The sequence below is a fragment of the Bolinopsis microptera genome, chromosome 9 (genome assembly GCF_026151205.1).
Source record: "Bolinopsis microptera isolate Bmic1 chromosome 9, MBARI_Bmic_1.0, whole genome shotgun sequence".
Classification (NCBI taxonomy): domain Eukaryota; kingdom Metazoa; phylum Ctenophora; class Tentaculata; order Lobata; family Bolinopsidae; genus Bolinopsis; species Bolinopsis microptera.
Genome location: NC_087080.1, coordinates 1,906,063 through 2,050,241, shown reverse-complemented (window position 1 = coordinate 2,050,241; position 144,179 = coordinate 1,906,063). Strand labels below are relative to the sequence as shown.

The 144,179-nt window shown below is 38.5% G+C and overlaps 8 protein-coding genes across 10 annotated transcripts in view; 4 read left to right on the top strand and 4 right to left on the bottom strand.

Annotated features, from left to right (window-relative positions):
- LOC134821061 (uncharacterized) overlaps positions 1-11,200 on the bottom strand; it is an 11,413-nt gene extending 213 nt beyond the window's left edge. Inside the window, exons 1-2 of the mRNA XM_063831729.1 lie at positions 9,433-11,200; positions 8,699-8,991 (exon numbers count right to left, since the gene is read on the bottom strand). Coding sequence (XP_063687799.1) covers positions 8,699-8,991; positions 9,433-11,200 — 2,061 coding nt within the window. The remainder of the gene's footprint in view (positions 1-8,698; positions 8,992-9,432) is intronic.
- Positions 11,201-37,094: 25,894 nt separating this feature from the next.
- Positions 37,095-37,556, top strand: LOC134821059 (uncharacterized). Its single transcript, XM_063831728.1, has one exon. The coding sequence runs from the start codon at positions 37,095-37,097 to the stop codon at positions 37,554-37,556; it is 462 nt and encodes a 153-aa protein (XP_063687798.1).
- A 17,230-nt stretch (positions 37,557-54,786) lies between these two features.
- LOC134820554 (uncharacterized) lies at positions 54,787-60,263 on the top strand. Its single transcript, XM_063831000.1, has 11 exons — positions 54,787-55,037; positions 55,352-55,515; positions 56,306-56,436; positions 56,615-56,728; positions 56,925-57,025; positions 57,385-57,493; positions 57,654-57,943; positions 58,155-58,427; positions 59,313-59,444; positions 59,650-59,731; positions 59,900-60,263. Exons 1-11 carry the CDS (start codon positions 54,874-54,876, stop codon positions 60,074-60,076), a joined length of 1,737 nt encoding a protein of 578 aa, XP_063687070.1. The 5' UTR covers positions 54,787-54,873; the 3' UTR covers positions 60,077-60,263.
- Positions 60,264-67,347: 7,084 nt separating this feature from the next.
- LOC134821159 (uncharacterized) lies at positions 67,348-76,931 on the bottom strand. Its single transcript, XM_063831832.1, has 9 exons — positions 76,504-76,931; positions 75,919-76,073; positions 75,421-75,563; positions 69,878-70,042; positions 69,293-69,439; positions 68,772-68,880; positions 68,517-68,600; positions 68,057-68,159; positions 67,348-67,784 (listed from the first exon to the last, which is right to left on the bottom strand). The coding sequence occupies exons 1-9, from the start codon at positions 76,724-76,726 to the stop codon at positions 67,627-67,629; spliced, it is 1,287 nt and encodes a 428-aa protein (XP_063687902.1). The 5' UTR covers positions 76,727-76,931; the 3' UTR covers positions 67,348-67,626.
- Positions 76,932-78,378: 1,447 nt separating this feature from the next.
- On the bottom strand, positions 78,379-105,583 carry LOC134821157 (uncharacterized). Of its 2 annotated transcripts, none has more exons than XM_063831828.1 (22): positions 105,448-105,583; positions 104,074-105,307; positions 96,780-97,066; positions 96,511-96,658; positions 96,133-96,302; positions 95,756-95,903; positions 95,369-95,538; positions 95,118-95,265; positions 94,733-94,902; positions 94,482-94,629; positions 94,113-94,371; positions 93,729-93,932; positions 86,986-87,124; positions 86,458-86,638; positions 86,187-86,268; positions 82,527-82,746; positions 82,031-82,167; positions 81,612-81,765; positions 81,302-81,384; positions 80,956-81,078; positions 80,608-80,755; positions 78,379-80,335 (listed from the first exon to the last, which is right to left on the bottom strand). In XM_063831828.1, the coding sequence occupies exons 1-22, from the start codon at positions 105,533-105,535 to the stop codon at positions 78,465-78,467; spliced, it is 6,312 nt and encodes a 2,103-aa protein (XP_063687898.1). In that variant the 5' UTR covers positions 105,536-105,583; the 3' UTR covers positions 78,379-78,464. The 2 variants fall into 2 exon arrangements, with proteins under 2 accessions (XP_063687898.1, XP_063687899.1); XM_063831829.1 differs by having other exon boundaries at positions 86,458-86,635.
- Positions 105,584-105,841: 258 nt separating this feature from the next.
- On the bottom strand, positions 105,842-108,526 carry LOC134820806 (meiosis-specific with OB domain-containing protein-like). Of its 2 annotated transcripts, none has more exons than XM_063831439.1 (7): positions 108,438-108,526; positions 108,031-108,205; positions 107,583-107,694; positions 106,680-107,445; positions 106,504-106,578; positions 106,282-106,394; positions 105,842-106,170 (listed from the first exon to the last, which is right to left on the bottom strand). In XM_063831439.1, the coding sequence occupies exons 1-7, from the start codon at positions 108,496-108,498 to the stop codon at positions 106,132-106,134; spliced, it is 1,341 nt and encodes a 446-aa protein (XP_063687509.1). In that variant the 5' UTR covers positions 108,499-108,526; the 3' UTR covers positions 105,842-106,131. The 2 variants fall into 2 exon arrangements, with proteins under 2 accessions (XP_063687509.1, XP_063687508.1); XM_063831438.1 differs by having other exon boundaries at positions 106,041-106,170; positions 107,583-107,700; positions 108,438-108,520.
- Positions 108,527-126,031: 17,505 nt separating this feature from the next.
- LOC134821158 (uncharacterized) lies at positions 126,032-142,762 on the top strand. Its single transcript, XM_063831831.1, has 26 exons — positions 126,032-126,196; positions 126,329-126,574; positions 126,727-126,909; positions 127,126-127,369; positions 127,490-127,773; positions 127,914-128,114; positions 128,353-128,538; positions 128,698-128,931; positions 129,145-129,252; positions 129,445-129,561; positions 134,771-134,921; positions 135,060-135,195; positions 135,293-135,414; positions 135,928-136,116; positions 137,886-138,000; positions 138,302-138,429; positions 138,993-139,152; positions 139,287-139,469; positions 139,668-139,783; positions 139,958-140,130; positions 140,326-140,492; positions 140,705-140,871; positions 141,020-141,162; positions 141,400-141,558; positions 141,760-142,029; positions 142,198-142,762. The coding sequence occupies exons 1-26, from the start codon at positions 126,085-126,087 to the stop codon at positions 142,545-142,547; spliced, it is 4,644 nt and encodes a 1,547-aa protein (XP_063687901.1). The 5' UTR covers positions 126,032-126,084; the 3' UTR covers positions 142,548-142,762.
- Positions 142,577-144,179, top strand: part of LOC134821058 (micronemal protein 4-like) — a 3,035-nt gene continuing 1,432 nt past the window's right edge. The window contains exon 1 of the mRNA XM_063831727.1: positions 142,577-144,179. This exon is cut by the window's right edge and continues 483 nt beyond it. Coding sequence (XP_063687797.1) covers positions 142,577-144,179 — 1,603 coding nt within the window.

The window sequence follows — 144,179 nt, the reverse complement described above, 5'->3', positions numbered from 1 at the left end:
CTAAATTTTGGTAGTCCGAAAATATGGTGTTTTTCGGAAACCCACCGCATTTCGTACCTTTTAATTTAAATATGTCTCGTAAGGTGTTCAGTTTTCTTCTTGCTAGCTCCACACACCACTCAATCAATAACTTATTAAATTCACGACATATAACTTCTAGTCGCATTATTATTACAGTTAGCATTAGTTCGATGTGGGTGTATTGTAACTTCTCCTACTCGGTAGAATATGATAGTTTCTGATACCACCTTGTCTCTTGATACAGCTATTGGCATAGAGCCACGTTTCATATGTTCCTTCCTGCTTTTAGAGCATTTATTTTTACTGCTACAGCGAGGCACACGAAACTGGGTAATCTCACATGGTAGGTTATCTCTAACTTCTCTTGTCTCTGTTACTTAATTCTAGTAATTTATTCATTTATTTCAAGAATCGACCAATTCATCGGACAACCGTTTTGACCACTTTAACGGTGCTCAAACCAACATTTTGTCTAGCTGTATAACAGTAGATACTATTAATAACTTAGTTTGACAACCTTTCACGTCATATTACCACTTCTTGCTCTTATTTTTAAACAAGCTATTAAATTTAAATATTTTTGTAAGCTTATTATTATATATATAGAATTAGATACGCTGCTATTAAACTCCTTCGGTTATTTTAACAGCCGGATTTAAAAGAATTTAGTTTCGCAACTATTAAAACGGCTGCTGGATAACTAGGCCTAACCTAAAAAACAACCTACAACCGGAACTTAAACTCAGCCAGCAACCTTAACCTCAACTCCGGCCTTCACAGTTCACACTAACCTAGAGAACAGATTGTGAGCCACACAATTCTTCTGACCCCCCCCCCCCCCCCCCCCCCCCCCCGGATATTCGATCAATTTCTAAATTCTATCACTATCAGAGTGGAATTTGAATTAAAATATTGTCAAATTGTTATTATTCTAGAGGGTAAAAAAGAAAATTGTGATTATGTAATCAACGACCAAACCCCCCCCCCCCCCCCCCCCCCCCCCCCCCCGTAATCAACCGTAAGCATTTGGACCCCCCCCCCCCCCTCGGCTGACTACGTAATATGTGAACAACCCCTAATCATTTTACACCCGGCCCTATCAAAGTGTGGGAACCTGAATTATAGTTATTTCTAGTTATAATAGTTGTCGGTCAGTGATGAAAACGTTAGATTGTCGCAGATACTGCTGGAACTAAAAGAAATTATTACAGGTATTAGTTCCGATCTAACTTGATAGTAGTAATTTCAGCTGTGTGCTATGATAGAGTTTTTCAATTTTATCCTATAGATTGTTGATTATTATCGATATTAGTTCTTATAGTGGTGGTATTACCGTTTTACTTGGCTCTCAAAGTCAATCCAATCAATCGTAAACCTCCGGGGGCTAAGCTGAGAAGCTGAGGCAATTTCAATTGCAACTTAGTTTGGACATATACAATTATCAGTGAATATAATTCGTCACGGCTGGGCTCATATAAGCGTATGAACTTACTTGAGTTATATTTGAGTTTATTTTCAGGTTTTAATCTATATCTGTGTTCATCTATCATCTATCATCGGAGTATGGGTCCATCTTACTGGGCGGCGTTCAGCCTGTCATTCTGCCGAATCTCTATTCGGCCATTTATGATTATGAACATATTATTTATGATTAAGAACATAAATATAATAGCCTGGGGTCCCAAGGTAAGGGTCCATCCTCCGCATAAGCGATTCTGAGGAGTGGCAAACCAGAGGTGATAGGTTTACCACTCTGTGTGATTGGTAGCACGTACATGTCGTACAACTTTGTCAGATTTAAGGCTTAAAATCTCTTGAAATTGACGTGTCAGTTATTTTGAAATAACCCAATTTCAACCCGTTTTGACGTTCCATTTATTGATATTCCAGCGAAAATGAAATTTCCATTTTCTTCAAATATCGGTCCCGGAAATTTCACATTCAATCTCTGAAAACAGGACATGGATAATATGATTTTCCCTTTTGTGGTTCTAATTCTTGTAGGAGTTGAGCAACCAACACCCTCAAAGTTTTACTGTTAAACCACATCCAATTTATATAATCATTTAACTTGCCCGGGAAAGCAGATACTCAGGAACACGTGTTCAACTAAATATTGTGTCGTCATATTTAGTCTGGAGACTTACCACATGATGGGAAGATGCTGCAAAGTGCAAGCTTGGGCCTTACTGTTACTGGGTCAGACTAATCATAACACAGTTATTGGTAGTGGTAGTGGTAGTTCCGGTATCAGCTTTGATTCCGAGATAGCACATGAGAAAAAGGGCACAAGCTCGACAATTTCATCCTTATATGCGGTGCTTGTTTGCAGACTGATTAGGCCAGACGAGGTAAATACTAGATAGTTACATGGGACTCTGTAAGTGGTAGTGGTGAATCTCATTTTACCCACGTCCACTTCTAATGCTACTCTTAATGACTTTCAAGTTTTAACTGGTACTGGCCACTGGGTTATCAAATGTTGGAGTAGTTCGCTGTTTATTAGTCTCGTAATGAAATACTGATAGTTGGATAATACTGTTAATACTCTTAATGATACAAAAATTAAGCCCAATACCTTGATGGCGACTTGGGTCACTTTCACCGACCTCAAGCTCACTGATTGGTCAATCGTCAAACAAAATTTGTCTCTTCAAAAATCTTCCAAAATCTACTTTTACATTCTGACGATTTTTCGTTAATATCAAAGTTTTCTTTGGGAATAGAACTTTTAGTACCTCAGTCGTGTCTTGTGCCATCCTCAGTGACCCTGTAAGATGGTCATTCAAGAAAAATTCAGTCAGAAACAGTGAAATTTGGGTCGCAGAGAGCTGAAATTCGAATATGTCCTACTGGTAGTGGTAGGACATATTCAAAATTTTTCATTGCATCAAAGTTTTCTCCGGATATACTGCTTCCAGTACCTTGATGGCGACTTGTGTCACTCTCACAAACCTTACTGATTGGTCACTGGTAAAAATTTAATTCAAAACCACGAAATTTCGGTCAAGGAGAAGGCAGAAAAGCTCTTCTTCAAAAATCTTCCAAACTCTCTTCTTTCGAATTATTTATGAATATTATATAATGATGATCTTGAACTGTAAAGTTAATGAATGAGGCTTAATTCGCCATTATTTCTTCCCTCAGCTCTGTACGAGAAGTAGGAGTTGAGCAACCACCACCCTCGAAGTTTTACTGTTAAACCACATCCAATTTATATAACTGTATAACTTGCCCGGGAAAGCAGATACTCAGGAACACGTGTTCAACTAAATATTGTGTCGTCACATTTAGTCTAGAGACTTACCACATGGGAAGAGGCTGCAAGTTTGGGCCTTACATAGCTGATTACTGGGCCACACTAATCATGAATTGTATTTGTTATTATCTGTATCTGAGATTAAATCCATATTTTGTTGATTATAATGTTATGCATAATTTATTGTAAATCTACAAAGCTGCCATATAGCCTGACTGACAATTTTCTCGACTGACTGACAATGTTTCTTCTTTTTCCCCATTTAGAATACAAAGATTAGTACATTTTAGCTTATGATTAATATTATATTTTTACCTATAGTTTACCTAGATTGTATTTCAGTATTATGTAATGGGATTGGAGTGCTTTAATTTTATCTAGGCGTAGCCAGTCCATGCCCTGGCTCCATAATATGAAGGACTTGCAATCATAATTGAAAAGCTCGAATAAAACAGTTATTGGTAGTGGTAGTGGTTGTTCCGGTATCAGCTCTGATTCCGAGATAGCTCTTGATAAAAAGGGCATAAGCTCGAATATTCCATCCCTATATGCGGTGCTTGTTTGCAGACTGATTAGGCCAGACGAGGTAAATACTAGATAGTTACATGGGACTCTGTAAGTGGTAGTGGTGAATCTCATTTTAGTTTTTACCCGCGTCGACTTCTGATGCCACTCTTAATGGCTTTCAAGTTGTAACTGGTACTGGGGTCTATATTATATACGAATCTTATAATTATGTATTAGAATTGTACCTACGTACATCTTCATCATACAATTCATAATGGTGCCAATACTCGAATTTATTTAAATCATTATTTAAATGTTTACTCGCAATTTACTGGATACTTGCCGTGACAGGTCTGCAGGCTGCAGACAATCCTAGGTAGTTAGCTTGTGATATGGTCAATGGCTTTGGTGAAGTGGTTATAGTTAAGTAGTTGATAGCGAGAGAAATACTGGTGATAATAATTATCACCGATATAATATATCACTGATGTTTGAAAGTTAGGGTTACTTATGGAAGGTGTTGCGGTACTTAACATTTCAGCGTTCTTATCATAATATGATATTTATTATCAGGCATTAGTTTCAGATTCCTAACGCAATGAATTACATGGAATTAATCTCATATAATGGTCAGTAGCAGCTTCACTAGTTCTACATGCATTCTCCATATTTAAAAATGAGTGTACCAGATGAATAAATAGTAAGGGGAAAAGTGGCATTCCGTTGGATTCGAATGTTCACAAGGATTTCTCAACGGAATATGGTAGTTAGGACCCCTACGAACATAATTAGACTTGTTGCCAATTTTGTATCTCAACGGAAACACCACTTTTACCACTTTTTACCACCTTTGTACCACCTTTCTGGTTTGCCAAATATCTTTAGTTGTGAACATCATAGAAGGCTGCAAATTAACCTAGAATGTTTATCTTATCAAGGAGTAAAACTTTTGTATCAAAAATTTTTACATCGGACAATCAGCTAATTGGATAATTACCAATTAGTTAATCACCAAAAAAAGTGAAAATTTTTTATTGGCTTAAAATGATTTAAATCGTTTGAAACACGGAGAAATGTAGTTTTTAGAAAAAATTCAAAAATTTTTCACTTAAAATTTTTTTTCGAGACTTAAAAAAAAAGTTTGAAAATTTGAAAATATTTTTTTCCGCCAAAAGTGATCGAATTGCATGAAACGTGGATAAAAATGCTTTGCAGAAAAACTTCGAAGATTTTTAGATTGGGGAATACTAAAATCATCAATATTTGAAGTTGGAGTTCAGTAAATCTCGACATATTTTAGTAATTAGGAATAGCTTAGCGGAAAGGGCTGGACCTGAAAAAGGTTAACCACACAATATTAGAGTTTCATAACTAATTACAATACAGCTTTATCAAATTCCACATAAAGAAACAGCACAAAAGGACCATTTAAGATCGAACCGATTTTACCTGCTGTACTATCATTTTATTGATTTCAATGATCAAAACCTCTGTCAATCTTGCCAATCTATACCGGGTATCTGAATGTACCGGACCTCTTATTTACCTCTATAATTAGACCCAGTTGTGCAAGAAATGCGATTTCTCACAGGGGTTTCTTTAAACTGTGCACTTTTTGTCACTCTCGCAACTCGCAAGAGGCCTGGTATTATAGGGGGGGGGGGGGGGGGGGGGGGGGGGGGGGGGTATAGGAAGCGAGTGTAAATATACCTTCCATCATCCATTGTGGCTTTTTTGTATTGTGAATGCGCATGCCGCTTCGTTTGCTATGCCATATACCTCGAATAACCCCCATATGTCATTGCCAGGGTCGGGATAGAGCTGGAGATAGCATTGAAAAGTTGCTAGAAATAGCTAGATTTAGAGCAAACTGGTGGTAGCTGGGTGGTGCTAGCATGGATGTAGCAGAACGTAGCTACACGGGGTTTCATTGGAGTTGGTTATTTTAATGGCCAAAGAGTGCCGGAACTAAAGTTACTTAAGATTGCAGTTTAGGGGCAGTGTAAACCACGGTGTAGTCAGGGACACAGAGCTACAGTGCAGGAGTACTGCAAAGAACAGTGCAAGTGATACAGTCTGCAACAGTAAAACTCCGAAGAAGGAGATAAGATTGTGGCTGCAGAGGAGGAGAACAGCTGGAACCTGATTGTGTTTGTGTTGAAAGAAGAGGAGGAAGGAGAGTTTCCTGCTCTGGTAACTGTATTTTTGGAAGAGGTGGGGTGAGAACTTATTTTCAAGCGACAAGGGTGGGCTGGAAGCAACCAGATACAGCTATCCGACCTATTAAGATCACCGTCCTGAGCTTAACAGCATTTCATCAGAATCTTATGAAAACAGAGAGACTGACCCACCCTTTTTAGATCCAACGAAACCCTTTATATAAATCGACTTTTTCTGCATGAATTAATTCATGGTATCTTCTTATCAAGGCTACAGACCTTGCCGTACCGGATTTATTGACAAAGGAAAACTTTCCCTTTTTTTAGGATTAAAAAATTTTCCCCCTATTTTGGAATAACTTAATCTTTTAGGCTAAACCCCGTTTTTTTTTTTTTAGTTTGCCCCATTTTTCCCCCCCCCATCTTTAAAGTTTAGCTTCGTCGGCGTTTTATGTTTCAGACTGTATCATTCGTTCTTTTGCAGTATCCTGCATTTTCCGGGGTTCTCCCCTTTTTTTAATAATTTAAATTTTTTTGCCCAAATTTGGCCCTTTAAAAAATTTAAAAACCCCGAAACCCCGTGTAGCTACGTTCTGCTATCCATGTAGCACACCGCTACCACCCGTTTTTTAATTAGCTATTTCTGCAACTTTTAATGCTTCTCCCGCTCTATCCCCACCCGGAAAAAGGGGGTTAATTAAAGGGAAAAAAGGGGCCCATTCAATAAAAAACCCAAGGGATGGAAGGTTTTTTCCCCTTCTAAACCCCCCCCCCCCCCCCCCCCCCCCCCCCCCCCCCCCCCCCCCCCCCCCCCCCCCCCCCCCCCCCCCCCCCCCCCCCCCCCACCCAAACCCCCCCCCCAAAAAAAACCCCCCCCCCCCCCCCCAAACCCCCAAAAAAACCCCCCCCCAAAAAAACCCCCCCCCCCCCCCCCCCCCCCCCCCCCAAAAAAACCCCCCCCCCCCCCCCCCAAAAAACCCCCCCCCCCCCCCCCCCCCCCAAAAAAACCCCAAAACCAAACCCCCCCCCCAACCCCCCACACGCACCCCCCCCCCCAAACCTTTTTTTCCCCCCCCCCCCCCCCCCAAAAAAAAAAACCCCCCCCCCCCCCCCCTTTTAGTTCAAACCCGATTGGAAAAAAAGTGGCAAAGGGGGGTTTAAAAAAAGGGGAAAATGGTTTTCTGTTTTGGTACAAAATGGGAAAGTAATTATTTGGGGGTTTTAAAATTTTGTTTAAATTTGGAAATTAAACCAAAGGAATTAAATAAAATTTCCCCTTTTAAAAGGGTTTTTTGTTTTTTCCGTTCTTTAGGGGGAAAAAAAGGTTTAAAAAATCATTGGGGTATTTTTAGGCAATTTTTAAATTTTAATTATTTTGCAGTTTCTGACTAATTTCATTTGGGGTTAAAAAATTTTTCACTTCTTAAAATTTTTTAATTTTATAAAATTTGGGGGAAAAACATCCTTTGGGGGAAATTTTTCAAAATCAACGTTATCCGAAATTTTTAATCAAAAATTTTTTTTCTTTTTTGTTTTAAACCTCCCCTTTTTTTTCCCTCTTGGGTTTCCAAATTTTAAAAAATTTTTTACCGATTTGGTTCAAAGTCCCAAAAAAAAGGGGGGTTTTTTTATTTGACAAACTTTTTTTTAAAGTCTCGAAAAAAAATTTTTGATACAAAAGTTTTACTCCTTGATAAGATAAACATTCTAGGTTAATTTTCAGCCTTCTATGATGTTCACAACTAAAGATATTTGGCAAACCAGAAAAGTGGTACAAAGGTGGTAAAAAGTGGTAAAAGTGGTGTTTCTGTTGAGATACAAAATTGGCAACAAGTCTAATTATGTTCGTAGGGGTCCTAACTACCATATTCCGTTGAGAAATCCTTGTGAACATTCAAATCCAACGGAACCCTTAAATCGACCACTTTTCCCCTTACTAAAAGTTTTGCCTTGTAATTTGTAACACGATTCAAGAATCGTAGGAGCGAAAGAAACGGATGGTTATATAAAAAATCACTTGATGGGCTATTTTTAGGACATCATTTACAATATTAATTAATTGCATTTCGCTGACAGTTGCTGTTACATACATGTTACATGGCGAGATCTCCATCCAAAAGGATTAGTCTGCGTCGACTGCGTCATTACTTTGTATTATACAACTTCGGCGGGTAACATTTCTCCATCCCTTTCGGTCTGCAGCTAATCTTCTCATACAATCAATCGTGAGTCCATTCCGATCCAATCTCTGCTCAGCATCCTCAATAAATACATCATTTAAGCTCTTCCTAGGCCTGCCTCTTGATCTCTTCCCATGCTTGGGTTTCCATTCAAGTAAATAGTTGGGTAACCGATCTTCAGGCATTCTACTGACATGTCCAAACCAACGCAGCCGTTTTGTTGTTATTATGTCAGCAAGAGCAGTTATTGATGCCCTTCTTAAAACATCCTCATTACTTACTCGATGGAACCACCTCACTCTCAGGATTCTTCTTAAGCAGTATTGATGGAAAGACTCCAATCTTCTTGTCTGCACTTGAGTCGTGTTCCATATCTCACATCCATAGGTCAGAATGGTAAGAACAGCTGCGATGTAGATTCGCACTTTGTTGTTAATGCTTATGTTCTTATTCTTCCAAATGTTGTTGAGTTGGTTAAAAGCTCCAGTTGCTTTTCCAATCCTGACACTTATTTCTTTATCAATCTTGCCATCTGATGTAATTTTGGCACCCAAATAAGTGAATTGAGTGACCTGCTTTGCAGAGTTTCCATCGACAGTTATATCTATGGTCCTATTCTCTGGGAGTGGGTGCTGCGATGTATCTTTCCCAATGACCATGATCTCTGTTTTCTTTGCGTTCATCTTTAAACCCCCGAGCCCACAGTATTTCGCAATATTGTCCGTAGTTTCTTGCAGTCCTTCAACAGTGTCATCCATTCCTGCGATGTCATCAGCATAGTCCAGATCAATGACACATTTTTCCGGTTGTCTGGAACTTTGTCTGTACTGAAGAGTAAAACCACGGGATATATTTTTAAACTTCTCTGCAAGTTCTAATCCCCAGTTAAGTACAAGATTAAAAATGGGGGGCCCTTGCACATCACCTTGTCCAGTCCCCGAATCGACATCAAACCATCTTGTCAATTCTCCATTGACACGAACTGCACTTTCAGTTGCTCTAAAGAACGCTTTGAAAACATTGATATATTTTGTCGGAAGACCATAATGTTCAAAAGCTTTCCAAATAAAGTCACGATTGATTGAATCAAAAGCAGCTTTAAAATCAATAAAGTTTATGTACAAAGGGACGTTGAATTCTATACAATTGTGTATTATACAATGAAGTGAGTACAGCTGATCTATACAAGAACGGTTTCTCCTGAAACCACACTGATTCTCTCTGAGCAATTTTTCAAGCCCATTACTCAGTCTTTTTAACAACACAATTTGGAATAACTTTGATACAGTTGAGCGTAACGTTATACCTCTGTTATTGTTGCAATATGTGAGGTCCCCTTTCTTTGGGATGATGGTGATTATTCCTTTTCTCCAATCATTAGGAATATCCTCACCTTTCCACACAGTTTCAAAAAGATCCTTTAACCAAGGCAGAAGTCCAGAAGAACCGTACTTTAACTGCTCATTTGAAATTTCATCAATTCCAGCACTCTTGTAGTTCTTCAACTTCTTGATAGCTTCCTCAATTTCAAACAAGGACGGTGGTTCATCATCATTACTAAGGTATTCAAAAGAAAGTAACTTTTCATCCTGATCCAATATAGAGAAATCCACCGCATTTGCTGCTGGCGTCAAGAGTTCTTCAAAATATTCGGCCCAGCGATGTGACTGAGCTTCGGGATCTGATATAAGTGTCCCATTCTTATCCCGCACTGCCGCAGATCTGTTTACTCTCTTGTTTGTTAAGGATTTTATTTTCTGCCAAACATCTCTTTGTTGACCCTGCTTGGCAGCATCTTCTAATTCCTCAGCTACTCTAACAGCCCAAGCATTATCATCTCTTTTACAGTTCTGCCTAACAAGGCCGTTAATCCGCGAGTACTTAGCACGGTTCTCAGCAGTACTGGGTTTCTTTTTAATCTCCCCTCGTTCTTTTAGGAGATTTTTAGTATCCCTTGAGAGATGTTCTGTTCTCTTTTTCCGGCCCCTTTCACCCAGAACTTCAAATGAAACATCAGTTATTATATCTCTCAGTTTCTTCCACTGTTCTTCTAAAGGAGAGTTTCCATGCTCCTGATCGTTGTTATAGTACTCTTCAGCTATTCTGTTACTATATTCCTGGCTCTTAGATCTATCACGCAGGTGCTCTAAAGCAGGCTGTCTTACACGCTTCTTTCTTTTCTGAGGACACTTAAGTTTAATAGATACATATCCTCTTACCAGATAGTGAGTAGTATTTATATCTGCTCCTCTCATGCTCCTGACATCAAGCAAAGAATGGCTCCATCTCGTCGAAATACACATATGGTCAATTTGAGTGACGGTGTTACCATTTGGGGATCTCCATGTTGTCTTGTGGATATCTTTGTGTTCAAAGAGTGTGCCTCCGATCGTCAGCTGGTGCATAGTACAGAAATCTAGCACCCGTTTTCCGTTATCATTTGGTTCTGTGTGATATGAGTGTTTTCCTATAACACCAGGGTGAGCATCAGTATCCCTTCCAACACGAGCATTAAAATCTCCTAAAACTATCTTTATATCATGTGCAGGTAGTCCCGATTGAACATCATTCAATTCCTTGTAGAATGAGTCTTTTAAACTGATCTCTGCATCCTCAGTTGGAGCATACACAACTGTAACACTAATGTTGATGTGTTTGCTATGTAAACGGGCAGTCATAACCCGTCCTGATACAGGGGTGTATGATATGAGAGTATTCTTCATCTTTTTGGAAAGAACAACACCAACTCCTTCTCTCCGTACTCCATCGCTCCTGCCAGAATAAACCAAAACAGCCCCATTGTCCAAAGTCTGAGTTCCTGATCCAGCCATATGTGTTTCAGTTAGCCCAAGGAGCTCTAGTCCATAATCATCAAAACCTTTTCCTAATTGATACATCTTACTGGAATTACTGACAAGAGAAGTAACATTCCATGTACTGATACAGAGAGGATTCTTTACAATATTTACAGGATTAGACATACTTGACTGTCTGTTTACAAATGACAAATCTGATGAAGGAATTCTGTATTTACAGTGTTTACGTCGGCTCTTACGGGAGTTGCAAGCAGACATCAAGCTACTAGGGTCCTTTCGGCTTTGCCTAGTCGCCGTCATCACTCTACCTGCGCCTCCACGTATAATACTATTGAATGACACTGTAGACGTTTCTGTAGCGGTTTGATTTAAGGTGGATGGTTTGCCGGACCTTCGCACCCGATCCAGAGGCAGCACCGACATCAAGAAGTAAGCGCTCCGTCCAGACACCAGCAAGCTGGTGGTTAGGTTCGATACGTAAAGTTAAAGCATGCAGAGCTTCTGAAGCCCATAAGGAATCAAAATTAAACCGTAAGTGATCATGTCAGAGACAAGATCACCAAGCAAATGCTCGATTACACAGGGCAACCAAGACTTGGACAAAATGGTGAACCGTAGGTGACACACAGATGACCCTGCCACAAGACAGCATCACCAAGCATCACCCAGCAATCGCATCCTCTTGCCGCCACAGCAACCGACCCCCCAGTGATATAGCACTGACAGGCAATTAACGGTTTTGTGGTGTTACCACTCCCAGGTGATCTGTGCTAACAGACTCGGACCAGTTGCTGTAGTTAAACCTAAATATAACAATATAACTTTCGCTTGAGCTAGGTAGTTAGGGTTGCATCCCACCAAAAGGGCCGGAGTCTTTGCGACACATGAGCCCAATTTTATATCTAAATCGCTAATTAGGTTAAGTTATTAAATAGGCTTTAAGTAGTATGGCTATGTCTCTTATCGCACAGCTCGTGCACAATGGATTTCAGGCGGAAATAGGGTATAGATATAGAAACACAGACAATTCAACAGGGGTGTAGGAATGATTTTCTTCATGGGGGGGGGGGGGGGGGGGGGGGGGGGGGGGGCAAATTCTAATATTTTTTGAATTTCGCAGCGTGTTTAGTATCGCGATTTTTCACGTTTGCTGCGACAAATCATCAGGGTAGCATGAAACATGAATAAAAGTACCTAGTATGTAGTTTCCAAGAAAACTTTGAAAATTTTTGACTTAGAAAATTTTCGGTCCGAGTCATTCTCGATACGTACCTCTGAAAAGCAGAGCTCCCGCTTCCGAGCTCGTATTGCGAAGGGGAGGCCTGTCTTCCGAGATCGCATTACAGAGGGGAACCCTCGAGTCAAAAATCGTATATCGAACTTCGAAAACCGAAAAAAATATTTTCGGCTCATAATGATCAGGGTAGCATGAAACATGAACAAAAGTAGTTTCCAAGAAAACTTTGAAAATTTTTGACTTAGAAAATTTTCGGTCCGAGTCATTCTCGATACGTACCTCTGAAAGCAGAGCTCCCGCTTCCGAGCTCGTATTGCGAAGGGTAGGCCTGCCTTCCGAGATCGCATTACAAAGGGGAACCCTCGAGTCCAAAATCGTATGTCGAACTTCGAAAACCGAAAAAAAATATTTTCGGCTCATAATGATCAGGGTAGCATGAAATATGAACAAAAGTAGTTTCCAAGAAAACTTTGAAAATTTTTGACTTAGAAAATTTTGGTCCGAGTCATTCTCGATACGTACCTCTGAAAGCAGAGCTCCCGCTTCCGAGCTCGTATTGCGAAGGGGAGGCCTGCCTTCCGAGATCGCATTACAAAGGGGAACCCTCGAGTCCAAAATCGTATATCGAAGGGTAGGTGCGGACTTCGAAAACCGAACAAAATATTTTCGGTATGACTATGTCTCCTATCGCACAGCTCGTGCTCAATGGATTTCAGGCGGAAATAGGGTGATTTGAAAATCTGACATAGAAATTGTGTGTAAAAAGGGCTAATTGGTTTCCGGATTAACCCTAGGTAGCTGGGTGAATAGTGAGCTATTGGGTGCAGTAACCCTAGCCAACCCTAGCTGTGTGCTACTATATTCCTAAGAAAGTTTGTGTTGTGCTCTAGATATGTAAAAAGTTTCCGTAGAAGATATGACTGGCAGTCTGACAAGCCAATCAGGATGACTAGTCAACTAATTGTAATTAGTTTCGGGACTCTGGTCCCGGAACTAATTGCATGAAGACATGATAGGCAGTCTGACTAGTCGATCGGGATATCAATTAACATCTCAATTAACATCCGTGCAGGGTTGTTAACTAATGTCTAGGAGACGGGATATCCGGTGCTGATAGAGGTAGTGATCGCTATATAAACCAAGAATTTTACAGCTAACATTAACTATTTGCTTATTCGATTGAATCCGTTGATTGAATTATCGAATCTTGAAACAACCGATTGTCAGTTTTTTTATCTATTGGTCGTTATGACAGAGCGCCCTTGTCATTTCGGTCCTTCTACGGACTTGAAGTTTAGTGGCGATTATGATAATGCCCTTGCGGAGGTTTCCAAGGCTATTTGGGGTGCTCGGGATACCTATCCCATTAAGGCACTTTTGACAGTGAATGCCACGAATGGTGTCCCGCTATGTTTCCAGTCCCCTGTATGTTCATCAGTTTAAACAGGAGATGATTGATCATATCTTTAGGAATAGTATTGATGCTCAACTAGAGCTTGCCTTGATGGATGCGGCAAATGCAGGTGTGTTCGAGTCTATAAACACTACCTCTTATAATTTGAACCTCAGAGAGATAAAGAATCCTGGTCAACAGTGCCCGGCGTGTCAGAAGTGGTTTGTTCGGAATTTTAAGAGACATCTGAAAGCGTGTTGTAAGGGTAAGTGGTGTACAGTTTGCTTTACTCATCCTGATGATTTGGTAACTCATCGTTTGGTATGTGAGGGGGATCTTTTCCCATGTCGGGTATGTAGTATGGTTTTCCAGAGTCGGGAGCTTAGATTGGAGCATGAGACGATCTGCAGAAGACCTGATAGTAGTGCAACAGCCAGGAATGTGAGAGCTAGAGTACAGACAAGTGAGACAGCTGAGGGGAGTTCCTCGGGAAACATAACCAGGTAAGAAATATTGTTTACCCTTTTACAGATATATTTTGTAACTGAATTTCCATGGTTATATTAAAGTATTATTGTAACGGTTCATTAGAACCAGACAGAAACAATATTTCATACGTAAAATTTAATGATTTATATTTCAGGTATAATCCGTTAGCAGGTAACAGCTGGATGGAGTTACCTAAACCCATCAGACACAAGACCCATGCTCTTCTCAACATCAAGAACGAGAATGATAATCGCTGCTTGGAATGGGCTCTAGTTGCAGCTATTTTTTATTGGAACCAGCTTTGTTTACTGGTTAATGTTTACTCAAGTATTTATACATACAATTATATAGAATAGTTATATACCTAAATCTGCTAATATAAAACCATAATGACTCTAAAAATATACACTGCACAAAATTATGGACCTGGAAGTAAGACTAAATACTTCAGAGCTTAATACACGAATCAAAACAAAATTCTAGAAGACTGACAGTCTTGTGTTGAAAGACGAATGTGATTTAGAAGCTTATCAAAAAATTATAATCTTAGCGAGCCACGAATCCATAAATCCAAACAAAACTCTGTCTTAACACATTTCAAACAACAGTTTTGTCCACACTACACACTTTGCCTCCTTTAATGAAGTGTCTCTTATCTGGCTCGTCGTTTGATCTCTTCTTGAGTTCTAAAACAAGCTTTTGCTGTTCGGCACGTTCCTCTGGAGACCTATCCGGACTGATGAAAACTTTACCGAAATGCTCCGAGCTACGGAGATGCCTTGCTCTAGTCAAAATCTGCTGCACGATTGTAGAGCTCGTCAAAGTCACCTTAACAGGTCTATCAGCCACCTGTTTCTTATCCTTGGATTTGATCAAACCAATTCTGCTAGCTTCTATTTTTGGCTTTTCACCAAGTTCCAACAACACTTGACCGACCTTGTCACATAACAGCTCACCTTTCTCTTCTTTAAGACCAAACAACATCAGATTCCGACTTCGGTCTCCTTCTGCTACAACATCCTTAATGACATTCTTCAAGATGTTTCTATCCGAATCCAACAAAGGACCTGCTGTTGAGGTTTTTGATTCCTTTACCGCGGCGCTGTATGTCTTTAACTCTGTCAAATAACGGAGTAGTTCGCTGTTTATTAGTCTCATGATTGAAATACTGATATCTGGATATTATCCGGTTGGAAGAGACAAGGACAAGTGAAACAAGGAAGTTAGGAGTAAGGGCAAATTTTCGGCGTCAACGCCATCTTCAGGCTAAAATTGTTATAAATGTTAGTATATAATAAATGCTTCCATACTAGTTAAAATGCTAAATTAAAATTACACACACTGAATACAGGTTACATCAAATGGTATTATAATACATTACATTGAAAATAGTGATGTACACACGTTTTACACTCTGTCCAAGTACATAATATCTACTGAACAGCAGGGTCGTGTGCTATTTGTTTAAATTTGTCTTTGAATATGTTGTAAAAGAAATCCCTTAAGCTTCTCGCACTCTTCTTTGTTATTGATACTAGGTTTAAATAAATTAATGTAGTAAGCTTCTGTCACTTTACGTTTAATGGTGCTATATAAGTTAATTTCTAAAATATCGAAGGAAATATCTGGTTCTATGTTATCGTGAAACTCTGAATAATGAGCAGCCAACGCATTATCAGGATAGGTTAAAGGCCTGTTGACTGCTCTTCGATGCTCTGAAAATCTATCGTGTGCTGTTCTACTCGTTTCCCCTATATATAGCTCTTGACATAATTTACACGTAACTTTGTATATGACACATTTTGGTTTGCAGTCGTGATTTGTTGTGATGAGTGGACATATGATACAGTTTGGTATGGTGCAGTGTGGTTTGTCGTGTGGTCGTGATGAACATAAGATCTCTGAGAGTTTCTTACCTGGTGTGAATATGAATTTGACCGGTAAGTTGTGTGAGAGGGCAAATTGAGTGACTTCTTTGGAAAATGGCTCGTTGATGAATGGTAGAGTGCATGTTACGTGGTCGGTATCTTGTATGTTTGATGATGAAGGGTTATGACGTGTTGTAGGTGAGAGAGGGTGAAGTCGTCCTGTTTTGTTTATACGTCGTGGGTCTTGGTAACCGTTGTTGACCAACAAGTTGTCTACTATCTTCATGGACTCTTCTTTATACTCTGGTGTTGATGAGCAAAAAGCAGCCGTTTTGTAGAAGTTCTTGATGGTTGCTACTTTAGTTCCCTCATTGTGGTGGCTGTTGGCGTGCAGTGTGATATTCTTTTTCTGCTTCTTTCTGTAGAATTTGTGGTGTAGTGTTCCCTGTTCGTCGATCTTTATCTGGGTGTCGAGGAATGGGGTGAAATCCTGACGGCTTTCCGGATAGTCAATTTCCCATTTGAGCAACTGGTCTGGGTCCTCGTTTGAGATGGACTCCACTATCCTCAGAGCTTCTTCTTTGGAGCTGGCTAGACTCCCGGCATCATCCACGTATCTCCGGTAGAATGAGACGTGTAAATCAGTGTAAATCGATCTTCTCTCGAACATATATACTCGTACTATCGCTCCTATTGGTGATGGTTGGCACCCCATGAATAGACCAATTTTCTGGAGGTAGAGTCTTGAGTGATATGTAAAGTATGAGTTGGTGAAGACGAATTCAAGGATCTTGTGGATGTGCGTGAGTGTTAGACCCCAGGTGTCGAGGTCTTCCCAATGTTCTTCGGTGAGTGTAATGAGGTCTTGAATGCAGCCACTGATGTTGATGTTTGTGTACAGTGCTGTGACGTCAGCTGTGAAGAATGAGAGACCTGAGAGTTGTTGATGTGACATGTTTTGAAGCTCTTCTAGGTGAGTGTGTATATTGCTCAGGTGAGATGGAACATGATTAAGCAGAGGAGATAGAATAGATTTAACAATCCAAGCAAGCTTCTCAGAAGGGGAATTTATACAAGACACAATTGGACGTATTTTACAATTAGAAATAATATCTACATCTGAAACTAAGACATTACAATCAAATTTATGAGTTTTCTGTATTAAATAAATAGTCGGTAGTTGGGTATTATGTGATTTAAATAAGTCTACTGTTTTGCTGTCATAATTACACATCCTACTTATCTCTGTCCATAACACATTACTCTCAGTCTCTAGTCTCTCAGTAACCCTGTTGATGAGGCGGCTGTAGGAGACTTCTGAGGGGTTTGCTATTGGTTGGATCCGATTTTGTCGCGTGGTGGTAGGTGCAACGTAGGTGTACGCTTCTTGCGAGGTCATGTCTGACAGATGTTTCTGCGTAATCTGCTGTTGTACTCCACTGCTCATAATCACAAACTCACCCCCCCTTGTCGCTTCTCGAGAAGTGGAGTTCTTCTTTTCTTGCAATCAAGGATTTGAGTCCCTCCCGTTGTTTTGCTGTTAGGTTAGAGGGTACTTTACTGTGTTCTAATCTGGTGTTAATGATGTAACACAGTTGGCGGAGGTGATGTTCCATGGCGAGGTTGGTGGTGGGTGGAGCACCAGCAAACGGTCGTTGAAATGGCACGTTTTTCGACTTAATAAATGCGAAGCTGGTCGGGCATGTATCATCTGGGATCTCATCTGAAAAACAGGTTTTCCAGCGGAGCCGGTAGGCGGTCTGAGCAAGGCTGATCTGCACATCTTTCTTGAGGCGTTCATCTACTCGGGGTGCTAGGGCGAACTTGGGGCCTAAGCTGAGGACGTTAGTCTCATTCTCGTTGAGGACAACGCCTACCGCAGATACTTTGCTGCTAGGTGGCTCGATGGTAGAGGTGGAGTCGTGTGACACATTAGACTGATAGGTGTGGGTGGGAGTACTGAGAGCATTAAACTTATGAATCAATCTCTGTTTAGATGACTCCTTAACATCGTGGTTGTTATCACTAAACATTTGACATATCTCATAAAACTCTGGTCTCCCAGACAGTCTACATTTGATGATACATGCCCGACCAGCTTCGCATTTATTAAGTCGAAAAACGTGCCATTTCAACGACCGTTTGCTGGTGCTCCACCCACCACCAACCTCGCCATGGAACATCACCTCCGCCAACTGTGTTACATCATTAACACCAGATTAGAACACAGTAAAGTACCCTCTAACCTAACAGCAAAACAACGGGAGGGACTCAAATCCTTGATTGCAAGAAAAGAAGAACTCCACTTCTCGAGAAGCGACAAGGGGGGTGAGTTTGTGATTATGAGCAGTGGAGTACAACAGCAGATTACGCAGAAACATCTGTCAGACATGACCTCGCAAGAAGCGTACACCTACGTTGCACCTACCACCACGCGACAAAATCGGATCCAACCAATAGCAAACCCCTCAGAAGTCTCCTACAGCCGCCTCATCAACAGGGTTACTGAGAGACTAGAGACTGAGAGTAATGTGTTATGGACAGAGATAAGTAGGATGTGTAATTATGACAGCAAAACAGTAGACTTATTTAAATCACATAATACCCAACTACCGACTATTTATTTAATACAGAAAACTCATAAATTTGATTGTAATGTCTTAGTTTCAGATGTAGATATTATTTCTAATTGTAAAATACGTCCAATTGTGTCTTGTATAAATTCCCCTTCTGAGAAGCTTGCTTGGATTGTTAAATCTATTCTATCTCCTCTGCTTAATCATGTTCCATCTCACCTGAGCAATATACACACTCACCTAGAAGAGCTTCAAAACATGTCACATCAACAACTCTCAGGTCTCTCATTCTTCACAGCTGACGTCACAGCACTGTACACAAACATCAACATCAGTGGCTGCATTCAAGACCTCATTACACTCACCGAAGAACATTGGGAAGACCTCGACACCTGGGGTCTAACACTCACGCACATCCACAAGATCCTTGAATTCGTCTTCACCAACTCATACTTTACATATCACTCAAGACTCTACCTCCAGAAAATTGGTCTATTCATGGGGTGCCAACCATCACCAATAGGAGCGATAGTACGAGTATATATGTTCGAGAGAAGATCGATTTACACTGATTTACACGTCTCATTCTACCGGAGATACGTGGATGATGCCGGGAGTCTAGCCAGCTCCAAAGAAGAAGCTCTGAGGATAGTGGAGTCCATCTCAAACGAGGACCCAGACCAGTTGCTCAAATGGGAAATTGACTATCCGGAAAGCCGTCAGGATTTCACCCCATTCCTCGACACCCAGATAAAGATCGACGAACAGGGAACACTACACCACAAATTCTACAGAAAGAAGCAGAAAAAGAATATCACACTGCACGCCAACAGCCACCACAATGAGGGAACTAAAGTAGCAACCATCAAGAACTTCTACAAAACGGCTGCTTTTTGCTCATCAACACCAGAGTATAAAGAAGAGTCCATGAAGATAGTAGACAACTTGTTGGTCAACAACGGTTACCAAGACCCACGACGTATAAACAAAACAGGACGACTTCACCCTCTCTCACCTACAACACGTCATAACCCTTCATCATCAAACATACAAGATACCGACCACGTAACATGCACTCTACCATTCATCAACGAGCCATTTTCCAAAGAAGTCACTCAATTTGCCCTCTCACACAACTTACCGGTCAAATTCATATTCACACCAGGTAAGAAACTCTCAGAGATCTTATGTTCATCACGACCACACGACAAACCACACTGCACCATACCAAACTGTATCATATGTCCACTCATCACAACAAATCACGACTGCAAACCAAAATGTGTCATATACAAAGTTACGTGTAAATTATGTCAAGAGCTATATATAGGGGAAACGAGTAGAACAGCACACGATAGATTTTCAGAGCATCGAAGAGCAGTCAACAGGCCTTTAACCTATCCTGATAATGCGTTGGCTGCTCATTATTCAGAGTTTCACGATAACATAGAACCAGATATTTCCTTCGATATTTTAGAAATTAACTTATATAGCACCATTAAACGTAAAGTGACAGAAGCTTACTACATTAATTTATTTAAACCTAGTATCAATAACAAAGAAGAGTGCGAGAAGCTTAAGGGATTTCTTTTACAACATATTCAAAGACAAATTTAAACAAATAGCACACGACCCTGCTGTTCAGTAGATATTATGTACTTGGACAGAGTGTAAAACGTGTGTACATCACTATTTTCAATGTAATGTATTATAATACCATTTGATGTAACCTGTATTCAGTGTGTGTAATTTTAATTTAGCATTTTAACTAGTATGGAAGCATTTATTATATACTAACATTTATAACAATTTTAGCCTGAAGATGGCGTTGACGCCGAAAATTTGCCCTTACTCCTAACTTCCTTGTTTCACTTGTCCTTGTCTCTTCCAACCGGATAATATCCAGATATCAGTCTTTAACTCTGATTTCACAGTATTCTCAACTGATGCTACAACCTCAGATTTCAAGTAATCAAGCTGCTCGTCTTTGGCAGCTAGCAGTTCTTTCTGCAATACAACTATTGTCCCCTGGCTGTAAATTACATCGGAGTGCAATTTCTGGTTATACTTCTCCATCTGATCAATGTACAATGATTGCCTATACATAACTTTTAACGCAGAATTGAGACTCTGAGCCATGACTTCCCTAGTGATTTCTCTTCTACCAATGAAACCCTGAGCTACACACGCGTTAACATGATTTGATTTAACAAGCTGGAGAGTTTTCCGGATCCATTCAGCTCCATCATCTCTCACTTCATCAAGCTTATAAGCCACGTATTTCTCAGATTTATACATCACACAACCACGGCACCGGTTAAACAAGCAAGTCTTATCAACGTAATGATAAGTAACTGATAAGCGAGCAACAACGTATTGAAAAGTGTATTTACTGAACTGGCAACGTATTGAAAAGTGTATTTACTGAACTGAAAAGATCAGCTGAAGTTTCCCAAGCATTACAACCGTACTCGCGTTGCTCATTATCAGAAGAGCTCCGTGAAGATGAATATGACCGGTATCAGCTTCCCTACACCAATCAGTGAGGTGAGAATTGTAATTAGTGCTACCAGCAATTTTAAAATTATCTACAATAGTCGGTGCTAATCCATGTTCCACTTCCTTAATCTTAGACTTATGATCATGATATAGCTTAAAATAATTAAAGAATTGTTTTTGTCTGTCTGCACGAGCGCCCACGTGCAAATTAGATGAGAAATAGGTAGTTGCAAAGTAACCATGGTAACGGTGTTGAACGTGCAGATGCTTAAATTTGCTAGCGAAATTTTGATCGGTTTTGTGATTATTACGTTGTGTTCAGTGCAAGTTAAATTTGTATCGGCTGTACTATTAGTATTACTATTACCTTCCTATAGCTACCTGTGACCGGGCTTCCTAGTTTAGTTTAGCTTAGAATCATATGTCGCCGGCTGTGCAAGCTAAACAACTCATGATCATCCACTATTTATTTCAGATTGGTAAGGTTGAGAAGTTGAACAACGTTTCTATCAATGTTCTTGGATGGGATGATGGGACGATTGCAACAGGAAAACCGCATGAACTTCACCAGGGATTCTACCCGATCAGACATTGTGAGGATCCTGACAGTGAGACGTGCATCAACATTCTGCTGGTGGAAAACGACAGGACGAGCCATTGGGTCTGGGTAGAAAATCTATCAAAACTATTATGTGGACAGAGCAAGAATACTCGTAGGAAATTTTTTTGTATCAGATGTTTGAGAGGTTTCACAAGAAGGGACCTTTTGATTGTACATAAAATTGATTGTAGTGAATTTCAAGCACAACCATCATGCTAGATGAAGTAAAATAGCGAGAATACCCAGTAGGAAGTTTAAAGCAGAAGAAGACGGAGCTGCTGTCTTTAAAGTTCAACAGTCGGAGGAAGACTATTGATTACGATAAATCCAACGATCTACCTCTATTCCCAGAATATCTGGTGGTGCAGGAATCAGGATAGTATGGTATCAGATGCAATTCACAAGGCAATGGAGAGGAGAGGGGTAAACTCCGTTGCTCCTTCTGAGAAACTTGCTCCAAACCTTTTTTCTAAGATTAAGCACAAGATTCATGTAGCAGCACTGCAGTATTATATTTAAATTGGTCGTGTTTGTGACAAGATCCACAGAGTTTTAGAATTTAAGCAGTCTGTTTGGTTAAGGAAATACATTGAATTTAACACCCGAAAACGACAGGAGTCTACATCAGAGTTTGATACGGAACGGCAGGCAGCATCGTTTTCAGACTAGTAAACATGGATTCAAGAGGTTTTGCATTTTCTCAGATAACCTGGTTGGACTAGAACTTGTTATGCCTACGATTGTGTTAGATAAGTCGTTCACATTTGCTTTTGGTTATTCCTGTGGAATTAATTTATTAGATCTTTAGATAAAATATTCGCAACTATTCGCATTTACCTTTAATTATTCCCGTGGAATTTATTTAACATATTTCGAAATTTTAATTCAGATTATTTGCATAAGGGAGTTAACTAGGAAATTTCTAAACTGTTTCTTTTAAAAACGGTTCTAGGCATTGTTGTTTTATTGTGTAACAAGAAATACAAATTTTAAGATAATTGAAAATCAAAAATATAACATCATAAATAATAACGGCAACTAAAAAAAATATCACATATCAGTCTCTGACTCTAGTACATTGTGTATATTTATAAAGTTGACAAATGACAATGTTCCAAAAGTTTGCCAGGCTGCAATATCGGGGGTTATGTAAGATGCCGCACCATGCTGACGGGAGCTGTTTGGGGAAGTGTGGCAGGAGATCTCCTGGATGTCATAAATGTCCGCATAGAGAAGGATCGTTGAAAGGAATTTGTAGGCGACGTGTCCAGCGCAAAATATTTTGATGTTTTCCAGGGAATAAAGGATGCCAATATGAGAGTAGTATAGTCTAGAGAACCAGCTGCAAAGTCATCAATGCCTGCTGCTCCGAGCACTCTTTGCGTAATCTTCCGTCTTCTTGTCGGATACAGTCATCATTAGATTAGCAGGTCTGTTGAAGATGAAATGCCGATATGATTCATCACTATCAATCCGGATTCCGGATGGACATCTCATTCAAGATGAAACGGGACGAGAGGTCTGGAGGGGGATTATTTAAAACATATAAGTGATTAATGATACGAAAAGATTGTATCGGCAGGAGCTTTCAAAATACATGTGTAAATCGTCTTCAGCTGGACGAGAGGTTAATCCCGCCGACACTAACAATTGCACTTTCGGATGGAGGAGACATTACTAAAAACTATTGTAAACGAGGTTAACTCTCTGTATAGTAGAGGGTGAGGGTATTTAAGGTTTGTTCGTAGGAAGTCATCAGTCAGACTTTAGCTTTACCCTTCTTAATTGGTTTACTTTTTCCTGTTGTCTGACAGCCGTCGGACTTCCGCTTCTTCTGGAATCTGGATCTTGAAGCCTTCGTTAATGTAACTATCATTGCTAGATGAAGTAAAATAGCGAGAATACCCAGTAGGAAGTTTAAAGCAGAAGAAGACGGAGCTGCTGTCGGAGGAAACAGTCGGAGGAAGACTATTGATTACGATAAATTCAACGATCTACCTCTTTTCCCTGAATATCTGGTGGTGCACTATCACTCCGGATGGACATCTCCTTCAAGATGAAACGGGACGAGAGGTCTGGAGGGGGATTATTTAAAACATATAAGTGATTAGTGATACGAAAAGATTGTATTAGCAGGAGCTTTCAAAATACATGTGTAAATCGTCTTCAGCTGGACGAGAGGTTAATCCCGCCGACACTAACAATTGCACTTTCGGATGGAGGAGACATTACTAAAAACTATTGTAAACGAGGTTAACTCTCTGTATAGTAGAGGGTGAGGGTATTTAAGGTTTGTTCGTAGGAAGTCATCAGTCAGACTTTAGCTTTACCCTTCTTAATTGGTTTACTTTTTCCTGTTGTCTGACAGCCGTCGGACTTCCGCTTCTTCTGGAATCTGGATCTTGAAGCCTTCGTTAATGTAACTATCATTGCTAGATGAAGTAAAATAGCGAGAATACCCAGTAGGAAGTCTAAAGCAGAAGAAGACGGAGATGCTGACTTTAAAGTTCAACAGTCGGAGGAAGACATTGATCACGATAAATTCAACGATCTACCTCTTTTCCCTGAATATCTGGTGGTGCACTATCACTCCGGATGGACATCTCCTTCAAGATGAAACGGGACGAGAGGTCTGGAGGGGGATTATTTAAAACATATAAGTGATTAGTGATACGAAAAGATTGTATTAGCAGGAGCTTTCAAAATACATGTGTAAATCGTCTTCAGCTGGACGAGAGGTTAATCCCGCCGACACTAACAATTGCACTTTCGGATGGAGGAGACATTACTAAAAACTATTGTAAACGAGGTTAACTCTCTGTATAGTAGAGGGTGAGGGTATTTAAGGTTTGTTCGTAGGAAGTCATCAGTCAGACTTTAGCTTTACCCTTCTTAATTGGTTTACTTTTTCCTGTTGTCTGACAGCCGTCGGACTTCCGCTTCTTCTGGAATCTGGATCTTGAAGCCTTCGTTAATGTAACTATCATTGAGATCTGACGGGAACCGGTCACTGCGGCGGAAGTCACTGCGGCGGTGGACGGTAGAAACTGTACCTAAGACAGTAGTAGTAGTACCGCCGTACTGTCCAAAGTAAAGTGGGTGTCATGTGATCCGCCGCACCGTACAACCTTTTTGGAAACTACCGCCGTACCGTCCTCCGCTGTACCGTCCTCCGCTGTACCGTCCACCGCCGCAGTGACTTCGGCCGCTGCGTCCTATACCCATCTGTCAGATGACAGATACCTTCCGTAATATAGTGAGTCAGCCCCTACTGTTAGCAGCAAGTTGTGGCCAATGGAAATGTAACATTCTTGATCGCGATCTAGATCGTCTGAATGTGAAAGTTTGGCTTGAAATATGGTGTAAAGTTCAGGTAATGTCGCAAGTATGGCACCCCGAACCTCTTCAAAATACTTTCGAAGCTTATCCAGCATAGAGAGCTGTTCGTGTAGATGAAGTAGGGGGAAAATAGCTCATCCTCACATCCAGGACATCGTAGTTTGTTAAGTTGAGCAACCTGTCTTACTATATTTTTACAGAGAAAACCAATCCAAACATCACTGTAATACATTTTAAAATAAGCGAGCAAATCCCATAGTGTTTTTATAGCCAAGTCTCTGGCGTTATCGTCTTCCTTATGCGTGAGTTGAGGAGTAAAATGATTTCCGGGAGTTTTATTATTACAACGTAAATACAAATTTTTTATTTTTTCATGCTGATTTGGACTCCAAATTTTGGAGGCTATTAAAGCATTGGACCCAGTGAAAAAAGTTTCAGTTGTATATATTTTACGGTTTTTGCGGAAAGTCGCGTTAAAGTTGATGCCGTGGTGTCAGTAAAATTGTCTTGCTTTATAATTATATATAGGAATATAGTAGCACACAGCTAGGGTTGGCTAGTGTTACCGCACCCGGAAAGCTCACTATTCACCCAGCTACCTACTAGGGTTAATCCGGAAACCAATTAGCCCTTTTTTACACACAATTTCTGTGTCCGATTTTCAAATCACCCTATTTCCGCCTGAAATCCATTGAGCGCGAGCTGTGTGATAGGAGACATAGTCATACCACTGCTTTAGTAATTAAATGCCTTCGTATCACGAAATTTTATAATTGAGTTGTCTGTGTTTCTATATCTCATTATGATGATGAATCATCATCATAATGAGATATAGAAACACAGACAATTCAATTATAAAATTTCGTAAAATTTATATCATCAATTATTGATGATATAAATTTTATTTTTATAGTCAGACTCAGATTGCCCCATCAGAAAAATCGGATTTTTATACGGTAGGATCTTAATCTTATAATAAGGTTGTCAGGATATGTCATATGGATTGGTTAGTGCCTGGCAGAAAATTGATGAGAGATCGTTTATTTTATGTAATTTGCTTTATAAATCACGTAATATTTTACAATTTCAAGGCTAGCTGAATATTTTGATTCATACAGGACAGGATATGATTGATGATTGTCTGATTCCTGCAGCTTAATAGCAGGAGTGCGCGTCATGTTCAAAATTAGGCATTTCGTTATCATCAATGATCAAGCCAGTGCAATTTGAGAAAAGATAACATCGCTAATATGTTGATGCGTAATGTAAATGTAATGATAATGAGTGAAATGTCATACTGGACACTAATACCAGAGGCAGGGAGAGAACTGTTAGGACAGGTTTAAAAGAGGTTGTATTACAAAAATCCCAAAGTAGAAGTCTTCACCGGCTGATCAGAGGTAGGAAGGTGGAATGGCAAGGGTCTCCAGAGATGAGATCAGATGTCCTGTGCCAGGTTTTTGGGATTCATGTACCAGCAACCTCATTAGAGATCCCATTTTATATCCTTGTTTTTAAGAAAAATCATGACTTTTCGCAATATAGATTTCCGGTTTCTTGGGGAGACTTTGCATTTTGTCAACAAATAACCAGCAATTTAAATGGCAGACAGGAATACTTTATTTTAACCAGCAAATGCCAACAGTTTCAAGATCACTTACTGTTACTACCACCGCGCCGAGACAAGGTTTAATAAATACTGTTATAACTCGACATACTGACACACAGTGCTGTTAATTTGTGATGGTTATGTTGTTAGCTTCCGGCTTCTCCTGAATTTCTGGGAATTTTCATTTCAGCAGGGAACTTCTACTACCATTATGTGCTTAACCACCATCAGAGTCAATAAACTAGTTTAAGATAGTGTCTGTTATAGTAGTTGTGATCAACTAGCTAACTGGGGGTGTCTACGCCCTACGGCCAGGACTTCACTATCGCAGTTGAAATTCAAAAGTGTAAACCCGCCTATTACAGGGTGGCCCAAAAGTAACTACCCACACGCAAGTCGCAACCCTTTAATAACTGACGTAATTCTTCTTAGAATTGCACATAAATTTCAGAGACTATCGATATGGGTCAAACTTAGATTTCCTGAAAGTTTGGTTAAATTTAATCTATTACAGTGGGTGTGGCACGCTACTCCCTCTTTTTCCCTATTGTCACCATAAAGTGATAACGCTTTCAGCTAGGAACTTCAAAATTTCTAGACACATTTGGTTTGATAATGGAAGTGCTTTCCCGAAATTGCAAGTTGATTGTTCACAATTTAAGCGAGTTATGACCCTTTTAAGATATTGCAGATACGTGATCCAGCACTAATCAGTGATATCTTCACTCAATCAATGCTCTGATTGGTTGGAGACTGCTTAGTTATAGAACAGCAACCAAAGCGCTATAACACGAATTTCTTCGGTTTTAAGGAACGACACTATATGTATTCACTCAAAGTGATCAGATCGTCATCCACCAACATGCTCGATCCCGCCTAATGAGGCTCATTGTTGCTCGCTAGCGAATAGCTCCCGATGAGATTACTGATTGGGTGACGAAATCACTGATTAAGTGCCGAGATCACGTATCTGCAATATCTTAAAAGGGTCATAACTCGCTTAAATTGTAAACAATCAACTTGAAATTTTGGGAAAGCACTTCCATTATCAAACCAAATGTGTCTAGAAATTTTGAAGTTCCTAGCTGAAAGCGTTATCACTTTATGGTGACACTAGCGAAAAAGAGGGAGTGGCGTGCCACACCCACTGTAATAGATTAAATTTGACGAAACTTTTAGGAAATCTAAGTTTGACCCATATCGATAGTCTCCGAAATTGATGTGCAATTCTAAGAAGAATTACGTTAGTTATTAAAGGGTTGCGACTTGCGTGTGGGTAGTTACTTTTGGGCCACCCTGTAATAGGCGGGTTTACACTTTTGAATTTCAACTGCGATAGTGAAGTCCCGGCCGTAGGGCGTAGACACCCCAGTTAGCTAGTTGATCGCAACTACTATAACATAAACTATCTATTAAACTAGTTTATTGACTCTGATGGTGGTTAAGTATATTATGGTAGTAGAAGTTCCCTGCTGAAATGAAAATTCCCAGAAATTCAGGTGAAGCCGGAAGCTAACAACATAACCATCACAAATTAACAGCACTGTGTGTCAGTATGTCGAGTTATAACAGTATTTATTAAACCTTGTCTCGGCGCGGTGGTAGTAACAGTAAGTGATCTTGAAACTGTTGGCATTTGCTGGTTAAAATAAAGTATTCCTGTCTGCCATTTAAATTGCTGGTTATTTGCTGACAAAATGCAAAGTCTCCCCAAGAAACCGGAGATGTCTATATTGCGAGAAGTCATGATTTTTCTTAAAAACAAGGATATGAAATGGGATCTCTATAATGAGGTTGCTTGATACATGAATCCCAAAAACCTGGGAACAGGACACACCCACTGTAATAGATTACATTTGACGAAACTTTTATGAAATCTAAGTTTGACCCATATCTATAATCTCTGAAATTTCCGTGCAATTCTAAGAAGAATTACTATACGTGAGTTATTACTATTAGAGGGTTGCGTGTGGGTAGTTACTTTTGGGCCTGTATATTTGAAAACACGCATAACATTGTCGTATGAAAGTATGAACTCTCTTTACAGTCCAAACAGACCGCAATGAGTGCTCCCTCCCCTAATAAGCTTATAGTATTACATGACAGTGAATATCGAGGCTAACCTAATTATGATTTATGCACCAACGCTGCCTATGCAGTAATGGGAGAGAGAGCGAGGAGGGAGAAAAAAGTGATCCATTTTATGTCACCATTGTGGTACAAACCCATCAATTAAACCACTAACCACCGACTGATTTGAAGAACCTTTATCATTTGGCTTCGTCAGAGTTTTCTCGGCACTATACCGAAAAAATCAGTCCCATAACTTTAACCGTTTTCTTGATTAAGCCGCTCGGAAATTACACGCGCACAGACAGATAGACAGACAGACAGACAGACAGACAGACAGACAGACAGACAGACAGACAGACAGACAGACAGACAGACAGACAGACAGACAGACAAACATTCTGAGATTATTCTTTAAGATTGATCAATAAAGTAATGGGTCCTTGTATTATGCATGCGATTTTCAACTGCCAACAACTAAAAATTACCACTTTTCAAACTTCGATCCTCTATTCCTCATAGGGTTTTAAAACTTGGCAGGCACTTACTAAACACTATTTAGAAAATTTATTTTTAGCACAATTTAGAGTAAGGCCTTCGTATAAAAAATGCTGATAATAATTTAATAATTGTGCAGTTGGCACTAAGTCGAGCTTTTGCATTACCAACTGGAGATCAGAGTCAATAAATTAGTTTTATTGGTATATCCACAGGGTGCTTGTTATGTCCAAAATCTTGAGTTTTCGTGCAGAAATTATATAACTATGGGAATAATGGGATGGTATTGAACACTAACCATAATTTACCTACTGTTAACCCCCAATCCCAGCAACCCTGAACTGAAATTGAGGGATTGAGTCTGTAACAGTAGTAATTGTGATCCAGTACTCCACTACGCCACACCGTCAACATAAGACATTTAACTGTATGTGCTGGTAATTCTCGATAGTTTTGCTGTTAACTTTCAAATAACCGCCGTTTGTATTACCTAGCTTGCTGGTCTCTTGCTCGCGTCACTCACTAAGATGTTAGAGTGCAAGATTGACGTGCCAGTTAACTTCACTTCTAGTTTCGGGTTGAATATGGATTCTTGGAACTGGTATTTCTAGAGATCCAACCATACGATTTTCTTGAAACTTTGCAGATAGTGAGATAGCTTTAAAACGAATAATCTGTTCAAGTTTGGGTGAATTTGATGTGCCAAATTTTAGACATCATCTCAAACACAAAAAATAGTGCTGTCGGACAGGAGTCGTGTTACCATTTCTAACTAATTCTCTGCTACCACGTAATTGTGAGAGTAATTACCTACGCGCGATTTTGCTGCTCGACCATCTCAATAAATATAAAGTGCATGACAAAATCGAGCTAGTAGTGATTTTTTGCAATTTAAAGTGATAAGCTTGGGAGCGTATAAGATGTCAGCCACGAAGTTTGAAATTAAGCAGAACTATGACAGACATCACCCCTGAAATTAAATCAACCTGGACCAACTTCACCCTAGTAGTACTAGTTCATCTACAGGGTTTTGCTGCCTACGTATGTGGTGACAGGTTTTATAACTTATAAAGTTGCCATGTCAGTTCTAAAGGACTCATTTTCGGGTTGGTATTTGTAGAGCAATCTTTACTCAATCTTCTGAGTATTCAGTATACATAATGCCAATGGCTCAGGATTTAGTTTCCATGTAAGACGATTTATATGATGATTATAAAATGTTATTAATAGCATGAGGAATTGGAATTAAGAAAATGTCATCTTGAAAAGTGCTCTGTTAATGTTTCGATGACTAATACTAATAGCGGACCAACTCTACATTATACTTTATTATTCTACATTATACTTATAGAATTGAATTCTATCTGGCTATATTTAGGATTTCGATTGGTGAGTAATCTTGTGGCTTTTTAAAATGAAATCTGGCCCAAAATAGCCCCAAGAAACGTAAAGTGCGAAACACTTAAATAAGATTTTGTATGTTTATATAAATTCATTAAAACCTACAACTATGTTGTATCACGTCGTGACCCCCATTGTCGTTTCACTAAGTGGCGAAAGCCACGATACAGCCGCGCACTCATGCACGGCAGGTCTGCTATACAACGTGTGACAAGAATTATATTGTTTAGGGGTCGTTCATATCAGTTTTACACGTCATAGCTATTGTGTCAAAATTACACTAGCGTTATCATTTGGAACCCCCCCCCCCCCCCCCTCAGCTGATTACGTAATATGTGAACGACCCCTTACTCATTTAAAAGAATGTTCTCTCTATTGCGACACTTATACTAGTAGAGGACGTGTGTAAATTTAATAGCCCTGAGCACCTGGTGTGACTATTCTTTGAAGTGATAATTCACTAGGGCCCTTAAAGAGTTAATTATGCATGTTTCTATTTGAATTGTAGCATGAGTTACATAGTATACTTGTAGTATATACAGTTATACTTTACATGTTATACTTATAGTATCACGACCCTCGTGTTTGTAGTTCTTAGTTTATACGCTTTTATCTTTAAGTATACTCCTCATTCACAGATGATCATATTTTTATAATCCGATTGCAGTTCCAAATTCCCCGACAATTTCCCGAATCAAATTAATAACTATTAACTTCCCGGAGAAATTCTGGTTATATTATGTCTAGATCGGCATTCTCCTTCGGCCTTCAATCTGCCTCATTCTCTGTCACTTATCAATAATAATTATAATTTCTCTGCAAAACAAGCAATCTGCAGAACAGTGCTGTTGCTAAATAGTGCCGCTGACGCACTATATAAATTGTTACAGATGTGTCATCTGACACTTAATATGAGTACTTCTTGGTAATCTGACCACAAATAGCATCGTAAAATCTTAAAATATCTCCGTTTAATCTTAATAAATTGGTCGTTTAATTTTGATTAAATATTCTTGATATAGCTGCACCTTCCAGTACCATACTGTTTAAATGAGTATACTGTATATATATTATATACGGCCATTTACTTGGTTCTAAACGACGCCCTGGGTAACAGGTATTAGTATTACTTAATACTTGGCCTGAGAATAGCTCCCATATGTCATTATGATCATATCCCCAAATAAAGTTCAGAAATCCCAGAAATAGAAGTAAACCCAATACAGCTGCCCGATTATCTCCTAAATCAAAAAGTGCAAGCGTTAGCATTCAGTCAGGGTTACCTTAATTGATTTACAGATCTGTCTTAATCTTTTTGCAGGAAAACCCCAATTTACCGCGCCCCGATTTACCGCAAACCCCGATTTACTGCGGGTATTTCCTTTCCCCCGAATTTTTCTTCAAAACTTGTTTTTTTTTTCTGAAAAGTTCTCGTATAACGCCTTTGCAGTTTGCTGCTGTGATGCTTGACAGTACTCCTATGACATGGCATTACTGTGTTTGAGAAGGGTCAGTTCGTGCTGGGTATAGGACACGAGGGCATAGGACACAAGGGAGTTACCTTCCCAAAAGGGCAAATCACATGATTAATTTTAACATTGACACGAATGCGGAACCAAAAACCGTCCTGCGATATTCTGAAGACCAAGTTTGTCACATGAACATGTTTAATTGGTCTAAGCACGTTACCAAATCTGCTGCTGAGTTGGCTGAGATATTTAAGGAAAATCTCTTAATTTTTGGCTCGCGTAAATCTGGGTGATCATGAATATTTGTCACATCACTATGTTTCGTTTCGAATTTATATGTGAGTAGACCGAATTCTTCGAGCTAACTCTAAGTCTAAGCTTAACGTCAACCTGACTGTTGAGAACATCAAAAAAACCGTTTGTCAATGTTAAAGTGATTCATGTGATTCGCCCTCGTGTCCACCTTTTTAAGAAAGTACCGCCCTTGCGCCCTACGCCCTTGCATTGTGTCCTCCGCCCTTGTTAATTTCGCGCTAAACTTCGCCGAACAGATGGGATGCAGTATCATAATTGCGGGATGGGTCCAGCGCTGCATTTTACCTTGCATGTTAAGCATAATATGCAGTATGCACAGACACCGAGCCAACCCGACACCACGTGTCAGCTAATTTTAATTAAATTTATTTCTCATGGGTACGTTAAATGGCCAATTTAGCTAGCAAACATTCGTGATTAGATACAATGATACATGTAACATTATTGCAATAAATATTACAAATTGAAGTTTTTATCGGTGTCCATTACCCCTCCCTCTCTTATGACAGTAGCGTATTGTTGCTGGTACTAGCTTGACTGTCTCTACCTTTACTAAATAGTACATTGTTACAAACATTTACAGACTCTTACTTCACTTTACTTTTTTCTTTTGGATATATAAATACTTATAGTGAATTAATATAATAGTTGGGATAATGGGGAATTTTACTTCATGAAAAGATTCAAGGACATGTCTCATTATTTTCATAAATATTACAAATTTAAGTTTTAACCATTGCCCCCTTTACTACATCTAAAGATTGAAGCGTTGTCAGCGTTACCAAATTGACTGCCTCCACAACCACTACGTAACTAAGTAATAGATAAAAATAGCAAATGACCGTTCCTTCACTTTAACTGATTAAATACGATGATGTAAAACTGAGTGATGTAAATAATATATAAACTAGATAACGCAACCTGTTACAGCACTACTGTTGACCAGAACTCCATTAAGATATATCAAACGAGCTTCCCCTGGGGAACAATTTACACTTCTTTTATGACAGATCATGTAGCGAGAGGTTAATAAAGGCCTTGCCACGTGACCCAGCAATAGTAATATATATGCCATGTTGCGTGGTTGCATAAAGCCATTTACTTTGCCCCATCTTGAAGGTTTTATGCTGTTAGCTGAGTTTAATGATATTGTTGTGTTGCCGTTTATACTTGTTTAGTGTTTACTGGGTTGAGCTGGTTGAAAATTGGAGGCTTTAAAATTGGCATTGCTCCAGATATTTCTCGGCTGGAATCCTCTCTACAGTATACACAGTTCTTATCAAATAACTTATTATATAGTTTTTTTAAGAACATTTAAGTTTAAAAGCTCATATATATCTTAAATAATACACGTCATGTGGTATGACTGATTCGTGGTCATCTCCATCTATCACTCATAATCATGATCCATGATTAATATCTTGCACAAATCTTCCATTTCCTCGTTACCCCCAGTTAATAAGCTTAATTTGACAGGAGCGTGCCGTGACCACCACTTTTTACCAGATTCGGTAAGTTCCCATATATAATGACGTTAGTCAATAGTTAGTCTACCTACTCAAATAACCATTTAATAATATTTAGCAGACAGACTACATAACATAATATATTCAGTAACTCGAATTCTGGTTGGAGAGGCAACATAATTGTCCTGAATTTTTAAATTTTATGATATTAAGAATACCTTCTAAAACATTTATCGTATAGTTGAGGTAGACAGCTAGACATCTTTAATCATTTGCCAGGGAAGATTTCACGTCTAGTTAGTGAATATGAGAATATGAGTGAGAATGGTGCTGGGCGCTGGCTTCCCAATTACATTTTCATTCTTCTGGTTGTCTCCCCTACAATTTGTAGACAGATAATATTAAAATTCGATCATTATCAAATATGTATTATGTACGATGAGTCTTAACATATCTGCATCATAATCAACAATCTCACTGAGATGTTGGGATAATTATTAAGTTATTATATAACTCAAATGTCTTGGTATCTGATCTGAGCAGATTTAGTGACGCACGTTTTATTTAATTTACCGACTAAATTCTGGGAACTTACCCCAGAACAGCTGGTATTGTGCTGTGTCTGGTTTGGATTCAGTCAATAATAAATTAGCTTCGTTGGAAGCATTAAACGACGATAAACGACATTGCATTACAAAGCTGTAATATTTGAATTAACTGTAATACTTGAAGACATGGAATATATGAGTTTATTGTTGCTGAGTTTGAGCTTGAAGACATTCAGAGATATTTTGGGACACGGAATAAGGAATATGTTACATACACTATACACAATCACGTCTCGTAGCTTGTTTTCTGTTTTATCCTGAGACTAGTGTTTCTCTTTCTGTTTTATTCTGAGACTAATTTTTCTCTTTCTGTTTTATCCTGAGACTAGTGTTTCTCTTTCTGTTTGATTCTGAGACTAGTATTTCTCTTTCTATTTCTGTTTTATTCTGAAACTAGTGTATCTGTTTTATTTCGAGACCAGTGTTCTGACCTTCTGTGTTAAACAAGGTCACAAGACTCCGTCACAAGTCTCAACAACAACAATGATAATGTAGTCCATTATTATTGTTATTGTTTAGCGTATATTTATCAAGTCTACTCAGCTCCTTAGCCTACCTTTAATATCGCTTATTTTAGACTTTAATAACTCACAGACTTTGACCCAAGTTTGAATCAGAACAAAGCTCCACGTGTAATTGTTTTCTCAAACCTTGCTCATTGTTGTGTAATTTATATTGCTTATGTCGTCATTACAATACCTCAGTAGACACATGACTGTGATTGGGCCCCTGTCGATAACTTTCGTCTTTTTTCTTTTTATCCAGCTAAGTTTGGTCACGTGATGTATATAGTTTAAGTAAGTTTTTATTAAACAAGTTGTTGTTAAGTTGTTATTAAACACTTATAATTTAACATTTTGATGTGAAGAAACTTCAACTCTCAGACTACTCCCTTAGGGGGGGTACCAATGGCATAAATGGCATAATGGAGAATTGGCCAAGCAAAATTTCCATTTATGCCATGAAATTTCTATGCCATTTGACGATTTTTATGCCATTTGTCTCCATTTTATGCCATTCGAAATATGAAATTTTAAAACTTTGAACTGAGAATTTAATTTAACGAATTGTCTGCACCCCACTAGTACTGTCCACCTTTATCTCTATTTATTGTACTACAACATCTATTTTCACCCATTAAATTCCTCAAAATATCCCTAGCAATGGGCATTATTGATTATAATTACGTTCAATGTATATCAATATGATATGATGATTTGGTTGATTGTGGACAAGTGACCGGGCAGTATGGCATAGTACACGCTACACACCTTATAGCAGAGAGGACAGTCGACTGAATGCTCCCAGTCAATCGGATATCCAAATTAACAGTGGAAAACTGTAACATTACCAACTCGATTAAAATATTATTTGTTAATGATGTGTACAGATGTATCGTGTCGGGACCGTGTTCATGTAGAATGTTTTGAAATTTAAACATTTTCACAAGATTGATAATGATCTGTGTTTCGAATGGGTAGCCTCTTAAAAATAATATTCATTGATATCTCGATGAACCTGTATATTAGTCTTACATAACAGTTCACCAAATGACCTGAAATACTTGCTTCCTATTATACAAAATTATGATGACATAATATATTGCTTAAATATCTTCATATTCACTGCTGCATGGCAACATAGCACTCTTTAATTAGTTTTCTATAATAACGTTAATCTAGTATAATCATTGTAGGATTTTGAACATCTCACAATTTGGGCTGTAGTACTGTAGAGCGGGGGACTGTATGGCTTACTTGGTCAAAAGTAGGACCCTAGAGCGGAGTCAAATCGCCAGGGTAGGAATCTAGAGCGGAACCCCCTTACCGGAACCATACTATAAGGGGACCCTAGAGTGGAGTCAAATCGCCAGGATAGGACTCTAGAGCGGAACTCCCTTACCGAAACCATACTATGAGGACTCTAGAGCGGTACCCACATGTAAATTTTGGAACGGTTAGAAATTTGAGATCGGACTGTAGAGTCGACTTGGTCGGAAGATTGAAATCAGATTAGATACAACTCGTGATTGATTATTATAATAGTGAGATTAGAATAATTCATGGAGTTGTTGAAGCAGAAAATTGTCCTAGATTATTTATATTATACATGATATCATATTGTAATTTTTAGATACGTTAGACAATTGTTCGGTATAAACTTCTTCCATTTGACTGAAATATCCTGATGCTACTCTAAAATGCAAAAAGATTCTTTGATAAAGAGGTATAATTATGAACTGGTCGATGTGATTTCGCTAAGCGAAATACCGACCAAGTACGTGCACTCAAGCAGATCATTTAGGAATGAGGATCTCATCGCGTGACACTTTAGCGATTGTAGGACTGAATCCCTAACGGACGGAATCACTACCACCCAAATATCACTACTGGTAGTGATTTAGTCCGTTAGGGATTCGATCCGAAAATGTACCTCAATCCCTACCAGTTGATCTTAGTTAACTAGTTCTAATATCATGACATGATCTGAGCCGGGGCTCTCATGGAGTGCTTGCTATGGGGCCTGGCAGACATGTGATCCACAGACTTACGTACGCAACGAGGAGCCATAACGAGAACTGGTTCGGATCAAGTCATCCATAATGACCTGCTATACGACAATACAGTGATGTGAACCTTCACATGCTCGGTATCTCAATCAGCTAGCGGGAATAATATATAAACCCGCAACGCCTGTGTTTATCTTATACCACTATGTCTTCCTCATCCATCGAGTTTATTCCTGGCAGAAAGAAAGGCAGCCGCAACGTCCTCTACGATGGTCACCTCTACCACCTTAACAGAAAGAAGGAAGACAAGACCTACTGGAAGTGCAACAAGTGCAAGTCCCGCCTGATCCTTGTCCAGGACACCTTCTGTTCTGCTACCCCTCATGACCACGAATCTCAACCAGCACAAATTGCAGCCCACCGCTCCAAGTCTAAAATGAAGACCCTCGCAGCTACTACTGAGAACTCAACTAAGCAGATTGTTGCAGACTCTGTCGCTGGACTATCCTTCGAAGCCTCGTCCCGGCTCAACTGTGATCCCAAGTCCTTGGCACGACTAGTCAGACGAGCCAGACTGGCAGCCTACTCCCATCCTGTCAACCCCATCTCCTTAGAAGACCTGGTGATTCCTCCTAACTACCTGACCTCTCCCGGTGGTGACATTTAAATTACTGTATCAGTATATTATCTATTATTCTTTGACCAAATTTCTGCTTAGTCAATTATCACGAAAAATCTAATAATAATTAACAAAAAATAAAATAATTAACTAATGAAATACGAATAATTATGCCTTTATTGCAAAGTTCAGTGGGGATCACATCAAAGTGGTTAGGTCTAGATATTAGCGGTAGTGAATAAGTCCGGTAGTGATTCAGTCCGAAAATATACCTCAATCCCTACCAATAGTGATTGGTAGTGATTCAGTCCGTTAGGGATTCAGTCCGGTAGTGATTCAGTCCGCTTGTAGGACTGAATCCCTAACGGACGGAATCACTACCACCCAAATATCACTACTGGTAGTGATTTAGTCCGTTAGGGATTCGATCCGAAAATGTACCTCAATCCCTACCAGTTGATCTTAGTTAACTAGTTCTAATATCATGACATGATCTGAGCCGGGGCTCTCATGGAGTGCTTGCTATGGGGCCTGTCAGACATGTGATCTACTAAAGGTATCTCATGTTCAGTCTAGTGACAGGGTATGTTCCAGATCAGATCCCATCGCATAGCGGTTCTTGTTAGTGATTTCGATAGTGCAGTATTAATGTCACAGAGAATTTAGTTTAGTATATCACATTCGATTCCTTTCTTTCATGGAGCTCCTGGATATTATACCCTCCCACCTTGGCCTCGACGACTTCCTTAACTACTTCATGACGAATTGGGTACAGTTTCCACCGGTCGTAACACCAAACCTGCCCACTTTCCTCCGCAATCCTGGAACCTCGTCGACCGGACTACCTGCAACTTCAACTACGCAGAGGCCTTTAACAGAAAGTTTGCAGCAATGTTGGGACACTCTTACCCAACTATCTGGACCTTTCTTCAAGCCGTCTACATAGAACAGTCCACTACAGATGAGATGATCCTCAAGGAGAGGTACGGGGATGCTCCTCGTGCAAAACGAGCCCGTCAGCGTACCAAGGACAGCCGACTGGCACATTTAGTAAAAGTCTACGACGATCATGACATTGTCTCACTCTCCCACCTTGACATGTTGAGGAACGTGATGGTCGAGGAACTGAGTGAACTATTTTAAGATATTTGATTCGCAGTATTAATGTATAATAAGTTGTATCAATTCTATCATCATTATGCGACGACTATTATTAATCATTGATTAAAAAACATAGCTCAATCTTCAAAACTAACTTTACTCTCAAATTTCTAACCGCTCTAGAATTTGCATGTGGGTACCGCTCTAGAGTCTTCATAGTATGGGTCCGGTAAGGGAGTTCCGCTCTAGAATCCTACCTTGGCGATTTGACTCCGCTCTAGGGTCCTCATAGTATGGGTCAGGTAAGGGGGTTCCGCTCTAGAGTCCTACCCTGGCGATTTGACTCCGCTCTAGGGTCCTACTTTCGAATTTGCTTTTCTTGAATAGTCAAATGTTTGGTATATGTTTGATATAATACATTTCTATTTTATTTATTTGTCATATGAATCTTTAAAGATCATTCCAAGCGTTATAAAGCATGAAACATGTCTCTTATTCAAGTACTAATAGTATTTGCGAATCTAAAGTCATCCTAAAGGTCAAATATGAAGACCTAAATTAATGGCATAAATTGGCATAAATGGAGAATTGGCCAAGCTAAATTTCCATTTATGCCATGAAATTTCTATGCCATTTGACGATTTTTATGCCATTTGTCTCCATTTTATGCCATTGGTACCCCCCCCCCCCCTCCCTTACTTAGTTGTGTTGTACAATTAATACTTTGTTGTATTACGTCATTATTTCAGTTACAATAGCTTTACAACTTTATATTATTATAGTTATATTGGTTAACTTGGTTAACATTGGTAACCAAGGCCCCCCCCCCCCCCCCCCCCCCCCCCCTAACTAAACTATAATGAGCTGCTCTTGTCTGGAAGCTTTGTTTGGTAATTACAAGTCCCACATTCCCGAGGTAGGAAGGTTTAATAGTTGTATAGTAATAGTATAATTTATAGTAATAGTATAATTTACAGTTTTAATCACGGTTACGTGCCATATAATAATTATTATAATACATATGTTTACTAAGGGGAGCCTAGGGATCTGCGAAAGTGGACGCTTTTGGAATTTTCGCCAAGACTGAAATATGAGTGAAATTCTCTTTGCTGTTTTTTAGTTTGTGAAATATTTTAATTTAGTTTATTGTTTATAATAAGACAGCTATAGCTGGTTATACATTTTAATACACTCTTGTAAGGCTAAATTGTACGGGAGGGTTAATAATAGCATGAATAGTATATATTACCCTCTAACTAATTATAGCACTTCAATCTTATTACCACTTCATGACGCTTTTATTTTTAACGGATCTACGTACAATATCTAAATTATTTGTAATCCGCATCTTGCCCATAACCTGCACTGTCCAAACTTCTGCAAAACTTGTCCGTTTCCTGTCCACAGTCCTGAACCTGTTTATTAAAATAAGACGGGTCCCTCTGCACGTGGAAGGTTACTTGTGATTATTATTAAACTCCTTCAAATATTATCTGAATAATAAGAATTACGAAAACCTGTCTTGAGACACCCATGTTGATGTACCAAAATAAACCATACTACCGCGCAAAGCACATAACTTTTCCAAATTATGTAATTAACACGTTAGTCTGGATTTTAAGTTAACTGTGTTAAATTATTTAAACACGTGTTATTCTTATAACTACCAAATAATTAATATTTAGTTAAGCAGGTTTCTGTGCTTTTTGCCGTTGCGACTTTTATTCACTTTCAGAAGATACGGGTAGTTGATCTTGACGAGGGCTCAACAAAAATTCAAAATCCCATCAGAAATTGCGGTGCGTGTTCAATTCAACTGAACTCAATGTTTTGCTGCATGCATACCCGTTACTGCATAATTATTCCTTTTTACATTTTGGGACAGACGGGACGCAATTAAAAACAACAAAGCATAAGAAAACTTTTGAATGCTCCATGAATTACCACATTTATTTGCAACCTCATGCTGAATGCTAATACTCGCCATACTGGGATCTGTAAGACTTATGTGTGTTTTCCATATATTAAACCTTAAATCTATCTCTCTTACTCTCTTTGTAATAACTAATAACTCCTATATATTAACCGTTCCTGTTGTGACGCTTAACTTGTAGTTTATTTAGTTGCTAAGCAATTAATTACTTTCTCTCTATCTAAATTAGATTTGCTTTTTCTCTCCTGGAGATTTTGTCGGACGTATTATATAATATATTCCAGTTACCATTCTTCGTAATGTTTTAGATATTTTTCTAACATCACTGGTGGAAAATATCTCTCCACTATAATATTATTAATTTTAGTAGAAATTTATTTTAACATACAAGAAGGCCGGTAGTCTGGTCTGGTTAGTAATAGCCTATATTTCTCCGATACCCTCCTGTCTGGTTTGGTATCTTGTCTGGACCGGTCTCGTCTGGACTGCAGTGCTGATTGCCAGGAAAGGGGAGTCGGTCGTTTCTCTACGATTTAACTATTGAAGATTACTGGCTTCGTCAGTTACGTGTAATTGATCATGTTTGGGGGAGTTGAAAAAGTTTCGAGGAATCAATGTTCGCGGCATGTTGGGGCACGGTAAATCGAGGTTCCGCTGTATTTGTCAAATAATAGCGTTGAAAGTAACAAAGTTACACCCCAGTGTCCACAATAGACAAAATACAGTTAATTTATAATTATATGCACGGGTAACTCCACATGGGGCACACCCCATTGGGGCTCCAACACCCTTTCCTTATGTGTACCTAATAAGTGCAAGACGTAAAACATTATCTTTTTCTTCTCTTAATATTAGTTCATTTACCAATGAACTATTAATTCCACCGAGTGGCACATGACTAGTAAAATTTATAAATTTATAAATGTTTACTGAGTGAAGAAACTTTAAACGTTTATCGAACGTCTGTAACTATTTCTGCAACATCTGGGAACAACGCGTCATTCCTCCTGCTTAGGTTAGTTTAATTTTTAAAGATCTGCAGTTTATATTCTGACATCTCGCTCAAATGAAACAGTTTTTTATGAGAATATTTAACTAATACCGAATGAGTTGCTCAGTCGTTTAGTTTATTTGCCAGGCATTAAACAGTTTGGCCGATCTGCCAATGCTATGCCCATATTTGGGCATAGTTTAAAATTCATAAACATCCTTTCCACGAATAAATTGGAATCCTGAATTTATTTGCCAACTCATGAAATCACTATTCGTGGACGGATGGAAGGTAGATGTTAGTTTGACAGCTCGGCTAAAACTGCTTATAAAATTTAAAGTTGAACTCTGAAGTTATTCTTCGTGGGCTATAACGCCCAGGTAGACTAACTTTATTGCTTCTGAACAAACTATTCATGGCCAAAGGTGGGCCAGTCAGTCTCTGGTTTGACAAATGACAGTCCAAGAAAAACAAGAGTTAATGCGAGGAGAAATTGTAAGAATTCTTTTCTTTATTCCACTTGAAACATTTAAGCATTTTGGTGTTGTTAATATACTATCTACCAATACAAATCCGATCGCTCCTTGTGATCTCACTGAAATTTTGTTTCTATGCACGTTATTTTGCCCCATAGCCTTGCACAATATTATCATATGGTACTTGGTAGAACGGCCCCCAACAGTGATACATATTTATAAGAACCGGTTATCACGAAATTCGTCAACAACTGATGATTCTTCAGAAGACTGATCGCGATCTTTGTTACGAGGTCTTCCTTAAATCCTTAGAAACCTCATATATAGGTAAATGTGGGTTATTACTAATTATAATTAGGTTGATTTGAGCTTGTTTTGACCCGTTACGGTGATTTGTAGATTATATCAGTCGATGCTGATTTAATATTGTCACGTGTCAAATCAAAGTTGTGCCACCTCTCACCTTTACCCACCTCTACAGTATACACACTATATATAATATATTATAATATATTATTGTGGGTGGCCTCGTCTGCTTTGTATTCAAAAAAACTTTGAGTTCCTATTTCAGTTGTCACTGAAGAGATCTTACTGGGCGGAAGTCAGCCTGTCATTCCGCCGAATCTCTATTCATATGTGTACGCCTGGGGTCCCCAGGTAAAAGAGATCATGTTTTGATCGAAGCATTTGTTTGACCTAACCAGTGGCGTAACGAAGGGCCCTGCTGACCCCGCTGTGCAGGGGGCGCCGTCTTAGGGGGGCGCCAAATCGTCGTTTGAATGTGGGACAATTTCGAAAACTTAACTAAAGTACTAGCAAAACTGCGCGTTTTGCTCTAGATACACACTTTTTTAGAGATTTTACCGGCGTATCCTCTAAAATCACCTAATTTGTTTAATTTTAGGGAGGGGCACCAAAAGGGGAGGGGGCGCCAACAGGGGGGCGCCTTTTCGGCAGGGGGCGCCAACAGGCAACGTTACACCACTGGACCTAACCCGTCGTTTCTCTTTGTATACTTTATGATATATAAATTATAATACCTATATGCGAACATTTTACCTACATGAGTTGTGAAACTCTGGTTCATATTTACATGTGACAGTTTCTTAACTTGAAACTCACGTGTTAGCAAGCGCTCCCAACATCTAATTGGGAATTACACACTTTCTTTCCAGACCACGTTGTATTTAATCACCCTAATTGTGATAATTACTCACGCCCTATCAGGAGCTGTAGGATCCCGTGCCCTAATGAACTACAGTGCGTTTTAGTTACGTTAACGTACGGGGGGGTCTAAGTAAAGTTGGCAAATGATCAAGTTAATAGGAAATGGAGCTCGTGTGGGACTGTGTGTAACACTGGTTACTGTCTCCCTGGTTACTTCGGTACTATATATTGAATTACACTCTTCTTATTGTTTTGATTATAATAGCTAGATCATATTGGTCATTGTTTTGAGTTTTGACTTTTGGAGATCATATCGTTTTACGTGCTGTAGTACTTCTAGTACTGTAAGTTTGATTCAGCATCTGTTTCTTGGTGGTTAATTCTCATTTTTAGTTCATTGCCCAGGAATTTCAACTTCCAGCTTAATTGTCCGTTAGGTTTGTTATAGTTGTATTTCAAGTTATCAACTTTCTCTGGTATTTGTAATGTCAAACTTTCTTTATCTTTTTCCCTTTTTTTCATATACCAAAACATCCTTCCATGAAAAACTAGAGGAATATTTATGTTTTTACCATTGAACTGATCCCTCTAATTTAACCGTGGGTTAAATGCTGTGTCAAAGTTATGACGATAGTGACTAGTCACCGCCTGACATATGCTACTGTTTGTGACTGTTTGTCCCCAATCTCTGACATTTCCGTTATCCTCCTATAATAAGATGCACTTAAGCTGTTCGAGTGAAAACCCTCATTTGAACATTGGATAACGGGGATATTGGTGGCATCTGTCTGCAAGCTTTAGTGAATATGACGTTATGCGTGAGTTTGAAATGATCACGTGTCCTGAATATGAGGGTGCGTTGGGTTGTTCATGAGGGATATTTCATTTAAAGGATGCGTAGGAGGCCCGGGACCCAGACACTGCATATATATATAATAGTGTCATGTGATTTCCTCAAATCCGTTTAATTTTCCGCCAACTGTCAACCCGGACAGGAAGGCAACTTTTGGCCTTCATTTCGTGGAAATTGCCCGTTTATATATTAACTGTGCTCTGATATTACCTGTTCTGACAAATGACAATTACCCTCAAATCGGTACCTCAAATATCGCCTAGGCCGCGCCTGTCCTCCTGCTTCGGTACTGCTACTCTCTCAATAATTGTGGAATGACAACTTTGGACTTTAATGTCATAGTGGAAACTATCAGGGGAATGGATTGTTTGGTAACATCAATGAGGATTGCTCGCTGACTTGCCGACTACTTGGTAAACAGCAGGGTAGATATCATAATATATAATGTAGTATATAGTATACTACATAATATTATAGTCAGTGGGTAGTCAAGTTAGAAGATCTCGTTCCCTTGACAGTGTGATTCACTCAATCTTACCTTGAAATTGGACTATTAAATTGAAATTGAAATGTCATGGATTTCTAACTAAGTTCCGTCGAGTTAACGCAATTACGCATTGCGACACGCACAGTATGACGCATTGTGACACGCACAGTATAACGCATTAAATCATATAAGGCAATGTCCAAACACTCTGACTCATATTTGTTCCATGTTTGTGACTTTCAGTGACACCCTAAGTTCATTGCCAAATAGATTTAGAACATGAATATATAAGGATAATGTTTTTGGTAACATTTACTAGTATAGTAGAGCGGATAGATTATGCGAATAAAAGTTGTAAGATTTGAAGCTCATTTCAAGACACTCCCCATCTGCATTTTATATCGCACATGAGTTTCCCACGTTATGCGGGATATAATATCCCACTAATTAAAATGAAGAAATGGGGGATTATATAACCAGAAAACGGCCAGTTGAGCCAGTTCATCATGATCGACGTGAAGAATGAAGGTTACCAAGGTTACCAGTATTTGTTTTTGATTAAATATTCAGGTTTTAAGCTTGATATGCACTTGTTTTGATTTCGCAACTTTACTACATTTTCCTTTGACACTAAGCATGTGGCAGATATTCAGTCGTTGGGAATCTTAAAAACCGTTTTGTAACAAGAGAATATGACAAATGATGTAAATATGCTTTCTTGTCATTGGCTCGCAGTGGAAAATATCATGTTTTAAGATTGGATATTTAGGATTGCAGTGGAAAATATCATGTTTTAAGATTGGATATTTAAGATCGAAATGAGATCTGGTATTTGTGTCTCATTTTGAAAATATATATTCTGTTTAAGATTGGATGTTTAGGATTGCAGTGGAAAATATCATGCTTTAAGATTGGATATTTAGGATCGAAATGAGATCTGGTATTTGTGTCTCATTTTGAAAATATATATTCTGAACTATGGTCTGGCGAAAATTTCCCTCCAACGGTGTCACCCTCAGAGGGAAATGTCCGGCTTGCTTTCCTTACATAATTACTTAAAATTAAATGCGCCACACAAATTACTTGTCGTCTATTACCCTAATCTCGATTTTATGTTAAGAAACGTCACAACGCACGTCACAATATACGCAAGAACATTCCAACCGGATACAAATCCAGCAGAAGTGGTTAATTCCGGATATAAATACATAAGAAGAGGTTAATCCACTAAAAGAGTGTGCCCTTGTGGAGGTGTTAATATTTTAATACAGAGCTAACCATGCTTAACTACCTGATGCTGGTATCTTCCACCTTTTATTTGTGTGTAATTAGGTTACCTCTAGTGTCAAGATCTAACTAACAATGTCAACTGCAAAGTTAACTACTGTGGCTCTGAACACGTACAACCAGATGAGCGGATATTGTTGTTCCAATTGCTGTGGCTTTATAATTAAGAGTTTTAGTTTTACATGACGCAAATGGTCTAATACCCACCACATTGACCCCTTGAGAAGTTTAGACCATAATGCCAGAGTGCAGGTTGAGGACTTGGCATTAAACCTGGCAACTTGGCACTAAAACTTATGTGTGCAACCTGTGCCTCCGTAGCCAGCTGAATAATTGAATATGTTCAGTGCATTACATTGTAGCTGGTATATTTGATTTTGTGGTTATTTATCCCTTTATTCTCTTAATTTTCATTGATTAACAGACGCTGTTGTGCTCACAAGACTCAAGATTTAATCACACCAAGACAAAGAAGAGTAAAAGAACAAAGCACTGTATCTGGTTGACCAGTTCTTAGTACCAGATTGGTACTTCATACTTTGCGTGAGAAATTCTGACGTTTCTGTAGCTGTCTTTTGTTCTTCTGGGAACAATTCTTCTGAACAATTGACAAATTACACTTTCTCCATAGAACTGCCTGTTGAATTATCTCTTACTCTTTTGCCTTCTTTTTATTAGTGTATTGACAACCCTCTGCTAATGTTGTTCTCCACTTTGTTCAAAACCTGTCCAATCTCTTACAGATCCCTTTTAATGCTGCAATCCTTATACAGGCCATATTGGTGTGCCTTTTTTTGTTTTGGAGTTTCTTTATAGTATAATCTTTCAGGGTCACGATTCAGCCACTAAACTCTAAATCTAATTTTAATAAAGTTGACAACTGACAGTGCAACATTGACATGTGGCATTTGATTTGGGTGCTGCAGAATGCAGAGACCCAATTATGCGTTATCAGCGTCACAATTCCAACTAAATAATAGACCACAACGCTCTTTCTCGTCGAAGTTAAAGTTTCAGTTGCTTAAATAGCAGTCTGACGTGAGTTAAATAGTTTTTGAGTGGGTTGACCCTGTCTTTCAACTAGACACCTGTCTAGTTAGCTCTTTTACGCATATCTAGACCATACAACTCCAAGCCTTGTGAAACACTCCATAGTGTGTAGGTATGGGTAGAGAATCTACCAGGTTACCAGGTTACCAGGTTACATGGTTACATGGTAACATGGTAACCATGTTACATGGAGGTCCCAACTCCAGAGAGTGCAGTGTCGTATAGACTCTACCAGAGCTCGCTTTTCTGCTTTTAACATAATCAGTACCTACTGCTCTGCACTCCACAACTATTTCAACAGTTTCTCAGAGTGACCCCTCTAAATCAACATTATACACATACCTTCTATTACATCCTCAATAAATATAATAGATTTGTAGTGTTGTAATCAGTTAAAACTAATCGTTCACAAACGCCTGCATATGTTTTAGGTAGTGTTTAATGGATCAGTAAACCACAGTCTGGCAGAGACCCAGCTCACATAATAAGATAATACATGTATTCAAGTAACCGCAATTTAACCGCAAGTAACCGCAATTTAACCACATACTGCTACATAATAACATATACTACATAATAACATATACTACCTAATAACAATAACATAAGCTTGCTCCCAGACCTGGGTAAACCGGAAATTGGACGACTCTACGGGACCAGTGCCAGATCCACCACTGGTACACATTATATTTTCTTATTTTCATTAAATTTTCTTATTTTCATCTCAGAGATTGCACCACGTTTCCAGCTTGTGGTACTATCGGGATAAAGTCTGTAAAGATCTGTCTTTGTGTATAAATACGTTATAATCACTCACCAAGACGTTGTAATATTCAATCTTGGTTAGTTTAAATGATCCTGGTATATATTATATACTTATATAATATGTGTTTAGACATTGTGAAATGTAAATTAGTTGTGTTCATGTGAAACCTAACATAATGTTGATATAAGATATATTAAGATAGTGTATAATATTAACATATTAAGTTAATTTATTATATTATTTTATTAAGTCGTTTCAGCAGTCAGTTGAGAAAATTAGAGCTCGTAAGATAAAGTTAGCCCCTTTTGTAATGAGTCTTACTTACTCCTGAATTATTATCTTCCATCCAGAAACTAGAAAACTGTTCGTGAATTTTATTTTATTTTGACGATGTCAGCAATATTATCTTGTATCGAATTTAATCGTTATTTCTATAACATGTTTATGTAATATATATATTATATACCCTACTATACAGGGTAGTACTAATATAATATTATTATATTAATACTATAATACTGTAATTTACAAGCCAAAAATTAAACTGTATACCCCCAACGTGCAGGCTAGCGGCCCTTGTGTAACCTTGTCAAGTTCCGTGTGACACGACAATATATAAATTAACAAAACAAACACGTGCAACGCCGTTAGTTAGTACAACAAAGTATAATAATTAGTACAACAAAGTATAATAATTAGTACAACAAAGTATAATAATTAGTACAACAAAGTAACAATAGAATAAGGAAGGCTCGATAAATTACATATAATACGAATAGATCTTGGTTACGCTAGTCGCTAACTGTAGCACAGCGTGTAAATTTGTGGTTTTATAATTGTGCACTCAGTTGTTGTTTATTTACTCTTACATTGCGAGTTTGTACTTGATCCAATCGGTTACTTTACCATTTACTTTACCTACTATTGTGTTAACTGTGTTTGCAGCCGTCAGCCCTTACCATTTGCCACATGCATTTGATTTTGATAAAATGATTTCTTTTTATACCTTTAACAAAGCAGTTTAAAAACATTACTTCATTACTTCTGCTTTACTCTAGAATAAATCAAGTTACAGACAAGCGTTTCCTAAATACAATAAAAACTTTAATATGGCTCCTTAATTTAATTAAATTGATCTTTAGTTATAAATATTTTATCTTTATTTTCTCGGCACGGTCTAACCGATTAAATCTCTCTTAATCAGATCCATAAATGATCGAAAAAAATGTTCTGTCAAATGCCACTCGTTGTGGAGCTCTTGCAGTTGCTATCTAACCATCGAACAGTTTAGCTTTATAGTCTCGACAAGTGGTTGCCGGCCCACCAGCGATGTTTCAAATTGGCCTCTTATATAAGAGGGATCCCTCCTCAGGAAGTTACTTCATTTTTGACTGACAGGAGAAATAGTCGAATGAAGCATTTTATCGCTCTTTAACTCCACACGTTTTGCCTAGGAACGCTATATTATCATATTTTAATATTTTTAATGTATATTTTTGTTGAATCTATCAGCTTGTAGAATGCAGTTACTACTGTTCAACTAGTTAATCTCATTTAAAGACAGCCAAAACTTTCGTTGCTTCGATTTTTGGGAGGATCAACGATCACTTCTGCGGAAGTTGAGGTTATCCGATCCAAAACTAATCTAAGTGGACGAAATCACAGTATAGCTGAGCAAATAAATCTTGATAATCAGCCATGTTATCAAATAAACGTGCTTTGTTTACGAGCGTCAGTAAAATGTAGAGTGTAGTAACTATGGTAACAGTATAGAGCGCTCTCTGCTACTTGCAGTCCGTCCTAGGACCTAGAAGCCCGTGAAGTCAGTAGGTAGCTCACGAGATTAATTTGGCGAGATTGCACCACGCACTGGTGGTGTAATTTCGTTTTTGGTTTGTTTTATTACTACGCTAAACGCTTCTCAGTGAAACACGAAAATCATGAAATGTCAAACAATGTTTATGACACAAGCAGTTGAAAACACAGTCATGAAAACTATTCTTGAGTTCTTTATTTATAATTATTTTGTAACCACTAACCAGTAAGTTTAAAGCTCAATGATATCCTGACAATGTTTATTGTGTGCACTTGCAGTGTTTTATTTCGAGCCAGCTTTTGCCAATCATTGATTTCCACTAGTTTCCGGGGTTTATATCACACTGCTGAGAATAAACATTGCTTCATCAAAGCAGCGTTCTAATTAATAACAGAAATCATTACCGACATTACGTTAATGACTTAATGTTATACTTTAAAAATGTAAATAAATTGACTAAAACACTTGCCTAAAAGTTATCCCATGAGGGCCCTTAACCCCCTGAGTTGGTGTGCACCTGCTAGTGACCAGTGTGTGACCAGTGTGTTAACTGCTAGTGACCAGTGTGTTAACTTTATACTTTGGAACTGTAGTTTATAACTTAACATTGTTCATTATGCCTGTACACTGTTGGTATTACATTATTACACTGTTCAGTGGTCATTCACTGCTGCCTTCACTGTTTGACTCACGTTCACTGTTCTCAATGTATTTAAAGAGATACAATTTATTTGCATTTCCTAATTAAATAGTGTTATATAATATTTATACAATAAACATGTGTGTATATTTCTAAATTGATCGTAATTAAACATTTTAAGGCGTTATGTGCCGAGTACTGCATCTCGGTAGTGCTCCTCGATTAATAAATCATAGAAACATTGTCGTGATCCATTCCACGTGTAACCCTTTAAAGCACAGATTCGCTTTCTTCAGAATTCTTTCCCAGCCCTCTCTTACTTTCCCAGTCAACAAAAGTAAAAAGTCGCCCTATAATTCCAATTGCACTTAGTTTCCATGTTGTGCATAGTGTATTTAAGTTCCTTTGGGCGCAAAGGTTCGCCTTTTTGGGAGTAAATTAGTGCACTTTAGCTAGCCACTACGTAGCGTTAACGAAAGTAAATAGTGGTCAGCATTCCCGATCTAAATATAATGGCGCCATCTGACACACAACCTTTTATTTACCTTTTCTACGTTTTCTGAAATTTTAGTCTTTATTGGAGCTTATCTTCATGCATTTTCTTTTTGTTTCCCTCTTTTCAAAGTCACTTAATAAGTTATTGCTAAGTTTCTGAAATATTGTTACTGTGCAATGTGTGCATTGTGCAACACTCCCAGCTCTCGGTATTTACCTCCTACCTGTAACATTTAAATTTAGTCGTAAAGTTACTTGCAAAGTAAACGGTTTGGAACCAAGAGGAAGTATTGAAAAAGAGGTTACAATGTCATCATACAAAATATCAGAGCGGATAATGATGAGATCGTCAGAAAATCAGATTTGGTGGTTGTCTCATTGTCTCAACCGTTAGGTTAACAACGCTAATTGAATTGTTGAATTTTTCTGCTTCACGTGTTTATTAAACACGTGAATCAAGGTAATGACTGATTGCTTTAACATTTGATATCCATATATCAGTTTTATGTTTATATGTGCTCCGATTTCGCTGAACTATTTTACGGTTTTATATTTTGTTTGAAATAAAATTCTTCGTTTAAATTTTAATGTGAATCTTGATTAAAATAAAATTCCATAATATGAGTATGACGTAGAAATTCTGATACGTGATTGCTCTATTTTCCTTCATTTAGTCTACTCATCAAATGAAACTCGATAACAGAGTATAACATGTATTATGGTTTGGTTGGTTATAGAACCCCGGAACCCGTCCCCAGTCTCGTATCGGAAAATGATCCAACTCAATTCTGATACGGCTGGTACCTGCAAGATACGGCTGGTACCTGCAAGAGTATTTATTAAGCATTTATAAACTGTCACCAATCACCGCTCCACCCTGGTTTTACTAAACCAGAAGACATAAATCTGAAATAGAGAGAGGGGTCTTCCGCTATTGGTAATCAGCCGAGAGAGAGAGAGAGAGAGAGATATTTAGCTATAGGTATTACTATACCGGAGATCTTACTTCCAAGTTTCAGCAGTTCCCGATGCTGCAGACTGAGCATTACCTCTATGTACCACGTGGGGTGCCTCGTGACCACACCCCGTCCAGTCACAGCTAACCTCCTGTGTCATGTTACCCTGACATCTGACAGTGTGTTTAGTATAACTGCTTATTGCCGCTCATGATTATCACGCGTGATAATTGGGGTGTAACGCGCGAGCGGGTTTTCAGTCACCGTTTATACTTATAAACCCCTGATAGGATTCGGTATAAATCATTGCAGTATTAGGTTCTTCAGGTAAATTTAGGCAGGTTTTTAATTTAATTACTATTCAAGTCTGCAGTGCCAGAATACAATATTGCATTACGTTGGTTGATAGTTTGATTTAAAATGAACGGCACGATCATGCTTTATATTCACTCTCAAGTTGAAATAGATTGATTCATTCTAAACTTAATCAGAATGTTGCCTTACTAACTATGTAATTTATGGATATATAAATCTCACGATTTAAATGTAATTCTGTAAAATTTTGAGCGCTTGTAAAATCAATCGTCGCTGTCTAGCACTATCGTAGTTGACTGAACTGTTTATCGTCTTCTTGCAAGTCTTTAATCTGTATGCCTCAGTTTGGACTTGGTAGTAGAGATTAAGATTTAGTCGTCACGTGCCATCACACGTGCTATCACACGTGCTGTCACACGTGCTGTCACACGTGTTATCACACGTGCTGTTACACTCTGACTAGAACCGTCTAACCTGTCTAACTAGAACCTGGTACTGGTACATTAGAAAGTGCGTATCACTGCTCACGTCATGAAGAGTATGGTGTGGTACTAGAACCACCCGAGCCCTCTACCTACCCTCCGGAACTCTCTGGACGCTTACAATTATTTTTACTGTTCTGGTACTGGGAGTGCATGAAAGTCACTTCTTATTAGTGGATCTGGTGCTAGCGAGCAAAGTCAAACCGTCAGTGATCAGTGCTAGTGCTAGTGAAGATTGATTAAGTGACAACGTCAGGAATCACCGTCAAGTTGGTTCATTCTTTAATTGAAGTTCACAGTTCAAGTTGGATAACTCTTCAATTGAAGTTCACATGTCAACCCTCCAGTAAAGTTTAGGTATCCATGACCAGGTTAGGTAGTGGTAATTCAGAGTATGGTTCTACTACCACCACGCGTATATGGTAGCGGAACTCTCCCGAGCTCATTACATACCTTTACTGGTGCTGGTAGTAGTAGTCGAGAGAAGGCGGTATCAACAGGCGACATGTAGTTAATATGAGCATCATAATCTTATTGTCTCGAGTGACATGGCCTCAATTCCAACTGCCAACATCTCATTTGCGTCAACCTCCAGTTAAGGAGTTAGCGTTGTCTTGTTCACTTTGTTAATAAAAAGCTTTCATTTCCTGTTTCCACAGTGAAGTTAGTTGCGCTATTGATTCTTGTTCTAATAGTAATAGTGCAGTAAGAGTGAATTGTAATCTCATCCTAAATGCATTTAGTGTTGAGTACATCAGAGTTGCAACCGTGTGTTTTGATTGCTGCAATGCTGTAAATCTGCACCACTTCTTCGTAACGAGAATTTAGTTGACTCCATCACGCTTCATATTTTTAGTCTACTATTTATTTTAGATATCATCACTATTATATGAGATGATCATGCTTGCTTGATTGAAAAAATTATAAATATTTTCGGTCGCCAGTTTAGTGCCTCCTTTTAAATATCTCACATTCTTTAAAGGTTGCAGGTATATTATCTTGTTGCTTTACCAGTGCATCAGTAATACTGATTCAGTACGCCACATACCATTGACAGCTATCACTTCAATGCTATAGCCGATCACTTGACAGCTTATTATTTTATTGTCGAAAATATTTGGGCGAAACATTTGTGTCACTACCAAAAATAGGGAAAGTTTGCGTACAATTTATTAAAATATGTGTAAAAAAGTAAAATATGTGGGTGTGTTCCCTCGAGAGTGACTAATTACTGTCAACTCTCACTTTGACATTTGAGTTTTAAGACAGCTATGTAGTATTCCCAGGGAAAATCAGGAGCGGATTTCCTGTGATTGACAGAAATATAATTATGGTTTTTTGATGTGTCTTCTTCACATATTTTGAAGGAAACGGTTACATTGTCAAACCATGAACTTGTTTAACTTTGTGACAATAATTTAAGACCTGGTTATAGCTCGCACTTCATCTTACCAAGCATTACCATCACCTGTATTATAAATATTTGCTGCTGTTTAACGTAAAACAAACCAACTCCTCAAAATAGCCGGTAACTCTGGCCTCTTGACAGTTAACCTCGTTTCATTAATTTTATGGGCAGACAATTATACTTACAAAGCCGTTTGACGTAACCAATCAAACTGAAATTACTAAAAAAGAAGTGACTGCAGCAAGCGATTGATTTTCCTGACTATATGAATCTTTGTCACATCCCGACAATATCAGAGGTGTTCAGGTGAGCCGGCCATATTAATACACGGGGATAACTCGAGGAGAGGTTCTGCGTGCTAAATATTAAATGTTGTTTGTGCATGATCAAATATAATGAAATGAAATCTTGTCAAGCCATCTAACTGGGATAGCGCCTAAGTATGTTGAGGATTTCAGTTAATGAATTGCTGTGCAGTGTGCGTACGGTCGGAATACTTTACTTTTTTTCCGTTCACCTCACTTATTAGTTGTTGTAGTGCTTGATATTCTGTTTTAACTTTATGACTATTTTGTTATTCTTGTTTCAGTATTTGTTTTTGGGATTTTAGTTCTTAAATAGATATTGATATTGCATTTATAACCTGGGAAGCGTGGCTGCTGACGTTGAAGGCAGATTGCCAAATTTACCGTATTAAACCGTATTTATGTCACTCTCTGGGAGTATTTTGGGGAGTTTACTTGTTGATCTTCCTGGACAATACATGTATTTGACGCGGGAACGTCATCCATAGAGATCCATAATCATTGCGGAAGTCAAATACTCACCAATGATACCTTTTAAAGTGGTGAGATTGGGGGTGAGGGGGTGAGGGGGATTGCAGGAACAGGGTGGGTGGTATAATAGAGATTAGTAGTTATAGTGTTCCCACGATTAGGCCAGACTCCAGAGAACGACATTACTGGTTGGTTATAACTTGCAGACTGTCAGTGCAAGAAACCACCCAATTTATAATGCGTTATTCCTCATCGTTTAACTAGCCTTTTATGCACGTGCAAAATTGTCACGTGCAAATCTGTCTCCACAATTCTCTTCTAGTTGGCCCTACCTTAACCTTCTAACACCTCAGTGCGACTATAGCAATGTCACATTACGAATGGAAACTGGACTCCCCCGACACTGGAATGGGAATTAACATTGCTCTGGGCATCATGTCCTTGGCAGCCCTCATTGCCATTGCTGGCAACCTCCTCATCATCATCCTATTCTTGAAAATCAAGAGAATCGCTCGGCTCACTCCTCACATGTAAGTTACACCTGACTTGTTTTATGTTTGTGTAAGGTGATCATATTTGATTTTTCCCCACCCTCACGGCAAAATGATATTTAGAGATAGCAAAAGAATTGTCGATCAAATGGTTAAGGATTTGATTCGAATCCTCACTTTGCCTAACTGTTCAAGACTACCTTCCCATTTACCACCCACGATTGACGTATTCCAATTTTCAAGGGTTGCTCAAGGATTTTGACAGTTATAAGTCTGTGCAGTGTACCCACATACTCCCATACATAATCACCCTGTATTTGATAAACACCCCACCAACCATTACACTTCCCCAGATTCCTGACCAACCTGGCGCTCTGTGATCTAATCCTCGGACTGAAGCTGCCCGTCTTCTTCCTGGTGACACTGGGGCACAAGAATGCCTGGATCTTCTCCGATCCCACTGCTTGTTTGATAAGCGGAGTTGCTGATTCCTTCGCGTTCAGGATCGTAGTTGCTGGTCAGTCGTTAGCTTGTTGTAGTTATAACTAGCTGTCTAGTCTCAATATTAGAGTTAACCTTTAGTAGTGGAACAGCAATACTAAGGTAATGGGACTTAAATGGTAAGAAGATGACGATCAGACCTCATTATTAGAGTTAACCACTCCAAATTATGTCAACATTTTGTCAGTTGTCGTAGCTTTAACTAGATAACGAGGCTTTAAATTCAATATTCTAATCACATTCTGGGTTTGCTGGGAAAGGGGTTTACTGCAGAAATTCCTCGTGAGGATGGATTTTAAATTAATGAAATTGCAAATATTGATTAAGAAAGCAGCCCTGTCTGTACGATCATATCGTGCTGTAAATTCAAGTAAAGCCCCATAATCGTTACAGACATGATTAGTTACCCTAGAGAATTGTACTATTATGCCATTATTATAATGAGCCCTATGTCTCAACCACCATTTTATTTCTTGTAATAAAGGAACAGTAAGCAATTTATTAGGTGGGCCCCCAAACAGCAGTCTCGATCCACATATTAATTAAGATGTCGACTTGTTCAGGGAAATGTCTTGTGATTTTATAATTAATATCTGTAACGAAGGCCCATACTCAGAAGCTTTTAAACTTCCTCGCAATCCAATGTTCCCCCTAAAAATGTTCTTATGCCCTAAAAAAAGAAAAAATGTAATTTCTTCTAGTAATTTCCTTTTCAAAACGTCCTAAAACCCACCGTATATCAAATAACCCTTGTAACCTTTCCTTACAGCCTCTCATTTCCTTCTTCTAACCCTTTCCTCACCCAGGCATGATAGCAGTTGCAGTTGACAGATATTTAGCTGTAATACATGCAGTGAGGTACCCAGCTATAATGCCAGAAAAGAGGGCCTTCATTGTGGTGTACTTAATCTGGCTCTACTGCCTTTTTTGGAGTTTGGTGAGTCAGACATTTGGTGACACTTTTAATTTAATCGAACTTTTTAATACAGCAGACTGGTCGTTTGAGTAAATTTTAAATGCAGTAAAATATGCTACTGAATCTCCGCCCTATTTAATCAAGTTAAACTGTACTTACATTTGTTTTCTGACAGGGTTGTTTAAACTTACTTTTTCAGCTGCCAGTAGCCGTGGGTGCACTGACCGGCGATAAAGCTGTGTACACATTTGATGACAGCCATAATCTCTGTATTTTCTCCGGGGGTGAAAAGCTGCCTCGACCTATTTATAGGGTGAGTTCTCAACACTTTTATCCGTTAATTTTCTTTTCGTGGTATGGAAAAATTACCTTGTATTGGTAATAATGACATATCTTGAATCTGAAATATACACAATTTACTACATACTTTTTAGAGCTTCCAATTATAATAACATTCTATCTATTGTAATTACCGTTAGTTTCACTTGTTATAATTAAATATATTTCAGACTTACTTGGTGTTAGATCTACTTCTGAATTTCGTGGCACCACTCACTGTCATGACAGTTTGCTACTTAAGAATAGCTCTGAAAGTTCTCGAACCAAAACAGTAAGTTATCATCCTCCTAAATTTAACTTGTATGGCTTGATTGGGATAATGGTCTCCGGATCCACATTTGTTCTTATAAAAAACATACATAATAATATGTGGGGCTGTTTTCTGACAAAAGTTTAAAGACCACTCAAAAATCCGAGGCTTATAAACACTTTTTTGACAAATTTTTGCATTTGAGGTGTTTCAAAAGGGAGTTTCTTGGGGCCGGCGATTGGTTCTGATGGTTTCTGATGGTTTTCAGGGATAGTTCTTGGCCCAAAGAAGCAAATTTGTCAGAAAACGACAGTGTAAACTTGTCAACTTTTTAACGTTTGGAACGATATATTTGATCCTAAATTTAATGAATCTTTCAGAGTTGGGAACACGTTGAAACGAATCATGAGGCACGCTTCCCTAACAATCAGGAAGAGCAAATCCTTCTCTGATGGCGGAGAAGTTATCGGAAATAGTACCGCAAAAGACGTAAGTTGAATCAATCAGTGAATAACAGTGAGATAACAAGCCTTGAGGTTTAAATCAGTTACATTTAACTCATCTCAAACACTTCACAGATACATAACCTTAATCATATTTATCAAACATATCCTCAGTTTCATTATATTTACACATGATCTCTCCTCAGAGTGGTATAGGCATAATGGTAGAAGGGTGCGAGTCAATGGACGACTACAGTGAAGGAACAGAGGACTTCATAGAGCTCCCAGCCATAACTAAACCGTCAGTCTCAGACATAACTGACATTTCAGACATTCCCCCAAACAGTCCCAAATGCTCCAGGTCCAGCAGTCCCCTTCACAATAAACACAACCCGCTGAGGTCGAGCAGCAAGGTGCGCTCTCAGTCCGGACCCACTTCTACTGCAGTAACACCCCGCGGGAGAGGCTGCTCAGATAGTCCACTCAACACTTCCCCGTACGTTATCTTTATTAACATTTGTTACTGTTAGACATTCTAAACCTTGGTGCTCTAACATGAAATATCATCTATGAAATTAAATATTTTTAAACAATCATTCCGAATTTTCATCCCCATTCAAAACAATAACTGAAGTTTTAATTCAAAACATTAACTGAAGTTTTAATTCAAAACAATAACTGAAGTTTTAATGACAATGTTTCTCCAGGAGATCGCAACCAGCAACCCCGACTCAAAGAGTATTACCGTATCCAGGGAGGCGACACAGCCGGGCAGCAGCATCCCATTACACTCCCTCTCCTGTTTCAGCAAGGTCCGCCTGTTCCACCCCAACTCACAAGCTTTATCACAGCAAGTACCAGACATCTGGTGCTGATCTTAGGTCTGGCATGCCCAAATCTTCCTCTCTCAGCCTCACTCAGACTGCTTCTCCTACTCGACACGCTCCGAAGAGATTCTCCTTAATACCTCAAACTTCAAGGTCAGTTGTAAAATGTTTACTGAAGTCACCTTGTTTAGATGATCCAAATTATATTTTACCTTTACTGTGTGCTTCGAAATTTTTCTTCAGAAACCTCCATTTTGATAGTTCTACATAGGAATGTCAAGAACGTCGAAATATTCATAATTTTGTCTCCCTAATTTTGGCTACAATTTTAAAGTATTCTCAATGCTGCGGTTCAGTCTTCGAGTATTTCTGACTCTAGTTAAACTGTACTGTCAAAATTAGAAGGATTTATATGATTTAACATCGAGATTCGAGTAGAAACTGTTGAAATTTGAAATGGTGATAGGATTTAGTGATTAGCAAATGTTAATTAGTGCACTCTAACCTGTCGCTTGCATATTTAGCTCTCAGCTCTCCGATAGAGCACTGTCAGTCGACAAAATAGATTATATATAATTACATATTACATATATAATATTTATCTGATATCGGACCCTAATTATATCTCTTATATTCGCCCATCTTAGCTACGAACTTGTGTGATGATTACAGTTATAGATAAAACTACCTGCCATATTATTATTATATTATCAAAGTATTTATAGAGCTCAACCCGTCTGAGATAAACCGGACAATCGCCTAATTTAGGTACATAGAATGGGCTTTCTTGAGGAAGTTAGAAACCGCACGATCGCGGACAATGTTTTATTTTGTGAGCAAACAAACGGTTTTGCAAATCAATGAGCATTCAAACTCCAAGAAATTATCGCATGTTTTAGATAAGCCTCCAACGGCTTCTAATTTCCTTGAGAAATAGCATTCTCACCTGACTCCTGTAAATTTCCTTATTTAAGCAAGTAACCGGAATTAATAACGATAATAACATTAATAAAGATAATAACGATATATTTCTTTCAGATTCGGTTCTGTAGATAACCACTCCATGCACTCCTCTAACCGCAAGATGTCTATTGGTGTTCTGACAAATTCAGTCATGTCCCAGCTAAGACGAATATCCCACGCTTCAACCGCGTTCAGCAAAATGAGCAAGTAAGTTATTTCTTGTACTGTGCTTAATTCTCATTTTTGCTCATGTTAGAAGGCTCTCTTTGGAGAAGAATATTGTTCATTTGAAGGCATAATTAAAGTCTGAACCTTCGGTATGAATGCTTTTGCTTTAGATTTGCGAATCACTAATATATTTGTTTTGGATTGTAAAATCCCAGAATTCCCAGCTAACTAATGAATCGTTCAGGTATCAGCAAAAGATAGCAAGAACCACACTAATCGTATACCTCTCCTTTTTCTGCTGTTTTATCCCTTATATTTCAAGCCAGGTACGTTTAATTGCAATCAACTTTAATATAATTATAGATTAGTAAATCCTTTTAAATATTTTGTTCCAATGACAATGCCATATCTCTGCATCTGTCTCAAGTGTGAATTTTGAAACACCTAATTTATTCTATCTCTGAGATTCAGTATAATGACAGTCAACCTTTCAGTTGGTGTTAATAATCTACAGCTACATTGGAGACGACCGCATGTCTTTTAGAACACACACTTTTGTTTTTGTTAGTGTATGTTTTGTTTACTTCAATGCATGTATTAATGTTATTATTTACGGAACCATGCATAGAAACATTCAGAAAACTCTAAAAGGTATATTTGGTCATAGTTGATTTAATTTGTGATATTTTTTATTGATTTTGATCAGATATTTTATTTTTATTGAGGATGATTCAATTTGAAATGAAATACAGCATTTTTTATCTTGTGTTTATGAACAATCCAAATGTAAATAAAGATTGCCGATGTCAAAGAGGCTGGCCTGTAAATATGCTTCAAAAACTACATACTCAATTAATGAATCTAAAATCAGTACTTTATTTGACATTAAAAACTAGTAGATTACACTGTAAACACTTATGTTGTCCTCTCTGGCAATCTGTTTCATCTCCAAGACCAACTGTTGATGGACAGCTCAATCCTAGGGTGATCTGTCTGGAGAAATGAAAACAGTTTTATGACGTTGAACTTTTATCGGTCTTGTCTGATCGTCTGATTTTCGGACAACTCCAAGACGTGGATTTTCATCAATCTGCATTCTGCAGAAACATCTCGCCAACTTCATCGCACAAATTCCTTTCGCTAGTTTCTTTTCGTTTATATAGACCATAGTACCAGTTAAAACTTGAAAGTCATTAAGAGTAGCATCAGAAGTCGACGCGGGTAAAATGTGGTAAAATGAGATTCACCACTACCACTTACAGAGTCCCATGTAACTATCTACCTCGTCTGGCCTAATCAGTCTGCAAAAAAGCACAGCATATAACTATAAGGATGGAATTGTCGAGCTTTTGCGCTTTTTCCATGTGTTATCTCGGAACCAGCTGATACCAGAACCACTACTACCGTCTACCACTGGCACTACCAATAACTGTTTTATTCGATCTTTTCATTTATGATTAAAGCACGTCCTTCATGCACTCCTACTAAATCGTTCGCCCAAATTTTAAGAAAATTCTTGTGAAAAGGCCCTTTGGGAATGAAAGTGTTCTAGATCGGTGTATTTTTGGACGCTGATTCCGAATCATCCCCCATGACGACATGACGTAGGGTTAAAATGTTTCCTGGAGAGTTATGGGCAAAAAACCGTTTTGGTCACGTGACAGCCTACTCCTAGTAAAATACGAATTCGATTGTTTAGGGCCCGGGTTAGGGTTAGGGTTGTGGTAAGGGTTATGGTTAGCTTCGGGGTTATGGTTAGGGTTAGGGTTGGGATTAGGGTTTATGTAAAACCGTTTTGTACGGCTGCAAAACCATAAAAACCAAAGTCACGTGAAATTTTTGGGCGAGCGAATTAAGAGCCTCCTTCATGTTATGGAGCCAGGGCGTACGGACTGGCTACGCCTAGATAAACTTAAAGCACTCCAATCCCATTACATACTACTGCAATATACAACAAATTTACAATAAATTACATAAAATGCATAACATTATAATCAACAAAATATGTATTATACAGATTACAACAAATACAATTCATTATTAATATTAGTGTGGCCCAGTAATCAGCTTTTTAACTGTAAGGCCCAAACTTGCAGCATCTTCCCATGTGGTAAGTCTCCAGACTAAATGTGACGACACAATATTTAGTTGAACACGTGTTCCTGAGTATCTGCTTTCCCGGGCAAGTTAAATGATTATATAAATTGGATGTGGTTTAACAGTAAAACTTCGAGGGTGGTACTGGTGGTTGCTCAATTCCTACTTCTCACGGAGAGGAATAAAATAACGGTGAATCAAGCCTCAGGAGTATCCAAACCAGCCTAGCCGGCTGGCCGGCCGACGGATCAAGTCTGCTGAAGTTCGGGAAGTATTCACAATGTAACCCGGCCAGCCAGCGTCAAACGTGTACCAACGTCAAACGTGTATCAACGTCAAAGTTCAAACGTGTATCAATTCCGCGGACTACTAATGGCAATGCTATAATAATTACTATTCATGCCGAATATACCAGTACCACTACTGTGGCGAAAACCACGATACGGCCGCCCACCCACAACGTGAGTAGTGAGGCAACTTTGAAAGCAAGCTGCTCATTTTTGATCTTGTATTCCAAAGGGGAGGTTTGCTTTCCGAGATCGCATCGAAATTAAAGGAAGCCTCCATTCCAAAATCGTACCTTGAGGAGTTGGCGAAACATTTTTACCTGTGACCAGGGGACCCCAGTTTTAGTGGTCATAAACACATTGTTAATTGTAGATTTATAGCTTAGGGGTCGTTCACATATTATGTGATCAATTTTGGACAATGTTAACCCCCAATGTTTACCTAGCAAGCTAGGTAAGTATTACTATTAACTGTTTTTAAACAAAAAAGTGACGCTTAGATCAACTTCAATTGCAAATTAATAAATTTTTTAACGCTGATTCCAAATCACTTCACATAACAATGCCATGAATAGGGTTAAAATGCTCATCTGGCGAAAAACTGTTTCAATTGTAAATTGTGACATGACCATTTATAATTCAAAAACGGTGCCAGTTGGTCTGATTTCTCGTTAGGGAAAGGTCTAGGTTTTGGGTTTTAATTTTAGCGAATGGTTTAGCCGGGAGTAAAGGTTGCTTCATGACGTTTGGGGTCAAAGTTGCTCTAACCAGAGCTTACCTGGGGATCACCCCAGGCTATTATATTTATCATTATGTTCATAAATAGAGACTTTTTATTAACTACTTTACTCTATCCAGAGCCCTTGCGCTTGCAGTGGCGCGCGCCTGCCTCCTGGGCGAAAGCACATGGTTAGGTGAATTAACTATTTCATATTTACTAACTTACTATTATAGCCGGATTTTCTTGTCATACGTTGTATGACCCACCGCGCACGAGTGCGCGGCTCCCCCTGTATATGAAACGACCGTGGGGGTCACAACGTGATACAAGGCATTCCGCCGATTACTGGGCCGCGCTCAGCCTGTCATTCCGCCAAATGAACATAATAGCCTGGGGTCCTCAGGTAATCCGCCGAATCTTTATATGTTTGTGAACATAATAGCCTGGTCCAACTCGGCGCACGTCTTTGGTCTTGGTAGGTTATAAATCTACAACATATGCTTTTGCATTTTGTTAGGGATTGGGTTAGGGTTAGAATCAGATTAGAGGGTTAGTGGTTAGGGTTTCGAATAATTGTTCAGGGCTAGCTAGAGAACGGATTGAAAAAGTCACGTGACAGTCGAGTGTAGAGTGATTAATTATCATCCGGATATTCGATAAATTTCTAAATTTTATCACAATCAGAGTAATATTGAATATAAAGTTGAGTGGAATTTGAATTAAAGTATTTTCAAATTGTTATTATTCTGGACTAGAGTGTAGAGGGTAAAAAAGAAAATGTTGATTACGTAATCAACGACCAACCCCCCCCCCCCCCCCCCCCCCCCCCCCCCCCTCGTAATATAATCAACCGTAAGCATTTGTGATTTGGAAACCCCCCTCTACTCGGCTGATAACGTTATACGTAATATATGTCATATGAACAACCCGGCTCTTACTAATTCGCTTGCCCAAAAATTTCACGTGACTTTGGTTTTTATGGTTTTACAGCAGTACAAAACGGTTTTACATAAACCCTAATCCCAACCCTAACCCTAACCATAACCCCGAAGCTAACCATAACCCTTACCACAACCCTAACCCTATGCCCTAACCCGAGCCCTAAACAATCGAATTCATGTTTTACTAGCCTGTCACGTGACCAAAACGGTTTTTTGCCCATAACTCTCCAGGAAAGCATTTTTACCCTATACTACGTCATGGGAGATGATTCGGAATCAGCGTCCAAAAATACACCGATTAAGATCAATTTCATACCCAAAGGGCCTTTTCACAAGAATTTTCTTAAAATTTGGGCGAGCGATTTAGTAGAAGCGGAACAACCCCCTTCGAAGAAATTTAGACGAGTATTTACAATTTATATATGGAGTGTCATCCGTCGATAGTTGATAGTATAGCGCGCGCCCGCCAAAGGCACATGGTTAGCTTTAGGTGAGGAGCCAGAGTATATGCTTCCGGTCTGCTTTGACATACGTTGCATGCCACTTTTCGCGCGCGCCGCCGAAGGCTTGTGAGTTAAGTTGTAAGTAGTGAGCTAATTAGTGATTCACTCCCGTCGCGAGAACAAAGTGCCAGAAAATGAGACTATTTTTCGCGTGAACTTGAAAATTTACTGACGCCGCGCAAAGGGGCTTTCACTAAATCGCTTACCTGAGGACCCCAGGCTATTATGTTCATTAACATAAATAGCCGAATAAAGATTTGGCGGAATGAAGATTTGGCGGAATGACAGGCTGAGCGCGGCCCAGTAATAAATCGCTCGCCCAAAAATTTCACGTGACTTTGGTTTTTTTGGTTTTGCAGCTGTACAAAACGGTTTTACATAAACCCTAATCCCGACCCTAACCCTAACCATAACCCCGAAGCTATCCATAATCTTAACCATGAACCACAACCCTAACCCTAACCCTAAATAATCGAATTCACGTTTTACTAGCCTGTCACGTGACCAAAACGGTTTTTTGCCCATAACTCTCCAGGGAAGCATTTTAACCCTACGTCATAGGGGGTGATTCGGAATCAGCGTCCAATAATACACCGATCCAGATCACTTTTAACGGGTGATACTCGTAAAATATCTGTTCCATATATTGGACCGTCGACGAGTCCAACTCGGCGCGCGTCCTGGTAGGTTGTAAACCTACAAGATCACTTTCATGCCTAAAGGGCCTTTTCACAAGAATTTTCTTAAAATTTGGGCGAGCGATTTAGTAGGAGCGGCGCAGGGCTGCTCCTTCCTGGTGTATCCATAATATCTCTGATATTTGTGATACGTAACATGTATCAATAGTAGAGGCTCTTACGGGCATTGTCTGCTCGATACGCTAGGGACCCCAGATACACCTTACTATACGTATTTTTGACCGTAGAATCGATTAAAAGTGGTTTTAAGATGATTGGACTGACTTTTTGGGGGTAAAATCGCAAAAAACCGATTTTTGGGCAAAAAATAGGCCAAAAAACCATGTTTTTTGATATTTTGAACAAGTTAATTTTGTTGGTATGTCGGCAAAACTTGCATGGAGATAGCTAAAACACAGCCGCACAAGATGGTTTAAAAATTTGAAAAATCCCTCTATTTTTTTGGGGGTAAAAATCCAAAAAAGTGGTAAAAATTTTGACTTTTTTGCTTGAAGTTTGAATAATTTTTTGCAGTTGTATTAAATCAACCCAAAAATAGTTACATCGTGTTTGCCTAAATTTTTCCTTTCCGAGAAGTACCCACTTCATATACTTTATCGAAGTTTGAATATTGTCAGTCCGCAAGCGTTTTTGCCAAATTTTCGACGCGCACTACGCGCAAAAGCATTTAGTTGTTATCAATTGGCATCCGCGCGTTCATCATAAATTTCAAACAGCTATAACTCAGCGAGATTATGTCCGTTCTAGCTCATATTTTCACACCAAATAGAAAACAATGTAATCTTATTGCTGACAAAATATGAATATAATTACTTTATTTGTCTTAGAGTAATAGACTGTCAAAGTTTAAAACGCGCATTGGTATAGCACGTGACTAATAAGGCCAAATTTATACTTCTTAACATATTATCGATTCTTAGACATCATACTATTGTGTCCAATTAGCGGTTAGGTCTCTAAACTCGTTGCAGAAAACACGTCTTTTTGCCCGTAAGAGCCTCTACTACAAGGTCTGCTACACTTTTGCCTTCTTTTGTGTATGGTGTAGACGGAAAAAGGAACACTTTTTAAATTACAGACACCCCTCTCTTAACGGGTGATACTCGTTAAATATTTATTTCACAAGTCCAACTCGGCGCGCGTCCTGGTAGGTTATAAACCTACAACCCCTCCTATCCCCCAATTATCGGTTTTTATGAACACTGAAGCCAGGAATCTCTCGTCGCGTCAACATGGTCAACTCGTGTTTAACAAACCAACGACGTTCAGTCAGGATTAAGGTTAAGTCAGAGTAGAAGTAGAACTTAATTGACGATGTCAATTCATGGCAGCTCGGCGCGGCACAGTAGCGCATCTCGCCGATCTAGCCAGGTCGCACAGTAACGCATCGCGCTACAAAAGTAGAACTAGAATGATTCTTACCTGGTATGGGGACCCCAGGCTATTTGAGTATTATATTGATGTTCATAATCATATCCGAATAGAGATTAGGCGGAATGACAGTAAGAATGATAAAGGTTTTTTGAACTGTCCATCTATAGGATTTTAAACGTAATCCCGTGATTTGCCAGTAAGTGATAACGTGATATTATAATTAAGTGAACGACCCCTTATCTCAACTATTTTTCAGATATGGGGCCACTGGCACTATATTACTAGGAGTAGGGGTGTGCAGTGTCGGACGATGCATCGCTTGTAGTTAGGTATGAAAAGGTGAGCTGTTTGTACCTAACTTGAACTATAAAAACGAAATTAAATTAACGTTTATTAAACTTGACAGATTGGGCCAAATCTAATATAATATCGTTCCTATCGAATACAGGGGAGGGATCAGAGTGGATTTGTACTCATTATTAGAGATATTAAAGCGTCGATGTTTTATTGGAGGCTGTTCAGTGTCCGAAGTAATATCAACCAGCCGGGTCCCCAAAGTTTCGTTTGACAAGTTCACTTTTTTCAATTTGTAAACGGCAAGGATCTGAGACTGCTTCCATTTCTCCAGAGTCTCGGTCTCACACAGGCGCATCAACCCAGAGTTTCTGACTTTTTGGAAGCGAGTCTGCACTCTGCGTGAAAAATGTAGCCAGACGTAGAATTCATGCAGGTGTTCAAAATGTTGGTTATTGCGTAAATAAGACAGAGGGAAACTGCTCTTTTCTCTACCTGCAAAGAGCAGTTCCCCTTCGTCCTATTTACGGAATCATTTTTCTCAGTAAATTGTGGAGCTGTAAGATTTAGAACTAAGAATATTTAGACCATTACAGTCTTCATGATCGTTGGATTCGGGCCAAGACTAAATTTATGTGAAAATGCTATAAATGTCTTTGTCCAAAAACCAATGTAGTTGGTTCAGATTTTATATGGCTCGTTTTGAATCTTCAGGAATTTTATGTTTAAGATGCAATGATAGCTCATGGAGTGCCGTAACTGATCCAGTTTTAAAGTTTCCGACTAACTTTTAACCAGTAATTCCTACACATCCAAGGAAGAAATTTACTCGGTGAAAGTTTGAAGAAGATGGTGAACATTGGAGATTTTGCGGGCATAATTGATTTATCTTCAATGATAAACATGACGAGTTTAAATGATCCTGTAATATTGCAGCAGGTACTGATATTATGATCTCAACTATCATCGTCCATTGATAGCAAATAATACTTAATTCTTTAACTAAAATTACAGAAAAATAACACAATTTGTGTAAAACAAATATGAAATATTCCACATTCTATAAATAAAAATAAACGAGAAGTCTAACGAAAACACGTCTCAGACCCGGGGTAACAAATAAATTACTAAAAATTAGCAGGGGAAGTGGGTGAAGGTGCTAGGTGACAGCACCGGGTGCGAGATGGCATGACACCTGGTGCTGATTGGGGATCAGTATCAGAAACACCGAGTCTGAGGACGGTGTTCCGAGAGTTTGTGTTCAGTGTTCAACAAGAGACACAACCAACGAGAGAGGCCAGAGGCGTTATGATAGTGAGGGGAACTCTGTTTCTGAGAAACTTTCCAGGTTGGGTGCTTTGGGAGCAGCCTGAGCCCGGTTATCACGACGATCACCGCGGTCTTCACGGCGATCACCTCGGTCTTCACGGCGATCTCTGCCACCTCTGCTTCCACCTCGTTCCTCTGATGAGATACAGAGTAAGATCATTAGATATCAGGAGGAGAAAATATAATAGTAATAGTTAATAGTACTATGTTTACAGTATGCACTGAAGAGGTATCCTAGGAAGTTTCTTGAACCTTTAACAGGTACCCCTCCTCATTTAACCCTCAATCAAGTCATTCGGCTGAGTCGACCGAGGAGATCGCATAATAATAATTAATACTTTTATTTTCTTGCTCAAAATTCAATAATATATACAAGTAAATGAGGTGACTCGTATGAAGTATCTTACCTCTGCCTCTTCCACCACGTCTGGATGGGTTGGAGAACTTGACATCCACATCGACTAGGTTCTTCTTTCTTCCTCCACGGACTATGATTTTCTCATACTCGTCCTGAAAAACATTTTACATTTAAGACAAGAAGTTTCACAGTTCATATAAAACGGCTGAAATCAGGAATTAAATGGCCTTATGTGGGACTTTTTCAGTTGATAAGGTCAGAAGTTTGAAAGTGAAGTCATCCGAGCAAGATCTGAAATAATGAAGGCACCAGCAGCACTGAATTGCAACATGCAAAAAACAGAAGAGATGCCCACATCCAGAAACACGCGACGGCAGTCTGACTAAGAGAAAATTATGGATTTGAGAGGAAATTGGGTGCCAAGAAGGAGATCGTAAGAAAACCTGACCCTTTCTTTAGGGCATAAGAAAATATTTAGAGGGATGTTTAAATAAGCAAAGATTACGCACCATTCCACCCATATAGGCATTTTGGTCTTCCTTTTTGAGTGGAGCGAAGTTCTTCCATTGACCACCGTCTTCATTTTCACCAGGCTGTGGAGTTATCCGAGTTAAAGAGGAGGAACAATTAAAATACCAGACTTAGCTTAGTTGAGTTAAGATGTCAATATTAAGAACACGAGAGTAGAGACTCGGCTGCTAGTAGACTGACTTATATCTCATTTTATCACGATGAGTTGGAAGTATTCGTACTAAGATAGTTACCTTTCGGACATTGAAGACAGTTTCTTTCTTTTCGTTATTACATTTCTCCAGATATTCCTCGTAAGTCATTTGGTCGGGTTCTTCTTCCTTAGGAGGTCCCGCATCAGCGCTGTAATGACAAGAAATTAATCAAATAATGCTGTTACTCACAAACGGCTTAATTTCAAACCTTCTTACATTGAGAATAAGTAATACGTTCTTACCTACCTATTCTTAACATTAAGTATGGGTTGTCTTAGGTTAGTAACTGTCTGTTAAGACAAAGAGGTTACGTAATCGTAAATCCTCATAACTTTGGACAAGGATAGCATGGACTGTGAACAAATCAATGCCGCGCGGCTCACTTTTTTCATAAATTGTGCGCCTATGGGGATGGTTGGTTCAAGTGAAACTGCATCGCGCCACGGCCCGCTTAACAATTTACACGCGGGTCTAGAAATCAGGTGTGTATACAACGGCACAAATCCATAAGTACACAGCCATTGTCCTTATCAATGTGACAACTATACAACTTAACTTACTTTTCTCCGGCTCCTTCGACATTATCAAATCCACTGGGCACTTCAGATCCACTTGGCAGGACATTGTCAAATCCGCTTGCTGGAGCAGCATCGGAGCTACTTGGCTGAACGTTGTCAAATCCACTTGGTTCGGTAGAGGCAGCAGGCCTGAAACAGCCATCAAGTTAGATCAGATTAAAAAGGGGCAATCCCAATAGCCAAGAGAGAAAAGTGTTAAATTGTAGCAATAGTGGGTGCCAGAACAAGCATGATTTGGTTTTCTGGGCTTGATTATTGCGAGGATATCAATTTGGCATTAAATAGCACTACTTGCACATAGAGACACAAGTAGTGACTCTGATAATGCATAATGGAGGGGCCACATATTCCACCCCCACCAATTTAAATGGGGTTCCTGGGTTGTGATTGAATTGGGGATCTAGTGGGGTTATAGCTAGGCGAAGTGTGTAGGTTTAAGGCCTAGTTTTTGGGGTAAAAAGCCGTGTCACAGAAAGACTGTAGTATGATATTTTGAATTTGTCGTGTCCTTGGAAAAAGTTCACTTAAAATGGATTCCTACAATTTGCCAAATATACAACAACTTACTGCACGTCTCCCCAACCACCAGCATCAGCAGCAGGGGTCTCAGCAGGAGCTGTCCAACCGTCACCGGCGGCAGCATCAGCACTCCAGTTAGGGGCGGCTGCTTCTTCCACAGGTGTACCCCAGTTGTGTGCACCGCCTCCGTCTCTCTTTTCTGAGGGCTTGCCACTGAAAGAAGGTGTCGTCAGATCATTGTTAGTGTTAATACGAATATTAGGGATAGGGAGAATTAATACAGCTAAATATTCACTAGGTATTAAGTGGGCTCATGTATTCCTTAGTTTTAAACACTTAAAGTTACACATGGCCGTACTACCCAGGCTACTTACAAAGTTATTGGTTATTTTATAGATGTGGTAAACGATCAACCTGAGATCAAAAGTGAAACCAAATTTCCTATCCTAAACAGCACACTTTTTATCGGTGAGCCATGACGTCCAAGTTAATCAGCAACAACCCTGCCAACAGCTGATCCAATTTCTCCTTATCGTGTACAATACACTTCATCTGTACTCTGTAGATTCAGATAAAAATAGCAGTAAATGAAAATAATCTGCCCAGGGCACGACTAAGTATGACGGCACAAGAGCAGCCATGAAATAAGCTATTAGCCCAAATATGGGGCATATTGAAATCTAGTGCTTTTGAGAACATATAACAGAGGATCGTTATAGGGCGACAAAAAGTCACGACGTGACTTTTTGTGACTTAGTCACGTACTTACACTGACTTTGAAAAGGCACATACGATAGAGGTGAGCTTTTGTTTTTACATTGGGCGGAATGTTAAGCAGGGGGGGGGGGGGGGGGGAGCCAAGTGGATGACATTATCCAAATATCTACAAATATCCACTTGGCTCCCCCCCCTAAGCATCTGTTTTAGAGGAATTATAATTGTGTAGAATGATTAAAAAACTGTATCACAACCTGCTCTATAGCAACCTGCTACATGTCAGCCTGCTAAACGGCAACTTGCTGCACAGTAATGCAACCTGCTACATGGCAACTTGCTACACGGCAACCTGCTACATGGCAACTTGCTACATAACAATCTGCTACATGGCAACTTGCTGCACGGCAACCTGCTACATGACAACCTGCTGCATGGCAACTTGCTGCACAGTAATGCAACCTGCTACATGGCAACCTGCTACATAACAATCTGCTACATGGCAACTTGCTGCACGGCAACCTGCTACATGACAACCTGCTGCATGGCAACTTGCTGCACAGTAATGCAACCTGCTACATGACAACCTGCTGCATGGCAACCTGCTAGACTACATGGCAACCTGCTTCATGGCAACTTGCTGCACAGTAATGCAACCTGCTACATGGCAACCTGCTACATAACAATCTGCTACATGGCAACTTGCTGCACGGCAACCTGCTACATGACAACCTGCTGCATGGCAACTTGCTGCACAGTAATGCAACCTGCTACATGACAACCTGCTTCATGGCAACTTGCTGCACAGTAATGCAACCTGCTACATGACAACCTGCTGCATAACAATCTGCTACATGGCAACTTGCTGCACGGCAACCTGCTACATGACAACCTGCTGCATGGCAACCTGCTAGACTACATGGCAACCTGCTTCATGGCAACTTGCTGCACAGTAATGCAACCTGCTACATGACAACCTGCTGCATAACAATCTGCTACATGGCAACTTGCTGCACGGCAACCTGCTACATGACAACCTGCTGCATGGCAACCTGCTAGACTACATGGCAACCTGCTTCATGGCAACTTGCTGCACAGTAATGCAACCTGCTACATGGCAACCTGCTACATGACAACCTGCTGCATGGCAACCTGCTAGACTACATGGCAACCTGCTTCATGGCAACTTGCTGCACAGTAATGCAACCTGCTACATGGCAACCTGCTGGACTACAATACATAGCAACCTGCTACACGTTTTTAGGGAACGTTCATAGTAATGTCCTGTTTCTTTCAAAATGGACAACAAATGAACAATACTGTGTGCACATTGGCCCACACATTTACATTTTACACGATCAATCAACCAATTAGTTGATAACACTGTATTTCTAACACAATTTATCCTCAGTTCGCAACGAACTTCCTTCCAAACAGAACAGCTTAATGACATTAATACATCAGGTCTGACACAGTTTACACACACATACACACACCACATCGGTTATTTAACCAAATGCGGGAGTGGTTGAGGTAGATCAGCAAATTAGGCGGTATAATATCAGTGTTTAATACACGAATTTAGGTAGATAATATCAAAATAGACTTTAGTATCGTATCGTCGATAATAGAATTATGGGTAGCGTATTTATAAATACAATTGTAATTTATTTATAAAATCTATTTATGAAATCTAATTAATTTGACCAAATTTCCAATCAACACTAGCATATTTTAATCAATATTTTGATTGATATTTTGGGTTTATATTTGTTAACTTATCCGTTATCGGATATTAGGACTAGGTACGAATTTGCAGCCACCATTATCGAGAATAAAAAATCAGCATCTCTTCGTATCTTCCAATATCCTTAGTCTTAGACAATAGATTCTCAAATGAATTATTTGATTTCAAACCCCATCAAAAGAAAAATATATCTGATACCATGGCATACTTAAATGTGCTGAAATATATCTGTAATTGCTAATTAGAGGACGGAGAACACGATGTTAGTGTTCATTTTCATCATTACTCATGTTTTAGCTGTTCTTAAGGCTAAAAAACCGCAATGCCGATATATGTTCATTTGACCAAAAATTTAGGAATAAATGGGCAGTCACTTTCCCAAATTTTAAAACGCTGGAAATTTAAATTCAGTGCAAATTGATCTTGTCCCTGGAAAAAGGACAAGGCACTGATTAAATTTAAAATATAACGAGCTAAGCAGTTTTCTCTCATATATTAATAATTTTCCATCCAGTGTCGAAATTTGTGTCCACCTTGGTATTGAGAGGAAATTATGCTAATTTGTTCTTTTACCAAGAAATTATTGGCCGTCGACTTGGTATACATACACCCTAAAACTAATCGAAATATTTTATTTTGTAGTCTCTTCTTTCTTAGCTGAGAAGTGAGAATAGCCGAATATTAGGCCAAAACATATTTTTTCTTCCGTTAATGACTAAAATTACAGAACAAACTTCGAATTGTTATTGGCATACAAATTGTTTCTTAAAGTTACATCCATCTAAATATATTTGAAGCTTATCTAGAAACGTTTAAGGTAATATAATGTCAATGAATGAAAATATAAATTTTTACACTTTTTTACACTACACAGTAAAATGTGTAGTAAAAAAGGTACACTAGATTACACTTTTTTCCTATTATATTCCTATCAGTCTTCACATAGTACATATCCAAAGGCCAAACAGGGGTTTTGCAAACTTTCTTTGGTGAGAAAAAATGTCACTTTTCTACTATATAATTTTTTACACTACACCCCCGAGAAATAAGTCGATAAAACTAATCAGCTTTCCGGATATTCAAGTTAAAGTGATGACTATACTATCGTGGTTATTTACACCCCCCTCATTCCCTAACCCAAAGATCAAATACATGAAGTATGTTAGCATTTCCTTGTCAATTTAGGATTATAGAGACGATTATCATCTTTAAACTAATCGCAGTACATTACATTGGCAATCTAAATCTACAGTTGTTAAGCACATACTGATGTCGAAGTATTTCGAGTATTACTTTTTAGTACAGTAAGAATATATATTGAATATTGATAGCACCGTATGGGTTAATGTATCTATATATCTGGGTCTAAGTATCAATATTGTTGTAAGTCATCAGGGTTGTAAAATACTGAGCAATCTTTTGAATGCAGATTCGCACTTTGCAGTTAACCAAATATTTGGTAATTTGTGTACTATACAGGTTATTAAGTTTAAAAATTAAAAAGCTGGTTAACTTGGTAGAGTACACCCAAATTCTTCAACACTACGGTAAAGAAGATCTAGAAGTATGCAAACAAAGTTGGATTTACGGCAATAATGTAATCTTTTGATTGACTTAGTTGAACTATCGCAAAACTTCCTCTAATTTTCACTTTGGTCAGACCGGGTGGGGTAAAGAATGCTCCAGCGGTCAGTTCTATCACTATCTCTCATGGTTGTGGTGCAAAAAGAGCTCAGATCATTATAGGACTAAATATTGACGTCCATGAAATTCACGAGAATGATGTAGTCAATATATTGACTAAGATTTTGCACACTGCACTTGCACAGAATTTCACGTATTACATTAATCGAAACACTGGTTACTTGTAGCCTGTACAGCACAATGCATACTGAGATCATGCATGCATCATTATATTAATTCGCAAAAAAGAGAATTTATCGTGGGAAATAGAAAAGTGAAAAATCAAAAAAGTAAGCCAATAAAGATAAGGGTCGGGCAAGATTTTAGATAAGGTATCTTTCTTATCAATGAAATCGTAGGAAATATGAAAAGGGTGTTTTCTTTTCAATACCCCTACTATACTCAGTGAGTGAATACTGCATTATCAACTGTTGAATGTTTTTTGAATGACCTTAAAACATTTTATATCCCCCTAGACTTAAATTAATGACTTGGATCTTTCGGTTTACGTACTCTAGTTAGACAAGCACTATAGTTCGACAACTTAAGTTCGCCAGATATCACCCCTGTCGAGCTTCGGTTCGTGTCGAACTAGAGTCCGGTAAACGTACTCTAGTTCGACAAATAGTTTTTGCTTGTGATCCAACGGCTATTGCCGGGTCCTCATCATAGGATCACAAGGTTCAATGGCAGATAAATCAATTTTCTGACATCTAGCAACCAGTGCAGCGGTTAGAAATTCCAGAACCTTTCAGTATAATTTTAATTCTCCTGCCACTTTGTTCTGGTCTAACAGTATCAAACAGGAAAATAGATTGATATCAGACTGTTTCCGGTTCAGCAGCCAAATCTCTAGACCGATACTATGTACTCGGTTACTAGTAATTCTAGTCGTTTGTGATAATATAAAGTGTGGAATGTCATGTGGCAAATATTTATATGGCGTACTCTACAATCTAAATCTATAAAACGGAATAAGAGTTACCACGATAGTCTTTTATCTCTCCACTAAGTCTACAATTCTGCTAACTAACAGTTGAGTTTGAGGACAATTAAATGTCCATAGATATGGATTATAGAGATTACATTCACACATAGCTGAACATCATGAGACAAGTGGAAAACAAGCAAACGAATAGACTTCAAGCTCGTATAGGATCGTCGCTTGAGATCGGAGATTCCAAAACTCTAGTTCGACAGTCGAAGTTCTTTAGACGAATTTTAGTACGTGTCGAACTTGAGTCCAGGTAGCGCACTTTAGTTCGACAGAGTCGAACCTTAGCTTAGCTTGGGGTTTGTCGAACTATAGTACGTGTCGAACTAGAGTACGTATACCGGATCTTTCTTGGGTATGTTTTCAATGTCGGGTCGTGTAATAAATGTTAGAATCTATTTTATTCATATGAGCCTATAATCTAAAAACATTATTTAAATAAGCCCAACCCACCTTCTTCCATCGGCAGAGTGTCTGTCATATTGTCTGCCGCTTCCACGGTAACCGCCACGGCCGCGACCACGGTTGTTGCCGCGTCCTCGGTATCCACCACGAGGCCGGTCTCCGTCCTCTGGTTTTGAGTCACCTCCATCGTCCTGGGATAACAGATATTTTTATATTAATGGTATATAGTCTGCGGTCCAAGGGCAGGGGGCAACCCCATCAGTGCCCAGGCCATCAGAGTAAGTAGGCGAAATGGGCATTATTTTCGGTCAAAATAAAAATATTTCTGCTACCATACTCTTATTGAACTGGAATATAGCTAAACTTGGTAATAGAGATATTATATTGACTTTAAACAGCTTACAAATTTGATCCACCTCCACTGTCCTGTCAGAAGGCTGGATGTAATTGTAGAACAAAATATTAGAATAAGTCCTATAAATATTTCTACCATAAGCTATTAAAAGTTAGCAATAATGAATACCAAAAGTATTTTCATGTACAAACCTGCATTCTAGGGGGTCTGCTATCGTCATTGTCTCGGTTATATCGTCTGCGGTTGTCAGCGCTGCCGTCACGTTCTCCCCCGCGACCACGACTGTTACCACGTCCACCTCGGCCTCTACCACGACCTCTCGTGTTCTCTTTTGCAGCTTCTTCCTCTGCAAATGAGTTGGTGAGAAAATGTAAAATATTCAAGGGCACGAAATTGTGATATCACAAAAGAGTGTGCAGACAAGGACGACGTGAGATAGTAGAATGAAATATTCGACAATAAATATATGTATCTAGGTATCAGGGTTCATAATTAATTGGGGACAAGAGAGGTTTAAGAGAGTTCAAATACGAATGAGGATATTCTGAATGTTAAAGTTGGGACATAAGCTGGGGATTCGAGAAGGCTAGAACAAGTTGCAAGAGGATTTTTAAACAAGTGCTTTATTCGGACGATACATATAATCGTCCCAGCATTATTAATAAAAAATTCTACAACAAATTCTAATAGCACTCCAAATTTAAGGCGAAACTTTTCGATGCATTTTGGACGGTAGGAAAACTTAGTTCAAAAAACACTAGGCACTGAGTACAAACCTTTCTTCTCAGGTTTTTTCTCTTCTTCTTTCTTTTTCTCGGGCTTTTTCTCCTTCTTTTTCTTGCTTTCTGCCTTCTTGGCGGCGTTCGACTGTTCTATAAGATTATAGAACTCGGCCGGATCTTCGATATCGTCACCGATATCTACCATAGCAAAGCGGTTGCCAGTGGCAATACCGTAGGATGGGGCCTCTCCCATTGTTGTGTCTCTTGCGATAGTCATGTTACGAACTAATACTGAACTGAAGTCGGCGATTTAACTGCACATAATTTTGATCAATACAAAGCAAATTGTGACTTGAGATGAATACAGCTACACAACGGTCCAAAGTAACGCCTCTTTCACAGACCACTCTACATATTGCCGTAAAGTCTTACCGCCATTGGAAATGGCTTGGGAGAATTCAGCCAAAATTTCACAGGCGAGTCCCACATTGCTATCAAAATCGTGGATTGACCCTAGCACAAACATGATCAATATCTCTATACACTTAAGGGAACTTTCGTTAGTGAACAAGCAGATCGGATTCAAGCAAATTTCTTGAGGGAGTACCTGTGGAAGAGGCGTTGTACGCTGCAAAGTTATTTCTACTGCGGAGTAGACCACTTCAACTGTTCACTATCACAAAATGGCGGTGCGCGTCGCAAAATCCTGAATCAAAGCTACTATTCAATTTACTATAAATTTACACTTTAAGCAGTCAAACCATAATATTGATGAAAATAAGACGAATGAGAAATAACAAGATATGAATTACACGAAGAATGAGAAATAACAGATGGAAGTTTCGTACGATTTTTCAAAAAAACTCAAAGTTATAAAAAGGAGGGTCGCAGGTTATAATGTATATATATCGTAGGTTGTTTAAGCATCTTAATAGCTAATATGCTATGTTAGGGATTTTATTCAACTATTATTAGCATAAATCAGAATTGATAAATATGACTAATATCATTTGATAGTAGAGGAAAAATGCACTTTAATGTCTTTCAGTCATGGCTGTAATCAGGGTATCAGTTAGTTAAAAAATTAATTTTACCTACTCGATAGTCAGCTTCACGCGCGCGCAGTTGAAATGACGCGGCGCGCAATTCTGTCGCAGTAAATGTGAAACAAATCTTTTTTTGTACAATTTTGTTATCGCGTGTTACATAAACGTGTTCTGTCATGTCCACGATTTAAAAACGTTACCGCCCCAACATTTAAATAGTGGTTAAAAACCAGAACAGTTCCATCTTTATGAAGCCATCGTGGCCTAGCAATCCAAACCCTGGGAAATTTTCAACATCAATATTTTATTCAGTTTATCAAGTATTGAAAAGCAATACCATTTTAAACAATTATTATTCTCTAATTCGTTTGATGCAATATAAAATCGCACGAGTTGATATGGTGGAAAATTAACGATAAGATAACTCAAATTTAGATACCTTGCACTTTTTGAAACGCTTTGATGATATACAGACCCCTCCCTTTTCTACTATTCTTTCAGCAGCACGTTTCTTCGTTTTACAATCACAAGGTCCAAATTTCCCCCAGTCCGTTACAGGACATGATTCACATTTCTTGAACTCACAGTCTACGGTCATGGTTGTCGGGGGACAAATAGCACCATCCACAAGCACTGTTACAGGCCTGCTTCTGGTTTTTTTCCTGTTCGATCCACATTCGGGAACGCATGACGAATAATCAGCCCAATATCCAACTTTACACGCTTGCTGCTCCTTTTTCCCTTCTTTTTCCTTTTTCTTTTCCTCATCCCCTTCCTTTTCCTTTTCCCCTTCTTTTTCCTTTTCCTTTTCCTCATCTCCTTCCTTTTCACATTGTTTTATTTGACAATGTCTCTTTTCCGTCTGTTTTTTGCAATCGCTTGATTCATGAGCTTCGTGGATACGTGATCGACGCTGTTCCCCGTCGCCACAAGGCTTATCGCAGAGCGTCCATTGCGACCAATCAGTTATCAGACAATCTTCTTCTTCATCCTGTTTATCCTTGTCCTGGTCCTGGTCCTGGTCCTGGTCCTGGTCCTGGTCCTGGTCCTGGTCCTTTTCCTCTTTCTTTTTCTTTTTCCTTTTCCTTTCCTTTTCGTCAGCAGCCTCTTTTTCCTGTTCCTCTTTCTTTTTCCTTTCCTTTTCGTCAGCAGCCTCTTTTTCTTTCTTTTGTCTCTCCTGTTCCTCTTTCTTTTTCCTTTCCTTTTCGTCAGCAGCCTCTTTTTCTTTCTTTTGTCTCTCCTGTTTCTCTTTCTTTTTCCTTTCCTTTTCGTCTGCAGCCTCTTTTTCTTTCTTTTGTTTTTCCTGTTCCTCTTTCTCTTTCCTTTCCTTTTCGTCAGCAGCCTCTTTTTCTTTCTTTTGTCTCTCCTTTTCCTCTTTCCTTTTCCTTTCCTTTTCGTCAGCAGCCTCTTTTTCTTTATTTTGTCTCTCCTGTTCCTCTTTCTTTTTCCTTTCCTTTTCGTCAGCAGCCTCTTTTTCTTTTCTTTGTCTCTCCTGTTCCTCTTTCTTTTTCCTTTCCTTTTCGTCAGCAGCCTCTTTTTCTTTCTTTTGTCTCTCCTGTTCCTCTTTCTTTTTCCTTTCCTTTTCGTCTGCAGCCTCTTTTTCTTTCTTTTGTCTCTCCTGTTCCTCTTTCTTTTTCCTTTCCTTTTCGTCAGCAGCCTCTTTTTCTTTATTTTGTCTCTCCTGTTCCTCTTTCTTTTCCTTTCCTTTTCGTCAGCAGCCTCTTTTTCTTTCTTTTGTTTTTCCTGTTCCTCTTTCTTTTTCCTTTCCTTTTCGTCAGCAGCCTCTTTTTCTTTCTTTTGTTTCTCCTGTTCCTCTTTCTTTTTCCTTTCCTTTTCGTCAGCAGCCTCTTTTTCTTTCTTTTCTTTCTCCTGTTCCTCTTTCTTTTTCCTTTCCTTTTCGTCTGCAGCCTCTTTTTCTTTCTTTTGTTTTTCCTGTTCCTCTTTCCTTTTCCTTTCCTTTTCGTCTGCAGCCTCTTTTTCTTTCTTTTCTTTCTCCTGTTTCTCTTTATTTTTCCTTTCCTTTTCGTCTGCAGCCTCTTTTTCTTTCTTTTGTTTTTCCTGTTCCTCTTTCTCTTTCCTTTCCTTTTCGTCTGCAGCCTCTTTTTCTTTCTTTTGTTTTTCCTGTTCCTCTTTCTCTTTCCTTTCCTTTTCGTCAGCAGCCTCTTTTTCTTTCTTTTGTCTCTCCTTTTCCTCTTTCTTTTTCCTTTCCTTTTCGTCAGCAGCCTCTTTTTCTTTTCTTTGTCTCTCCTGTTCATCTTTCTTTTTCCTTTCCTTTTCGTCAGCAGCCTCTTTTTCTTTCTTTTGTTTCTCCTGTTCCTCTTTCTCTTTCCTTTCCTTTTCGTCAGCAGCCTCTTTTTCTTTCTTTTGTTTTTCCTGTTCCTCTTTCTTTTTCCTTTCCTTTTCGTCAGCAGCCTCTTTTTCTTTCTTTTGTCTCTCCTGTTCCTCTTTCTTTTTCCTTTCCTTTTCGTCTGCAGCCTCTTTTTCTTTCTTTTGTCTCTCCTGTTCCTCTTTCTTTTTCCTTTCCTTTTCGTCAGCAGCCTCTTTTTCTTTATTTTGTCTCTCCTGTTCCTCTTTCTTTTTCCTTTCCTTTTCGTCAGCAGCCTCTTTTTCTTTCTTTTGTTTTTCCTGTTCCTCTTTCTTTTTCCTTTCCTTTTCGTCAGCAGCCTCTTTTTCTTTCTTTTGTTTTTCCTGTTCCTCTTTCTTTTTCCTTTCCTTTTCTTGTTCCTCTGCCTCGTTTTCTTTCTTTTTCTTTTCATTTTCCTTTTCCTCCTCTTTCTCGCATTCGGAGAGTTTTTCACAATGTTGTGTTTCTTCCAGTGTCTTTTCGCACTGTTTCCCACCTGAGTTGTGTAAAATAATGCTTAATTCAGCTTGAAAAGCAAAAGTGTTCAGACATTTCAGAGCCGTCAGCAAAACCACTTACAATAAAGAGTGAACAAATTTCAGAAAATGGTTAACAATTTAATGCTTACAGTAATATTCATTATTCAACTTCAGTTTATATAAGTTATTCTGAAAACATTTAAAAACTTTTCACAAAATCTCAATAGCACAAGATTGCTTTTAAATCTAAGATCTATGTTATACGCAAAGAAAATATCGCTCAACTTACCGTTTATGGGCTGTTGAACTATCGTTCTTCTTCTAGTTGTGATTGGTATATTCTCATCAGAGATACAACTTCCCGAACATTCTCCCCAGATGGTCCATTGGGAAAGTCTGCAGTCTAGTAAACACGTTTCTTCAGAACAGTCTCGGAACTAGTCAGTACATTTGATGTTATTTTAATACAAAGAAGATAAGGTTATATTTTAAGAGTAATATATTATTTCCGGAATCTTGGTTACATTTCATGATTTTAACTTAGAAATCAACGTAATATTAACCAGAAGCTATCATTTAACAAACTTTTGTTTCAGATTATCATAAAATCCAACAAACGAACGAACGAAAAATCTACCTGCCACTGATCTGGACATATCTTCCCGCCATTTTCAGGTTCAGTAATAATCGTCCGCATCCTTTCTTGTATAACAGCTCCTTCTTCAACAAACCCGAATGCCCACGGGCTCCACTCACTGACCTAGTTTGAAGAATTGAGACTATTTTACAAGCTCTAACCGAGATTCAATTGCTTATTTTGTGATTTGAGATTTAAAACGTTTTGTGAGTTTATTGCATGAAATTATTATGGTATTTAAAGCAATGATATAACGATTTATCGACATTCAACAATCACCTTATAATACCTAAAGATACTAAGATGTATAAACTGCTGAATAAGTTTAAAGTAACTTGATTCTTACTTTGCAGTCAGTTTTACTTGTACAGGGTAAGGGTACGGGATCACAGGGTTTAGTTTCAACTAGTCCAGGGCACTCTTTTCCTCCTGAGGTTAAGTCTTATCATTCTGAATCATTAATCGTCATGTACTTATGTTATTTTTTAGCCATTTTTGATAACTGTCCTCAGAAAAGGACATTTTATGAGCCTAAAACGTAAATAGATATAGTTCACAGAAAATTTCATAAGCTTTTAAACTAAGCAATCAGCATATTGTTATGTTTATTTATTACGTTGAGCACTTGTACGCTAATTATCACTCTGATAACTTACTATGATCGGGTCTAGTGATGATAGCGCGTTTCCTGGTTACATTAATAATATCTGTCTCCAGATCAACACAAGAGACAGGGCACTCACTCCAGCCTGTCCATTCACTGACTTCACAGTCTCTTCCAGGACACAACCCATCTGAACAGGGAACTACCTGAAATAGTGGAAAATAAATACTGTAATGAAATGTCAACACCAATATAAGCAAAACATTTGTATTATGAAGACAAAGTATTTGATCAGAACAACGTACACACACATTTTTAAAGATCATTTCCGCACTTATATTCGTGTACAGTGTTAAAGGCAGCGCGAGCGGAGCCTGATTTATTCATAAATTCAGAACATAACTTGAGTACGGAGTGGCATTAAAATATCATCTCTTACCTGTTGAAGTAGAGGACACTGCTGTCTCTTACCTGTTGAAGTAGAGGACACTGCTGTCCACTACGAGTAGGGTACACCTCTATACGGCGAGTACGAACTCTAGTATCGTAGACCAGTTCCCACTCGCTCCACTCTGTTACCTTGCAATCTATCACTTCGCATCTAGCATCTGATTAGTGGGTATTATTGGGAACAATTCTTAACTATATAATAGTGAAAACAACGCACAATACAAGTTAAGTCATATCTTTCTCTAAAGATCTTTACTTAAGGATTGTCTAACTTAAGGTCAAAACATCACTGTGATTCTGTGATTGCTGCTAAATTCTCTTTTCATCTGCTAATTACTGAGACAATACTGATAACGGATAAACTTCGTTTCCATTAATCATGCACAATCAGTGAGAATAGATTGATTTGTGGTCAGTTCGACGCGACGGTCGACGCTTAATTCTTTCAGGACGATCCTGAATAAGGCCAGGCAGAATAAAATGTGACTGCAACAAATCACACATTTCCTCGACTTACCGGTAATGCTCAAGTGATTCTCCCAATTCAAGGTAAAAGGGTGTATGCGCTCTAGTTCTATCTTGGTAACAAGATTGGAGTTGTAGGCGGGTATCTGAGATATTATCCTCCTGACTTTTCCATCCTGGTCTATATCAAGTCTGAACGTGTCTTCTACTTTAAGATTGAGGATCATCTCCCCCCTGTTGTAGTTAAACATGTCGAAGGAGGGTTCTAGAAGCTGAAATGGATTTTTAGGTTTTGTGTTATAGTGCTGGTTTTTAAAACTATGTTTTAAGTTTGTTAATTTTGTTTAGAAATTAGTTGAGACCAGCAATCTTTGGCACGTTTTATGTATTAAGTTTAAGGCCAGAGGGGGGGGGGGGGGGGTAAGGGGTCAAAAACTTCGACCAAAATATTATTTTCTAAATCAATATAACTTTTGATGACAAAAACATTGCTGCTATTCACATATTTGTAGCTGCTTAAATTTTTTAATAATTGAGGTTAACCGATTTTCACAAAATTGACTATACAACATTGAGGTTAATAAAATCGAGGTTAATATTTTATTACACTCCATAATTTTTTGTTATTTCGGTCAGCAAATGTTAACTCTAAATTTTAGGTTCATAATTATCAGAAAAAGTAATTTCCAAACGTGATTAAATGAGGTTAACCTCTTTTTTTAGATATAGCGAGAATAGATCAAATGATAGAGCTATTATTTTCATCGTTAGTTTCCGGTATGCATATATCTAAATAGATGACGTGTTGATTGACTTTCTTTTATCTTGGGAAAATGAAAAAATGAGGTTAACTATCACATTTTGGTACCGTAGGGAATATAAATACGATTCTTACTTATGTAATGTACCACAATATCGCAGTGAGGTATCTATTGGTATCGCAATGCCTACAACTATAATCACGTGACAAAGGTGATTTGAACTGACCATACCTATTGGTACTGATTTAGGGAAAGCAAACACAGCGAAATCTTTCTTCGAAAAACAACTAACAGAAGGAGTTGAAGCTGGCCTGCAACCTTTTACCTGCGATCCAAAACCACTTGATAACCCCATCACACCAGTTGAAGTTAAACTTGCTGCAAGTAAACTCAAATCAAACCGTGCCAGTGGTCCAGATAATCTCCAGAATGAGCTGATAAAGTACGCCCATCCAATCACTTTTGAGAAGTATGCTGAGGCAATTAACGAGTCATTTAGTGGGAAAAAATACATAAGTTCGATAGGACAAGGTATTGTGACTCCTCTACAAAAGCCCGGTAAACCTAAGGGTCCCCTCACAAGCCTTAGGCCACTTACACTGTTAAACGGATCGAGGAAGATGCTCACTCAAATTGCCTTAAAACGGGTTGAGAGTAGAATTGACAACTACACCATGCCATGGCAGAGTGCTTACAAGAGAGGTAGGAGCTGCTCTGACATTGTGTGGGCTCAGAGAATGCTCATATCTGTTGTGATGAGGAAGAAATGGACATTTAGCAAAATGGGTATTGATATGAGTAGAGCTTTTGATACCGTGAAAAGGGACACTATCATCAATGTTTTGAAAGATGCTGGTTGTTCGGAGGACGACATTCGTTTAGTTCAATACCTTCTATCGAATACTCTCCTTAGAGTTCGTGTTAACTCCTCACTGTCGGAAGAGTTTGAAAGTTTACTCGGAGCCTTTTAAGGTGACAGTTTATCTGGAAAGCTATTCACACTTATTCTTGCAGCAGCCTTACACCACCTCAGAGCTGTATCTGGGAGACCAAACCCACCAGTATCAGAACTAGGTTTTCCAACTGAGTGGGAATATTCAGACGATTGTGACTTTGCTGACGAGGACATCGAGAAACTGAGAATTTTCCTTCCTACAGTGAAGGAGATTCTCAAAGACTGGAACCTCCAAGTAAATGAAAGTAAAACTGAATTCAGTACCTTCTACCTAGCGAAAAAATCTGATAAAGATACAAACGGTCAGCCATTAGCTAATAACGAACCATGGCGAAGTAACAAGTCACTAGGTAGTAGGTTCCTTACTGTGTACTGAGAAGGACATTCAAAGAAGAAGAATCCTAGCTGAGATTGCTTTTAAGAACTTTGAAAAAATTTGGCTGTCTGGTAAGAAAATATCCCTTGAAAGAAAGCTGAGGTTATATGATGCTCAAGTTGTATCTGTATTGATTTACAACTCAAATAGTTGGAGTCCTAAGAAAGCAACCATGGAGAAAATGGACACACTCCATCGTAGACACCTCAGGTCCATTTTAAACATCAAATGGCCTAAAGGTATGATAAGCAACAAAGCATTGTATGAAAGGTGCAAAGTTGAAAAGTTATCCAAGCGTATTGAACACCAGCGGTGGAAGATGTTTGGACACATTCTCAGGAGTATGGAGAACACCCCAGCCCAAACGGCTCTCTCATTTGCTATTGAATCAGATAATTTATTCATTGGAAGATTGGGGAGACCTAGAATGAACTTGTTATCGGTTTTAAGAAGTGATTTAAATAATAGAAATTTGCAAATGGACAACTTGTATGAATTGAACGAAATTAGAGATATAGCTGCATGCAACAGATGTTGGGAAAATCTTTTTCAAGGGTACAGTTTACCGCATTAAGGTATTTTTAATAATCATTTTTGTCGGTAAGATCCTGTTTTATAATAATAATAATAATATTTTAGTAGAAGATTTTATCCGTAAATGGCTAAAAAATGAGGTTAACCTCTCATTTTTTGAATATCTGACCAGTCAAATACATGTTAACCTCAAAAACTTATTCGTTACACTGTGGAAATGTTTTACTACATATATAATAACATATTAATAAACCAATCTCAGTGTTAAATGGTCTGAAGCGAGGTTAACAACCAATTTTTTACTACTTTTAAGCAGTAAGTGTTTACAAGAAGTCTTGGTTAACCTCATTTTTTACAATACAAGGATATTAACTACTGAAAGTGGCTAAAATCATTAAGGGGATGGCTAGGTCTGATCAAGCAAACGTTGTTAAGTGTATAGAAAGTCCTAACTAACGAACTGTGATACATTCCAGTGAATATTCAAAATTTTGAAAACACTAAATTGCATCTATCTCAAAACACATTGTGTGACTTTCAGTTCCTTAGTTGAGAAGAACAGCCACCCTCTGATATTGAGATTTGGTACAGTGGTTCCTTGGACAAGTATCTAGATATTAGGTGCAGCGATTTTTTTATTCGACTCGTTTCTCGATTTATGAGGTTAACCAATTAAATTTTCCGAATTTTTGACATGGTTAACCTCATAATTCGAGAACCGAGTCAAATAAAAAAAATCGCTGCACCATAAATGAGGATAATTGTCCAAGGAACCACTGTACCAAACCTCAAGATCAGGGAGTGGCCGGTTTTCTCAACTAAGGAATCGAAAGGTCAAAAAAATTACAGCCGTTTAAAGATCCAGTTTAACATGTAATTACAGGTAAACCTCAAAATTTAGCGCGCGATAGCTAAGAATTGCGCAAGGTCAGATTTTGATCCGGTTTTTTTCTTCTTGTTCGTCTATAGCAGCTATTATCAAATATGTGAAAACTAGAAAAGTGCCATTTACCCCCCCCCTCTGGCCTTAATATGTAGTTAATATAACTACAAAGTGAGATTTTATAAACATTACTAGCTGCTTACTTGCTTCTTTCCGCTGTAAACTGTGTAAAAAGCTATTTTCTTTTCTCCTAAGGTTTTAACTTCCTCTTCCGAACCATCGAATCTGAAATAGCATTAAATGGTTTCCAGCAATAATTTACCAAAAGATCAAACATGACATTTGCACATTGAAATCTGCACAAAATTACTGACTTAGAGTTCAACAAATATTGAAATAAGTATAAAACCAACCGTCTAAGCTTGGATAATTATAAAGAAGACCGATTTTCCAGCCCTAGTAAGATAAACCTACCTCAGTGCAATCCTGCAGACAGTATCTCCAGAGTTAGTGAGAAGGTTAACTCCCACAACCCCGCGATATCTACCAGAAAATGCTCCTTTTATCTTGATCCCACTACCTTTTGTTAGACGTCCTTTGTTAATGCTGAATGTGTATCTGTCCGGGCTGGTCATGGAGACGCCCACTAGATCTACTGAAATTGTTGTGAAATACTTTGGTTACATGAAGGTTGTGAAACACACAGACAATCTACACCATCATTATACGGTGATGGTTTAATCACATAATCAGATAATAAATAACACTACTTCTTTCACTTTTAGCATCTCCTAACTTCAATCATTAAAGACATATTATATATATCACGAGATCTCATTATAATTATTCTATATTATCAGCACCACACAGCAAACATAATCAGTGTTCTCTGGGCTCTCTACACGGTATACTAACAATAGCATAATATCACTGTACCGTCAATTTTATATCCAGCATTCTTGCTCAATATAAGATTAAACGGCCTGCTCTGTCACAACAAACCTGCTCCACATTCCTTACGTTCCTTTAGGTCAGGACACGGTACTGTCTCCCATATCCTTCCCACTACTTTCCGAGTTCGGGTCTGTTGTCCTGGACCACATTCTGCGTCACACTCAGACCACTCAGACCATTCGGTCACCTAAGTTGAGAACTTGGTTCAGATTTAATTGATAGCTAATTTTAGTTTAGATCTTACATGGTTTATTGTTTGTGAACCGTTGTTAATGCGTTTCCGTTTTTTGTTTTCAGCAGTTGTGCCAAGATGAAAAAACACTCATCACGGCGCGGCAGTTGTCATAACACATAATTAAACAATTCATGTCATGACAGCAGTACACATTGTAGCTGTTATACCATGACAGGTAGATGTCAGGTGGCCCAATCCTCCTACTTATAATCTAGTTTGCTTGGCTGGAAAGGGCAATAGCTCTCAGAGTGCAAACTCAGAGCTCTCAAGCACAAAATTAGACCCAATGGCAATAATCTGATAGGGTTAAGTGTGACTACCACTAAGTTTCAGGGTTCCCTCACTCCAATACTCCAATACTATCTATATCTTGTAGTAATCAAGATTAGTAAATTTGACGATACTCAGATACTGCGACTACTGAGCTACAAATGTCCGTACAGTGCACCGTAGTTTGGCTGTAGTAATAACCGCTGATTTTTGGGGCGGCCAAGTGGTTGAGTGAGCAATTTTCTGAGTGTCGGTTAATTTCATGGGCCCCTTCATCCTAAGATCATATTGGTGTTTAATCGTGCTGATGAGTCTACGAAAATAGAAGAATAATCTGCATTGTTGGGTGCAGCTGTGTCTTTTGTATGCGTAAGTGATTTGTGTCGCGTATACGGCTGAGCTTGATCATTGATTTTGGTTTGAGCATTTGGGGCAAGGTTTGTCTGAATCATAAGAAGTTGAAATGTCCACCGTGTGCCACTGTACCGGGTAAAAATAGCACTTGCAGGTGCACTAAAAATAGCACCCAACTTGCACGTGCACTAAAAATAGCACCCAACTTGCACGTGCATTAAAAATAGCACCCAACTTGCACAATGTACGTGCACTAAATATAGCACCTAATTTGCACGTGCATTGCCTCCCTACGTAACAGAATGGTAGTGTCACGCGGAACAGGACATTTATATGAGAACATAAGGGGACCACTGCCATGAGGCATTATGAGGCATAATACAGCAGTTTACCTGTGATTTACAGCCGCAATACCCTTGTACAATTCTAATTACCTTAATAATATAGTTGCTTCTAGTTTACTAATTGCTGCATAGATGTGTGAACCTTCGAGACAATCTAATGCACTTTGTTGTGACTATCCCTTGTTCTGCAACTTTGCTATTATTTTGTTTTGTGACGTAACTTTATGACGTCCAGATGAAACCCAAACCTTTATGCCTGACCACAGAGTTAAACATGGACCATTTAGTTGCAGACACGCTTGTTAAAGTCAAATGTTTTGTTTGGAGTTCGTAAAGCTCATCTAGTCTTAATAATAATTATTTTAACGCTTTTTAATGTCTTGTTATCGAATGTTCCAAAGTTGCCGATTCAACCTAAAAAGAAGCGTGTACCGAACAGATGAACTCAGATCGTACGATTGACACTAACGGAGCTCTGCAAAACAAATCAGCAATTTGAAAATTGCTCAATTTAAGTTGATTTTCAGATCAGGATTGAGGGTTAACCCTAGTATTACGATTGTGTTATGGAGTGATGGCCGATGGGTCCGATAAGCCGTTATCAAAATGGACTCTCCGCCATTATTTACCCTGGTTAGACTGAAACAGTAATCTTAAACCTGATATGATCTAAATTCTAGTCTCAGTACTTGATTATTTATTTTAAACAGCGAACTGAAGGAATGTCGTTGGTACTAAAATAATGAAAAACATGATGTATGAGATGAGATCAGCAAGCACAGAACTACCAAACGTTACCGCCGGTAAGTTACCAGAGATTCTAGCTAGGGGTCCTTCACATATTACATAATAAGCCGAGGCCAGAGGGGAGGGGGGGGGGGGCTGGGGTTAAAAATTTGCCAAAACGTGATTACGTTATATGTGAACGACCCCTTAGTTAGTTTGTAGTTATCTATCTTGATTTTTTTCCCTTTTTGCGAGATATTCATATTTCTATTATATAGGTTGTCACTTGTAAATGTATAGTAAGGTAAATTTGATTTTTATACAAAACTGATTTTATAGATTCAATTTTACGGTGAACGGAGCAAGATCCCTTCTTCGTTCTTCCTACAAGTAACCAACGTGATGATATTAGTAACCATAGTAACCATAGTAATTACAAGTAACCAACATGATATAAGTAACCATAGTAACCATAGTAATTACAAGTAACCAACATGATCACAGTGCTGGCAAGCACGAGCGGTGTCTTTATTGGGGGTATACTATGTACCCCCTTTACTATTGTACCCCCTTTACAATTATACCCCCTTTACTATTATAACCCCTTTGGTACTCGTCGGAAGCCTCTTTCGTGCACGCGAAGCGTGCACTCCGGCAGGAGTTTTTCAGGCATTAAGACTCATCGGAAGTCGTTCAGCAGATTTATTTTTAGTTCAAAACATTCTAATTTGATGTCAAAGATGACAGGAATAAAAAATAGTTATGTTGAGATTTTTAAGAAATTTGCATAAAATACTCGCCAGCACTGTTATACGAAATTCGGTAAAAAACCCAAAATCGCCATATTCAGGTGCCTTAAAAACCATGTTAAAATTGAGTTAGGATCTGAAATTTTTCAGGGCGTCTAGACGTTGACCAAATCGATTGCAAAAAAAGTTTCAGGTTTCAGGAGCATCGGGAAATTGGTTTTCTAGAACCCCTGTTTTACGATAGATTGTCGTGATATATACAGATATACATACATATTCTGGGATAGACGCTTTGCCAGTCAATTGTAGCCTGTATTTAGGTGTCCATAGATTCAAAAGTATAACAGATACAGCCATTTCCGACCACAGGTCTTGCGAATAATTGTTTATACTTTAGTTTAAATTGTATAAAAAAATTATTTGACGTCATAGACACCCCTTGATGACGTCATCAAGTTAACCGTTTTTAAAACTTGATTTTTGACAAAGTAATAGCTTTTAAAATTAATTTTAAACAATTAAGGAGTAATTTTATTCAAAATCTGAGGAAATTTTTATCCTAGATAATTGTTCAAGCATTCTGAAAATCTACCGGAAAATTTTTCTAGCTTGCTCCTTCATAAAGATATTCGTCATTGAAGTTTGTGCTTTTTTGAAGAATTATTTTATAAAAACGTCAATTTTGCGATTTAGTATTCTCTGGTGTTGGGCCATGCCTTGGGTTGTGGAGCTCAGTTCTGCTTCCTATAGGTATAAATTGTGCATTAGGCTAGTTTTAAAGTTGAAAATCGAAAAGTTGCACACGTGGGGACACGCCCAAATTGATAGAAAATCGCTAAAATCACTGAAAATTGCTGTTTTCGTATTTTTCTGTCAACTTTAGAGTGCCGTTGTGATTACAGTTCTTCTTGAAATACTTTGAAACTTTGCATGCTTATCAAGCTATATATACAACAATTACATGCAAAAAGTTACGGCGATTCAATATTGGATGCGCACGTAACGTCCGCTCAAAGTTTGCACTTGCGAAAGGTGAGAATTTTGCTCATTCGTGATTTCCAACAAATTCTGCTTTGCCACGACAGTTTAATGTCATCAATATGAATATAATGCCAACTTGAATGAGTATTAAGTGGCATATTCAGTCAGTGATCGACCGATATGCTTCCCTAAACACAAGGAAATGTTTTTAAAGGAAAAATTTCGAAATCGTTGAAACTTCCTCCTTATTATCGAAGATATCAGTTTATATTTCGACTTTATAAAGTACCCTGACATTATAATCAAAAAGAGATGATATTTTACCAAAACCCATAATCATGGGTAGAGTGGACCGCTGTCAGTGTCTCTCTTTCCCAAACAAAAGGAAATGATATTACTTTGATTGACCGTTCTCAAATGCAAAATGATACCGAGAATGAAATCGGTCGCTCGCTTTTCCCATTCATTTACAATTGTAATAGATTAAGAAGAACTACCCAAAGGCAGCTGTACTCGGCAATGAAGATTCAATTAACTTCAGCTTGTTCAATAAGTAATAACTACCACCCTTGTCCCTTACCCCGAAATACTAGGTATCGACCCGAACGCAACCCAAAGAGGTTTTTACAGCATCTGATTGATGTAATCAATCGAAACTTAATTATACAATTCGTAAGCCGTGAATGAATGGGAAAAGCGAGCGACCGATTTCATTCTCGGTATCATTTTGCATTTGAGAACGGTCAATCAAAGTAATATCATTTCCTTTTGTTTGGGAAAGAGAGACACTGACAGCGGTCCACTCTACCCATGATTATGGGTTTTGGTAAAATATTAGTAACCATAGTAACCATAGTAACTACAAGTAACCAACATGATATTACCCGATATTATCTCCCCAGGTATACACTACCCTTTGGAAGCAGCAGACATAGTATTCGGAGTGGCCCACGTGCTTTGTTTCGTCATAGGTATCCTAGGTAACATCGTACTTATATGGTACTTCCTGACCCACGTTCGTCACGACCTTCCCACCATGTTATACGTCATGTGTTGTGCTAACGATATTCTTACATCAGCTCTCGTCATCTTTGTGGCGGTGTGTCTATTTAATAAAAGAGAGGCAGATTTCTTTGGGAATGAAACGTTTTGCAAATGTTGGGCACTTCTCTCTAGGATAAACCAGAGGGTCACAGTTTTTCTTGTCATGGTTTTGAGTATTTCGAGGACGATTAGTTTGACTTCACCGTTGCGACTCATCAGGCGCCGATTTGCGCTCGTTAGCATTGGCATATGGGTTTTCCTGGCTATATTGTACGAGGTGGTGTTAACAAGTATGTGAGCTTATCAATTTATATAATTTATCGATTTTCCCTCTGAATGTCTTTTTGCACAACTCAGAATTCTTAGTTAGAATTTAATTTCAAAAATTAACCTCAATATTCATTTTAATTTTGATTATTACTGAAAATCTTACGACATAACGTGTCATTAACGCTGACTACTCCCCAGGTGCAGGCTACTACCGAGCAGTGTACGAGAGAAGGGACGCATTCTGTGACATGCAGTTTGGGGACAGCAACAACACCACCGTCCTATCCGGCAAAGTGGACGTGGTCGGGAAATGTGTCACGTACGCAGGGCCTGTCATTGTCGTCATGATAAGCTGCCTTATCTGTGTTATATTTCTTAAAAAACATCCCGTCAGAACTTGTGAGAACAGGATGCCACACATCATGAAGATAAAACAAAAGGCCACGGTTACAATTGTCATTTTTACGCTTGTTTTTCTGATATTAAACATACCAGAACTGATACAAACCATAATTTGGTTTATTGTCGTAAGGAGATATGGTTTTTGGCCGGGGCCCGCGGACTGTTTACATCCGGTTGTTTACTATTACTTCCGGAACTTTACGAACGTTCTCTGTTTGGGCTTAAACGCAACTGCTAACCCAGTTGTTCTGTTTTGGAGAATGCAGCGATTTTATCAGTGGCTACAAAGTGAAACACAAGGATTTGTATCGTATGGTGGTAAAATGGCGACCGGTTTAAATACAGTTGTTCAGGGTGAACTAAGACATCTTAACGCCACGGTGGAAATGACTAGGAGTCAGATAAAAAGTGCAGCGGATTTTGTCCGGGAATATTCTCACGATAAGATTAGTAGCACTGAGGTGGTGCAGGTGAAAAACGAGAGATCTTCAGAGGATATAAGTGGAAAAGAGATATCAGAGGAATATCCGGGTGAATATCCAGATATAACCGAACAAGCAGGCACGGTGACCAGTCATTGCTGAACCAAATCAAATCAGCAACCACCAACTTTTGTATTTAAATAAATTCTCCTTAAATTCATAATTATTAATAAGACTGTTATATTCTTTCGGAGTAATTACACTTATAGTTTTTAAATCATTAATTAGACTCACATTACGTGTTATCAGACTTTGTCAAATATTTTGTGTTTGCTATCATCAAAGAGTTTCAAGATATAGTTAATTTTCTTTTGTCGTTGTATATATATATATATATATATATACATATAACTTTTCATTTAATAATGTTAATTATGTATCATGTATTCTCATTAATGTGAGATACTGTGAATTTCTCTATACTGTTTATTAACCCTAACATAAAAAATAAAGATCGCTTGGAGACAATCATTCGGGGGTGCCGGGTGGGGGAGGGGGGGGGGGGGGGGGGGGGGGGGGGGGGGGGGGGGGGGGGGGGGGGTGGGGGGGGGGGGGCTGGGGGGGGGGGGGGGGGGGGGGGGTCATCAGGTGAGTAGGTAACCTGGTGAAGTTATTCGGATGCAGAGGGATAGAAGAGACAATGATGGTGAACTTCATAACTTGGATAAGAGGATGGGAACCTAGAAGAGTTGGTCTGATCCAGGAGAAGCACGTGACTCCTTGGTTAGCCACGTGCCACGTGAGAACAAAAGAGAACCAAGGTCGGCTCTCATAGAAAACCACTTTGGAATACAAGAGAAATAAGTTAAGTTCTGAATATCTAAACCAGCTGCAATAACAGAGTTACACAGACGACACATGAAGTACAACTTGACAGATTAAAAATATTGCTGACAGATATTAAAGGCAAATAACATCTGACCTAAAAACGAACCTGACAAGTATGATTACAGGGAGGCACATCGCACTCCTTTCTCTCACTCAGCACAGGGCACGGCAGGATGGGCGTGGTCACCAGTACTTTACGCTCACGCGTTTTATAGGGAGTCTCACGCGTTTTGTAGAGTCCGTTTATACAGGAGAGAGAACATGGACCATATTCAGTCCACTCTGACACGTAACACTTGTCTGGGTCAACCTGAGAAAAACAGTTCCATGAGCCCTTCCAAGTCAACACTTAAAATCTGCTGATGATGATAAAATGAGGTTCTTCTGCTGCTCTTCTTAAATCCGACATAGATATAATTTAAGGTTCTTTTCCTTAAATGTCCCCCCTTAAATGTAGTGTTGGTCAACTTAATAATAAAAAGTCACCTACCGGGCACTTAAAAGGACACTCTGGTTGAAGTCCCTTTTCAAACTTAACCTCCATCAAATTTGTACTACACTGATCTTCAATCCAAACACTAGTCACCATGCGATGTTTCATGAACACAGCTCCCTCTACATCCCCACAAATATTAACACACCCCTCCCACTCTCCCCAGTTGGTGTAAGCACAACATCTGCTTAGATCGCAGAGTTCCTCCTCAAACAGGTCCGGACATGTCACCTTGCCTGGGTTCTTAATCACGTGCCTGCAATTGTTATTGTAATTAAACCATCTTAGCAGGTCATTAAGATCTATGAAAAGTACAAGCAAGAAATATAATTTACAAATTACAATCTCCCAGATATTATACCTAACCTTTGGCGGGATCGTTTATCAGTAGAGCGAGCATTCTGACAGTCAGATGAACACTCTTTACTCCACTTGGACCATGTTGAGACATCACACTCACACGGGTGTGAGTTGCACGTGCTGGTTTCTGCAACTTCGCCACAGTGACCACCTCCTGTTTGAGAGGAGGAATCAAAAAAGAGGGGGATTTAAAAAGAGGAGGATTCATTTTCAAATTAACTCATTATTTGAATGTAGTAACAAGATGAGTTTTCTACCTTTTAAGACAACACGATATCTGGTCATGTTCCCACCAGCACACTCCGCAGAACATTCTCCCCACTTTCCCCACTCCTCATACGCACAGTTACAATCCCTCTTTAGATCGCACAGTTCCTCTTCAAACAATACCGGACATGTTACATTCCCTGGGTTCTTTACTACAATCCTGGAATTGTTCTCAAATGTACGATTATCCAGCTCCGTGGATTGACAGCATCCAACCCAAAAATTAAGCAAAGCTGTTTGTTGAATTTAAGAATTTAATATTAAATATATACCATCATATCATTTTACCCAGGATTGTGGATAAAATGTTTTAATTAGCAGAAAATACAATTATTTCAAACAGGAACTCTAGATAAATGGCGACTGATTCCTAACCTTTGGCGGGATCGGATATCAGTAGAGCGAGCATTCTGACAGTCAGATGAACACTCTTTACTCCACTTGGACCACGTTGAGACATCACACTCACACGGGTGTGAGTTGCACGTGCTGGTTTCTGCAACTTCGCCACAGTGACCACCTCCTGTTTGAGAGGAGGAATCAAAAAAGAGGGGGATTTAAAAAGAGGAGGATTCATTTTCAAATTAACTCATTATTTGAATGTAGTAACAAGATGAGTTTTCTACCTTTTAAGACAACACGATATCTGGTCATGTTCCCACCAGCACACTCCGCAGAACATTCTCCCCACTTTCCCCACTCCTCATACGCACAGTTACAATCCCTCTTTAGATCGCACAGTTCCTCTTCAAACAATACCGGACATGTTACATTCCCCGGGTTCTTTACTACAATCCTGGAATTGTTCTCAAATGTACGATTATCCAGCTCCGTGGATTGACAGCATCGAACCCAAAAAATAAAGCAAAGCTGTTTGTTGAATTTAAGAATTTAATATTAAATATATACCATCATATCATTTTACCCAGTTATTGAGGATAAAATGTTTTAATGAGCGGGAAATACAATTATTTCAATTGGGAACTCTAGATAAATGGCGACTGATTCCTAACCTTTGGCGGGATCGGATATCAGTAGAGCGAGCATTCTGACAGTCAGATGAACACTCTTTACTCCACTTGGACCATGTTGAGACATCACACTCACACGGGTGTGAGTTGCACGTGCTGGTTTCTGCAACTTCGTCACAGTGACCACCTCCTGTTTGAGAGAAGGAATAAAAAAGAGGGGGAATTAAAAAAGAGGAGCTGAAATAAAAAAGATTAAAGAGGGGGGAATAAAAAAGAGGGGGAATTAAAAAAGAGGGGGAATTAAAAAAGAGGGGGAAATAAAAAAGAGGAGCTGAAATAAAAAAGAGGGGGATTAAAAAAGGGGGATTAATTTCAAAACCAATTAATATTTGAATATAGTAACAAGATGAGTTTTCTACCTTGTAAGACAACACGATATCTGGTCATGTTCCCACCGGTACACTCCGCAGAACATTCTCCCCACGTTCCCCACTCCTCATACACACAGCTACAATCCCTCTTTAGATCGCACAGTTCCTCTTCAAACAATACCGGACATGTTACATTCCCTGGGTTCTTTACTACAATCCTGGAATTGTTTTCAAATGTACGATTATCCAGCTCCGTGGATTGACAGAACCCGACCCAAAAAATTGAGCAAAGCTGTTTGTTGAATTCAAAATTAAATTATATCATCATATTATTTTACCCAATTTTTGTGGATAAAATGTTTTAATAAACAGGAAATACAATTATTTCAAACAGGAACTCTAGATAAATGGCGACTGATTCCTAACCTTTGGCGGGATCGGATATCAGTAGAGCGAGCATTCTGACAGTCAGATGAACACTCTTTACTCCACTTGGACCACGTTGAGACATCACACTCACACGGGTGTGAGTTGCACGTGCTGGTTTCTGCAACTTCGTCACAGTGACCACCTCCTGTTTGAGAGGAGGAATTAAAAGAGAGCGGGAATTTTAAAAATAGGAGGAACTAATGCTGAGGTTTATACATTTTTTTGCTGTGAAATGCAAGTCGATCAGTTAATAATAAAACCCAAACCTTGTAAGACAACACGATATCTGGACATCTTCCCACCAGCACACTCAGAAGAACACCCTCCCCACTTGCCCCACTCCTCGTACGCACAGTAACCACAATCCTTTCTCTCCCAATTCCAACACTTCAACCTCCTTATCTTGGGGGGACACGTTAGCCCAGGAGGGGGAGATTTAATTGACTCGAACATGAAGCGGTAGTTCATGTCGTCACAACATTCTGTCCAGGTGCCAGGTGTGGTTTCGCCGGTTTTCCACAGATTGATACAAATTTCATCGTTATCCGAATACCTGCGTTTTGAAAAATTGGATGAATATTACACCTGCCCACTATGCCCTGTCACCTGCCCACTATGCCCTGTCACCTGCCCACTATGCCCTGTCACCTGCCCACTATGCCCTGCCACCTGCCCACTATGCCCTGTCGCCTACCCACTATGCCCTGTCACCTGCCCACTATGCCCTGTCACCTGCCCACTATCTTGCCCTGTCACCTGCCCACTATGCCCTGTCACCTACCCACTATGCCCTGCCACCTGCCCACTATGCCCTGTCGCTGTCATCTGCCCACTATGCCCTGTCACCTGCCCACTATGCCCTGTCACCTGCCCACTATGCCCTGTCACCTGCCCACTATGCCCTGTCACCTGCCCACTATGCCCTGTCACCTGCCCACTATGCCCTGTCGCCTACCCACTATGCCCTGTCACCTGCCCACTATGCCCTGTCACCTGCCCACTATCTTGCCCTGTCACCTGCCCACTATGCCCTGTCACCTGCCCACTATGCCCTGTCACAGTGTCACCTACCCACTATGCCCTGTCACCTGTCCACTATGCCCTGCCACCTGCCCACTATGCCCTGCCACCTGCCCACTATGCCCTGTCACCTGCCCACTATGCCCTGTCACCTGCCCACTATGCCCTGTCACCTGCCCACTATGCCCTGTCACCTGCCCACTATGCCCTGTCACCTGCCCACTATGCCCTGTCGCCTACCCACTATGCCCTGTCACCTGCCCACTATGCCCTGTCACCTGCCCACTATCTTGCCCTGTCACCTGCCCACTATGCCCTGTCACCTGCCCACTATGCCCTGTCACAGTGTCACCTACCCACTATGCCCTGTCACCTGTCCACTATGCCCTGCCACCTGCCCACTATGCCCTGCCACCTGCCCACTATGCCCTGTCACCTGCCCACTATGTCCTGTCACCTGCCCACTATGCCCTGTCACCTGCCCACTATGCCCTGTCACCAGTGATCCCATAATAACACCTTTCTAGGGTCACTGTGTTCGATAGGTATATTTTTGTTTAGGTGCCTATTATTATTTACAAATAGGATTCGATTGAAATTTAGAATAACTTTAATCTTTAAATGTAATCACGTTTTAATCCTAATGAAGTAATTGCTCAGTAGTATTTATACACTTTATAATTTGTTAATTATAAATTATCATGAGTCACCTTCACCTCAAATTATACCGTTTAGATTCCACAGTTTCAGCACCTCAAATCATATATAAGTTCTCATTTCCCAGCAATTAGTTTCATCCTTTCATTAAGTTCTGTAAACGCATTTCACTTCAACCAATAAGCTTCACTCAATTAATTAGCCATCCTATCAGGCCTATTTCATTTATCACGTGACACATCATTCCATTTATAATCTTCCGCTTTAGTTCACCTTGTTGAAAGAGTTTGTCACCATTAGTCTGCTCACTTTATTAAAACACATTTCACTTTCATGTCACATGACCATTCCTCGCAAGTTTTAGATTCACGAGTCACGATATAGTTTTTGGAGATCAGTTCTGTGAATTAATACCATTTCTAATAAGTTTCTATATTTCATTCTCTTCCGCAAAACCCTATATTTAACGTCTTTCATTTTGTAAAACCTACCACTAAGTCGAGCAGCTAGGTAGTAGGTACACTAAGTGTGCACTACAACTGCACGTGAGGGAAACTAATCAATATATACCAGACATTTTAATTAACTTATCAGTAGGGAGTATTTCAGAATTATCCATGATTCTGCGGAGTGGGGCGGCCGTTTCTAGAAAGTACAATATTTCTGGGTCCGTTGATATTAAATATTGATATTCGGTAGTTCAGCTATTATTTTACTTTTATTATATTGGGCCACTTTTACAGTTGGTCTTCATCTTCTTTTATGCGGAAATTTTGTGAATATTGAAAGAGCGGACCATGTTTTTGTCAAAATCAACTTTGTTTGAAATATTCGCGGTCGAAACAAAATTACAAAATACGTCAATATTTTATGGATCAAGGGATTAAAATAAGGGCTCGTTCACATATTATCATTACGTAATCAGCCGAGGAGGGAGGGCGAGGGGGTTTCCAAATGCTTACGGTTGATTACGGTGGGGGGGGGGGGGGGTCTGGTTGTTGATTACACAATCAACATTTCGTTTTTTACCCTCTTATCTAGCCTATTATCTAGCCTATTATCTAGCCTATTATCTACCCTATTATCTAGGGCTCTAGAATAATAACAATTTGACAATATTTTAATTCAAGTTCCACTCAATTTTACTCTGATAGTGACAAAATTTAGAAATGGATCGGATATCCGACTATTATAGTAAGTAGTTTAGAAGGTGATTGGCCGAATATAATTATAACTTTATAACAATGATTTCAGCTTATTATGATCAGGGTAGCGTCAAACGTGAAGAAAAGCGTTTACAGGGAAAAAAAGTCAAAATGGAGGGGGGGGGGGGGGGGGGGTCAGGCCAAGATTACGTAATATTGCTGTCAGGAGGGGGGTTGGGTATTGATTACGGTTGATTACGGAGGGGGGAGGGGGTAAAAATTGCTAAAATGTTGATTACGTAATATGTGAACGACCCCTAAGAAAGACTATATCCATATTTCCACATAGATAGCTGAATTACAGATAATAAAAGAGCACATGTGAGGTTAGTCTCGTGAGACGACCACAATAAATATGTAATAAGATCTTAAAATAAGGATATCTACACCTTGTCATTATAACGCAGTATGTTGAAGTATAATCTTACAACAATGGAAAATTACTCACGATAAAATTATAGAGGGTACGTTGAAAATTTAGAAAAACTGATGATTTACATAGCTTCACTAATTCAAACTTGAGTAGGAGAGTTAGAGAATAGAGATAGGTTGGTATTATTCGAGAATGGCTTTTCAGTAATTTTGCAACCGTTTTTTCTTCTTCTTAACGGTGCAATAAAACTATTACAGTGCAATAGTTTTTTACATTATTTTGTTGAAATTTCGCAATCAGATATAATGGTATTTATATCATATTATTATAATATATGGTATTTAATATTCCGTTCCAAGCCGTGGCTATGGTAGAACAGTTTTGATCATAATGTCTCTTAATTGTGATAATAAGAATATAAGGTCTTATCTCCTAATTATCTCCCAATTTACTGATAATTTAAGCGTTAACACAGACTCAAATTTGTAAGAAGGGCAGATGATTGACTTCCGTAAAAGATGTCCTATAATTCGGAAAACTAACATGGATTCGTTATGAATTGCATAATATTAGTAATATTTGTTTAAATGTGCTAGGTAATATGGTAAGTTCAAGTACCACTGTAAAATTATGTAGGATAACAAAATCGAAAGCAGTTGTTTTGCTTTTGAATACTTGAAAATTAATCTAGGCGTTCGGTCGTTAAACCATCTGCATCGTTTAAATATTTAGTAATTTTTCTCGTGAATCATTCACTTGTCAGTTCTCGCTCTTCCAGTTTACTGTTCTTCGTTTGTAATTATAACGTTTTTTTTACAACTGGGGCTCAGTAACGATTTATCATCTATGCTCTTATCAGTGCTTTTTACCGCTAGTTGACTCAAAGTAGCACATTGTTTGAGTTCTGCAATCTACACTTCCAAATTTGTTTATAAATTGTAGGAAAGCTAGAACTTCTACTCAATTGTGTGTCAGACTTTAATGATTAAATATTATTTTTCATTAGTTACATAGTTTTGGAATGGAAGTTCTCATGTTAGCGTTCACGTTAGCTCCTGATATAACAGAAGGTAAGAGTATATTTCAGTTTACAGAAAGTATGAATGAAGCAGACCAAATTAGCAAATCGAAATAAATTACGAAGAACTAACATGAACATTGAACATAGTATCAATTTGCCCCCCCCCCCCCCCCCCCAGATTCCAGAGTAAACCAGTTTAAATAATTCACGTCACGGTCCATAAAATGTAAATTTTCTTATCAGCAAAGTGGATGCCTGTGATCAGAGGATACGATAACCCAGTGAGCATCAATATGCCGGGTGAACCCCTCTACATCAGAACCAACTCGAAAGAAGACAGCAAGGAGGGAGTGTGGATAGACTTCGGAGGATCTGGTCGATATGGGCGCTGGTTCGAGATTAACTTCGGCAATAACTACGGCAGTGTAACTAACTACTTCCTAACAAACTGTGATAACTCTCAGAGGTACCCTTCAGTCACTCAACGTCAATTCATCAACCTACCTTCCAATGACAACAAATATTGGAAGATCAACAAGGAGCTCGATAGACTGACTGTCCACTGCAATGGCATTAAAGTGTTGGAGTACATGTTTGCAACAGCAGAGGAAAGTGTGTGCGCAGACATATATGGAGTCCAGGACACGACAATCGTCTTCAGTACCAGAGATACAGCATCAGACTCTTATACTATCGGGGAACCTCCAGAAAGTACGTTTAATAGCTCAACTGTTCGATACATGTACATTGTACATTGTACATTATTAAACAGTAATTTTGTAAATTTGTAAATACCAGTAGGCAGTATAATTAATAAAAATATAATTAATAAATCTTATTTTTTGGACAAACAACATTCCGCCAGATTGAACAGTCATCCATCTAATACTGTTACTTCAGTTTCCTGCACCACTTGGCCCGGTGATGAGAACCAGTTTGAACTGAGTGAGGACCTACTTCCAGTGGAGCACGGAGCAAACATTTCACTAGCGTGTCGGACAGGTTATACACTTTCTGGGAGCCACTCAGCTCTGTGTCAGTTCGGAGATATAATCCTTCCTCAACAACAAGGCAATCCACCTTGTGTTCCAGGTTGATATTACTGAGATTTTAGATGATCATACTATATAAAAGATACATAGACGGGTTTTTCATAAGATTTTGTGGAACAAATTAACACAAGAAAGCATTCATAATCATGATGTTCATTGTTTAGCGAATGGACCACTTAAAAAATTAAAAGACATTACTCTCAGCCTAAAAATGGATCTTCAAAGATCTGGCTTTGTTCTTTAAAGCTCCAGCTCCCCCTGCCTACTGAACGGGAGGCCTGTTTTTAAGCTTATGGCTGAACAATATGAGATAATAATTATATTATAGGCAATATCATCTTCTTTTTTGGACAAACAACATTCCACGAGATTGAACAGTCATCCATCTAATACTGTCACTTCAGCTTCCTGCACCACTTGGCCCGGTGATGAGAACCAGTTTGAACTGAGTGAGGACCTACTTCCAGTGGAGCACGGAGCAAACATTTCACTAGCGTGTAGGACAGGTTATACACTTTCTGGGAGCCACTCAGCTCTGTGTCAGTTCGGAGATATAATCCTTCCTCAACAACAAGGCAATCCACCTTGTGTTCCAGGTAGATATTACTGAGATTTTAGATGATCATATTATATAATAGATCTACATAGACGGGTTTTTCATAAGATTTTGTGGAACAAATTAACACAAGAAAACATTCATAATCTTGATGTTCATTGTTCAGCGAATGGACCACTTTAAAAAAATTACTCTCAGCCTAAAAATGAATCTTCAAAGATCTGGCTTAGTGGCTTTGTTCTTAGCTCCAGCTCCCCCTGCCCGCTGAACGGGAGGGCCAGCAGGCCTGTTTTTAAGCTTATGGCTGAACAATAAGAAAAATAATTGGGATAAATTATATCATAGGCAGTATCATCTTCTTTTTTGGACAAACAACATTCCGCCAGATTGAACAGTCATCCATCTAATACTGTCACTTCAGCTTCCTGCACCACTTGGCCCGGTGATGAGAACCAGTTTGAACTGAGTGAGGACCTACTTCCAGTGGAGCACGGAGCAAACATTTCACTAGCGTGTAGGACAGGTTATACACTTTCTGGGAGCCACTCAGCTCTGTGTCAGTTCGGAGATATAATCCTTCCTCAACAACAAGGAAATCCACCTTGTGTTCCAGGTAGATATTAGAGCGTGTTAATTGAGTAATTGCTATTTTAGATGACAATATTTCAATAACATTGTGTTTTAGGAAGATTTTACAAGTAACGACTAACGATTGACATTACGTTAATGATACAACAACCTTTCATCCACATTTCAAGCAAGTCACACTCATGACTCAGCCATTTCAATATTATATAATATATGTTATATTTTATCTTGTATATTATCTATTCTACATTATACAGTAAACAAAAATCCGATTTCTTATACATTTTGAAAATAACACAAACTACTTTTAACTCAGATATCAAATATTTCTTTTTTAAACTTACAGAGACTTGGTAAGCGTCTCCTCGCCTCCGTCGAGGTGAGTAGTACTATTTATAGTTCTACAAGTTCTTTATATGGAGTTGGGGAAAAGTATTACGCAGTACGGTACGGATTGATCAGGGATCTTATTCCTAGTAAGATAAATGTCCTGCGGTTTTAAAAAACCATGTCTGGGCATTTTATCATAAATTGAGTTTCTATCATATCAGGTTCGTCATAGTTTATATACCTTCGCCGCAAGCAGTAACAAACCGCAGTAAATACTAACATGACTTTCATTTGTTTGATGAAACTAATAGTTTAAACCTGTACTAATGCCATGATAATGTGATAAAACGACTGCTGACAATATGAATATAGCGCTATCGGGACTTGTAAGTTTCGTAGTTAATGGTTCTAAAACGGTTTTCATTTCAGATGCAGCCAACTACAAGAATTCCTCGCTGGAAGTTACTAAAATAACCCAGCTAAGATGATCCAGCTCAAATATTCTCTAAATCCGGACATTGTAATGGTTTCGAGCAAATGTTTTCCTGTAAAATGAGCGATTGAAATCATGGACATGCCAATTGCCAGTACATGTTGACTCATCAACTAAATTTTGAATTTTTAAACATCTTTGTAAATTATTATATTATATCATTTTATAAGATTTTTGTTTCACTGGGATTGACAGAGATCAATCATATTTCAAAGATGTGTGTTTTATCTTATTTCATTAGCTAACAGTTGAAATTTTCAATTACCTTGTTTCCAGTTTATGAATGGGTTCAGCATTTCTGCTTTGTAGGTTCTCTAACTTTTCATCTTCCAGAATATCCAGATTTTCTAAATACAATTCATTTGATAACTTTAGTATCTCCATATCATCCAGATTCTCCCTAAATTGCAATTTGTCCTCTAGCATGGCCATGAGAACACTTTCTTCGTCTTCAGTCAATTTTTCTTCTTTATAATCATCATTTTGATCGGGCTCTTGTCGCAAGTCATTGCTAGTGCCGAGCATATTTATCATTTCCTCTGGATTTAGTGGTGGTGCCTCAGTGTTCAGTTTAAAGATCTCTTCGACCGTATAGTAATCTTTGGTCTTTGGTGCACTTTTCTGCAAGCTATTTTCAAACATTCGCTCATAATCTAAACCATTGTCAACTTCTTTATCGCCGAAATCATTGCTACTATTTTCATTATAATAAGCAACATCAATTTGTTCATCACTTAATTCAACACTGTTACTCGCTAAACTCACATAATGCTCAGTCACCATGTTACTATCCAGAGCCTGGTCGTGGGGCATGAAACCATTATCAATAGAACCATCTGGGTCATGATTATATTCATTATAGTGTTCCCATTGAGCACCGATACCATCATCAATAAATTCTGAGCTGAGATAATCTGCAGAGGAACCATCATTTACATCACTGCCATACGCATCTTTACCACTGCTAACAGATGTGCCGACACTTTCATCAGCACGACCTATAAATGAATTCTCAAAATCGTATCCCATATCCTGTAGCTCGTCAAGCTCGTACTGTATATCTTCCTCAAAATAGTTCCTGTCAGGCTGCCCAGGAACATATACTCCGTCTTCATGTCCACTTGTTTCGCTCTCAATGAAATCGCTTCTGGCAGCTTCGACTTCTGCATCATCAGATGTATTTGTTTCATTTTCGAACTCATCAACTAATAAATCCTTTGAATTCTTATCGATACTGCTACAAATCTTAGAGCAAATTCTTCCCTGTTCATCCTCACGACAATCAATTCTAGTCCGGTGCCTGCTGGAGAGACCATCTTCTCCACAAGACCCATCACACTCGCTCCACTCACTCCACTCCACTGGGTCACACAAGTTGGAGTACTGAGATGAATCTGAGAGATCTCGGACCACTAAGTTATTTGGGACTACTTCTTCGTCATCTAATAATGCTGTGCTTGAAACTGTGGGTTTGAGTGAATCACGTGCTTCTTTTAAACCTGCAACCTTTTTTGTTTAATCTTCAAGAAATATTTCCTAGTCTGGTAACCAAAAACGAATCTACTTGATGGTAGATTTGAATGATAGATTGAAAGCTGGAAGTATTTTATTCATTAATGCATATAATATACTTTTATACCTGAAGAAATATGAATGAAACTCGAGATTGATAAGATAATGAGTGAGAAGTGGATTGAATTTGAAAGTGGGGTCTGAAATTTGGTCATCCAGTTCTTTTCTACTTCTTCATTCCATCAAATAATCTGAACTATACTTTTCCTAATGAGGAAAAGAAATGTCACTTTTCCACGTAAAATAGTAGAATATCATCGCTGAATTAAAATTTCAATTGAATTGTAACTTCAATGGTATCATATATGTAGTTCATATTTAAAATATATAGTTTATTAACACAGTATATCAAGCAGTGATATATTCAAATTCATGAAACTGATGATCGAGCATAATATCATTGGTATTCGATATCTTACGCTATTTTTATTGATAACTCGACTCAATCAATAAACAGTGATACATGCATTGATAAGGAAATTATAAGCAACAGTTGAAATAGATAACAAAGCATCAAAACAATTAATAACAAAAAATTTTAACTTTGTGAAAAAAAGGTGAATATAATTAATGTCATGATTAAGTGCTACTTGATTATAAAAATAAACGCTTTAAAAAAACACAAATTGGAATTGCTATAACCAAACGTTCTGTGTTCGAAAGATTAAAAAATGCAGCTTGTGAAAACAATTAATAACACTTTAACACTTTGGATGAAAATCAATTTGACAGACCTAGATCTCACTCGACTTTAAGTACCGGATTCTATGTTCGAAACCCACGAATCGACCTGAAAAATTAATAATTGCGTCAATTCGAATAGAATATTAGTACATAAAAATGCATCAGGTCAATTAATCTTACCATAAGATCTGAAGTCTTTGACCGGATATAGTTATACCTGTTTTATCTGCAGCCAGACACCAGAAGGCATAGTGAAAGTAGTAAATACAAGTTTGTAACGCTCTAATTGAACCCTATCCATACAACTCCGCATCATATCAGCATTCCAATCTGAAAAATAAACGATTTGGTTTTTCTAATCTCACTTTGTCATGGCTTATAAGTCGGATAAATGAAATATCAATTGTATAAACACAATTTTATGTTATTTAGTAATTACCTTCATATATTGAGACTGGGACACCAATTAGCTTCTCTGCACATTCCCCCGTCAACTTAACATTATCAGTCGTTCCTGAAATGAACTGGGTTGGTTAAAACTAAACTTACCAAATGGGAGTCATAAGACGAACAATTTCAAACAAGGCAAAAATATTTTAAGATAAATAATCTAACCAGTGTGGTCTGTGAGAGAAACTGTAAAATCATAGAACGGAACAACGTCTTTTCCAAAACATTCAGGTTTAGCACAAAGACCTGGCACTTTTTTATGACAGCCAGTGCACCTCTTGGAAACACTCCTTTTCATATCGGTGCAATCAAATGTAGTCAGTACAGCTTGTAATACTCCACTTTCTGGGCAGTCTGAGAGAATCTCTTCGATTGTTACTTCTTTTGTGATACTTCCCAGTGATATCTTGGAGTTGTTGGTGTTTGTAAGACGGCGGATTGATGGCTCTAAGATGTCGTCAGGTAGTTTCTGTGCAAAAGCATACAGAGTATGGGCAGCCTTAATGTCTGGGTTTACGGTGACAATCGTTTTTTTATTGGCTTCCAACGAAACAGTTTCAGTAAAAGTATCCATCTTAACTTTAACACCATACAGTAAAAGCAGGGTTTGTTTAGGAACAAGACTGAAAGTTAAGTCTGCTAGAGATTCAAGCCACGTGACGAGGCGCAACACTTCTTTAGAACTGTCTATCACTTCAAATTCACAGCAAGTTGCTGGCCGACCATCTTTGGTCACCAAAGCTCGTTTACTAGGCGAAGTCTTGACAATAACAAGACAGTTTATATGTCTGCCAACATAGGAAAATTGAGGGTTTGATATCTGATCAAGAGATGTGTAGTTGATGTCTTGACAGTAAGGCTTGTGTCTCAAGCTGTCATATTCTTCACAGCCGTAAGTCAACGGCTCAAGTCTACTATGTTTTTGATCAAGCTGAAATGATCAATATCAGTAAATGGTCAGCTGCCTCGATTAATGAACCATGTCAGATGAATAAAAAAAATTCTCTGTATAAGTATAAAAATGAAAATTATAAGCATATAGTTGCACGATTAAATCAAGTAGCTCACAGATATTTTGAAGGAAACAGTTGTCTCAGGATTGAATATTTTCTCCTGTTCTGTCTCCGGCTTGTCTTGAACATTACAGTTTACCAGTTTCACTACATCGTTGATGAAAAACCTGAGGCTAGGGTTGATCAATGATCCCAGCCAGGATACCAAAATATTCTATAAGGTTTTGGTTTACGTTTGTATTGAGGATGATTACTGATTCACTGAATGCTTTTCAAATCATCAAAAATCTGAATCACAGACTGATTTATTGATGAAAATTAGTGCTTGTGAGTTACATTGCATGTTATGTGCAATAATCTCTTAGTCAAAATGCAATGACCTATACATTTTTTCCTAAATAATAGATATGGCCCATACCAAAACACTAATTCAAAATAAATAACTTCTTTGTAAAGATAAGGCTGGATAGAAAAACAGTAAAGCTTTATAACAATAAATTTACTTTTGAGCCAACTGTTGAATAAACTGCAAAGTTCCCCAGCAAGTCACATTAACTATTGCAGACTTGTCTCGTATTGTGAAAGTCATTGCTCCTCTTTCCTCGCCATTTTTGCTAGTTACCTGACGGCCTTCCTGTTTTGCAATAACAAGCCCAGTTATGTCCTGCCCCGATACACCTGATTGAAAACATAAGGTTTCATAGTTGCTGGCAAAAACTTTAATACAAAATAAGAAACTTGATAACTGTAACAATAAGGAAAACAAAGGAAAACACAATTTTGTTTTCCTTAAGACAAAAATTAAAATTTGTTACTGTTTGTTACTGTAACTATATTAACCATAAATCAAATAAACTTTCGAACGTTTATATATATTTAATGTAAGTGAGAGGAAAAAGAAATTACATACCAATTTTCAAGCTAGTAATAAGAGAAACTGAATCAATTGATTGCTGTCCTTCATTCCACATTGCAGGCGATCAATCGTTAATCAATGCTAGATTAGAATGTTGAGTAGAATAAATGTAATTACATGTTTGGCCTAACATGTAAAGCCAAGTTAACTTTTATATTTTTAAATTTAGATTCAAATTTTCTTGTCATTCAAATGAATATCGTATTAAGAATATACGTAATAGGTGACATCTGTTATTAAACTATAACATTGAACTCATTACAAAAAATATCATCAAATCTATAGTGTAGTAGATGATAATCTTACTATATATAAAGCGATACGATATCTTACTATATATAAAGTGAGACGATATATGTTTATCCATACCATTTTACTGACACCACGGCATCTACTTTAACGCTACTTTCGGGAAAAACACGTACAAGATATACTACTGAAACCTTTTTGACTGGGTCAAATGCTTCAATGGCCCCCAAATCAGCATGAGAAAAAAAACGCGAATTAAATAGGTAATAATTATTTTAGTCTTGACACCATTTTAGGGTTATAAGGGTTCCTGCTAGGATATATAATGTATAATATACATAGAGATATATATCCGTACCATTTTACACCACAGCATCGTAACTTTAACACGACGTTCCGCAAAAACTGTAAAAGATATAAAACTGAAACTTTGTTGACTGGAACAAATACCTTAATGGCCTTCAAATCAGTGCAAGGTTTACAAGGTTTACAAGGTTTACAATGTTTACAAAGATAGATCTATATATTACAGTATAATAATGTTAGATCGGCAATGCTAAAATTAATCCAAATTCCGTAATCCAAATAAGAGAGAAAACCATTACCAAAATGTCGTGGTGTCACTATAAAGCCAGAGGCGAGTGCAAATCGATCAAGATAGAAGCTATCAAAAAGAGCGAGAAAAGCACGCAAACCCTAGCAGGAAAACAACAACAAAGTGAAATGTGAAAAATAAAGATGCTTGATGTGTGATTGTGTAGTCAATGATGTGATTGTGTTGGAGTGGAGTGCAAATGTAGAGTGCAGATGAAGGTGATGCGGCGGAGAGGTGATGTCTCGTACTGTGGCACTAGTGTTTGGGTTTCTTCTTCACAGGAAATTGTGTTCTGCATAGCTGAGCGACGAATTTGGTGAATTCCACTATGTGTTTCGGAAAAAAGATGCTCTTCATGTCATGAAATAGCAAGGACTTTGTGGGCTCCTTCATGTTAGTCCTACTGGAATAATACCTGGGACATGTTCTAAGGAAGTGTTCTTCATCTTCTATGATCGGGTCGACACCTGGAAGGTTAAGGAGGAGCTCCATCACGGGCTTCTCGCTGCAGAATTCACAGATTATATAATGACGACTACCAGTTCGTCTCCCATATCTTCCTTTTTCTACGTTAAGTTTATGTCCACTCATTCGGATCCTAGCCACGAAGTTGCTTCCAGTTCTCGACGGTAGAGTGAGGTACGGCTCCGCTTTGAAAGCCTCTTTAACTTTATTGTATTGTCTTACTGTTTCCCATAGTTTAATAAATCGATTGTGTGCCCTTTCTTGACACAGCAATGGGTTGTAAAGTTGATGTTCTAGTTTGTTCTCGTAAAGTATCATTAGCATCGATTCTAGTGCTCTGAACCATCCTAGGTCAAGTTTCTTCTGCTCCACAAATGCGTGCCTGGCCAGAGCTGGCGAGTCTTCTAGGTTAAGTCTTGCAAGTCGATTATGGAAATCAGTGCCTTGTTTGACATATTGAACTACAATAGGTCTAGGGGTTCTTCTGCAGTCTCCCCAAACAGCTGCGTTGGATGTAGTTTTGCCAACTCCAAGGGTCCATTTAAGGATGGTGAGATGCATTCTTTCAAATGGGTCAGCTGCAATGCCTGCCAGTAGGGATTGCATCGGATTGACACTTGTGCTGGCAAACGCCTTTATTCCTTATACTGATCAAGACTTCTATTCCATAGGACACAACTGGCAGGATGAGGGAGTCAAGCAGTTTGTGTTGGAACCCTGTTTTTGGGTTAATTAAATAACAGATAATACACAATTATTATAAATACAAATTAGATGAATAAAGAGGTTATACAAATAAATGGCGTGTCAAATGTAACCCTGTTACTCTTTATACTTGGAATATTTATTGATCTATCTAAAGCGTTTGACACGATCTCACATGAACTATGGAATACGTGGAAACGCCAATAGACTCATCGCTAGTTATCTCTCTAATAGATATCAATATGTCTCTGTACTGGGCGAAGAGTCTGACAAGCTGCCTGTTCTCTTTGGAGTTCCCCAAGGCTCTTGTCTCGGACCCTTGCTATTTATAATATATGTTAACGACTTATTTAGAACAACTGATCTGGGCAAGTTCATACTATTTGCAGATGACACAAACATATTCGTAGTAGATGAATGTAGAAAAAAACTGTATGAAAGAGCAAACGAAATTCTCCGTTTGTTACACCAGTACATGAAATGCAATCTATTACATATAAATATAAAGAAATGCTGCTACATTCACTTCAATCCGTCACGTACAGCTACTGATAATGAGGCAGATAACGAATCAGAATATATACTAACTCTGAATAATACGGTAATAAAGCAAGTTAAAGAGACCAAGTTTTTAGGTGTTATTATTGACGAAAAGCTAAAATGGGATGTTCAAATAAGAGCCCTCAACTCGAAACTTAGGTGTGAGATCGGAAGACTCAGTAGAATACGACACGTTATCCCGAAAAAAACACCATAAAGAATTGTACCACACGTTATTTGAGTCACACCTAAGATTTGGAATATCGGTATGGGGTGGGTCGAGTAACAATATGCTTCAACCTATCTTCATCACTCAGAAAAAATGTATCAGAATACTATTTGGTGACCTTGAAGCATATCTAGATAAATTTAGAACATGTGCCAGAACACGTTGTATAGATGAACAAATCCTAGGAAGGGAATTCTTTGAAAAAGAGCATACAAAGCCGTTGTTTAACAAGAACGGCCTTCTTACCGTCCACAACCTGTACAAATACACATGTCTATTAGAACTGTTCAAAATTGTCAGATTAGAATCTCCAATCTCACTCCTATCTTTACTCCACAGATCACCATCACAAAGACGTTCAGACCAGTTCATCACCCCGAACCCATCCTCCTCTTTCATTTATCAATCAACAAAAATGTGGAACGACTGTCGAAAAATTGACAGTTTGATAAGCTTTACTAAGTCAACGAACTTAGTTAAAGTAACACTGAAAAGTGAGCTACTCAAGATACAGTCCAGGTACGAAGAATTAGAATGGACAGAATTAAACTTCGATAAGAATGAGCTTGTATTTTAAAACAGAGTCCTTTGACTTTATTATTTTGAAATTGAAGAATCGTCTGGCCATAACTCATTTCGTTCGCATTATAGATTCACATTCACTTTCATTTTCACTATCACGCACAGTACAGGGTCATACCTCAATACCAAATTATTATAGGGCACAAGAACGAATTTGTTTACAATTATCAAAATTTGTTGAACCCAGCAGCTTACTTCCTTTCCTCTCTTCCCCCGTCGTCTGGAGCGTGTGATTTTTGTTGATATCCGAGCTCTTATTTTTATCTTTTGGTTAACTTTCTGTGATTGGACTCGGTATTTTCGTCCCGGCCGAGTGGGACGATGCTTGCTCGCCAGTTAAGCTATACTGTAGATGACACCAATTTCTACAAACCACAAAATATTAAATATAAAATGTGTCCAGTATGGCGCAAATACATAATTTGATAATTTCTTGACGCCGTCGTCGGGGTGAGAGTTATCTGAACCAACTGCATGCCCCTACGATTGCGTCACCACTGGTGAGCAAGCATTTGTTTGTTGTTTAGTTGTGTTGAAAGGGAACATTACTTGATTAATTCATCCATTCGGATTTTAATAACGATGAGCTATGATATACCGTTCATCTTAGACTATTGGATCAATCTTATGATGATTAGATTTTATAAACGAACTTGGCACACAAAAGATTATAATGCGGAGGTTGGCTGGCTCTTCTATAATAAATACGACACTTCAATTTACAGAATGCTTGCTAGAGATAAGACAAAATATTATCAGACTATACATGCAGCATAAGTAACTGGTGGATAAGCCTTCGGTAAAAACGGATCCGGAAAAGTCAATGCGGCACTCGGGTCCTTGGTATTGTCGTCGGTATATTGTCCATTATCTACGTTCTGCTTTCGTAAATCAAATCAAATCAAAATATAATGACACAAACATCATCACACATCATCAAAAATATATCTACTAAAGTTTTAAAAATATCTTAAATCTATTGGCCTAAACAACCAAGATAAAATTAATCTAATTTACATACTTTCCACTACTATATAAGTTAATAAAGCGTTTCTTAGCAACATGAGGATTACGCACAAGATATTCATTGTGCTTCTCTTTATTAGTAGCATAATTTAATCCCTCAATTTTTCCTAATACTTCGTCCGAAACATACCAAAAATGAATATCATTTACGGATCCGTTTAAAATAGTCTCTTTTTTGAAAGCTTCTAATCTTATTTTAAAACTTAACACAGTCCCACAATTCTTGACATCCGAGGGGAGTTTGTTCCAATAAGGTCTCACCCTCTCCGGAAGAAAAGAACTGTGGACTTTCTTCATTTTACTGCTACTTTTACTGCATCTACTGTTTGATACCACATTAAAACCAGATCTGCTCATACTGAACAAATCAGCTCCGTAATTGGCCAAACCACTTATCATTTTAAAAGATTCAATGAGGTCCCCACGTATTCGCCGCTCTGCCAGCGTTGTTAAATTGAGGATTTCCAGTCGACGACTGTATGGAAGAGTACCCACCTCGTCAATCAGACGGGCAAACCGCCTCTGGACGCTCTCCAGCTCCAAGATGATCCCCCAACTTCCATGAGCCGCAACTGGACTCCACAATTGAACACAATACTCTAAATGGGGTCTTATTAAAGCTTTGTAAATGGATATCATCACAGATTTTTCCCTGATAATCAGATTTCTAACAATCCAACATATCATTCTGTTGGCTTTAGATATTGAAGCCTTAATCAGTTCATTCCAAAGCAGAGAGTTATGGGTTATAACTCCCAAGTCTTTTTCCTGTACAGATTCTGCCAATGTAACTCCATTAAGAGAATAACTTGATCTTGGGTTATCGTTATCATCTAAATGCATTACTGAACACTTAGTAGGATTAAACTTTAAAAGCCATTTACTCTCCCACATCTCTAGTTCGTTCAGATGATTAGCTATAGTTTCATGCTCGGAGGCATTAGCTATAAGCTTAAGATCATCAGCAAATATTTTAACTTTACTTTTAATGTTATCTGGTAAATCATTAATAAATAACACAAATAGTAATGGTCCAAGGACTGATCCCTGGGGAACTCCTGACCATACAATCTTCCACTCTGAAGTTTCACCTTCTACACACACTTTCATAGTTCTATTTGAGATAAAATCTGTAATTACATCTAAAACTTTACCAGTTATCCCTAGACTCTCTAGCTTGTTAATCAAGCGATAATGGGGAACAGAATCGAAAGCTTTACTAAAATCAAAATAAAATAAGTCCACAGGAGCACCTTCATCTATTAAATTAAGTATAGTGTCGAAAGTCTCCAAAAGATTTGACAAACAAGATTTTCCTTTAACAAACCCATGCTGGTCCTTTGAAATACGGTCTTCTAAAAATTCTAACACATGGGATCTAACAAACTGTTCATAAACTTTACAAAGAATACAAGTTTAAACAATAGTTAGTTCTAAATATACAGCTTTAAACCGATTAAGTATGAATGAATGAAATACCTGACAATCCGCACTCTTATAATCCAAAAGCATGAGTAACTCGTAGTGATGTATGATTTCTAGAAACTTTAAATTAATTTTGGCGCTCACAGGTCCTCGTGAATATGTGATCGCCGCATAAGGTTCTGTAAATGCGCAGGGCACCTTCAAGCTTAAATTATTCACCTTACTGAGGCAGTCAACCAACGCGCGGCTTTATTTTTATGATATGATATGTTTTGATTGTTATTAATAAATACCAAAATTTAAATTTGTTTTCCTAAAAATTTGTTTTCCTATACTCACTCTCAAATAGTAAATGAGTGATTAAAAGGTGATTGGTGTGACTCAGCTACTCACACTGCTCTAACTAATACACATTTCAATACTAAACTAAATAATTTCTTTTTACTATTAGATTAAACTACTATTAAATTAAAACTACTACTCCTGATGATGATGTTCTTCTTACTATATGAGGGACTTCTGAATGATGAGGACTTCAACTAAAACTGGAACTGATAACTATAAAACAAAAACCCACTCTTTCCACGTCACAGAACACAGATAGTATCTGTAGACCGGAATCTGTGGGATCACTAAAACAACGTCACTCCTCTCCCTTCTGCTACGCTAGAGTCTGGAGTCGACAACGTCACTCCTCTCCCTTCTGCTTCACTAGAGTCTGGAGTCAACTTAAACACTGGACACCCCTCTCTCTTCTGTTACACAACTAGAGTCTGGAGTCGAACCTTGTCTGCCTTCTGGAGTCCCTTTACCCCAACACTGTATATACAATCACTGGAACTAAACCTTTGCTAAAGTGAGATACAGGGTTAGTAATATGAAGTACAAAAACAAGCTACAAATAGAATTAAGATTCTAACAGTTTGAGTACTGCGACCTTGGATATATTGTTAAGGTCTACCTCACTTTTCAGTTCAAAGTATGCCCGGAGAGCTTTTTGTTGCAGAAGATTTAATGCTATCTTGAAGCTGCCCGACTGTGAGAAGGTGATCCCTAGATAGCAATATGTTTTCGCTGATGGGATCGTGGCCCCCATGTACTGAAAGTTGTAACTCTCTTTTATTGAAGATCATAATAGCAGTTTCCTTGGTGTTCACCGAGAGCCCCCAGTCTCTGCAGAATGACTCAAGTTCACCGATCATGACCTGAAGACTTACTTTCGAGAGTGCGAGGAGGACAAGATCATCTGCCCATATATAATAGGAGGTGGGTCAGGACAGTATTATTCAGCGATGGACTTGAGAGGTCTAGAATACTGTTCAGACATTCTGAAAGTTCATGGATGTAAGTCTTGAATAGTTCGGGCCTCGGGGCTCATTGGGTGGCCCTTCTCCGTGCCTGCTAGATTATCGAATTAGTCTGATATTTTAGCGATCAGCTTGATCTTTGCTTTGGAATTCTTGTACATATGTTCTACGCATTTAAGGAATTTTCCATCTATGCCAAGGGTTGAGAGCTTATACAGAAGAGCTTCACGACTGATGGAGTCGAAAGCTTTGCGAAAGTCCACGAAACAAGCATAAAGTCTTTGTCCTTTGTTATTCACGTATTTGTCTACACAAGTGGAAAGGGTGAACAGGTGATCCACAGTTCTAGCGTTTTTACAAAAGACAAGCTGGTTTACTGTGTCCGGCCAATGTTCCTTTCTGAATTTTAACAAACGATCTAATAATATTGTCGAAAACAGTTTACAAAGGGGGGGGGGGGGGGGGGGGGGGGCAGTCTTAGGGGGGCGCCAAATCGTCGTTTGAATGTGGGACAATTTCGAAAACTTAACTAAAGTACTAGCAAAACTGCGCGTTTTGCTCTAGATACACACTTTTTAGAGATTTTACCGGCGTATCCTCTTAAATCGCCTAATTTGTTCAATTTTAGAGAGGGGCACCAAAAGGAGAGGGGGCGCCAACAGGGGGGCGCCTTTTCGGCAGGGGGTCGCCAACAGGCATGAGGCAACGTTACGCCACTGCTCCCGATTGCAATGGCAGTGCATGAAGTAGTAAAAATTGGCCAAAGAATAAGAATTTTAGTGCCCAAAATTTGGACCCCCAAAGTTAAATTTGGACCCCCAAAGTTAAATTTGGACCCCCAAAGTTAAATTTAGACCCCCAAAGTTAAATTAAAAGGATTTAGCATTTAGGTGGCGATTCAATTTGGACCGTTTTGTTAATATGCTTATACTTTTTGTTATATTAATAAGCTGTGGGATTGTGAAAGTAAGCTATACCAATGTACTTTTATGATGATTTCAAATAAAACCTATTACTTCACCTAGCTATGAGTTTAATTGTAGCGCGATGCACTACTGGGTCACGCGCGCATCAAATAACGCTTCTCGCAACCACATATATGCTTCTCGTATGCAGATCGGCGAGATGCGAAGGATTGACATCGTGAATCAATGAGTTTAATTGACGATGTCAATTCATCGCAGCTCGGCGCGATGTTATGAGCAAATAACCATTTTGTCAGACGCGCGCACGTGACAGGCTTGTTAAACAATATTTTAGCTGTTTATATTTTAGGATTCGAGTCAGTTTTGGTTTTAAAGTAATTTTGAAGATAAACGATTAGAGTACAAATGTGTGCACTTTAACTTTAAATACTTACCTTGTAGGTTTATAACCTACCAGGACGCGCGCCAAATTGGACTCGTCGCGACAGTCCTAAATCCTAATATTTGTGATTTGAAACAAATATTTTACGAGTATCACCCGTTAAATACTTACCATAAAAATCAAAATTAGCATTTACAAATGTACGCACAGAACGGTTCAAATCTAATCGCTGCAAAGGATTTAAGAAGGAAAAAGGGAACCCCAACCCATGTACAATGTATAACATGTAACTGAGACACCTCACAGCCTAGCAAGTAGTCCAAAGTGGCTATTGCCTGTGAAGTTGATTGACGATGTCAATTTGGAGGACTTCGCCAGTGCCGCGCAAACAATCATTTTTACTTCGCATCGTCGCCTGACGAGATCGTTGCTTTGTTAATTTGCATAGCAACGATATGGACAATAGAAAGGTTGACATCGTTAATCAAATGTCAACCAATCGAGATCAGACCAGATCGCAGACCAAATGCTCTGCGAAGCAAGAATAATAGTTCGCGCGGCGCGGCGAAGCCTCCAAAGTTAAATTATTAAGATGATTCCTTTGGGGGATAAAATGTATAACATATAAATAATAAATTAAAGACAATATCAACATCCTATTCGACTTTTGTGATTCTATGGGCCTTGAAGTAAACATTTAAAAAAACCAAGATTCTCATATTCTGCCCTCCTAAAAGAAAACAATCCTATGAAACATTCATTTTGGGAGGCCAGCCCATCCAACACACCGAAAAATACTGCTATCTTGGCATAATATTCCACAGAAACAAGAAATTGATCTTTTACAGCAGCAAATACTGAGCTGAGGGCCAAGGCTCTCCGTGCTCTCTATGGCCTCTAAGGCAATATCGTTAAAGATGCCCTCTCTCACCGTTCCCTAAACATTCTATTTGACTCTCTAATAAAACCGATCCTGCTCTATGGCTGCCTAATCTTATGTTTTACTAAAGCCAACCCCCAGCATACTCGCAAGTACATCTCACAAGACCACTATGAAAGATTCCACCTTAAGTTTATCAAGAGGTCCTTGTCTGTCCATTCAAAAGCATCAAATATAGGCTGCTCGGGCGAAAGTGGGCGCCACCCCCTCTTCTTTGAAGCCTGCAAACTTGCAATAGATTTCTATAGTCGCCTTGAAAGCACAGAAAATGAACTTCTCTCCGCTGCATTTCACGAGCAGATTATGCTGGGCCTTCCTTAGTACACCAACATCTCCAATCTTCTCACCAAATATAACTTTCCCCACTCATCCTCTTCAAAATCCAAGCTCTCTACTCAAATCAGATATTGTTATTATTGAATGAAGCTAACTCTAGACATAAATAATACTATTTCTTTTAACAAAGGGACTTGGAGTATAAACGACCAACTTTTCATAATTGTCTATCCAACCAAGAATTCAGGAGGCGAGGGTAGGTGCGTAAACTTAACGTTCTGCACTCTCCGATCCTGTATCACTCTGGATTCTTTAATGGAGTAGATCATGTGTTTTGTTAAAATGTTTTTGAAAAAATTATTGGTAGCAATGAATTGTGCTCTGCCAATTGCAACACTTAAAATTTGATTGTGCTCTGCCAATTGCATCACTTGATTTAATTGAATGTATATTATATACTGTCTCTGGATTCTTTAAGACCTATTTTTGTAACAGGTAAATACCTTTTAGTCACTCTCTTGCTACTTAGTTGCAATCTTAGGGGGGCGCCAAATCTTCTAGTCACTCTCTTCTAGTCACCTTCTAGTCACTCTCTTGCTACTTAGTCGCAATCTTAGGGGGGCGCCAAATCTTCAGTTGAATGTGGGACAATTTTTTTCTCTTGCAGATACATGATATTGGCACTTATTTAGTGATTTCGTCACCCAATCAGTAATCTCGTGGGGAGCTATTCGCTAGCGAGCAACAATAAGACTCATTAGGCGGTAACAAGCACGTTGGTATGATCACTTTGACTGAATACTGTAGTGCCATTCCTTAAAACCGAAGAAATTTGCGTTAAAGCGCTTTAGTTGCTGTCCTATAAGCAGTCTCCAACCAATCAGGGCATTCATTGAGTGAAGATATCACTGATTAAGTGCTGGATCACGAATCTGCAAGATCTTAAAAGGGTCATAATTCAATTAAATTGTGAACAGCCAACTTGAAATTTTGGGAAAGCACTTCAATTATCAAGCCAGATGTGTCTAGAAACTTTGAAGTTCCTAGCTGAAAGCGTTCTCACTTTATGGCAACAATAGTGAAAAAAAAGGGAGTGGTGTGCCACACCCACTGTAATTAATTAAATTTTACAAAACTTTCAGGAAATCTAAGTTTGACCCATATCCATAATCTCTGAAATTGTTGTGCAATTCTAATAAGAATTACGTGAGTTATTAAAGGGTTGTGTGTGGGCAGTTACTTTTGGGCTACCCTGTATAATATATTGTGGGTACAAAAAATATTTATATTTTAGATATCTTCTCGAATACACAAAGTATCTATAATACTAGAACCTTTTTTGACCCATTATTTTACTTGTAAAACATAGACTTGCAACTAACACTATACCAGGTAGTGTCAATCTCATGAATGCAGCTAAGAAAGCAGAACAAAGGAAAAGATCACTTGCTGCAGAGCAAAGGAGAGTATCACTTGCTGGTGAAGATGAATTCACACATTCTACTGTGAACAGACATTTCTCTCATCTCAATTTACCTGAAAATATAGCATGTTATTCATCTGCTGGAAACAAGTGTCCATCTACTGGTGGCCTTCAAAATGTGCACACAGAGTTACTTTCATTGTTATTGATGGACAACATATTCAGAGATTTTTTCAATGTCTATTTGCTCTTGCCCATACATGCGCACCAATGCACTGTGAGGGAAAGTAATGAGGGATGCTTTTTTCAATGTTATCCTTTAAATCGGGGATCAGGGAACCGTCTTTCTGTGGATCGTATGTTAAAGTGGTTATATTCCAGCAGACTACCATTCTTTCTCTCAAGCCGTTTGTATCAGCTCTGTCTTTTCACTCATTATTTTTGCACAAAAAATAGATTCCTGGACTTCGATGAAAAAGTTGAATATAGTAAGAAGCAGTTGGTATTGTTTGGGGATATGAGAACCGTTGAAGGAATTCAAAAATTGATTCGATATGCTGGAAGCTCTGTAGATGGTGTTATGATTCAATTGTGGCTAGATTTACAGTGGCTGCGTCACACTGATAAAGATCAAGGTCACAATGATATGATGAAAACAATACGTGACAGATACAGCTCACCAGAAAATAATCTTCCTCAACGATTTAAGACAAGACTTGTTGCTGCTGTAAACGAAACTGGTAATATTTCGCTCAACTCTTGCCTTTTAACTCGAAGAGGAAACTTTTTGACCAGTTTTGACATACTCTTACACAACCCCTTTGTTAATCAAACAAAAAAAGAGAACAAAAGTTTATCTGAGTACGAGACTGATCCACTTTTTAGATTACAGGAAGACATAATGAATGTGTTAAAAAATGACTTCTGTAAACGTTACTTAATGTACCATAATTGCTTACCAAATTTGTTGCATCTTCTTGATGATGATAATAAAATTAATTCGAAAAAAGCGCCAGAGATTACTGTTCAAGTGGGTGATCATAATGATGATGATGTAACCATAAAATTAGTTGGCAACCCTGATGGAAATGGTCCGTTAACTATTGTTCCTGAAGTTGATGAACTCGATAGTGGAAGTAAGTTGAAAACTCCACCAGAAGCTGATGATTATGTTGATGAAGACTGTTTGGATACAACCTTGGAAGATGATGACTCCTATGACCCCCTTTTGACTGCAGGGCGTTCTAAAAGTACTTTACCTCAGATTACTGATAGTATGCTTTCAAGGACAGTAGCTCGAAAAAGACCAAAGACATGCTATCCACACTTGCATCCTAAAAGTATCAGCCCAAGTCGCTTATCACATAAAACAAGTGGGTACTTAACTATGTGTTCCCCAGAAGACAGATTAGCTACCCCTTTATCAAATGATGAACAATTGAACATCATTCGAAGTGCAAGTGAACCTGACTTGCATTTACGCGATCATGAAATACCGAATGATTACATGAGATCCGTGTCCCTGATATGTATAACAGACAGAATGACCATTGATGTTAATCAGATGGCATTGGAAAAGATCAGAAAACTAGCTCAATCCCGCAAAGACGGTTCTGAATCGCAACTATCAAATTACTCTATGAGTATTGATGTCAGTGTTGATAAGAATGTAACATCTCAAGTTGACAATGATTCCCATAGCAGCAGCCCTGATGGAAGACCTCTTGCATTTATAGAAGGAAAAAATTATCCCACCATTGTTAATCAGTCAACTTTGACTGGGGAAACTTCTAAGGATAAATTTCCGATAGTACCATCATCTTTAAGTAGTAACACTTCACCAGCTGTTAAAATTAGTTCATCAATACAATCGTCATTTCTCAAATCTGATGCGGAATTAAAGGATACCGACGTTATTTCATCCCACATTGGAAACCTTAAAACAATACCAAATAACGATAGTATTGACACTTCAGAGGGCATAAGCACCACAAGACAAAGTGATCTAAAAGTTGATAAAACCATAAGTCAAGAACAGGTGAGAAGAAAAGACTCCAAAAAAGTGCAAATACTTCCTCCTTTGATTAAAAAAACAGGTAAACTTCCATCTTTAAGTGAAGATCGTCCATCTTTAAGTGAAGATCGTCCATCCTCTGTTCTTCTTGACAATAAGATGTCAGTTGCTGTGCGAAGAAAGACTATATATCAAGACATAATGCAGAAAAGGAAATCCTCAGCTTTTATCCGCCTACCTAGTTCTTTGTCTCAGAAAGGTAACCTGTTGTTTAATGGAAATGATCAGGAAAATAAGTCAGTTTCAGATCAAATAATCAAAGACAAAACTGACGAATCAATGCTGGTGCAAGACAAAGGGCGGTTTTATTTAGCACTTGTTGCTTCAGATCAATTGGCTGGAGGACCATTCAAAAATTATCTGACGTTAAACAACAACGAATTATTGGTTGATTACTTGAATCTATGGGAAAGTATCGAAATTACCCGCTGTCTAACCAATGAAGGGGGCAGGAGAGGTGCATGTGCTAAAAGTTTTGGTGGTAACGGTTTTCTAAGTTGTCACGATGAATGGCCTGTCAAGAAAGATGATCCATATCATCAGTACCATGATAGTTTACGCAAAATTAAAAAATATCAAGATTCTTGGAATGACTTCAATGCGAGATTTAAACTAATCCAGGAATTCTTTTCTGAAAACCAAATCATAAAACCTTATGATACCATCGTGATAAAAACACTTGCTGATCAGCTAACAGCAGCAGGTTGCAATGACGAAATCTTGGCACTAGTGCAGGATCATCTAGTCACAAAACTGAGAAAGGAATTAGAAAAGTATTACAAGTTTGACTCGTCTAACTTTTACTACTATATGTCAAACCATGACGAAAGTTTTTCGAAGAAGGAGGCATGTTGGGGCAAAAGTGATTCATTTTTAGTAAATGGTCAGAAGAGAAACAGATTATTTGGGGGACCAAAATCTTCAAATTTAATTGTGGAAGCAATATTTTCCCCCTTATCTAGACGTTTGTGGGTTGCGATAGACATTTGTGAGAAGATGGTTTTCCCTTTTTCACTGAGAAAATTATCCTTGCCCTTGCTGACTCTCAGCTCTATGATTGCAATGAAAATGTTCATCATGAGAAAAAGGAAAGAAAAAGGTAAGAAAGTTGATGCCCAGGAGGCACTAACGGGACCATCATCCCAAAATGATCATCCCAAGAAGAAAAAGAGATTCAAACGAGCTGCAAAAAAGGAAGCACCTCGATCGATAGAAGTATTTTACATCAACTGGGAAGCTAAGATATCAGATCACGACCAAAGACTTTCCAAAATATTGACTTCTTTAAAAGATTCGCTGAAGAAAGACGTTGTATCTTTAGCGCCGCCATCTATTGATGACATGTTTCTACAGGACCCATCAATGAAGCATTTTAGGCGTTTTATTATCAGAAAGTTTAAAGGAGCAGAAAAAGACCATTTGATGAATGTCACAAATTTTCTAATCGCGCAGAAAGAACTGGAGAACAAATTAGACTGTGTGGATTTCAGTGAATTGTCGAAAGGAGTTTGCTCATCATTCATTTTCGGCAAATCTTCAATTTTGCATGACATGGACTTGCCAGAAAATAGGCATAAGATGATTAGCAAAAAGAAATCGGGGTATCCAACATTTCTAGTTTTCCTTGGTGCAGTTATTCAGGAATGGATTTATACACACATGTGGTCGAACTATATCTCAACAATGTTTCGCAGCACTGATGTTGATGATGAGCAGTTCTACACAGCAAACGAAATTGTAACTTTCAAGACAACTGGCTTCAACAAAAACCTTTGCAAGCACCTATCCCATTTTGTTTCCAAAATTTCAAACTTTCTCGCTTTTCTTGCGGTTCCCTCCCAGTTCGAGGAGTTTAGGGATTTTCTGACTGGACAGAAAGAATCTAGCCTAACTGAAAACGATCACAGAGACAAGTTATTTGGGAAAGGTCTGGCTATCAATCCCAGTAAACTTCCTCAAGATCTGCATCTTTTGATAGAAATATTTGCTTACAAAAATTTGCTGTTAACAAGCAGACAAGTTGCTAAAGAATTATCCTACGATGGCACGGAAGAGCAAATGCTGTTTGACAAAATAGACATGATTGTGGAAATATTTCTAGATTCGACCGTTCTTCCACGACTTCAGGTCAACATACCATGCTCATTGGCTGTCGATATTATGTTGAGTCAGAAAAACCTGCACATTTCTTACACGCTATTTAACGAGGTTACTAGTTACCTTTTCCAATCATTGCTTTTCTTTTGGAAAAAGTATTGTTACGTTAAGCATGTTCCGAAATCAAGCAAAAAGTCAAAGATGCTAGATAAAATGGCAGGTAGGACTATTCTTCAATCTAAGGGTCTTGTTCCAGCTCCGCCAAGAAAGAAAAGCAATCAAGTCCAGATTTCTTGTTCAGACTTTGACAGATTCAAATTTAGCAAGGGAGGTGAAATTGGAGGATTCAATTACAGTATTACTCAGGGATATAGAGAGACGTATCGTGCTAAGCAGTTAGTTTCCATCCCCAGTTCAAGTCAAGCCAGCAAAACTTTGAAATCAATCCATTCCTCGAAGTCATCGATCTCGAAAGCTCATAAGCCAATCCAAGAAATTAAAACAACAGAAACCAAGGGACAACAGATAGAGCCAACAGGCGTTTTTCATCTCGGGGTGACAATTCAATTCATATACGGGAGCGTGAAAGGCTTTCTATGGTAACGCAAGGAAGGAATAAAAGTCCGAAATTGCCGAGAATGTCCCTGCCTGCCATCAAAAGTTCAGTTTCATTTTCCTGCCCTTATTAAGATGGCCTGCTGCTTATTAGGACATCATCAGTTATCATTCGGAAAAGTTTGAAATCTCGCTATCATATTATTTTAGAAATTTGTAATATACTTTTTTTGTGAGTGAAGCACTATGCTACCTTATTTTATTATACAACATGAACATTAGAAGTAAATGCAATATATGTTATGTTGTGTTCATGCAGTTTATGTTTTTTAATCTAATAATTTGTGCCTCAAAATTACGTTTTACAATGATTTTATCGAAGTTCTGGAAAGTTAGTATGATTGATGTATTATTATAACCATCAAATAGTAAATAATTAATTTGTTCGTACTTTATCTAAGGAGCTGTGAATTGTGTCTTACTCTTTATTTGCCGAAATGTTGCATCTAATAATTGCAGATAGGATTGCTCATCTTCTTTATCTATGATTGATTCAATTACTAAATTGAGCTCATCGCAATGAAAAACTAACCCAAACCCACTCCTCAGTATGGAGTAACACGTGTAACATGATAGCTCTATTACTCTTGATATCAGCACATTTTGTGGCTGCTTTTTGGAAGGGAGGTACAGCGGGGAAGGCGGGGGAACTATGGCCTGATGCTCTTATCCCCTTTAAGATAGAGGAATCGGCATTTGATGGAGATGATATTCATCACATACGAGATGCGATGAACAACTGGGAACAAAGAACATGTGTCAGATTTGTGCCTTACATAGACCAATCCGATTACATTTTAATCTCTGCAAGTGAAACTGGGTAAATTAATGAATTTTCGTCAGTTCGAAAAATGTATAACTTTTTCTAGAGGTTGTCAACTTAGGCTTTAAGTCTTATTAATACTAGCAGGAACCCGTCTAACCCTAAAATGGTGTCAAGACTCAAGAGACTAAAACAATTATTACCTATTTAATTCGCGTTTTTGACACCACTTGGGGTACCAAATTTTGGGCTCTAAAACTCCTATTTTTTGGCCAATTTTTTATTTTTTCATGCTGATTTGGAGGCCATTAAAGCATTTGACCCAGTCAAACAAATTTCAGTTGTATATCTTTTACGGTTTTTGCAGAAATTCGCGTTAAAGTTGATGCCGTGGTGTCAGTAAAATGGCACAGATAAATATATATATATTTTGTAGCTGTACTCCTACACATTAAAAGTCGGTGTTGATTAGATCTTCGAAATAAGTCTTTGCATCATTTTATTAAACATCGTTATCTCAAATTATTTGTTATATAGTAGTGTTGAAAGTATTAAAAAAAATATCGTCTCGCTTTATATATAGTAAGATTGAGTTAAGAAGATTTTTTCCTGATGAATTCGTATCACAGCTGCTGGTCGTACGTTGGAAAGCAAACTGGTCGACAACTTTTACTTTTCAATAAGAAATGTATGACAGGGGAGATTATAACTTATGAGCTGGGGCATGCTATGGGCTTGTTCAGTCCTTCTCCCAACGAAATAGAGGTATAGTAGGGCTGTATAGTAAGCTTAATTTTTAATCCTTTCTGGATTACCATTTGTGTTTTGTAACGACTCATTGAACTTTTCCATCCTCATCTCGACTATTTGTTTCATGATGAAATAACACAATATGAAATATTAAATCTTTAATCGTACTCATACTCACAACTCACAACTCACACCGACAGACTGTCGAGGAAGATTCACTGAAGCAGGATCACCGAAGTACAATTCTTCATTTTGCAAGCAAAGATCCCCTTATGGTAGGGGTCATATCACCTGACTCACTAAATCTCATACCTCACACTGAAGCCATTGCAATCGCCAACAAGCTTTATCAATGTAGTGCTTTAGCAGGGGCCGGTGACCGAGGTAGCTGAAATGTTTTAAGCAACTCGACAACAAAAATTAGTAATAATTTGATCAGTCGGAATTTGAGTTTGTGATGCTGATGAAATATTCAATCGTATCTCACAGAATGTAACGCTGTTCCATTATTTCAAGACGGAGAACAGGATGAAGAACAAGATGATGAAGCCTCGGAATCTTCTTCAGCAGAAATCTCCGATAGAACTGGTCCATGTGGACAATGGGAGTGGAGTACTTGGAGCCCTTGCCCAGGATATTGTATCAAGGAAGGGGATGTTAAAAACGTCCGAACTAGAATGAAGATTTACACAGGTGATCAGGGAAAGGATGAGTGTGGAACAGAGAAGGATCCAGAGGAATGTGGGAACATTCCTTGCCCTGGTGAGATAAACAAATTCATAATATTGAATAAATACCAATTATTAAATCCAGAGTTATATCTAACTTAAAGCTTTTAAGCGAGCATACACTGTCCTGATCCTGAAACATTTCAGAGGCAATAATCTTACAATCATTAACTCACTACTGATCAGGTGATGAGAAGGAATGCTACAGTGAGTGGGGGCAGTGGACAATATGTTCCAGAGAATGTGGAGAAGGCGAGGAGCACAGGACCAGGGATGCTGAAAAAGAGAGGGATTCCAGCGGAGTGGAATGTTATGATTCCCAGGATTACATTTATCAGAGTAGACCTTGTTATAACAGACCATGCAAAGGTAACGTTTCATTGAAAGTATCAACCTGAAATAGTCAACAAATTAGTGTAACTTTAACTTTGTCGTTTTAATTATGGATGTTTTTTTCTTGATAACAAAATAAGTAAGCTTTATTTTTGAACAAAATATCCTCAATTTAGTATCTTAAAATTGAATAGATAGTTAAAACTTACACGACAACAACTAATAGTCCCTCTGTAAAACTACCTTTACTAGTTGACTGTGAAGTTGGAGAGTGGACGACCTGGGAGAAATGCTCCAAAGATTGTGGTACAGGCAGTACACGGAGACTAAGACAGATCGCTACATCTCCTGCCAACGGAGGAGAGGAATGTCAGGATCTGTACGAGATAAAGGAATGTCAGGTGCAGGAATGTCCGGATCCTAGAACATGTGATCTGTCCGAGTGGACTGAGTGGTCTGCTTGTTCGTCAGAATGTGATGGAGGTACTTCTTACAGGTGAGCAATATATCAAGAATGACGGATATGTTATGATCATCAGGTTCGGAACCTTGATAATGGCATTAAAACAAGGCAAATTAATAACTATGCTGGTTATTGACATTCCATTCAAATCAGGTTCAGAACAATACTCCGTCGTCCGACCGACCCCATCGCAAAGTGCCCTGTCACCGAAGATTCTAGAGCTTGTAACACTCAATCATGTGACGCAGCAGATCATGAAGAGCCTGATGTAGTGGATTGTGAAGTGACAACTTGGGCTCCCTGGTCAGCGTGCAGTAAGACTTGTGGCAGTGGAATCATGCACCGATTTAGGGTGATTGTTAGGAAACCTAAAAATGGTGGTCAGCCGTGTGGAAACTTGGAGGAGAATAAACCTTGCGATGCAGGCTTCTGTTATGGTTAGTCAAGGTTTTGTAAAAAGATATTTGAATGTCCAAAATTGTCTGTAAAAAACATTCTATGAATCTGATGATTTGGAATTTCCCTCCTAATTACTAATTGATTAATTAATTGCCCTCCTAATTAACTATCATGTCAGGATCCTGTGGCTTAACAAAATGGACAGAGTGGTCAGGCTGCTCTAAAGTTTGTGGCGAAGGATCTAGAAGCAGATACCGGTACATTAGACATGCAGATGATATTGATATTTGTCCTTCTCTCACTGAGATTCAGCCATGTTTTGTTCAGGAAGTGTGCCCTAAAAAACCCACCAAGGATAAGAGCTTTGAAACTACTGAGGGTATGTGATTTGTTAGATTTGAAGCTATCAATTTATCACATATTATATAATAAATTAATGTGGGTGAATTCGATCTTCTAGATCACAAATTCTTGTAACAGTGCTTACACGGTGCGTTTTAAATCACCTTCGAATAGGAAAATCTCAAATAAAGATCTGATGCCGATTAATTGAATACCTTCGAACATAACAATGAAATAGCAATTAAAACAATAACAATGAGTTATCTGTGTTACAGAAATAGACTGTGAGCTAAGTAACTGGTCGGTATGGACGGTATGTACAGTATCATGCGGTGTAGGAGGAACACAGCAGAGGTTCCGAGAGATGGTCATGTCTCCCAGCGGAGGTGGGAGACAGTGCAGACACTTAGCTGAAGAGAGGTTCGGGTGTAACGAGCATATCACTTGTAAAGACCAGACAGGTTTGTAGATAACGATTAGTAGACTTTAAGCTAAGTTTGATAAAATCAGTCATTTCAAAATCAACACAACCTCTTTGCTTACCGGCTTTAATGATCCTAACCTCTGGTGCCTACTTCCTAGTTGCCTAACAAGTTAATAAAATGTATCATCTCTATCAGGAATATGCGAGGTATCAAACTGGACGGCTTGGTCAGAATGCTCGGTAACCTGTGGCGAGGGACTCCAGCTCCGGTCCCGTTCCATCACCCAGCGTACTGATGACGCTCCCTGTCCCACTCTTGAGGACGAGCGGTATTGTAACAAGAAGTCCTGTGCTATTATTGATGAGCACAAGAAATGTAAGATGTCTCAGTGGTCACCATGGACTGCTTGTGATGTGGAGTGTGGTACTGGTACGTGTTTTTTTTGCTCCTTGTTTTTATTTCTTAGGTTCTTAGATAAGATATTTACTGTAGGGTGTATTAATGATTAATATATTATATTGTGTTCATTAAAAAATGAAACGCATTAAAAAATGAAACGCATTAAAAATACATCTAGTGAAAGTTTGAAAATATGTGTATTGGGATATACTAGAAACCCACTTCTAAAAACAGATAAAACAGGTATTCATATTCGAACACGGTATGTGAAGGAGGGTTTCACCGAGGAATGTCCACAGAAGCAGCAAACTAAGATATGCAAGAGGAAACCTTGTTCAAACGACAAATCGGGTAAATCTGAGTTTTAAGATACACATTAAACCTGCACCATTTGACTTTGGGCTTGATTAGTCACTCAAAAACTGCATAGTTATATCGTCATTGAACAAAGGTTGAAAAGTATTGTAACTAGTAGATAGTAGTTGTAACATTATATTATAATTTATTAATTTAGTCACGTGATCTGACTTGTGACTATTCCAGAGAGATCAGAGTACGAAAGTCAGATGATTTATTCAGAGCAAGCAGATCTCTGCATGAGGATGATCACAGAAAAAAGCGGCGAAATTCTACCAATCTTTGTCGAATGTGACATCAACGGTGCGTTAAACCTTGGTTTACCTTGACATGTAGGATTGTTCAATTTATTTTGCTTTCAGTGACAAACAAATTAATAAAGTGACAACATTCTCAATCTGATCTGCGTCCGTGGGATCTGGTAAACTTGATATCTTGGTTAAGTAGTTAAGTATAATCTGCCTGGTAATATGTTATCTAGACACTACAAGTACTTACAGTACTTACAGTACTTACCTTACTGACCCTGAGCTCAATATAACTACACATTACCTTTACAGTTTACCTTTAATTGTTCATATCACTTTACTGTGAGAATAACATATAAATATATATCGAGGTTTATCGTTTATCATCATGCCCTTTTCCCATAAAATGTGCGCAATTAAGCAACTAATCAATCAATTTATGAATAACTTTCTCACTAAGTAAAGATGATGTAATCATAAAAGTCCAAGTGAAGATTAAATTCATGTGTATAATACTATTCAAGTAATGCTCCAAATATGCTCACAATAAGAATTGGTGTACATGTACGGTGATTACTGAATGGACGACTGAATGTTTTAGAGGATTAATGTTAAGATGATAGTGCATCTGAAGATGATATTTACCTATATAGCAGTAAGGATCCTCTTCTGGACATGCGGAACAAATAGTGGTTTGTCCGTCTGAGTACCATCCAAGTTCTCCACATCTGTGACACGTGCCATACATTCCCATGTAGTAGTTCTTTTTACATCGATCTGTAGAAAGGGTCAGCAGTTAGTTGTATAATCGCTTTCTGCTTTTAAATTTTAAATTCTTATCAATAATTCCATGACAGTGTCAATAATTCCCTCACGCTCTTGTTATATCATTTAAGGGTCGACTTACTTGGTCGATTAAATCTGACGTTGTGCCTTCTCAATGTCTTCCCAAAAGACATTTTGATCTGATCACCATGGACACTATCATGTAAGGACATAGTGTACAGTTTTGGTCTCACATCACCCCACAACGCCCAAAGCACAATATCACCATTTCCATCAAAGTTCAGGAGTATATTTTGGAGTTCATTCTTCTCCTCTGCTCCTGAAGCTGAGGATGACCTCAAAACTTTACGATACCTTTCCTTCTTGGCAGGGAAAAACGTGCTGCTAATTGAAATCATTTTCTTGTTGTCCCATCTTATAGAAATGTAACCTATTGGCTTCATTAATTGGTCGAACAGATGTATCCTATCAACCCAGTCAGGATCTTGCACCAGGAATCTCAACTGAAGGTTCTGAGACATGATTTGCCACGTGACCGGACACTCTGAAGCTATGTCTTTTGATTGAGCACAACCAGGAGATTTGGTTGAGTCTGTAGCGGTTGTGTTACACCAACATCCACACGTGTTCATACCTGATGGAGGGAGAATGTTGTCATAATATTATATTGCATAGCTTTGTTATAGTATAATGGGTTATAGTACATGTAACGGCTACATGAGCTACAGTAGTCATAACCCATTGAGCAGTGAAATGAGCTGGCCAGAAAGGCCATGGGACTGTAATACTCCTAAAACTAAAAGGCTAGTTGCATTTTTATAAATTAAATTCCTAACTCGTAGTGCGAACCTTCATTTGGATCATAGTGATAGACTACTACATCCTGAGATGCAAGAACAGTTGCTTTATTGTCGTCACTATGAAAGCTACAAGTATACGTAGTCCAGCCTACAACACCTCCAATACTATCGTGTTGAATATCACTCTCGGTTTTGTAAGAAGGGTTAAATCTGTTGCTGAGTGAAGATGGGACATTGTCTTCCTCTTCATCTTCCTCATCTTCTTCCTCATCTTCATCAGGTCTTGTTACTGTTTCTGTGCTACATTTAGCCATTAAGTCGCCTCCGTTTCCGTCTGAAATTCGCTAAATTATCCACGTGCAATGAAACTTTCATCGAATTCAATATCGTAACTTCAATAACGTCTAGTCAAGCCAGGAGTATATCAGAGATCAGAGAATATTCGGTAACTCGGTAATCTGCCGATGCACATCTGGGGCACACCTCGGGCACACCTCGGGCACAAACTCGGGCACACCTGGGGCACATCTCGGGCACATTCTATTTGTGACTGTGAGAATAAACACTGAAAGAAATGTCACCTGGCCAAGTCATACGAGAGCACAGATCAGGAGAGTCATAAGATGAGTAGATATGGCAATAAGGGTTATAGGATTTCCCTGCTGCTATCTGCACGCTCCCAGGCGTATACATTCCTGAAATTTCATGGATTCCTCAGTTTATCGTGGGCCGGTTTGATAATTTCGGTTTGCTATAATTGCTTAGCTGTACTGGGTGATTTAGACTTTGAAAGAAAATAGCAATAGTAGCAGAGATTTTATCACGAACTTGGTCGGTTTAACTTACGGAATATCCTGAGATCAATGTTTCTGGCAATTCCGACTTTCTTGTTATCGCGCCAAAGTTGAGCAGAAAACTCCCTATTTTTCTGGTTTCTCTTGGCCACCTGAAGTAGTTTGTAAAACTTTAGTGGCTTCAAAATTATTTTGAAGAAAAAATGCACTTCCAGTTTCAAATTCAAAATTTATTTCGTTAGTACTGGAAAAAAAATAACATGTGTCATAACATAGGAAAGTTTAAGTTTATAATAACCGTTTTAATGATAGCCTCAGAAATAGTCAGTTCATGTACAAGAATTTCATTATCCGTCAATCCCGCATTCGGTGTATGTATAATCTGATAATCATTCCTTGAATCAACTGAGCGATCTTCGTAGTCGGTCCAAGAAATCATATATCTGTCTCGATCATCATCTGTTACTGCTTCAGTTGAGGTAACTGTAATTTGTATTCTTCCCGCCTGGCCGAACTCTATTTCAGGAACGGTAATGACTGAAATGTTGTTTCAATTATTCAATATTATGTAGTTATTGTAGCCGATTTTTGACCGGAACCGGGATCGGTCGAACCTTGATTGTAGGTGCTAGGTATTCGATACATATTATATTGAAAATTAAAATAGTTTTTTAGTTAACGGACATTTTACGTAACTTAGATCAGAATATTGTTTTATAGATCCTTACCCATCTGATAATCTTCAGCGTCATCTTCTGAGCTCTGATAGGCTTCGTTTATGTATTGACACCATTTCCTGTCATAATCATATTTACATATTTAGGAATTGTTCATTGTTGAAATTAATAATTATCAGCGGTTGCAAGATGCAAAGAATTAAGATGCCCTGTCGGCTGTCGCCTGTCGGCTGTCGCCTGTCGGCTGTCGCCTGTCGGCTGTCGCCTGTCGGCTGTCGCCTGTCGGATCAGTGCATGATTGCAGAAACGAATTGTAAAAATACACAAGGAAGTGTGCACGGATTTAAGATCAATAGTTCATTTAAATTGTTGAGTCTTATGATCTGTTCACCGGACTTTATATAGTGTCCAGTTCGTGGTTCTATCTACGACTCCTCAATCCTGTAGGCCATCTTCACCCGAAATCGTCAGACCTTGTAACAATATGCGACCTGCTTAAAGCCCTCGTGATCTAGCCCCAACAAAGCTCTCAACTACCGTTCACCTGTGATCCAACAGCAACAAATGCTTATTGAAACTCCCATTTGTCCGATCTTCTAGGTGTGACTCAACCATTGTCTACCTTTGCTAACCCCTCTATTTTTCTGAAGAATCATTCTACAAAGTGTTAACTCACTGTTACTACTTACTACTATAATAACCTTTATATCCAAGCTTCCATTCACGGGATAGCCAGTTACTTGGCAACGCCCGCTCATGATGCTTCTCCAAGCTCACACAAGTGTCAGCAAGGAGGAAGATATTCATGCATTTCTGCACGAGGAGCCCATCACAGCTACCAACAATTAATTTGTTTCCAAGGCCTAGGCCGTGTACCATTTTGTGCTAAGCAACATCATGGTTTGGCATGGTGATCGGTCGTTCCTTTTCCTGACGGGGATCGAACTCGCAACCTCTAGGATATATATCTATAATAACCTCAAATAACAGATAGCCACAGTGTACAGATAAGAATATAAGATAAAACTTACTCTTCTCCGCACATCGCTGTTATCTCGAACTTCTCATCGTCCTCACCATTGACCGATAAAAGACAACCATTCTCCTGCTTAATGAAACTGAAATCATTCCACTTGCTGTGAGTATTAACGTAATCCTGATACAAGCTGGGCCCCGGGTTATGTGCATACTGTTCGCTGGAGCTCTTTCTGTTCAGAAAGCAGGAGCAGGCTTTGGTGTTAGAACCTTGATCTGCACAGTTCACTTGCTGAGAGCCTGCTATAGATTTTAGGATGTCATTTCTGATCACCAAATGCTCGTGCACGCAAACTAACTGCACCTGAAAAAATATGAGTAGATTCATGCAGCAAACTAACTGCACCTGAAAATATATGAGTAGATTCATGCAGCATTCTTACAGCATAAACTTGGACACAATCTTTCCACAAAACTGATTTCTAAAACCCCTTGACTTAAACTAAAGCAACATAATCCAACAAAATAATCAGAAGAAGATAACGAACCTCAAGAGTAAAAGCGATAAGGTTCTTATCAGGTGTGATAGGATCACAGTTATCTTCACTTTGACAAAGATTCACAACACATTTCTTTGTCTCCACATTAATCCCAGTAATAACGCTATCTAGAACCACACTGGTTGAGTCTGGGCGGCGTACTCTACAGTCAATGATGCGGTCATTGTGCCCACGAGCACATTTAACCTCGAGATGAGATACGGTGTCGATCCCATCTTTGTTGGCGTGCAGGTTAAATGACTGCTTAAATACCGTGTAATCGAGATGATCAGGCTCTGTGGAGATGGGTTTATAGAATTTCTCACATTAAATCTGACATGTCACGTGTTATAACTTTACTCAAATTGTTGGTTTGTTTTAAAAGGACTGTTTAAAAGGAGTGTACTTACTTTTACCGAGGTCATTCCGATCTGCTATAGCTACAGTACACTGCACTAGTATAACCACCAATACTGAGCATCTGAATGCTGTCAACATTCTTACTTCCTTTAACACAATGACATGAAGCTGCGATTATTTTATCAGCCTTATTAGCCTGCAATTATTTTATTAGCCTTATTAGCCTGCAATTATTTTATTAGCCTTGTTCACAAATATTTCATATTTTTTGTCAGTATGTTCCATTTGAGAAGGCTTGAAAACAGTCCTTTAATTAATGAACGTGTTTTGCAGATCAAGAGCAACAGTGGATCTGGACTGAAAATGGGAAACTTTATAAACTGTCAAATGAACTTTGCTTGGATTACCATCCAGAGTCGACTGATGTCGACAAGTTCGATCACAAGAACTTCCAATATTCGACTTGCTCGACCACCAATTCAGAGTAAGCTTTTTCAAAACGAAACGAAGGAAATCTAATAATCACACCGATATTAAATCATTTTAATCTTATATTTTCATACGAACAAATTTTACCAGAACAAAGAACAAAATAACAAAGATTAATCAATCTCCAATCAAGGTTTCAATGTTCGGGAAATAGAATATTGGTGAAGAATTCCTTCGGCACAGGATGTCTATCCTATCTGAGAGTCAAGAAAGGCAACGTTGACGTAACAGTTGTCGGGATCGAGAAATGTGGTGGCACCGGACGTCAGGTAAAGTGATTCTATAATTTAACTAATTAAATCCTTATTACCGTAAGTTGACTGTGGATTGAGAACCCCAGAGGAAAGTCTGACCATGATATTTCAGACACTGGTAAGCTATGATAGCCGAGAGCCCATTTGTTACAACCCCTCCCTTCTTCCTACCCAATCTCCTGAGCCAGAAGAGGGTTGTGTTTGGATTCGTGGTCCTATAATTGAGTGCCCAGAGTAAGTTTGATACCCGCCAAAAGAATATTCCCTACCTGTACTTGCTGGAACTTAAACAAATATGCAGGAAACGTTTTACTCAAATAATTGAGATATATGTTGAGATTAGATAAATTGGCAAATAAATCAAAAGAATACTCACAACTAAGCAAAGTGCGGACACTCAGAGATCAAACACGACTCAAACAAAATTCTCTGTATGTTAAAACTGTATCACTGCGTGCGCAAAACCTCATTCTTAAGTCTACTCAACACCTGCAAAGTTTATCATGACTGTTCGGGCATGAAAAAAACGTCACAAACCTGTTATTTGCTGATTATATCAAATTAGCCTTAACGTCTACTTAGTGTGTCTCATTCTAGCGTGAAGGTAACCACCCTAGCTCCATTAATCAAACGCCTTATTATCAGCCTTATAAGTTATATATAGATACTGTTCAATAAAATAGGAATATAATATAGGAATATCACTAGTTCTCTAGTTTATACTCATTTTACAAACCCCACCCTCAGTAAGAACCTGCTCCGTGGAATCCAGACAATAGATGACACGTTGGTGGGTGAGTGTTGCGAGGACGTGACCGTCTCCCACCGCTGTGAGGTTCAAACGGTTAAGAGGTCTGGAGATAACTGTGTGAACGGTGTGGTTACTGGCCTGACTTTTATCAACAATCAACAGAGACACGTTAGGTGTTGTGAGAGGTGGGTGTTTGGCAGATAATTTAGTTTGTTTTTAATACTTTTAAATGCAAATGGGAGAGACTATATGAAACAGTTTTAACAATAACAATTTTATTGCACCGTGAAGAATCTGATGTACATAAGATAGAAATCAGGAAATTTTAGATACAAGTGACCACAAAATAATAATTTATTAGCTTGACCCTGAAATAATTGTAAAATTATGGGTGCCAGATGCTTTTTTGTGCAGGGACAAAAAGGGACTTCATCTAAAATTTGAAATCTGATACATAATCAGGAAATGTTTCAGAACAATAAGATACCACAAAATAACAAATTCTTAGTTTGATCCTGGAACAATTATTGTAAACTTATGGTACACCAGATGGGCTCTTTTGACGACAAAAAGACAATAATCGGCGAGCATCGTTGAAAGTAGATACTTAACCTGCTAAACTACTGCTACGACATAAAGATTTACAGCTGCCGGTAATAACAGTCTTAGAAAAAATTAGGGCCGCCAGATTTTGGAGCAGATGACCAGATGTAATGGTGGATCAGCAATTGTCTAAATAAAACAGAATATTCTCATTGCACAGATGAGAAAAGAATTACAGGTACATTTAAGTGCCGCATAGTAATTCTGAAACATTGGGTGACGCAGAGGAAGGCAGAGGAAAGGATCGGCTCATTGAGTTACAGGACAGTAATCTATAAAGATTCGTTCTATGCGCAATTAAGCACAGCGGAGTTGATTTACCGCCCATCTCATCCTGTAATTGATCAATTACTGGTCGTCCCACGGTCCCATGTTGTAATTGAAGAGCTTTGCCATGTTCCTCACGTGTAAATAAGAGGTTGGCGGCTAGCTGACTCAAAGAATATCAATAGAATCCTGATCGAGAACTGATACAGTGATAACTACGCAAGTGCCGTAAATTTCAGGTCACTCTTACTGATTCAATATTGAATTTTTGTGAAAATATTCGGCTGCTAGACAAAAACAAGCAAGACTCACGTTAACTTTGAAACAAAATGCAACATTTTACTAGACTGCGAAACAGTATAAAATATTGTTTCATCGCTGTTCCAGCTTGTTAATTTTGCATTTTCGCCCTGTCACCAACTTTATAAACTAAGAAAGGGAAGCCCTTAGGCGTGACATTCACTTTCTTAACTGTCAGGTACTTCGACCATTCTGGATATGGTTTTATAACGAAATTATTTTGGTAGTGACAATAAAGCATATCATACGATTATTTGTAGGTAACGAAGTGGAATTATTTGAGCGATCGTTTATTAGCTGCATAATATATTATGTTGAAAGTTAAATATTTAGCGAAGTTATACACCGAAAATAAAGGAGGAATACAATTTATTTTATTCCTCCATTATTTCCGGCACATAATTTCGTTCAAAAAAGCAGCTGAGCTAGAAGAAATAATCAACTTTCAACATACGATAATTTGCATCACGTGAAATGCATAATTCTGAGATTTGTGATATTCCGCGTACGGCTCTGAATCTAAGAGCTAAATATAATGAATAATGATATTTGGTGTGTATAATCAATAAATTAATTTCGAAAGATTGTGAGTTGTCCACCAGCAATCTCGAACTATCTAGGAGAAGGACTGAGAGTAACAGAATGTTACCCCAGAGGTAAGCAAAGCATCCACATGCTATCCTCTCGTGGGCCACCCAGTCCCAGCCTCTCTTTAAAAAAGAAAAAAAAACAGAATGTTCAAAATCTCCAATCACTAACACATCTTACTACTCCTCCATCTCAGGGACCACAAGCTAGGGAAGTGTTTCCCGAACACGGACAGAGCAATACAACCAATGAGGTGTAATGCTAACACTGTTATGAAGAGATTGAGGGTTACTTGTAAAGCGGGCTGTAAGGTAATTATCTTATTAATGAATAATTAATTAATTAATGAGCTACAGTTACACGGTTTCAAGCACAGTAAAACTACCTGATAGCTGATCAATATTCCCGCAAAACTTTTGATTTTGAGCTGGGTATTTCAAATCCAGACCATGCTTTATATTATATATAGAGTAGATGACATCACGTGCTCACTGCTTACTTTAGGTTACTTTATTGCACACGTACAATTTACCGAGGTCCATTCCGCAACTCTAGTATTAAATAGATAAAAGTAATAAGTAAGTTACTAATTAATTTGGATCTGACTTGCAGGCTGAAATGACATGTTGCAACACGGATAATATAAACGGACACGGAGGAACAATGGTCGTACCCAACGACTGCATTATAACCCAACAACAGAGTGGGCGAAAAGGAACCTCAAACATTGTCTGTCCAAGGTGCTTAGCTAAATATAACTAATTAGTTATTTAAATTTCAATAATATAATGCTTTTGGACACGAAGGGAAACACACAACGTAAGGCTTGAAATCTTCGTAAAACAACATCATTAGAGCCTCAAATTTTTTGTTATATAGTAGTGTTGAATTTCAATCAAAAACTCTTTCAACTTGTTTTCTGCTAAAAGGATGTTAATGACAGTGATGGCAGGGATGTTGATGGCAGTGTCTGCCATGATTTGCTACACAGTGTTGATGAGGTGCATAACCTCATAACGTGGTGGATACTGAATATCCTTGTTTTATAGCTTTTAATTATTCAAAAACAAAACTGGGCGGGGGCGTTGATGGGTAATTAGATTTATTTTGTAAAGTAACGACCCTCTAAGACGTCTAACCCAAACTTAAAATTTCCCGAGATAGTGCCACACTTACCATTACTTACCATTACTTACCATTACTTACCATTTCTTACCATTACTTACCATTACTTACCATTACTTACCATTACTTACCATTACTTACCATTACTTACCATTACTTACCATTACTTACCACTCAGATCAGACAGTAAGATAGTTATGCTACAAGGAGGTTACATACAAGTGGACGGTAAGGTGGGTGTATGTTGTGAGAAGAGAGGACAGACCCTTGGGTACCAGATGAGAGATGCTGGTGAAGGTTGTGAGCCTAACCAGGTTCTTACTGGTCTTCACTTTGATGTAAGTCTGTAAGGATATTTTATATTGTCTTGCAAGGTGAATGTTTAAAGTCTGCTGATCTGCCATTTTTCCTCTGCTGATAATTTCGGTGTTTAAGAATTTAAGGCACATGTTTATAACTCAGGTTATTTCAGGCTAGCAACACTATAAAGCAACTTGATTGTGCAGAAGTGAACATAGCCTTCAAAGACTGCTATACTAACAAGATCGCACCAAATAGCCGACATATTGGGTGCCCTATTGGAGAGTTTGTTACCGACTTGTCTAACACTTGTGAGGATCCACCATGTCCCTATTCTGCTACTTGCTGCAAAAAGGTTAGTAGCGTATTTGTATTTAAGTCGTTTGTTGAATGTCTATTCAAGCATTTTTTGTTATAATAACGCGCTGGAAGTGAGCATATTCATCCCACAATATTGGTACCGGGCCATAATATGATATTCATATTACGTAACCATTTAAACTATATAACCATTTAAACTATATATTTTTTTAACATGGACAAATATTTAAAGGACAAGGAAATGTCTGAGGAGTATACGGAAACGGTCCTTCCCGTTGGTGAAGATTGTAAAGTTCTTAATGCTGTGTTCTACGGTTCAAAGAGGCTGCACTACGCTAGTTGCAGAAGGTTTCTATTTTTCATCACCACATTTTCTTGATGTTGTGTTACATGTGTGCTTACAGTCAAAACTTTCTGTGACATGTACTCGTTCTGATACATACTATAGATAAACAACCGATTAACATGTTTCATTAAATTTGACCGCACTGTAAACTGATATATAATGATTGCAATCACCAGGAACAATGTTGAAAACAACTTTATAAACGGACTGGAAATAATGTCCGGAGATATCCGGTATGTTTGCTGTAAGGCACCAAAATCTTTCTCCGGCTGTTCAACTATCAAAGCTGAAAAGTTGACGTTGGAATGTTCGGAGGGAAAGGTCCTATCTTCTGTTGGGCTCATTGGAAGTAAGTGCCATATTTAATTAGAACATAATTTGACTTGTTGTGTGAAACGAGTTTAGTTGAAATCTGAAAAATGATTATATTTTTAATACCCAAAGTTAAAACAAGACAAATTCTGGCTCAAATTTTCTAATGCATTCGTTTGACTATGTAGATTAAAGTCTATAAAATGCTTGACAATGTGCACTATTGTTACAGAGAACTTCTACTCTGGGCAATGCTGTGATTTCAACAAACGTAGCGTTGTAGACGAGTGTATCTGGTACGACGGTAAAACTCTATCTTGCCCTGATGACAAAGCTTTCACTGGTGTCAAGACTATCTGTGGGGTGAAGGACTGCAAGATTGCTGTAAAATGTTGTCAGGTAAAACCCAGGAGAATTTATAGAAACTAAATGATTGTTTTCTAAATTAAATTTGATCTCAGTTTCTTAAAAACCACATTATCTCTTTGAGGAGGTATATATAAATCCCATTTGGAGCTGCAAGTATTTAAGTTATCTGCTTTAAAAAAATTAATTTGTTCATCTAGAATCATGTTTAATTCTCTGCTTGAGCAATTACACATTCCCCGCAGATATCCCGGAAGAAGGATGTAATATCAAGGATAACGGATAAGATAGATGACATTATCGATGATTACTCCAAAACGGATATTAAAAGTGAGGATGATGAGGGATGTGTTATCTTTTCCATTGTAGATTTAAAACAAGGAGACGGAGATGACGAAATCGAATGTATTGGGTGAGAATTTAAAGTCCTCTGCTTTTTAACATCTTCAGCAAATAGTCTGCATTATTCTGAGAAGACAACACATTATAAACCGTTTATTACCAAACATAATTTTATCTTCGTTGTACTTTTTAGATCCGTAATAAATTCTCGTCCTCAGAAAGTACAACATGTTAAGAGCGTACACTGAACAAGGACTACAGTGCTGCAAGACTAGGTACAAGACCAGTTTCTGTAGAATTCAACCCATACAAAAGGAATGTCCTTATGGAGGGATTATGACGGGTCTCCGGATGAACGAAGGTTATGATTAAGAAATCAAATAATATGCTCTTTGCAGATTGGCAAAACTTAATTTCGCAGTCACTCATTACTCATCACTCATTACTCATTAGGCCATGTTATGTCTTCTTTAGTTAAGGCACCTTTGCGTGTGGCGAGACCACAAAACTCTGTTCGCAGGTAAAATTAGGACCGAGAACGCAACATCACTTTTTTACATTATATATAATAAGTAAAATGAAATTGTTGTTATTTCAGATGGAGTGGTCAAGGAAATGGTTTGTTGTGAGATTGACGCTGAACGAGCATATTGTGAGTTGTCAGAGTCTTGCAGTAAAGCCCAAATTATGGGAGGTATTGCTGAAGCAAGTGGAAAAATGTTTGATAACTGCTGCTATCTTACAGATAAGATAGAAGGTAGGATTACTGAATCATATTTCTGTAACTATCAAAATACTCCTTGTCTGGAGAATATTTTCTGTAACAATATGATATAAAATATTAGATTCCAATTATGCTTTCTACATGTATTTGAGATGTTGAATATTTTAAAACGCATATTATATATATCAAACTTGGATTACTTCATCCGGTCGGCCTGAAATAGAATTGTTTCAGGTGACTGCATATCAAAATACGCCGATTACCCTGGTGGTTTTATTAGCATGACTCTGGATCTAAGCTCAGTAAAAGACTGCAGTCGACTGTGCACTGACACAAAAGGGTGTATAGCGTTTGTTTTGTCTCCTGTTTCCAGGACTTGTACTCTTAAAGACGACACTCACCAAGATATTTCTTATGAAACCAGTACCGCTGTGAAGGGTGGTATAGCTGGTCTAGTTAATTGTCGTGATCGTGATAGAGAGGATGCTGTCGATGGATTTGACGGTAAGTTATTTCTGATGTATTGATAATACAAACAAGTTTTAAAACACCACTTTTAAGATAAAACTTTTACTCAGCAGTTTTTAATTAACAATTAATCTCCCAGATGTTTTCTTTTCAAATTAATATTATGCGAAGATTATTTAATTTTTGATTCACTCTCAATTTCAGAAAACTGCATAGAAACAAAGATTGACTATCCTGGCGGAGATTTAAGAACAAGTCGGAAATTGAGCTTGGTTCACTGTATTGAAGCATGCTTCGACACGCCACGCTGTTTAAGAGTTGTGTACTTGAAAAAGGATTTGACCTGTACACTTAAGAGGAAAGGTTGGGAAAAAAGAACCAAGTGGAGTGAAAATGCTATATCAGGTTCGCTGTCTGTTTCAATGGCCTGTGCCCAGGAATCTCTTGAAGAACCTCCCATTGAATCTCCAGAGGAGTTTAATGAAGATCTAAAGGGAAGTCACACTGCGTTCAAAAGGATTTGGATTACCCAGGCGGTTTTATTAAGAAAATGAGTGCATCTTCTCTTTCTGAATGCGTAAAGATGTGTTCAGAGGAAGAAGGTTGCACACTTGTCATAGCTTTGCCAAAGTCTAAGCTTTGTATCTTCAAAAATAGTGACCACCAAGAGGCTACCGACAGCACACGATTTGCACGACAAGGGTCTATCGCTGTTTCAATGGAATGTCGAAATCATAAAAAGCCAAAGAGAAAAGATGATGTTGAAGACAAAATAGAAGAGGAAATAGAAGACGAAAGTGAATATAAGTTTGATATTGACATTAAAGGAATGTGCGTAGAAGAGGATTTGCGTTATCCAGGTGGAATTATGGAAAAGAAAGAAGATGTCACGTCCCTTTCTGAATGCAAGGAATTGTGCTCTGAGGAGCCTGACTGCGTAAGAATTGATGTAGATCCGAAATCTGGCATGTGCTTGCTAAAATCTGACTCCCATGGGTCACCAGTGAGGAGAAAAGGGCTGCTTTCTGTTTCAATGGATTGTAGAAAAGATAGAAAAGAGAAAGAAGCAGACAAAAGTAAAAAGACGGTACCCGAAGAAGCAGATGACATGGATGAAGGTGATATCAGCGAAGAGTGCTTGGAGCGTGGTGTCGATTATCCTGGTGGCACAACAAGGAACCTACCTGGGGTTAAAAGTGTATGGCAATGTCGTAACTTGTGTCTGCATCACGATCAATGTGTTAGGCTTGTTTTTATTCCAAAAATGAAACGATGTCTCCTGAAGAATGAGAAGCACGGGCCAGTCAGCAAAAAAACCAGAGCAGCTTCAAGTGGATCAGTATCATTCGCAATCGATTCTCCATATTGTCAACCCGGTCGTGATAAATTTGACCATAGAGATTTCCTTGATGTAGATGAAGCAATTATGGAAAGAAATAGGGACTACCCTGGTGGCACCATATCTACCATTGACAAAGTTGAGACAATGTCCAGTTGTTTAGAGCTCTGTAAGAAAAACGTCGATTGTGTCCGAATTATTGTCAATATGAGAAATTATAAATGTGTTTTGAAGAGTGATCAACATGAAGATGGTGTATTCAAAAAAGATGTCATATCAGTTGCCTTGAAGTGGGAGGAAGCTGGGGAGTCTGGTGCCTGCTTCAGAAGAAATATTGATTTCCCTGGTGGTGATATAAAACGTATAGAAGAGGTGCAGGGGCCAGTAAAGTGTGCCTTAATATGCAAATTCACCAAAAACTGTAAAAGAATCGTTTGGGTGCCATACGAAAAGTCATGCATATTGAAAAACAAACAACATGGACCTGCAACTCACCAGTCTCTCATAGCCAATCGGGAAGCAATATCTGTGTCGTTGGCATGCCGTCAAGAAAAAAGAATGGGCCGTCAGGAAAAACTTAAACCTGACCGGAAAGACAATGAGGAACCCAAAGAAAAATCAGTCAGCAAATTTATCAACTTGGACGGGAAAGACGTTCAATTGTCCACGTCATATCCCGGCGGGCTTCTGACAACACTGAAAAACGTTCCTCTGCTTTCTAAGTGTCAAAAATCTTGCTCTGAAAATAGTGCATGCGTCCTTGTTGTAGCGAACATTCAGTTGAGGCGATGCTTTTTACGAAATGAAAAGCATGGAAAAGCAAAGAAACAGAAAGGTTTCGTGTCAG

Bases quoted from the DNA above. Each gene is read 5' to 3' on its own strand.
- LOC134821158 (XM_063831831.1), top strand. From the start codon at position 126,085: ATGGTAGGGGTCATATCACCTGACTCACTAAATCTCATACCTCACACT. The intron at 127,370-127,489 runs GTGAGCAATATA...CATTCAAATCAG, and splicing joins GATGGAGGTACTTCTTACAG to GTTCAGAACAATACTCCGTC. The intron at 140,872-141,019 runs GTGAGAATTTAA...TCTCGTCCTCAG, and splicing joins GACGAAATCGAATGTATTGG to AAAGTACAACATGTTAAGAG.
- LOC134820554 (XM_063831000.1), top strand. From the start codon at position 54,874: ATGTCACATTACGAATGGAAACTGGACTCCCCCGACACTGGAATGGGA. The intron at 56,437-56,614 runs GTGAGTCAGACA...TTACTTTTTCAG, and splicing joins ACTGCCTTTTTTGGAGTTTG to CTGCCAGTAGCCGTGGGTGC. The intron at 59,732-59,899 runs GTACGTTTAATT...TCAACCTTTCAG, and splicing joins TCCCTTATATTTCAAGCCAG to TTGGTGTTAATAATCTACAG.
- LOC134821159 (XM_063831832.1), bottom strand. From the start codon at position 76,726: ATGACTATCGCAAGAGACACAACAATGGGAGAGGCCCCATCCTACGGT. The intron at 76,074-76,503 runs GTTTGTACTCAG...ACTCATTTGCAG, and splicing joins GAAAAAACCTGAGAAGAAAG to AGGAAGAAGCTGCAAAAGAG. The intron at 68,601-68,771 runs GTAACTATCTTA...ATAACTCCACAG, and splicing joins CTGTCTTCAATGTCCGAAAG to CCTGGTGAAAATGAAGACGG.
- LOC134820806 (XM_063831438.1), bottom strand. From the start codon at position 108,498: ATGTGGAATGAAGGACAGCAATCAATTGATTCAGTTTCTCTTATTACT. The intron at 107,446-107,582 runs GTGAGCTACTTG...TGATCATTTCAG, and splicing joins CTGTTTCCTTCAAAATATCT to CTTGATCAAAAACATAGTAG. The intron at 106,579-106,679 runs GTTAGATTATTT...AGTTCATTTCAG, and splicing joins TTCTCTCACAGACCACACTG to GAACGACTGATAATGTTAAG.
- LOC134821157 (XM_063831828.1), bottom strand. From the start codon at position 105,535: ATGACCAAATTTCAGACCCCACTTTCAAATTCAATCCACTTCTCACTC. The intron at 105,308-105,447 runs GTATAAAAGTAT...AAAAGGTTGCAG, and splicing joins TTTCATTCATATTTCTTCAG to GTTTAAAAGAAGCACGTGAT. The intron at 87,125-93,728 runs GTTCGTTTTTAG...TTCTCAACTTAG, and splicing joins CCTGTAATCATACTTGTCAG to GTGACCGAATGGTCTGAGTG.
- LOC134821059 (XM_063831728.1), top strand. From the start codon at position 37,095: ATGTCTTCCTCATCCATCGAGTTTATTCCTGGCAGAAAGAAAGGCAGC.